Source organism: Protobothrops mucrosquamatus, unplaced genomic scaffold, assembly GCF_001527695.2.
Source record: "Protobothrops mucrosquamatus isolate PMUCROS unplaced genomic scaffold, P.Mucros_1.0 scaffold969, whole genome shotgun sequence".
Taxonomy (NCBI): domain Eukaryota; kingdom Metazoa; phylum Chordata; class Lepidosauria; order Squamata; family Viperidae; genus Protobothrops; species Protobothrops mucrosquamatus.
In genome coordinates, this window is record NW_015387212.1 from 229497 (window position 1) to 373675 (window position 144179).

Here is a 144179-nt window from a genome sequence, read left to right on the forward strand (position 1 = left end):
CAGAGGTGTTCCAGTTCCTCAGCATATTTTACTGCTTTGCGTAGGCGAGATAATAAATGAAAGCGTTTGCGTGGTTCTGTGTTGGCTTCTTGCTTAAGCTGCATTGCATAACTCCAGGCTCTTTCAGCATCCATAAGAATCAGGAGTAAATATCTATGGCATAAGATCAATTAAAAATTATTCAAAGCACTTATAATTTCTCTTGAGAATTTCAACAGAACTAGCAAACAGATGTATTTGTTACTGTACTTCTGCCCCAATCAGGCATCTTGTTTAAAGCCAATCTCAAAATCCCTTTCTAGCAACTGATTGATTATATTTACACCACACCCTCTCTTTAGAATTCCTGGTGAAAGACATTTCCACAGGCCTTCTTTTATCCTTACAATCCTGGAAAGATCAACTTTGCTTTTCCTCATCTATTATCTTGATAGAAGATTTTGACAGTACATTTATATGTACCTCAATAACATTCTAGAAGTACAGTATTTCTGATACTATACCTAGATGACATGCATTTTGGACAACAGCGTAGCACTAATTGCAAAGGCAAAATTTACCAGTCTCAATACTTCATTCTAACACACTAGCACAGCAACTGGAACACTCGTTATATGAAATCAAAACTTCAAAACACACTAAAATGTTTTAAAATACCTGCATCACTTCTAAGATTTGCTTCAGGAACACAAAAATAGTTTTCTTTGTAAAATAACTGTACTTTTCTGTATCTGAAAGTGTTCAAAGACACTGGACTATTTTATCAACATATTTTTAATATCATTTTGGAATCTGATTAATCTCTTTTGTTCAGGATGCTTTCCCCATCTTTTTCTATGAGGACAGAAGATAAAGAGACCTGATTCCCATCTCCAACTCAGAAATAGAAAGCAGAAATAGGTTAGCTTGCTTGACCTCCAAGCATAACACAAAGTCTATGTTCAGAGTTTCTAGGAGAAATAGAGGCTAGGCCTCCTGACTACATCTTTGCATTCCAAATTTATACTGAGAAATTGAGGCTTGCTACAGTTCTACAGTTTCCCCAGGCAACAAAAGCCTATACAAACTAAACAGTTGGATATAAATGCAAAGGAATGGAAGAGATCTTTCTGTTCATGGAATATGAGAGGGAATGGGTATTTGCAAAGGAAATTTGATAAACCAGCATGACCCATTCTGCTGGGTTAAAAAAAGGGTACTAGATACAGCCCTTTATATCTTGCAGTTATGGACCCTTCAAGTACCTGTTGTCAGATAACAGCTCTTCTGTTATTTTTTTCCCCGTGAACTTGTGCCTATTTCCCATCTTGAAGTTAAGAGTTTTTCTGAGCCTCCTTAGTCGACGGGAGCAATAACCTCTTCAAGGAGTGGAGAGAAAATAAATGGTTAATTCTTATTCAGAGTAATACTTGCTTCCAATCCTACCCTCCCATAAGAAATGTCTCAGGGAAAACACTGCTGCAATCTATAAAATATAAGACAATGTAAATAATAACAGAAGACTTAAAGGAAGTTATTCAGAAAAGATATGATCATAGAAGACAGGTACCACAGCAAAATAAGTCAAGTCACGTAACAATTCTTAAAGTAAAATATGCAGACACAGAAAAAACTGACAAATTGGAAATTTCAAAAAATTTTAAGCTAGAATTCTACTCATAAATTGATTGATAGTTGAACAAATGATATCTAAAGAAAACTTATCTTCAAAGTTATATGGACTTATGAAGAAAATTAAGTTTCACCACTGCACATGTGCCAGAGGGTGCAACTTACATGGTTACTGAGGTAGTTTTTCAGGGAAGTGATTTATGAGGTAAAGCCTGAATTACGGAAAAAATTCTCAGCCTACTTGGATACAGTGTTCTAAATTATATACTTTTATCCAATGATTGTGTACCAGAAAATATGTAAAGCATATACATGAGTCATACATACATACAAAATTGGTTGATAGTGAGATGGGTGGCACAAAAATTTAAAAATAAAGTAAACCAAACCAAAACACATGGTCAGAACTTTCCTAAAACCGAGCAACCAAAGCATGTTTAATTTAAAAGTATACCCCATAAGTTATTTATTAAATTCATATGTGCCTGATTCCCAGTGATATTAAAGACCAAACAGTTAGCATTGGTATCTAACTCATTCTACTTCTTTCTTCTCTAAAATCAGCTGCATCATTTGTAACTACTGAAATAAATATTCACTTTTATTAATAAAAACAAAGGCATTTCATGTTCAACTGTTAACTTCCATGATTATTCTTACATACTAACCTGTATCTCTGAAAATCACCATGACGTAGGCCATGTTGCTGCTGTGATTCTTTAACAATCTGAAGAACTAAAAGACTTGTTAAGGAAATTTCCAATAATATATCTTATACAGTTAAATCATATAAAATATACTGTAAATTGTATTATTGTAGTATTTTATGAAGTTCAAACATAACAAGTTAGCAACTGTTTCTGGGCATGATTAAATGGAAAACTGGCTGGATGACAAAAGTTTTCCTGCATTCATATTCTAAGCCTACAAGCTTGTTGCCTGTTTGGCTTTGGAATAAAATGGCTACAATTTTACCAACCCTGAGATATGTTATTTAAAAACTGATGTAATTTTAAAATAATGATTTACTTCTGGATTTGGAAATTAACAGAATTATTGTATGCTGTAATTTGCATATTACTAACTAGATTCAGTGGTAAGCTAATATAAATGCATTTCTAATTTTGACTTCAAAATCACTATCCAAAGATAAGCTATAAATTCTGAGGGAGTCAAAAAAATTTAGAATTACAGATTAACATATATCACTGCTGTATCCACTAATTAAAGATGTACAGTAATTGTCATTAGAATATTCACAACATTTACAAAATTAACATTTCAGGTTCACATTATTTCTGTGTAGCATTTTATTTTACAATTGGACAGCATAATTTAACTGTTATCACCCGCTAAAATGTGAATAAGATTTTGAAACTTTTATCTGTTATGTAAATTTTACATTATCATGAAAGATCTATAAACAAAAAATATGATTGCTTACTCATTAAGTTTCTGACATGCTGCATGCAAAAGACCTGATATTTCACCTCCTCCACAAACATACCTACACAAAGCATAACTTTTCAGTTACGAGTTTTGTTTAAAAATCCAGTTGCTTTGTTTTACAGTCTGCATATCTATTACCTATAATATCCCAAACTTGGCTAAATGAGTTATTCCATGCAATGTTTTGCAAAAAAGAAAAAAAAGAAATGCAGTTTCCCATTATAACTAATCAATTGTAACATATCACAGCTAGGGGAAGTCTCTAGCTTCCAATATGTCTGGACTAATATTTCCTCAATGTTAATTTCAGGGGAGGTCTCCACTTGAAAGTCAGCTAATGCATCGTTCATCACTACCCGAAATTCGGGAAGACAAACCAGTTAGAAATTATAAGCGAAATTCGGAAATTTCTCAACGCAGAAGCCTAAGCCAGGGAAGGGCTCGCCCTTTGGCTTAAGTGACACGTCCCCATTAGCGCTCTCCCCTCCGACGCGCCGGTAGGATACTCTCCAGGCCCAGGCTGTCTCCGAGGCCACCGGACTTGGGCTTTTCATTCTCCTTGTTATCCTCCAGGGCCGCCATGGAAGTAGCGCCGCCGCTACCAGCACTGCCGCTACCACGGCCGCCACCGCTCCCAGCCACCTGCCGCTCAGCCGCCATCTTGCGCCTATTCCACTTGGGACGTGAAGCATCACGGGACAGGAAATAGAAGGTGTTTAAAGCGCCACGCTCACGAGTCGTTCCCCCCCCCACTGAGGCTGACGGGACGGTGGAGGACCCCGCGCATGCGGGTCAGAAAGCGGCTCCTGGAATAGGTGCCGTCATTTGGCTTGCTTCCTGGCCCCCTCCCGGTTTAAGTGCAAGGGAATACAAATTGGAGATTTTAAAGGCAACACATCAAATATGCTTGTGAGGGCGTGCGCAGGCTGGATATGGTCCGGGGTCGCGGAAGGCGGAGATAATAAGGAGTGTCTGTAAAAGTCCGGGCATTGAAAGGAGCGCCTGACTTGGGCTTCTTAACGAGGCAAATGTTTTCATATTAGGATTGGGCCACTTACGGTTTTTCAGGTGTTGAACTACTAGCCATGCAGACCAGGATAAGGCTGATGGAGATGGGAATTGGAGTGGGAATTCAAGAAATCAGCGCTGCAATTTTTTCCATTCATTTTTTCCCCCTATGGAAAACTCTGCTCTTTTAAGTTTTTTTCCTGTTGAACCTTGTATAAAGGCGCACAAGGCTTAGCTTTTTTTGTGGTGGTTAAGCTGAGCAGAATTGCTGTGGAGTCTACAGCCTCGAAATTGAAATAATGCATCATAATATAAAAAGGCAGTTATGCTTGGTCTGAGTTATTCAATAAATCACATCAATTTGATTTAGCTGTAGGTGTTGGCTTCTTCCATTTTTAAAGAAAATTGATGCGATCATTTTATTTTGTGAACAATTTGTGAAATAGTTAAGCCACTGATGCCAAGTAACTGGTGAGGGGCTGGCTGTACAAACTGAAATAATAAATTGATATTAGTGCATTGTGTTCATTTATGCTCTATATTCTTCCCGAAAGAAGGAATTAAATTTTTTACATACTGTATCCTGGTGCTCAGAGTAGCAAAAAGAGGTTCTTACACTGGAAAATTACAGCTGCAAAAGCATCTGAGTAGTTTTATTTATAACAGAACATCTGATCAAATTGCTATATTACAATGCAATAACTTTGTTGTGGTTATTAACCAATTAAAAAGGAAACTAAATTCTGAGACAGCAAATAAAAATTGCATTAAAACTTAATTATACAATTGATTTGATAATGTTTCCTGAAACAACCTAACCCTCTTGTAGTAGATAAACAAGCCCAGCAGACAGTCTTTTTATCAACGGGCAGTCCCAATTACAGTGGCAGTTGGGACTGGAATTTCTGTTGCTAATTGATGCAGTCGTAACTGTATTGCTTAGAGATGTATTGACTGTAGTGCTTAGAGATGTCAATCCCTGCAGTTCTGGTTGCTGTTGTTAACTGAATGCCACATGTGTTAGGTGAGACAACTTCCTGCTAGCTTTCCACAGTCAAAGCCAGTGGGAAAACCAGAAGAAAGTTGCAAGTTCAGGCTGGCAGGCAGGCAGATAAGTGGCTGCTGCTGGATGGGGGGGGGGGGAAGCAAAGGGTGTGAGAGAGGGTCTTCAAGGGTGCATGAGGTGCAGATTGGGGGTGGTGCAAAGGTGTGCATGAGAGATGTGGGTCAGAGAGGGTGTGTGTAAGAGGAATGGGTTGTGGAAAATGCATGAGGGTGTGGGAGATGTGAGGGTCAATGAGGGTGCATGAGTGGCTGGTGCAGAGGGGCTCAGAGCAGCTGGAGGAGGATGCACAGGGATGGGAGACTTCTGACTTGTGACCTTTCCTGCCAGCTTCCCCACTACCTTTCTATGGAAGCCGGCAGAGAATGTTGAAAATGATAATCATACAGATGCAGGACAGTGCAGCTGGTTGTAAGTGCAAACAGGTTGTCGTACCCATGTCACGATCACATGGTCATGGAGGTGGTTGGATGACTGAAACTCCAAGGACTGATCACAGTGCTGTCATAACAGCCCCTGAATTTTCTATTTCTATTCTATTTCTTCTATTTGATCAAAGGTCAAAAGTCGAAGACTATCTGTACCTCCTCATTTGACTTTTCATTCCCAAGGGCATAACTTTGCATTTTCCTTCAGGTCAGGTCAGCATCAACCAATGCTTTCCAACTTAGTTAAAGTGAGCATAGTTACATATTGTAGCATTCTTTGAGTACCTGAAAATATATCACAGAGAAGAAAGTTGACCTGGCAGAGAGGAGTCTATGGAGTAATAAAGTTATGGGAGAACAGATTCCAGTTAAAGATTAAAAAATAATGGGCTCTACTAAATGTATTAGGGAGGAGCATCTAGATCAGCGGTTCTCAACCTATGGGTCGCGACCCCATTTGGGGTCGATCGACCATTTCACGGGGGTCGCCAAGCAAGGCTGTCCGCCATTTTTTTCCCCTTTTCTGGCGGGTGCCTTACCTCCCTTGAGCTGGGCCAGCTGGTGGTCGGCCTGCTCCGTCTCTGCCGCTTGCCAGCTACGCCTCGGCCGGCGCAGGGGGCGGAACCACGCATGCGCGGCGCTCCCGGGCAGGGAAAGTCCTCGACTTACGACCAGTTGGGTAGTCCTCGACTTACGACCGGTTTAGTCCTCGACTTATGACCGGTTGGGGGTCGCGACATTAAAAAGGTTGAGAACCACTGATCTAGATGAAGTTGCAGATTGAATTCCATAGCCTGAAGGAACTCTTTCATTTCTTTGATTTTGTTTGTACAGAATGAAGAGGGAATGGGAAGAAACCTGATTTGTTTAATTAAAATTTAATTGTATTAAATTCTAGTCATCCTACTGCATAATTGTACTTTATCTAAAACATTTTTTTTCAGTTGGGCCTGAATCTCCTTAAATTTAGCTTCAATGAATGATCTCTAATTCTAATATTCTTGAATGTGAAAAACAAATGTTTTTTTCTCCCCTTTGTTCCTAACATGTTTAATATATTTGTATTGAATCTCATATTCTTTGTCTTTGTTCTAAGTTATGTCTTTGTTCTAAGTTAAAAAGCACCCCTTTCCTTTTAAAGCAGCTCTTGTAATTTCCTATAATTTTGGTTGCTCTTTCCTTGCACAAACTCCTTTTTAAGTGCAGTATTTGGAACTATGTACCAGTCTTGGAATTGGGCTACTGGATGTGTACTTGTTTAATCCATTGGAGTTCAACTCTTCTCTCCAAAGAATACTTATTTATTTATTTTTCCAATGCTGATCACAGTGGGAAGGGAAATAGATAGGCTCCAACTAGTTCATTTTCTTCACCCTTCCAGCCATAGATTATATTCCTTCTCTGAGCTTTTTTAATCATTTTGAGCCGATAGGAGGGATATTGTTTTGCCTTGTAAAATACATTCACACATCAGCTTTCAATGGTACTTTCTGCTCTGTTATAACCGCTGCTTTGTGTGATACATTTCCCAGTTGGAGGATGATGATATTTTTCTTTAAAATGAGCTTGGTAGCAAACTTGCATCTCTTCTGCCTGTGGAAGGACATAATAACACGAATAAAGGTTGTTAAAATGCTGTTTCTCGTTTTTTTTTTCCACACTGCCTCTGTGGTTTCTGTGCAATTTCCTCTAATCTGAAAGGATCCATGTGCTATTCAGCACCTTTTGGATTGTGAACTTTTGAATGAGAAAGCCAGTGGAAGCTGATTTACTGCATAGTGGGTAACTTCAAAGCCTCAGTGTTGTGTTGCTAGGATAATGAGAGTAAAGAGATGCTTCTTATCTGATGGCTCCCTTCCTAGTCATGTTTCATGTTTTACAGTGTCTATATTGAAAGGGAGATACAAGTTTTCCTGCTAGGTTCCAGGAGCATCGAATAGAAGTGGAATTGTTATTCAATTTTCTCAACATGTTGCCTTCTAGATGTTTGGATCTATAATTACCATTATCCCTGGCCAACAGAGAGATTCTGAAAACTACTGTGTAAATACACCTGGAGGACATTAGCTTGGGAAAGGCTTCACTAAACTTTTAGTAAAAAGAATGACATAAAGAGAATAAGAGCTAGTAATATACATCTGTGTCACAGCCAAAGCAGAAATCTGAACTAGAACCATTCTCTCTGAGACGTTTACCCAGTCAGTCTATTGCAGAGATCCCCAACCTTTTGGGTACCAGGGACCGGTTCAGTGGAGAGAGGTTTTGCCGTGGAGCGGAGGGGGTGTGGTTTCATGTACTCCTGCATACCATGGGCGGGGCTTTGCTTGTTTGCGCAGCCCGGTTTCTGGCATGCTGCGGCCTGGTGTCAGTCCATGGACCAGGGTTGGGGACCCCTGGTCTATTGTATTTCCTCAAGCTTGGTGATTCAGTAAGCATTTATATTACCTGAGAACTGGGCATTCTTTCTCCTTCCAGGATGGACCCTTCTACTGATCAAGCTGTTTGGTGATCGGGGCACATATAATTATTGGAATCTTTCCTATTGATGTCAGAAATGATGAAAAAAGTCTATCAAAACAATTTTAACTCCAAATTGTTTGATTGATAGAAGTTCTGAACCAGTTCTGGGAGTAAAGTTTCAAGCTAACTTTTAGGTTATCTGAATATCTTTGCATGTCTTTTTGGCCAGAGAGGAGACACAGTCCCTTGTAATATTTCCTCCTGTTGTTATTCCAAAGCAGAATAAGAGGCTGAACAAAGTGCTTGCATTGTAAAAAACAACCAGATGGGCTGCAGCTGCTTGGTCCACCTATTGTCCCATGCTCATGCTCATCTGGGACAGCTGGAACAGTATCAGGGTGGCTGTGTGCTCTAAGGGAAGTTAATTAAGGAAGAAAATGAATTGTTTCCTTCAGGAAGAAGCATGAATTGAGGCACAGGAAGCAAGAGCAGCTCAACTATTTGTCACCATACTGCATTTTTTTGTTGTTTTGTGATCTACAGTTAATCTATTGGTGGCTATGATTTGTGGCAACCAAGTGGCAGCAACTTATACTTATTTATCACAACCCCTCTCTTATCTATCACAACAATACACACATATGTACACATACACCATCTATCTATCTATCATCTATCCATCCATCCATCTATCCATCTATCTATCCATCTATCTATGGATTTTCTTGTAGTTCTAGCTTGAAATGCTGGCGATAAAGAAAAGTACCCATGTAGAGAGAACAGTTCACGAAGCAAGAATGCTGCAACTGTAGCAGTTTCAATTAAAAGGCATTGAAATCCTTTTCCTTATTCATGTGTTGTTGTTCCTTAATATATTTCCAATAGTGGAATGCTGCTTAACTGAAATATTGCCTTATTTGAGGCTGTCTTAATTGCTCCATGGAGCAGCTCTTCTTTGTCATAGGTTGTCTTTGAGACTCTTTCATCATAAGATCTAGGCTTGTTGCACTTTCCGTCCCAAAGGGAACATTATCAGAATCCCCATGGGTAAGGTTTCTTGTGGGAGATCATCCTGCTCCAGAGATACAAGAGGTTCCATCTCTACCATATTCCAGAGGGCCATCAAAACCTGCCTTTTTTTTCAAAGAGGAGATATTCCACATATTATAATGATTGCTGTAGCTATGGTTTGTATGTTTAAAATTATACTTATTTTTATGCATACAAAACAAGTATAATTTTAAAAATGCTATCCACAATTCCACCAATATCCTAATCTGCTTTCTGTATGAACCAGAATCCCCTTGAAGTCAGTTCATACAGTAGATGTATTTAAGCTTCCTAAATAATACACCAAGTTGCTCAGATAGACTTACTCATAAAATAGATTTAAAAAGTGACTTATGTGGAAGAAATGGTCAGAATCTTCCAAAAGAAACATTGAAGTGAAGGGATTTTATTGTGCTTATGATTTTAGTATGTTTAAGTTTGACATTAGCATTTATTTTATATGTAGTAACCATTTTATATCGAGACTTATAGTGTTATCATGTAATCATTGTTTTGTTATTTTGTAATCATTATTTTGTAGTTAATTGCTTGATCAGATGCTTTATATATATATATATTGGAAAAGTAAGGGCTTCATGCTTTAAGTATAGGTGATTGCTTATATGAAAAGAGCACAGTAAGGGGAGGGGGAAAAGGAGTTACGGATGGAGCCTGGGTTGCTGTGTATGAGTCATCGTCTAAGAATTGTTTTTTTGTGCCATCTTATGCCTGGTACCAAGACCTGATCTTTTTGTTCTGGAAAGGTATAAAAGGTGGAAGACATCTTTTCTGCTTGCTTGCCTTCATTCCTCTACCAGCCACAAAGAGGAATCAGGCAGCCCCTCTCTGTTTTGATCAAAATAAAATTGTAATCTTTGTTGAAACCTCGGCTCAGGAGTTTCTTTGGCTCTTTTAAATTCCTGAGTAACGCTGGGGCAATTGTGAGGCTAAGTGGAAAACCTTACAGAAGTCTCTCAAAATTTAAAGTATCCTTAAGTTCCTTTCACAGAGTAACCTAGTAGATTTCTGATATCCCTGATCACAAAACTGCAAGGAGGAAAGTACGTTCTGAACTGGCAAAACTGATACAGATCTATTGCCTTCTAAATCCTGTCCTCATTGCTTCCGCCTCGCTTCCGTGCTCCTGAACTATATTCCAGTCAACTCTTTGCCGTAGTCAACATCCACAATCGACTATGGTTTGCAAATCATACTGGCCAAGTTCACACATTCCTCTAAGCCAAAGCCAAACAAGCCGATTTATGAGTTGTGTGAATCCCTCCCCATTGAGCCTACTCCACTGCCCCTGCCCCTTCCTCAAACTCTGAATTCCAGACCCAGTGTCCTGAGCATATATATCCCTTGCTCCTGGTTGCTGATGTTAGTGCAGGCACATTTTTAGAGATAACATTTGTCAGAATCTGAGGAAAACAGTATGTAAAACATTTACATTGGCCCTATATGGCAACTGTCAGTGAATGTACTATCACATTCCCAGTAGGTGTTTGAAATGTTTTGGATGAGAACTTGCAGCACAAGAGGTTCTTTTTCTGACCTACCAGACTGTGCTGTTCATTCAACTGCATTTTAAGTTCTCAGTGGAAACTTCCTGAAACCTTCCAACTAAAACACTTGGGCAACTACCTACAGTAAATGATCAGAGAGAATATCTCTCTCTCTCTCTCTCTCTCTCTCTCTCTCTCTCTCTCTCTCTCTCTCTCTCTCTCTCTCTCTCTGTGTGTGTGTGTGTGTGTGTGTGTGTGTGTGTGTGAGGAGGGGGCTGTATTTCCATAGACACCATTACTTTTATTTTGGCTGTTTGTCTCCCTGGAAACAAGGGGATGTCTTGAATATATTAGTTGTCCCCATGAATATGATGAAGGAGGATTCAGCACAGGCTGAATATAACAGGCTCGGAGGGGAATATAAAACGGGCAGTGAGCACGACTGGCATGAAGTTTAGTCTCAGCTTGCACACCTACGAGAGTGGCTGCCAGTGAATGGTTTCCTGTGAGAGGCACGGCAGAAAACCAAAAAGCGTTTCAGCACTGCACAAAGTGGAAATCCGCTTTCAAGAAAAAGTACAGCTTTCACAGTATGTGATGGCAGACAGAGGTCTGGCATCAGTGAATGGAAGTTCCTCTGATCTGCAGGATTATAAATGGAAAAGTAGCAGAAAATATCCGCTAAGAAGAAAATTGTTATTTTTTTTTTCCCCCAAGAAGTTTTGACTGAAAGCAATCTGCAGCTGTCAGTGATTTGAGCATTTCTGGCAAATCCAGGGAGCGAAAGCATCTTGACTCCGTTTCTTCCCTACCAGAGGACACTTTGCTTCCAAGATGAACAGAACACTGACCCTGTTAAACTCTTCAGGGGTTAGTGAGAGCAACACTTGGCAGCTGATCTCTGTAATCATTCCCTTGGTATACTCTTTGATTTTCCTAATAGGCACCGTGGGCAACTCTCTAGTCCTTGCAGTGCTGCTGAGGAACGGGCAAGTAACCAATACCACCAACCTCTTCATCCTCAATCTAGGTGTGGCTGACCTCTGCTTCATTGTCTTCTGCGTGCCTTTCCAGGCCACCATCTATAGCCTGGATGATTGGATCTTTGGTCCCTTCATGTGTAAAGCAGTGCATTTCTTCATCTATCTGACCATGTATGCCAGCAGTTTCACTCTCACAACTGTATCCTTAGACAGGTGAGTAAGCTGAAGGGCTGGGGAGAAGGGCTGGATTTTGAAAGTCATGGTGTAGTTTTGGAAACTACTATACGGTTTTAACTTTCAAACAATTATAACTTTCCAGTCTCCCTGAACACCTCCCCCACTTTGTCTCATAACCTGCAGGGAGAACATGCATCTCTTGAAAAACTCAGTTTAAAATACTGTAAGTTTAAATTTAAATGAGTTTAAGTGGACAGCCATACTATATTGCAAGGTTTTGCACTAGACGGCTATTGGAACATCGTAATGTTGTGCCTCTCTTATAGAAAAGCAATATTTTTGTTTGGAAGGGGTTATCTCTAATTTGCAAAATGTCAGGTGCATTGGTAGAGTTATGATATCAACAACACCCAATAGTTTAACTATTACATTTAAATTTATTTTTCTGCATTTATACAGAAATATGATATTCTAACAGTCATTTAGTGTAAAATCTTGCAATATAGTGTGACCATCTATTCTAGGCAGTTTCTTGCTGATGGAGTAGATGAAATAAATTACATACATTAATTCAAAGCATTTACAGAGTACCTTTACCTCTGCCTCTATTGAGTGGGGAAACTGATGAAAAATATAGTGCTCTCTCTCTTATTCATATGTTCAGTTACATCCAACTTTCAGAGACTTTATAAACAATGAAATGTCTAGCATCTGCTAGGCTCCTGTCCCATTTGACTTTATTGGGGTGTAACTTAGATATGTAGGTACAGGTAACCTCCACAGGCAGTTTTTATTCCAGTAAGGGATTTGTTATTCAGAAACTTCATTCTGCTTTCAGATTTTCCTTCCTGCTTTGATGAGGGGGGTTTGATTCTAACATTAAAGAGCGTATTCTTTTTACTCAATGCAACTCTAAATTTTGTGAGGACAAGTCATTGTTTGTCACAAATTATCAGATCTGGATGCAAAGACTTTATTGGTATCTATATTGCTATCTACCATCTAGCAGCTGTCTTGATTTTTTGCAAATGAAATTTGGCAACCTTAATCTGATGAAACCTCAGTGAATCCTAGCTGTCTGGTGATATATATTTATTCTTTTATGTGTAAATTACTCACAGATTGTTAAAAATATTCCCATGAAAATTGAAAAAAGTTCTATAAATTATTTGGGTTAGACATCTTAGACATTTAATATAATAGAATATAAAATTAATAATATGATATAGGATCATAGTGTGCTCTTTTTAAAGAATAACATGCATTCTTTTTATTCTTTTTAAAGAATAACATGCATTCCATATCACTAAACCAGAACACACATTGCTGAACAGAACACAAGTTAGTCTGCAACAGAAGACAAACCATACTTTGCATTATTCTTCAACTGCTTCTGATGCTGCTTATACTTGTGGTTGTTTCCTAATACTTTTATATACTGTTGTGAGTTTTACATTCTCATGTGAATGTAATATCTGTGGATATGCATTATGTCAAGATGATTTCAAGAATGAAGAAAACACGTGCATACAGCCTGTGTTTCAACATAATTGGAAAACTGTTTTTTTTTAAAGAACGGAGAGATATTCAAACAATTATTCCAAATCAAATATCGAATATTTTTAAAACACACATACAGTGTAGAAGTGATTATTCCAACAGCCTTTTACATTTACCAGTTTTCCAGTATGTGGACCAGTACACTAATTCTAACATTTCCAAACATTAGGCAGGGTACACTAATGCTTGCCAAATAAGGAAGGCAAGGAAAAGAAACGTCAAGAAGCTATATATATCTAAGGAAGTTTGAGCGGTTTCTACTCCACATGGAATAGAAAGCATAGTTTTATATATATATAATGGAAGTCACAGCTGATGGCAGCACCTAGCCTATCTTGCTAATCTAAAAAACAAACAGACTAAGTAATGTTGCATATTTTTATTACTTTGAGAGAAGATCACTAAGAAATCCCAGAACTTTAGATAAGATTGGAGAATTGAAAATCCTGGGAGAAGGCAGTGCAAGCTGTTTCTGCAGCTATGTAGGCTTTCTCATTCCTGGCATCCTTCAGTTCTGGTATCCTTCAGATCTTTGGACTTTCTTTTCTAGAACACAATAGTTCTGTACCATGGTACTCGGCCAGTGCTAATAGTACTAGGATATATGAATTTGTGTACAAATACGTTTTGTCGGGTAGCAAGATATTATACACACACATACACACCTAGTCCTTGACTAACAGCAGTTCATTTAGTGACCTTTCCAAGTTACAATGTCACTGAAAATAACTTGTAACTGATATAGCTGTTTTTCACACTTACAACATTGCAGCATCCCCATGGTCACGTGATCAAAATTCAGATGCTTGGCAACTGACTCATATTTATGACAGTTGCAGTGTCTGGGGTCATGCGATCTCCTTTTGCGACCTTCTGACAAGCAAAGCCCATAGGGAAGCCAGATTCAGCCTTCTGTCTCAAGAAAAGTGTCAGGTTGTCGTTAGGAATTTTGTAATACAGAAACTCAAACAAATCTCAGAGTTTCCATTTCAATGTATGTGCTAACATATGGTTATCTAATTTATCCACTTTCTAAGATTCTATAACCTCTTTTCCTAACAATGAACTCAATTAACGAGATTCTGTGACTTTTGGTTTCTTGGTCGTGGGCTGTTGATAGGAGGTTAACATATTATCCATTTTTCTTTTTAATGCCGAGAGCCTTTTCAACCAAAACTCCCTACCAAATACTGTATATTAAAAACTATACTTGAAAATGTCTATATCTACAGTATGTCCATGTTGGGAGGAGAATGTGTAATGCTTTTTAGCTTAATTCTCAATGACTGGACCAAACCTTTGCAAAACATTGCATCACCAAACATTGGCAACTTAGCTAGGCAGAGCTTCCCCTGATCCCAACTTGAAGAAGTGGTTAAAATCCTTTTCACTTTGTGAGATGGTGACTTGTGACTTGTTTTGTATACAGCACAGCAAAATGGAGCACTCCTGAAGTGTCAGTATAAAACCAATAAGGTTTTAGACTAGCATGGTAAAGAACTATACTCCAGAGGCTTCCATACCCTTCCCAGTTGTTGTCTCCTCCTCCTTTCTTTTCGCCCTAATACTCTCTGCCCTTCAATACCTGTGGCTACCATCTCTCCTAACATGAATATCTTTCAGTTCCCAGGAGGAATGCTCTGCAGCCATGGCTCTTTACTCACAGAATACTATTGTACTCATCTAAGTAGTTGCAGGCTACTAACTCTGAATTTTCTTTACCTATTGGCATACCTCAATATTGTAGCTTTTCCTTGCTTTCCTTTTGTCTACCTAGGTATTTGGCTATAAGGTATCCTTTGCATTCGAGAGAACTAAGAACACCTAGGAATGCTGTCACAGCAATTTGCTTCATCTGGGGTCTTTCATTCATCTTCTCTGGACCGTATGTCAGCTACTTCCAGGAGTATCAGATTGCCAACATTACTGTCTGTCATCCCATCTGGGAAATGTCACAGCGCAAGATTATGGATCTCTGCACATTTGTCTTCAGCTATGTCATCCCAGTGTTGATTCTCAGCTTCACCTATTTAAAGACCATCCGCTATCTCTGGACATCTGTGGATCCCATGAAAATCATGTCTGATTCTAAGAAAGGTAAACGCAAAGTCACTCGGATGATCATTATTGTGACTGTTCTCTTCTGCCTTTGTTGGCTGCCCCATCATTTGGTCATCCTTTGTTTTTGGTTTGGCTATTTTCCCCTCAACAATGTTACCTTTGTGCTCAGGGTCCTGTCTCACCTAATCTCATATGCCAATTCCTGTGTCAATCCTATTGTCTATGCCCTGGTATCGAAGCATTTCCGGAAGGGATTCAAGAAGATCTTCAGTTGCCTTCTGCATAAAAGAGTAACCAACAAAGTTCATGTAGCACAGGTGACCCACACAGTTAGTACTTTGGAGGCAGACTTGACAGAGGTAATGGATGTCAATGAGCCTGTACATACAGGAGCTTCTACATGCTGTCACATCCCAATTCAGACATGGAATGAGGCAGAACAGCTGAGTCATCAAGAGAAACCTACCAATTCTTTTATCACTTTCAATATTACTTAAGGTAGTTCTTGCAGTAGTGGCTTCCAATCAAAGTATAATTGCTATAATTGTTTAAATGTAAAGATTATTTTTCAAAACATGGGATTAAAAAACCCTAGAATTGACAGATGGCTCAACCAAGGTTCCATATAGTTATTAGTTATTGTTCCAAAAATAAGTCTGTGCCATAATTAATCTATTGTAAAAAGATCTATAATAACAATGGTCATACCACACTGAGGCCAAGGTGACCACAAGAGTGATGGGTAGGGAGCTACTTGAGTGGAATGCTTTGTACATTTTTGGCAGTGTGTTTAATTTAAGAGATTAGCCAGCAATCAAATATGAAATATGGACTAAGAGAGTGCTACAAGTATACTCTGTATTACTGATAATAGCATTCTATATCTATGAATGAGATTAGATTAAATGGCTCTCAGGTCTTTTTTAATCTTTGATGCTGGGAGTTTCAGACAAGGAAGATAACTATGCCGGAGAATGAAGCTGTTTGTTTGGGTCAGGGACTTTGAAACAGTGGGGTGAGCTACCATGGACACTTGTATTGTTTGTACTCAGGCCTTAAACTCAGGCTCAGAATAAAATATTCTTAGGAACATGCAACACGGACTCACTAAAATTTATGTACACATAAATGAACTGTTAATCATGTTAGATTTCACAAGAACATGTATTATGTATGGTGATATACCTCCCACCCATTGTAAAATAAGAACAACAACAGCCTCTCAGTGTACAGCATGTGCTTTGTTGTTGGTTGAATTGGCTTCCCTGGGGCACTGGATTATTTTCTCCACAGGACCTATTTCTGTTATAATGGCTACAAGAAATCAATTTTGTTCTGATGGCAAGGACTAAATGAAGAACACTGGAGAGAATGTGCTTTTTAAAAATTCTGTCTAAAAAAATGATACTCATTTGTGATACTTATTTCCTGAAATTCAAATATATATGGCATTTGGTTTAACATGTCCTATTTTTATAGTAGAAGTTTGGATAAGAATGGATTCTTCTACAGCATAACATCTGGATGATTTTTTTTTAAATAAAGAGGTCATTACAGATTATCTGGCAAACATTGCAATGTCATTTGCACCAATTCAACACAAGGTAATTTTCAGTATACTTTGGTGTACAGTAAACTGAAATTCAGATATCCTCTTGTCACTTTGGACAATCATAATAAATTGTTCTGGCATTGTGTTGCACTGTAGCAGGTGCTGTTTGTTGAGTTTTTGTCAATTAAACCCAAGTTTGGCATCAAAGTTTCCGTTTTCTTCCTCCATCCCTCTTAGGCCAATGCTGCCATTTGGCAGGCCAGATCATCACCTGGTTTATACCTACCTCCTACCCTCAGATGGAATTGAGTCATCAATTATATTCAGAACTTAGCATATTTCTAATTTGAAAACAGTGTACCTTCACAATTGGCTGGTAATTCTGGGAGTTGTCATCCAACACATTTGAAAGGTAGCAAGTTAGGAAAGGCTCTCTCCTCTCCACTCATGATGAGAAGGATGACAAACAAATTTAATAAATAAAATAAAAATAATGGCTACCACAGACAAAGGGGATGGCCTACAGGCTACAGCTGTGTGGGAAGTTGCAGGGTTAAACCATTGGTTTTCTACCCTTTGCTTTTTAAAATCTATACAAAGATATAATCCACTGGTTGAGGGTGCAATATTATCAATATCTTGTGATATCCAGCCTCACGCTGCTACCAATACTGGGCTGGAAATGCCATTAATATTTTGTCCTGGTTTCCAGAGGCTGGTAGGGTCAGTGTGGGACTGAGTAGGCAAACAAGACAGAGCTGCTGCTGTTTTGTTTGAGGTTCTCTCTTGACCCCAGTGTTGTCACTGGATAGAGAAATACAATTCCTGAGGAAGCAAGTCCATAATTTAGGGGTCCTCTTGGACTCAAGATTATGCTTACAGCCAGGGCAGGTGAAAGTTTTGGCCCAGGGGCCTTTGTTCAGCTTTAACTAGTTTACTAGTTGTGCACTAGCTTATATGCCTTTACCCCTTATATACAGTTTAATTCACTAACTCATGCCTTCATCCTGACCTGGTTAAATTACTGCAACATGTTCAACAACCTGTGGCAGCCTTTGAAAACCATCTGGAAGTCCAAATGGGCCAGAATGCAGCAGCTTGTCTGTTAGTCGGTATACAAGACCAAGAGCATATTACTCCAATGCTACAAACCTGCCTGGCTTCTTCTAGACTTCTAAGAACAATCCAACATTCTGGCTTTACCACCTAGATACATACTCTCTGAGGACCACACTCTCTACCTGAGATTGTCCTGCCCGATGCCTCTGTCCTGCAGAAGCTGCTGGTAATACCTCAGTTTGATGGAAGTGGAGAGGACTGAAGTACAGGGGTGCTGCTATTCAATAGTAGTATTGCTGCTGTGAAAATGTCTCCCATGGAATTGCCCTCCCTTTGATTTCTTTTCAGACTGTCTACTCTAATGATGGCAAACCTTTTGGGCTTGCTATGTCAAGCATACACAAACACACACACACACACACACACACACACACCTAAATGAAACACAAACAGTTCTTTCTCTCCCCCCCCCATCTATTTAGTGGCAGTGCTGAGCCTGGACTGAAGTAGAGGCCCAGGCCTCAACTTCACCCTAGGACAGTGATGGCAAAACTTTTAAAGACCGAGTGCCCAAAAACCGCCCCCGTCCCGCCTGTCCCACCAACTCCGCTCTGCCCCCAGCCTGCTCTGCCCCCGCTCCACCTGCCTCCACAACCCACTGCAGATCGCCCAGGTGGCCCAGCAGCGCCATGGTGGCCATGCCCTCCACCCGCATCCTGCATCATCATCTGTGCACAATGGAGTGCGAGGGCAGAGTCTTGTCTCCGCTGCCCGGCTCCGTGTGCTTGGCTGTGCTGCTCTGCATGGGCCGCATTCAGGGGCGACTCCCCTCTGGGGGGGGGCTGCTGGTGAGGAGGGAGTCATGGGTGGAGGCAGGGCTGGTGCGACAGCACGTGTGCCCACAGAGAGGGCTCCAAGTGCCGCCTCTGGCACGCATGCCATAGGTTCGCCACCACCGCCCTAGGGCCTCCACTACCACTCAAAAAGGGCCACCTCAGGTTCGGAGGCTACACAAGAACACAGCCATTCTCATATGGCCTCCGAAAATTGGATGTGAGGAGGGCACCCTTTTTAGAATTATTGATGTTGGGGGCTAGTGAACACAGGCATGTTACCTGAAACTTCATGGTGTTCACCTTTGAAATGGGTCTCATAGGTTTGCCATCACTGGCCTAGTCTGAAGATGCTAAAAACTGAGCTGTTCTGGGGATCGATTGCTGACTGAAATTATGCCATCTTGCTCAATGTTATCGATACTGCTTTACACCTAGGCCTTTGGAAAGGCAGAGGGAGATCACTCGCTTCATCTTGCTTGCAATCTTTTATTGGTTTCTTATAATTTCTTTGCTTTATTCTGGTGAACCACCCAGAGCCACTGAAAGGTAGACAGCATATAAGTTTAAATTAATTAAAACACAGGAGACTGTGAGTTTTAGTCCCTCCTTAGGCATGAAAGCTAGCTAGGACTAGGTGACTAGCTGGGCCAGTCACTCTCTCTCATCCCAACCCACCTCACAGAGTTGTTGTTGTGGAGAAAATAGGAGAAGGAGTATGTTTGCCACCTTGAATTATTTATAAAAATAATAAAAGTGGGATAAAAAAAATCTAATAAATTAATAGTATGATATTTTTATTATATTGTTGGCTTATTTTCATGCATATGTTCTATATTTTTAATACATGAACATGAATGTTTTCTTTTTTTTAATGTTTTATTGATTTTCTAATTTTACATTTAAGTATTTAAAAAGCAACGAGACTTCCGGTTTGCCGCCGCAGCTACTATGGAAGCTGGAAGGCAAGCTCCGTCTTCCATGTCCAATTTCACACCGCTGGGGGACCCTGGAAAAGGTTGAAAGTTGCCCTGTAGGGGCAACAAGCAAGGAGGGGACCCCCGCTTGATCGCGGGAGGATGATAGCCCTTCCGCTTGATCCGGGGCAGCCCTCCAAACCGGCGGATGAAAGACCGGCCATAGAAATATGGCCCGTCACTAGGCTGCAGGCAGCCGAAGTCAAACTTACCACCAGGCACCTATAAAGCAGCGCAGATGAGACTGGGTGAGTTCTGAACCTCTCTTCAATCCTAACTATTTTTTCCACCTGTATAAGCTGCCCAAAATATTTTTCCCCCTGTAGAGAGAGGGAAGGGAAATTTTATCTAACCCTCTAAAAACAGCGGCGACTGACTATTGAGGGGAGTTTAAAAGAATAACTGAAAGAATAACCTGATTCTAACTGGATTTCTATCTTTCTAAAATTTGAGGACTAAAAGATTTCTTATTCTTATTGAAGATTTGGGTTTTTACTTACAAAAAAGAAGTAAAATTGGAAAAAGGATTATAAAAATTTTGGACTTAAAAAAATCTTAAACAGTATGGGTGACATCTTGTGGCTAAACCTGATATTACAACTTGTTATTCTCTAAAAGAGACTTGGCTTAAAGCCCAGACTATAGATAAGACTTTTGCAACCTTGGCAGATATCAGCTTGAGAAGCCCAGCTGTGTTCTATACTCAGTGACAAAATTATTTTCATTCTCTGATTGTAAAGCTTTTAATTTAACACACCACTAAGAGAACATGGATGAAGCTCAGGAACAGATTCTCTTTATGTTGAAAACAATTTATGAAACTATTCTTACAGCTTCTGATGAAATAAGAAGCTACAGAAAAGAACAAGATGTCAACCTAGATATACGAACCCAAACTTTGATTACAGCTAAAGAATCAACTACACAGAATATAATAGAAGAAGTGGAACAATCAAATACTATGATAGAAGATTCAACTGATCAACAAACACAGTTAATGGAAAACCCAGAAAAGGGACTGACAACACTGAAAATGGAAAAGACTTTCTATATAAACCAGAAGAAACCTGAGGATCAAGAAGAAGAACAGACCAAAGGGAAGATAAACATTTCAGGACAACTATGTCAAGATGGAAAAATAGAGAGACGATTTGTTAGTCCTTCCAAAAAAATGGCGACTGGAAATTATAAATATTAAATGTTAAATTTAAATATTGATGGGAAACTAAAAATTGGGAAAAACTAATTATAAAGACTGAATATTAAAATAACCAGGATATGTATAAGCTAAAAATTATTTATAAATGTAAGAATGTTATTTTTATTTAATTGATATAATAAGAATTGTATTAGTTTAAACATGAGACAGTAAATACTAAGGGAAAAAGAGAGGAAATATTTAATGTGGTAGTTTGCGACTTGTACTAAAGATACTTGTATGTCATTGAATTATCGATGAACATGAATGTTTTCATGGTATGTATCATCCTGACAGATTATAGTAATGTAGACCAGGGCTTTTCAACCTTTTCACCCATTGTGCCACTTTTAGGATATGGCAACATCCGAGTACCACCAGTCGCCTAGCAAGGTGTCAAAAACTTGATGACCAAAAAAAAAAAAAAGGAAAAAAGTGATAAAGTACAGGTAGTCCTCAACTTACAACAGTTTGCTTAGTGACTGTTCGAAGTTACAATGGCACTGAAAAAGTGACCCCCAAGCCACAGCCGAGCAAGACACCTGCCTGCCCACCTGGCGGCGCTCTTCCTCCTGTCCGAGGTTTCCATTGTTGTGAGCATTTCCATTGAGGATTGGCAGTGGGGGTGGGGTGGGGGGTGTTTGGTTTTTATTTCCCCTGTCTGCTGGGTGGTTGCAGCAGGTTTTGGTCACTTCACATGACCCTGGGACACTGTGACCATCATAAATATGAATCAGTTGCCAAGCATCTGAATGTAAATCACAAGACCCTGGAGATGCTGCAACATTCCAGCTGATCGGCGCTTCTTCTGGGCTCAGCAGAAGTGTCAGGATCAGTGCTGCTTTCCAGCTGATTGGTGTTTCTTCAGGGCTCAGCAGAAGCACCAGGATCAGTGCCGAGCTCCAGCTGGAGCCTGGCACTGATCCTGGCGCTTCCACTGAGCCCTGACAGCCCTGCAGCTCCAGCCATCTCTCGCTCAGGCTTGTGCAGTGCTGTCACCGGTTCAGCTCATTCCCCTCCCCCACTACTTTTCTAGGATGTTCGCGTACCACCTGCCAGGTGCCAATGTACCACAGGTGGTACCTGTACCACTGGTTGAAAAGCCCTGATGTAGACAGTCTGTTCAGATGCCAGGCACAAGGGATCAGGACCACATATTAAGATGCAGTTCAAGAAATGTATTGCTGAAGAATCTAGTCAACTAAAGTTCAGTACTATATTGGCGCCTGATAAGGATCAAAGGAATTCAAGAGGGGTTGGACTTGGACTGTTTGGGAACATAACAACACTAAAATTGTTTAACTCCAACCCTGGAGGGCGAGAGCTAAATTCAATATTGAAATTCAAAACCTGTATGTTAAGAAGCTAAGGGGGGGGGCAGTATTAGAAAGTTTTGATTTTAGAAAAGTACTTAAGAAAGTTTAGCATTTTTCTTAAAAAAAAAAAAAAGCAGGGGTGGAAAAAAAGTACTTTTTCCAGTAAGGTCAAAGAATTTGAGAAAGTATACAGTTAATTTTGTTAATAGAAATGGTGATAGTCTACAAAGATTAGTAGGGGCAAATAGAAACATATACTATTTCCACAGCAAGGTAAAGTAGGAATGGTTAAATTAATTATCCCCTTTGAAGAGGAGAATATACTTGCGTGTGCTTTTCATTTGGATACCACTTCTGGATTTTGTGCTTGTGATGAAAAAAAAATGTATTTTTGAATTTGGTTTTGTCAATTAGATAGCTTTGCTATTATAGAAATGGCTAGTTTTATAATAATGTGTAAAAACAAAAAGTTGAGGTTAGAGTGTTTTTACTTTGTACTGTGCTAACAAGAGTCAGAAGTCAACACTTTTTTCCCCTTTTCCCTTGTATCTCACACCTTCTCTTCCCCTTTCCTTTTCCTTTCCTTAATCCCCTATTTTTATTTTTTCTTTGTATTTTATATTTTACGTACTAAATAAAAAAGATATACACCAAAAATAAAGTTGTTTAACTCCACTTCCCACCTCTGCCTGCTCTTCTCCTACATCAGAACACATATTTATTTATTGTATTTGTTACATCTGTACTCCCCTATTTTGTTCAGGAACTCTGCCTTCTTACCCTTTGATCATGTTGGGTTGAGAGAGTGACAGGCCCAAAGTCACCCAATGTGCTTCTGTGGATGACAGTGGAACTAGAACTTGGGTCTCCTCAGTCTTAGACCAAGACCTTCAGCACTATCTTGAGGCACCACATGCCTTAGTAGTGATTTCTTCTGGACTATTTTATGCAGGACTAGTTTTGCAGCTGAGTCCAAGAAGCCTATTTTGGTTGCTTGAAACAATATACTCAAAAGCCCAATAGTTTCAAAATGTACCCCCCTTCCTATGCACACATACTCAACATGAAACAGTGGTGGGATTCAAATATGTGAACAACTGGTTCTCTGTGTGGATGCTACTTCCGGAAGTCCGTTCTGGGTCTGGGCAACAAAAAATTAGCTACCGGTTCTGCCAAACTGGTGCGAACCAGCTGAATCCCACCACTTCATTCTTCTGGAATGATTCATACCTTATTATTGCATAAATAGTTCCATTACAGATCTCCATGTTTATCTGTCTGGTCCAAATGTTCTACAGTAGAAGTCAATATTTAAAAGCTGTTTCAACCTGCTTGACTTATGACCATTCCCTCTGGGTTTTGTAAACTCTCCTGGTTGATGGAATTAGTGCCAAAGGCTCCACAGAATGCAGCGAGGTTCTGGCTTATACTGTAATCAGATCTTCCAGATAAAAGGAGGAGCATACTTCTTCTCTATTATTAAGTAATGTTTGCAAAGAAGGCAAAAACTGAGGAAAAGCCCACCCGATGCCTACAAAAATGGATCTAGTATTATAGATCCAGTAGATCTATATTATAGATCCAGTATTATGTAGCCAGTCTTCTTGAAATATATAAGGTAATACTCTCATGTGTAAATAGAATGGGTAATATGTTGACCTGGTCCAGCCTGCAGTCCTGATAACCAATTAGTCCCAATTTTATCATTGTAATATCTGTCTAGCCATTAGGCTGCTCAGAGCCATTTCAAAAGAAACAATTTTATTTCGAGCATCCTGACATAATATTCAGCTCACTCAAAATAACATTTCCTCTCTTCCTGCTGCTTCATTAAAAAAATGTTTGTTTATGACATATTGCTTAATTTGTTTTTTTCACTCACACCATATTATCTGGGGGTTTTTTTCATAGTCTAAAAGCTATTCTACAGAATGCAAGTATATTATGGCTTAAAAGCAGCTGTTCTTGATAAAAGCAGGAAATGGTAGCCAATATGGAAAAAAGCAAATTATTTTAAAAAGATCCAAGAACTAAAGCATTTTGGTTAGCTTGAAAGGGACAATGCCTACATAAAACCGGAATGAAATAATCCCCTGCATACAATTTATACCTGGAATCTAAAGATCATACATCTTATATTTTGTTCGCATCTTTGGCTACATCTGGGATGAAATAGCAGCAAAGATATGGCAGCTAAAAGGCAAGCAATATCCTGCAAAAAGCCAGGACAATTGTATGGTGTGGAAATATGAAAACATGCAGCAAAGGAATGAGCAAACAGTGGTCTTTCAGCAATTGCTGAAACATTAGACCAGCAATCCTCAACCTCATAGTCAGTGGTGTAAAAGGCTGGGAGTTCTAGTTTAGCTATTTTTGAAGGGACACCAATTTTTCATCTCTAATGTAGAACCTTAAATACAGATGGTATCTGTGAACATTCCAGACCAGCGAGCTGAGTAAGTAGCTTGATAGTGGGCAAATCAGTCAGTACACTGATTGAACAGAAATAAAAGTAGCAGGAATGGAAACATGGGAAACCTAAAACAAAGGCTCATAAGAAACAGCTCAGCTTCTCACATCCTCTGCCATTCACTCTGCACTTTGGGGCATAAATATCATTCAATTTGCATCATTCCATTTTTATAAAAACTGATCCAGAATGGTGACATCCCAAATCCAGGCAGTCTAAAATAAATCTGTGTTGTTTTTTTAAAAAAAAATGCCCTTGACTCAGCCTTCCATTCTTCGGAGGTCGGTAAAATGAGGACCCAGATAGTTGGAGGCAATATGCTGACTCTGTAAACCACTTAGAGAGAGTTATAAAGTACTGTGAAACGATATATAAGTCTAAGTGCTTTTGTTATTGCTATTGCTTTCCAATCAGATTTCTAGTTGAAAGAGCAGTAGCTTCCCTGATGAATGGCTGACCTTGGAAAATAGCAAAGGAAGTTTTATTTGACCATTTGGTTTTTCTGATGGCCTGAGGGGCTTTTGATACCATTAATCAAGGGATCCTTCCATATCATTTTGCTAAAGTCGGATTGCCAGTTTGCTGCTGGTTGTGGTACTTTCTGGGTTTGTTCATTTGATGGTACTGAAGATGGACTATCTCATGGGATTGGGTTGGTGACAGAGGGATAAAACAAAGGCCGCACGTGTGGCTCCAAAGCTTTGGATAGCACTCTTAGTATAATCCCCTATATTGTAAACTACTTAAAGTCACTTGAGTTGGCAGCACACCAATGCTGCTAATGAAGAATGTCATAAGTAAATAATTGGTCAGGCAGAAGTACACCTCCATCTATCACAAACCACATACTCCTGAGGAAGAATGCTTACCTCTGCCTATAGTAAAAAGAGACACCCTCTCACTCTCTCTTCAGTAGAAGGAAAGCTTCTCCTCCTTCTCCTTGTTCAACATCCTATATTTTTATTTCTTTGCACTCTTATTTTTACATAAATAAAAGGCAACAAACAGATTTTTAATATGCTCTTTCCCCCCCCCTTTCTGGAATGAAGTAATTTTATTTATTGCCTGTGAACCTGACCTGTCTCCTGGGGATGGGAGTGGGAGCCTGATTCTCTTAGTGCCATTCCTCACACTACAGGCCTAGAAGCTGTTACTATAGAATACCATTTTTATCACACATTTTTTTCTTTGTACTTGCAAATAAGGGCTTGAATTATAAGTGTTCTATATCTCACACATATTGGGGTTAAAGGAGAGAGTGCCATCTCCCTGGATTGTAAGTGATGGCAGGGGCAACATGTATAAATTCCACAGAAATCAATCACCTCACTCTTTGGGTTCATCCCTAAAGCTAGGGGATTACAAAAAAAAAAGTAAAGGAGCAAAGNCAAAGAGTTGCAAATGTATTTCTGATATTTTTTCTACTTTTCAGGCTATGTACTTCAGTCTGTCAGAAGCTTTTAACCTTGGTGTTCTCCAAATAAATTTTCTCTATTTAGAATGGTTATTTAAGAGTGCTCTGGAATTAAACTTTTGAAATATAGAAGCTTTAGCTTACGAAATTAATGTAAACATCCTACAGCTTATTTTCTATTTTGGATATTATTTTGTCTGGAAGAAGGGTGCAACAATAATATCAACATATTAAAAAGGAAAGCTGAGCATCAACAATCCAAGCATTCCCCTGCCCCAAAAGTGGACAATTGGTTAACACAAAGATGTTTAAAGATTATTCCTTGCCGTAGTACAATTATAGCATTATAGATTTTTATAATATAGCAGAAGGCCATCACCAGTGGAACATAGTAGGTTCCCTAACTATGGATTCCTAGAACTTACATACAGCTATAGAGAAATGCCCCAATGTTTTCCTATAATTTTAGTAGGAATTATAGGCAAGCTTCTGTTTACAATAGGCGGTCTTTAGGTATACTACATTCAATAAGAATGTAAAGATTGTAGCCAGTACCTTGAGTTGGATTTAACTGAAAGTTAGGGAAGGCAATGCAACTTGTTCTCAGTAGCACTCCTTGAAGAGATCAGAGACAAAAGCCTCAGCAGCTTTTCTCCCAAGCCGTTTCATAAGCCTGTCTCAAAAATTTCAGTTCGGATTGCAGCAGGTTGGTAATGAAACCAGGCTGCTAACTCTGGACCATGAACTCCCATAAGAACTGACTGGGTTTTCCTTCTTCATGCCCTTCTCATCCAAACAGGGAGGGCCAGTATGAATAAGTGTCCCAATGCCTACTTTTTCCTTTCAGGAACTGTTCCTTCCTTCCTAGTCCTTCTGCATTTCCTTTGCTTTCCCCAATGTTTGCACACATGGCTGCCCTCATGTTCCCTTCCCACATTCTCTGCTTTGACACTAACACACATCCTTTCTTCTTCCTTCCCCCCCCCCCATTATGTTTCCTTATTTTTGCCAGCTATCAGAGAACACAGCAATCCGGCAGCCCTGAATTTAGTGGCTGCCCAGGCAGTGACCAGCTGCTGTAGGTGAGGGGGCAAGCCATTCACTGCCGCCAATCAGAGCTGGGGCTGCTCCTAGAATGGAACAAAGCATTGGAGACCATCTGCTCTGAAGGGCGTGGGATGACACAGGTCAAAAAGAAAAAACAAAACAGTTGTTTTGAATTGAAACTAGAAAACACAGGTGCAGGATGTATTTGCAATGGACTGGAAAATAATGCCACCCATTTCTGCACTTAGGAAGCATTGGATGGCCCACACTGGTGATGGGCCCAACAGATAGTGCAGATCTTTCTGGATTTCAAGGGGTGGCAGGATTAATTACCAAATAGCCATTGCAAGGTGAGACAGCAAGGGTAAGATGTGTAAATTCCACAGAAATCAGTGTAGGAAGATCTAGACACCCTCTCCCCCCACACTTCTCACTCTTTGGGTTCATCCTTGTAGCTATACTGATTTTTTTTAAGTAAAGTGGCAAAGAGATACAAATGTGTTTCTGATAATTTGGATGGCTCATACTGGTGATGGGCCCAACACACAGTGCAGATTTTTTTTGCCATCTGTCAAGGTGAATGTGGTCTCATCTAGCCTGCTCCCTTCCCCCTGTGAATCAGAGATAGATTGACCCATAAAGCATGGCAGAAAGAAAGAAATTGGGGGCTAGTTGTGACTTCACAGAAAATACATCAATTTAGTATCAATGTCCTGATGGCAAGAAAGCATGCTCAATGGGAACCAAAGCCCAAGTTGTATTAAGTGGGTGCAACACAGAAGCCAAGGCTGTTGATTAAAGTCCTTTAAGGTCTAAATAAAAAGGAATCAGCAGCCAATAGAAAGACTGAGGTAAATTGGTGACAAGTGGGCCCTGTACTGATTCTTAGTATCCAGGGAAACAACTACCTTAAAGAGAGTGCTAGTTTCAGAGCAGCGTCTATAAAGGTATTTTAAAATAGATTTCTCTTTTGCTGTTACCAACTGTTTTCCTGCTGTCTCTTTTTACCATCGTCACTCTTGAATTGCATACAGTCCTCTCTTACTGTTAACATATATTTTTTTAATCTCATTTCTCCCTCACAAATGGCACTTCCCAGTATGCATAGCAAAGGGACATAATCCAAATTTTGGCAACAACTGCCCACCTTTGCATAAAATCTGCATATTTGTATAACAAAACTAGGTTAGAACATCACATATCTTATATACTGAGCACATGTGCAGTTGTCCTAATTTTTCTAACTGAACATAAACCACCGTAACTATGATTCAAGACAAGGCAATAAAACTACATTTCATAAACACATCCTCCTCATCTGCATATATTAGCCACACAGTACATTTATAGATATTTATTATTAAACCATGCAGTCAATTGTTCATGCAAGAAACGTTATTTATCATTTTTTTATAGCTGCTTATCTTAACAGAGGGAACTCTGAGTGGCAACAACAGTGCTGTCAATTAGTGTTGCACAAGAAGATTTCCAATGATATTTGGAAATTGTTGGAACATTTTTCCTCCCTAGGGTATAGATGGAAATGCCACAAGTTATGGCCAAGTTTCTGTGGAATCCATGGCATTGTGTATTCTTGTTATTTTGTTCATAGCACAGTCAGCCAGATGTTCAGACTGGATTTGACATTTTTATCCAGCTATTAAGTCCTTCCCAAAGATCTGGGATAGACAGATGTTGATGTTTTGTGGTGTTACAGATATTGTCACCTGTTGTAAGCTGTTCCGAGTAAAGCTGACTTTTGCAACTGACTGACGGTGAATTTGTCAATGCTGATCATGTTCAAGTGGTGCTCCAGTTGTTTTGGTTATTATTATTATTTAAATTCATTGTAGCCATCCCACTCAACAAGACTCTGGGAGGCTTACAACTTTCAACATACATGACAAAGCATGACAAAGGATAGACCTCTGAAGAGAAACAATCATAGTGATAAAAACATGCCAGGGGCTTCACTAACACACTGAACCCAGACCTGGGAATGGATCCAAGTCTTAAACCTTCTGGAATTCCATAGACTAGGTGCCAGTCATATCTTGGGGTGAAGGAAAGATGCTGTAGTAGCTACAACAGAGGAGCCAAGCTTCCTTGCTTCCACAAGATGATTATATTTAATTGAGAGAATTTTTAGTGCACCTACTCTGCCTGAACATACTGTATGTGTACAAACAATGGAAATGGGTGACCCCATAGATAAGTTGGCCATACACCATGAAGAGTTTTATAGGTGATGACCAGCACCTTGAATTGCAGCCAAAAGCTGATTGGCAATTAATGAAATCCATATAGCAGCAATAATAGAAAATGTAATAGAAAATGAAGCAGCTAAGGTACTCTGGGACTTTAGAATTAAAACAGACAAGTAGCTGCCACATAATACCTCTACCTTAACAATTGTTGATAAGAATGACAAAAATGTCTCAATAGTGGATGTTGCAATACCTGGAGATAGCAGAATAGAAGAGAAAGAATTGGAGAAAATCACAAAATGCAAAGAGCTGCAGATAGAAGTAGAATGTGGCAAAAAAGCAAAGATAATACCAATAGTAATATGCACCTTGGGTGCAATTCCAAAACATCTGGTGCACCACTTGAATACCACCGGCATTGACAAAATCATCATCAGTCAATTGCAAAAGGCAGCTTTAGAAGTCATAGAATAGCTTTCATTCTGCAACAATATTTTTAACACCATCAAACAACTGCCTATCTCAGATTCTTGGGAAGATAAATGGATAAAAATACCAAATCCATTCTGAACATCTGGCTGAATGTCAGACCAACTATAATACGAGAAGAAACTAAATTGTGACAAACACAATGTCAAATCATTTTTAAAAGCAAGAATAATATACTATTAGTTCACTAGTAAAAAAAGAAAACCTAGTGTACTTAGCTAAAGTAATCAAAAGCAAATTTCTTTCATATTAGACATGGCAGAAAGAAGACCAGGGTTGCGTCTGAAAAGCCTGCCATAATACAAAAGCTTTCATTTTTCTAGAAAAAGAAAGAATCTGTCAAATATCAATAGGAGAACATTTTGAAATGGTAGCCGCCACCACCAAAATCACCCTCAATAACACTGAGAGAAGTCTTTCACATTGATTTTGATGGTAAAAGGCTTGAAAAAGAAGATTGCCAAGAATGGTGCAGAGCTGTAACAGCCTTACTATAATTTCACTGCCAACTTTATTTTATTATACCTTTATTCAACTATTTTTTTTGCAGAACTAGCTCCCATCAATCACAGGGAATGAGGGGAACTGTGCTTTTAGCCTGGCAAAAAAGAGTAGAAGTGTAAGGGGGATGAAATGGGGGGGGGGGTAAGCTAGACAATCAGCTTGACACAGTCAAAACAAAGTTGTAACTAAGGGTTTGCATCTAGCTGAACAAGACTCGGGAGTTCAGCTTGGGAACAAATGCTGGAACTCAACTAGCAGTTCCACTAATTGAACTAGTAGAGGGACAAGTCAACTGAGCTCCTCTGGACTCAACTAACTCCTCCTGAGTTCTAGCTTGCCTCCCTTGGGGCAGGCACAATGACCATACATACGTCAAAGTGCCAGCAAAACAGAGATAGAGACCACCAGAAGAGGTCTTCACCAATAAATATTTTTATGGAAATTTACTGTAATCGCCTGGCAGTGTTTAGCAATAAGACAAAGGAAACATGATCTCTTCTATCACATACTGTAGTTGATTTACTACTGTTGACTAGTCTTTCTTATCCCAGTAATGAAAAACAAAGAGACAGCTGTGGCAAAAAGATGGAGTCAGATATCAAGGTTATCATTAATTTTTCATAATGCCAAGCCACATGTCCAAGGTAGCACTCTAGGCTATTTCAAGGAGAATTTCTTTCTGAACTTATACATTTCCCTTTCTCTCTGGTAGAACCTTCAACAGTTCCAGATGTTTCTGACAAGCAAATCAATATAGGCATACGCAGCTCTTAGTAGTAGCCTTCTTTCCTGGCAACTTCCAGAGAATCAGCTTAAGTAAGGATTTTGTGCAGATGATCTTCATATTCCAGTGACCCTGTTCTTATGCAAAATATAATTAGTATTTTTATATATTAGCCAAATCATCCACATTATATCTACTTTCATGGTAGCTATAATTCACTCCTATTGTAGAGACTAGATTCATCATTGAGGTTGTAATTCAAGGCACCCAAGTGACCTGAAGTATTTTCTGATCTTTTTCACAGCAGTCATTAAGCAAATGCAGAAGTCATTAAGTGAACCCTATGGTCATTTGGTGAAGCCATTCGTTTGAATGGCCGATTTTTGCCAGAAAATAGCATGTGACCACAGAACACCACAACTAGTCATAAAACTGACTGCCCAACATGTGACTGGGGGGGGGCACTGACAATTTATGACTGCTGAGGTTACTTTACAGAACATAAAGTCCCCATTTCATGGCCATTGTAGCTTTCGAACAGTTGTAAAATGACTGGTTGTTAAGTGAGAACTACCTGTATTAACTTCTCTTTCTTTTGCCAATAATTCTTCAGTTCATTTTAAAGATCCTGACAAGTTAATCCTGAGGAATCCACATATTCCTACTAATATTAACTGTATACTAATGAAAGAGAAACCAATCTCATTATGGAGAGAGGCAGAAGGTTGGAGTCTTTCAGTCTAATGGCTGATACCCAACAAAAGTCAGAGTAGCAGTTTAGCTCTGCAGTTTTAAGGCCATGGGCAGGTGAAGGTCATTGGTATTCTCTTTGATGAGGAGGTTCGGAGAAAGAAAGCAAAATCCTTTTTTGATCAAAGAAGAATTGTTTGTACTTAGATAGAAGGATTTGGCAAATCCGAGGGCCCTTGGCTTGAAGGGCAATGGCAAGCAAACTATGAGGACAAGTCTACATAATCATCAGGAGTTGCAGTCTATCAGGATAGAAATGAGAACTGAGAAAAAAAATGCATTTTCCTTTCTCCTGCTGGCTTTTGCCTTCCTCTCATTGCAACAAGCAGCTCCTACAAATTCCTTTTTCTGTTAGGAAAGTAGCAGGAGGCTGGAAGGTTTAGGATGCATCTCATTCAAAGCCCTCCCCATCCTGGTCCTTTGCCTGCCCTTCTCACAGTTTTTTTCCATTTTATACGTCTCTATTCCTGTTCTATCTAATATCAGAAAAGAGAACCAAACAGGAGGCTATCTCAAGAGCCACAAGAACGCAAATAAAAGTCACTACGCAATTATTTTAAATAAAATAAAGCAGATAATTGACTGTATTTTTCTATAATAACTATTCTAAAGCTGTATTTTTATATTCAGCTGTCTACATTTCTATAATTCTGAGTTCTACTTTGGCAAACTAGAAGTGTGTGTATGTGTGTGTATTTCCATCTATCTATAGATACAATTCTGGAGATTATACATATACATAAACACACACACACACACACACACACATACACATTCGCACACACAATCATTTTCAGTGCTCCCAGTAGGAATGGATAACCCTTTTACTGTTATTACCTGGTAGACACAGCTCAAAATGAGCCATTATTATGAATACATGAAAAACAATTCTCAAACATTTTGAGAAGCTCTGTTTTCTCTCTCTCTCTCTGGCAATGCTAAATAGCTGTATTTATGCTGAAAACCTCATTTCCTAGAAGTAGGATATTGGAACACTGGAACACTGCTATCATGTCCCCCCTCGTCCTTCTCTTCATTAAACTAAACATACCCAATTCCAGCAACCGTTCCTTATATGTTTTAGCCTCCAGTCCCCTAATCATCTTTGTTGCTCTTCTCTGTACTCTTTCTAGAGTCTCAACATCTTTTTTACATCGTGGTGACCAAAACTGGATGCAGTATTCCAAGTGTGGCCTTACCAAGGCATTGTAAAGTGGTATTAACACTTCACGTGATCTTGACTCCTTACTCTTGAAAGGCCCTCCAAATCTTCAAGATGCTTTTGTCAACAAATGTAGATTTGTTAATCTGATTGTTTCAATAAAAAGCAAATTGTAGATTATCTTTGCTGTCTACTGCAGTGGCATTCATTTGCTAATTACACAGCAAGATTAACCTACACAATAAGAATTCCATTAGGTGGAAATACAGGCATTGAGTTTATGCTTCTGCTTATTGTGGGAGTTGCACAACACTGATGTGCACTGTTGAAAAGATTTATCAAATTATATAGACCTTGTTTCTTAAAAAGCAGAAGGTGCATTTCATTGTGAAACACCCCCTTTTTAAAACCCACATTGGAATTTCCCAATCTGAAATGGCACTTATGTCTTCTTGGCATCCATTAACTATATCCCACCTTAGCTGATGTTGAAAAGTTGAGCAGAGATCAATGTGCCTAATAGTGGAATAGGAGACTATGCTGGGTTGCAAGTTATGGTGAGAATTTAAAAAAAAATATATAGAAGAAGGCAATGGTAAATCATTTCCATATTGTTGACATAAAAATAGCATGGACATCTCCATGAAGTTAGAATTTGTGTTTGGTTTGAAAGAGGCATCATTTTATTGAAGTCAAAAGTAGCCTTTGGTGATGAAGAGGGGAAAATAAGCTCTGTTTTTCTTCAGGTTGTCCATGCAAACAAACCCATATAAATAAGTGCTGGTAGAGGAGAAGTTACTGGTTCTAAGGAACAAAAAGTTTGAAACAAGAGTGAAATATGCCTCAGTGACAAATAGGGGGTAAAGTTAAATGATCAAACTTGAAGGTAAGCATTTTGAAATTTCAATAAATTTATCATGTTTGTCATAATACCAGAATGTGAATATGTTCCTAGATGCTCCTATGCAAAGAGAGAAAGAATGAATAAATTTGGTGAGTTTGAAGATAATTTTCTGAGCAGAACATAGACCTGAGAAAATTAAAGCAGTCTAGAACAAACCAACTCTAAAATACAGTAGTCATTCTTGTAGCCTGTCATTTTGAAATCCAGATTTAGACAGGCTCAGTCTTGTAGGGTAAAACTTATTCCTCTTCCATAATACTTTTTTAAACAAAGTCTATCTGTAATGGCACTTCTGCCTCTATTGTTCACAAATATCCTTCAGTATCTCAAATGTTAAAATATATTTTTTTTGCTTTATTCTGTATTAGGTCCTATTTACTGTAAGTGTTTTTCTTTTTTAATTGTAATCTTAGTTTCTTTTGGTTCCATTTAATGTCCATCCTTCAAAGTCTTCATTTTTTAAAAAAAGAATTGAAAACATTTTCCCATGGGAAGCATTCTTTCAATTAATTTCAAAATCTTATTTCAAATCCTTAGTCCATTTGTAGCTTTCCAAAATCAACATTTTAAATCATGCTTTTGCTGTTTATTCCAAAAAGAACATCTTTAAATAAATATTTAAATCTGTATTTAAAACTTTTTTCACTAAGGACTGAAGGAAACACATCCAGTGCTCTAAAATCTGCCATTACAAAAGTTCTTAACAACTAAAAAGTAATTAAGGAACAATTTCCAAAAGCGATTAAGAAATGGGACTCTTCAAACTTTATGTCCTTATAAGCTACATTGTGGCTGTGAGCTTAGTTGAACTGTCTCGACTTCCAGCTGCTCACCTCACAAGCCAACTGCAAAATCATTATTCCTGCAGTTTACTCATGAGAAACAGATACCCAGAGTACTTGTGGGTGATCTTGCAATCTTTCCTTTTTCTGGAGAGATTTTTAATGACCAGGAGTCACCATCTGGCTATCAATATGACTCTAATGCCATCCCCACTCTTTCAGAGACATCTACTTCACTGTGAATCCTCACTAGAAGTCAAGTTTTGCCCTCTATTGAAAAAGAGCCATCTGTTTCCATATACTACAGCCTGCCTGGATCAGTTGTTTGGATTTTCTCCTGGAACTGTCTTCATGCCCAAGTTGGAAAAAAGATGTTAAAGTCTTGGCTGAGGTAAAACAGTTGGCTTTCAGCCCTAAATGAGATTGTCATCTATTATTTGCAGGCCAACCATATCTAGGCAGAGAAAATGTTGGCATTAAAAAGTTCTAATATTCTGAATCACTAACAGTCATCCAGATTTTTGCAGCCCAGACATGGTTACAGTATATATTTAATTCGTCTTCTGACATCCAATTTTGTTGGTTGTTGATAGCAAGTAAAAAATGTAAAGGCATGAACTGAGCATAATGTCCTTTTGCGGATACAATAAAAAAGGGGGTTTAAAAGAAGAACAAGATGTTATGAATAAATGAATATTTATTCATCTATGAAATATTTAAGATGAGGAACAAACCAAAATCTTTAATATTTTATATATAATAAGTGCATTTCTAATAAGCCTTTCTTTACTGACCTTCTGCCATCAGACAGAACTTGAACCCAAACAACCTCACTCTGTCTAGACCAGAAAACACAACTACCTACTTTAAGACTATTCATTCAAATCCAGGAATGATTAGTGTCTGAACTTAAGATACAGTTAAGTACTGAGAAACTGTAATTTGTGATACTGGAAATACATTAACCAGCATAAGCTCTTTCCATATTTTCATCCTCTAAGGAAAATGAATACGTTTCCCAGAGTTCAGCTGTTTCTTAGGATAAACAGTTTCAGCTAATCTGGGGAGAAATAGGGACAATGGATGCCAAGCCATCACAAAACAACAGCATTGAAATGCAGCTCACCAACCCAGCCATCAATGCTCTCTCCATTGCTTAATATCCAATTACAGGTGGTAGAGAATCAAGCTGCACAGGCTCACTGCCAAATTACTACGCCTTCCCCCTGATGCCTTGGAGTTTAACATGCATGCTTTTCTCTTAAACACAGAGCAAAGCACTGGGATTAAATGAGGATCGCTGGCCCATCTGCTGCTTCCTGCTTTACCTTTCATCCTAAAGTGTAGGAAAATCATTTTTTCACGATGCATTCACAGAAAGGGTCTTTGTCCACTGCTTTCTGCACTGGGACTTTGCTCAGAACTGTCTAGAGCAAGTGTGAAGACCTGGGGGGGGGGGTTTCCCCTAGTTTTAGACATCAGTTTCCATCTGCTGCAGCCAAGAGGGCAAGTGAGTGTGGGAACTTCAATCAATCAATCAATCAATCAATCAATCAATCAATCAATCAATCAATCAATTTTAAAAACCTACAGCCATCAAATTATCTCTCTCTCTGGCAATGTAAAATATTTTTTATATAGTAAAAGGTTTATTTTGGTTATTCATAAGTTTGGTTCCCAGTGATCAAAATGTTCCACTCCAAAATCATGTACGTTTTATGTTCAGTTCTGTATTATCATTTGTTTAGGGTTCTGTATAACAGAATTGCAATCTCAATGTGTTTAAAAAAGGACAAATTGGACAAGTTTTGCCTCCTTTTGCCTAGAGCTCTTGGCTTTATAGTAACTCATTCTAATTTTATGTTTTAGGCTGGACTTAGATTAGAAGACAATATAGTAACGGTCACTCAGTTTTAGGCTTATGATGAATATACTAGTTTATTCTTATACTATGGTCCTGTGTAAGTTTTAAAGCATTTCTCTCAAGAACAACTTTGTCTCCCAATGAGATGGTGGCAGTGTTGTCTAGTAAAAGCAATTTTAAAAGACACTTTTTATAATACAATTTATATTTTAGATCTACATTTTGGGCTGGAGGATTAATAAAATCACACAATCAGGTTTCTACATAAAAGTTGCCAAGATGATATAGATCAGAGTTCCCCAAAGTGAAAATTGAACCCCCCCAAAGATCAATGGGACCTTTCATTATTGTTGCTTGTTGTTATTGTTGTTATTCATTGTACTCCTAGATAAAGTACTGTAGTATTTATTAATTATCTTCATATAATAAATGTCTGAGAGCCGATGAACCATCTGACACTTCCCAAGGTAGTCAGTGAGCTGAAAAGTTTGATGTAGATTGATAATTTCCCATGCATTAAAATGTTATACTTTTACAACTAAGACTGCCGAGCTATTGGAGATATTTTTCAGAAAAAGCCCTTTCTGAATGAGGTGTTAAGTCATCAATATCCTATTTTGAATTGCTATCTTGAGTACTTGCCAGAGTAGAAAACTGGATTAGAAAGGAATGTTAAAGAAATAAGATTAGATAGATGGATGATAGATGAGGGGTGTGTGTGTGTGTGTGTGTGTGTGTGTGTGTGTGTGTGAGAGAGAGAGAGAGAGAGAGAGAGAGAGAGAGAGAGAGAGAGAGAGAGAGAAGCAGACAGATAGACAGTTATACTAGTTCCTTATTCAATATAATATTCATGTAGAATGGGCTCCACAAAAGAAACTTAGAAGTTTGGATATCTTTAAGACTATCCTGGAAAAGGGAACCCTTTAAATTAATAGAGGGTATCTGGCAATCAAAAATCTTTTTCCTCCCATAATTTTTTAAAAGAAGCTGAATTCTCTAAAACTGAGCCAAACTTATTAAAATAGGCCTGCCTATAATAAACAAGGTTAATGCATTGCTCTCTGCTTAACTTCACACTGAGTGCTAATGTTCAGTTCATTCCCATCATACTGCTTCATTTGGGGGCAGGAAATGCCATAGAAAACTCAAAAAAGGAGCAATCTATATATAAATAAAAATGTAAATGTTCGTTTGTTCAAAATCTTAAATCTCCGAAAGTTCTTCACTGATTGCTTTAAAATTTTGACACAATGTTGCATTCGAATACGCGCGTGTTTATATATACCTATATTATATAGATATCACACCTGTGACAGGTAAAACATGCTTTTTTTGAAAAACAGCGCCATCTGTTGGACATAAAAGCAACACACGCTTTTACCAGACTGAGCTACAGCAACGCGTGGCTGGGTACAGCTAGTAAAGTAATAAGTAAAAGGCAGGAGGTAAGACAGTAGATGTCAAAGTGGTGGTAATTATCCCAAGGAGTACCTTGGGCATATCCTAGAGGTAATGGAGCAATTTGTAATTGCTTGTTTGTGAGTCAAGGACCCAGTTTGGATCTGTTGCTACCAAGACATCTGTATAACACAGGAGTCTGATTTTTTATTTTTTGCTTTATTTTTTTTTGTGTGTGTGGTGGTAATAACATTATTCAAAATTGGGCTAAGAATAACTAAGGTAATAGGGGGGGAAAGGAAATTAACACAATGCTAATGATTAATTTTTAAAAACTAGTGACCTTTAATGGATATATGTTGACTGTTTTGAGTCTTATCAAATCCTAACCTTCGTTAAATTTCAAGTCACAAAGACCTATAATTAAATGTATATTCAGGGGAAAAATTATTTCTTCTTGGAAGAAAGAAAGATTCTCAATAATTTGGTTGTTTAGATTAAAAGCCTCCCTTCTCTATGGCAGACACATGATGATAAAATAAGGGAAATTGCATTGCACATGGCTTCTAAGTAAATGTCCATCCCAGGTCATTTCCTGACGAGTGTTTCCAATCAATGCCAAGCCCTCACTGTGGATAACAACATCAGAATGATTTACGGACGGTTCTTCAACAATTGTATTGCCCTTAACATGGCGAGCTGTATCTCCCTATATTTTGCCCCATCAAGGGAGTCCTTTTCTATAAAGTTTAGATCTTGTTTAATCAGAAAATGAGCTATCCAAGGAACTTTCTGCTCTTCCTGCACAGATTGTTCTCTTGTTTGTCCAGCTAATCAATTCTAGCAAAAGTATTTGTAAAAGGACTGAGAAACAGACAGGGGGGAGGGGGGAGTTTCGACAAAAAGAAAATAAGTCTTATAGTTTCTTTATATACCTATATTTGTAGAATGCCCATCCTTGCAATGAAACAATTATTCACTTCATCAATGCATTCTATTTCATATTCCATAAAGAAAGGTTGCTATCAAGCATACAAAGAGGTTGCATTCAGGAAGATCAACATAGTGTTTGGGAACATAAATATAATTGCCAGTCCTGCAAATTGATGAACTCCTGCTTCCACCTTTGATCTTAATTCCATTTGTTCATGATGAGTGCAGAGAACTAAATTAGCTCTAAGTAGTAATGACCGCAGGAGAAATAGAAGTCTCACAGAGAATGGCTATAATTCCAGCACTAATTATGCAGTGAAATATTATTTGGGCTGGGTTTTCAAAGATTGCACCTCTAAATATTAAAGACATTTGCTTTACACCCTTCCCAAGCTGAAATGCAGGCAATTATGAAATTATTTCTAATTTAAATGTCCACATATGACTTTACCATGAAAATTTGCCCAACTAGCAAGTATGCCACCGTATTTCCCAAAATATAATATAGCAACCCAAGTAAACTACTGTAAACGTTTTTCATGTTGTTAATAAAAAAACAGGCCACGAACAGACATATCAATTGATAGTATTATCACGGAGAAAGCCAGAAAGGACTTCTTTGGAGAAGGCAAACTATTTAGATCAGGGGTGTCAAACTGCCAGCCCTCGGGCCGGTTGCATCATACGGAGGCCATGCCCACAATGCAAAAAAAGTCACGATACGTCGCGACATGTCACGTGACATGGCAAGTTTGACACCCGTGATTTAGATGTTTTCCTGCTTGCAAGTGATGATTTCATACAAATACAGGAACTCTGCTTTGTATCTCTCCTAAATAATTAGAAAGGGATCTGATGAAACCTTGAACAGTGAGAAATATAATAGCATCATAGGTTATTTGGAAGCATTCTTTCTTTTAAGTGTCCAGACCTAAATAACAGTAGGCCAGCTTGCAGTGAAATTTGTTCCATTTAGACTGCATAGTATCATTGGCCTCGTACGACAAAGAAAGCAGCAGAATATCCTGCCAATTATTTCCCAGTGACATGAGACACAGTACCACATCTTTGAGTTATATTCAATATCATGAGCGCTACTCACTTATTAGTGCTTCGCTTGTACTAAGCCCTTTGCAGGACACATTCCCTGTACTCGAGTTTGGACATCACGAGTCAAGGCTGAGATGATCTGGACTGTGTGCAAAGCCAATATATGATAGTTTTTAGAATATCAGACCAGAATAGGGAAATATTAAGTTCAGTTCTGCCTTCATCCATATTATTCCTTTGGTGATTTTAGGACCATTAATTTCAGATTATGCAAAATCAAAGGGTTGTTATGAAAATGGGTGGGTGAGAATTATATTTACTGCCTTGAACTTTTTGGAAGTAAACCTGGAGATACAAATATAGCTTAGCACAGTAAATGTAAACATAGTAGTCTTCTGTTTAAAAGAACAATCCTGTGATTAATCAGAATAACAGGTGTCAACAGCTTTCCTAAATGGAAATTATTTTCTTAGAAAGAATTTGCTAGTTCTGGGTCTTCATCCTGTGTTATAATGCTGCTGTTGCTTTTGTTGCTATTATTAATATTTATGAGTGTTAGATTTGTTTGATTTTGAATTACTTTGACTTTTTGAAAAACGGTTACAAATATTGTACATTAAAAAAAAGAAACAAACCGATTAAGTATTTTGATGGTCCAGTTACTTCTCACTAGAATCCTTTTGCTTTGACTAAACAAGTTATTTTAATTAAAGAATTCTTTATATAGCCTATATACAGTATATGAGCAATAACAGAGAATGAAATATAGGACATCATTTAAAAAACAATAACCTGAGGCTTATTTGGTTAGTGTTGCTGAGAATTCAAATCATGAGGGGGGTGTTGCAGTAAACAAACATGGATTCATCCATTGTCTTTTTCATAATAAATAATCAATGTGGCAGCTGTTGGTATAAAAAAACAACCAGGGTATTGGACAGATTTGGAATCCACCCTTGAAAGGGCACTCCTACCAGACTATATAGATAATTTTCTCGATGTCTCTTCATTCAACTGTTAGCTACCCATCTCTCCACACTGAATAGTGGCATCTTTTCCAGGTATGGTTGGTCAGTCAATATTGATTCCAAGTTATCTTTGGTGGCTCCTAGTGTGAAATTCCACATGTACAAAATGCGACAGCTTTTGCTGCCCGTATAACAAGGCAACAAAAAGTTACAAAAATTGAGCATAAAGGCTGTGCAGGGGCCTGAAATTAAGGAGAAACTTCCTAACAGTGAGAACAATTAACCAATGGAACAGCTTGCCTTCAGAAGTTGCGGGTGCTTCACTGGAAGTTTTTAAGAAAAGACTGGACAGCCACCTATCTGAAATGGTATAGAGTCTTCTGCTTGAGCAGGGGGGTTGGACTAGAAGACCTCCAAGGTCCCTTCAAGCTCTATTCTGATTGATTGATAGCCTGTCCAAATGACAGATGGTTGTACTGGGCCCAAGGATGGTCCATGAGAAGTTAATAACTAAAAAACAAATATAAATAACAAATACCTATCTAGAGGGTGGTGTGGGGAAAGTACTTTGCAATGTGAAAATAGATTTTAAAAAATACCTGTGTATTTTTATGTAAAATGGTTCAAATTTGAAATGTTTTCCACATTTACTTAGGAAGTGCCTTTTGCTATGGGTAGAAAGGCTTGAAACAGATTAAGCATTTGATTACATTATATTCTTATGAGATTGTTTATATCTCAAGTTTTATTTTATAGAGAAAGTAGAAGAGAAAATTCTATGGTTGTTTGCTGTGCTTTCCAATGTATTGATACAACATCTATGTTTTATTCATGTTTTCTTTCCTTTTTTTAAAATTTTTTCACAGACGTTTGTAACTAATTATTAGGTGCTTTATTTGACTGCTAAATTATTTTTTGTTATAAGCATTCCTGATGATTTACTGGATACTTTTTAAGTATTTCATTCTTCTTCAGATACTATTTTGTATTACTAATTTAAGATTTAAAACTGGTCATGTAATATGAAATGAAACTTTTTTAGTAGAAAGGCAATTATTAGATTATCACCGCCTTACCAAAAAGAACAGAATAAATTGTAACACTAATCTGTGAATCTCCATATTACTAGTACATTTAGCAATATACTTATTTTCTACCATCAGTAAAAATCAATTTGCAAGATTATCTTAGGCCAATTGCACATACGGGTATAATATGGATATTATAATCATATTATTATGTTTATTATGTATAGCATGCCTTTACATGCTAGGAATGCCATAGAGAAGGATAACCCAAATTTCCTAAAAGATCTGTGAATTCATACTAATTTTACAACATCCATTCCTAACCTGGTGCTTTCAAGGTGTACTGGAATACAATTCTCATAATCCTGAATGAAATCAGTAACATTTTTACATCAAGATCTGGAATTACATTAAAGCCTGTTCTCCTGGCAAAAAGAAATGAAGGGAGCAAGAATCAACATGACCTATCTTTTCCTGTTGCTAGGTAGGCTATATCTTTCCTTATTTTGAGAATATGTTCAGATTAATAGGTGTTGGATTTCTTTTCCATTTATATAGCTTATAGGCATCTGCAAAATTTAAGCTTGGAATGGACAATAAAATGATCTCATTTGGGCCTAGAGAATAGCTATCCTTACATGCAAGCAAAAGGAAATGTGGATGAGATTCTACAGAAACCTCAAAGTTGTGCATACAATTACTTATGGTTTGAAGAACTGGAAAAAGCATTTATTCTTTCTCTTGATGAAAAATTAATGAGGTCAAGGGGGGGAAAAAGAATATCTCTGATGAGAATGAAACCTCTACTACTGGATCCTAAACATAGTTCATTTGATGTCACAGATGATTCTGATAATCAAGGTAGAGAGAAAGAACTCACATGCCTTACCCTCCTTTGTAGCAGTTGACCAGAATGTTTGTTTATTACTGCCTTTTTAATTTTATAATTAACTCAAGGTGGCAGTCATACTTAATTCTCCTCCCTCTTCCCTGTTTTCCCCACAGCAACAATACTGTGTGGTAGGTTGGGCTGAGAGAGAGTGGCCCAAAGTTACCTAGATCAGCAGTCCTCAACCTTTTGGCACCAGGGATCAGTTTCATAGTAGACCATTTTTCCATTGACCGGGGGGGGGGGTGATTTCGGTTTCGCTCACTTGCCCCCGGTTCATCTCCAGCTGTGCGGCCTGATTCCTAAAAGGCCCTGGACTGGGACTGGTCCATAGCCTGGGGATTGAGGACCCCTGATCTAGATGACTGTCATACCTGAGGTAGGAATAGAATTCACAGTATCTTGGTTTCTAGCCTGATGCATTAACCACTAGACCAAACTGACTCTTGAATTTTATTTAGGTACTAAGGTGACCATCATCCTCCACCATACTTGGTTTAGAGATGGGATTTAATGAGAACTAAAGATGAAAGTCTTTCTCAGTTTCAACACAACTGTTGGTGTTGGTTTGAATTGCAGTATACTGTGTGGACCTTTGATCTAAAATGGACACTTTGTGCTTTGCTTCTAGCAGCCTCAATTCAAATAACCTGGCAAGATTCCTCTGCCTCTTTGGAAGAAAAACTATTTAAATCACTATTTGGTACAAATGCTGTATATCAGACCCACAGAAATGGAAATGGCCCCCTTCTAGTGAATATCACAGTGATAATGTCCAATGTGCTAAATATGGTATGTATCATAAAATTTAAATGTTTGTAAATTGTCATTAACTAAGCACTCTGCTCCAAAAGAAATAGGGGCAAGATTACTATGGGTTTTAATTGCTCCTAGTTCTAATGGGGAATTAAAGAGTGTTTTGTCTGCATCTCTCCCTCTCTCTCCCTCCCCCCTCTCTCTGTATATCTGTCTCTGTGTGTGTATGTCTCTGTGTGTCTGTATCTCTCATTCTCTCTCTCTCTGACAGCTAAAGCATTATGAGAGATTAATAGTTCATTGATTTCCTAAATCTCATCCATGTAATACCTTATTGATCTTAGCCCAATTAACTTGGTGATGTCAATATTATAACTTGTAAAGAGCATAAATAAATCATCAATGGAAGGCTTTACTGCCTTCAAGCTGGCTGGTAGGTATTGAGTTTACATTTTGTACCCAGTTCCCTGGAGTTTCTCTGCTCCCTCAGCTGTGAAGTCACAATAAGCCCTTCATCCCACTCTACAAAGAGATAAGTTAATGCCATTTCTCTTCCTGTATTCCTTACATTTTGCAATATTGCTTTCATAGTGAGAGATGACCTGTGAGAATTGGTGGCAAGGAATATGTTTGGAAGAAATATAAATGAACAACTTGAACACATACTGTATATTAGCTACAGAAGTGCAGCTGAGGTTCCCCAAAACCTAATAATGCCAGTAATTTCATTGATTTCAAAGGAAAATGGCTTTTCTTGCTTTGAGCAGGTGCTGAGGGAAGGAAGCAGCTAGATAGGCGATGAACTGGCTCACACACATTGTCAATAAATAAGACCGTCTGCTGGCAGAATAAAAATCGTATCTGAACAACCCAGTACCTTAGACAATTTTTTTTAAAAAAAATAGCTTTTTTTTCCTTTTTGGAACCTTAGTCTTTGAAAATTATTCCATTCCATTCTGTTCCATTCCATTCAATTCCATTTTGCATTTTATTATGGATTTTCCAAAAGAAAATGCAATGTGTTTGTATAAACAAATGGAAGTAAAATGACCATGAATTATTCTTCCAATAGGACATCTTGAAATACACCATCACATCTGTTCTGGTTCTGAATCAGGTAATGCTTATTTTTTTGTAATCAAGGCATCATCATTGTCGTTGTCGTAGTCGTAGTAATAGTAATAGTAGTAATACAAGGAAGGTCTAAAGCAGAGTGTGCAGCATGAAAATCCAAAGTTTGTTTAAAAACCATAAAATGTTGCTGTCAAATTGTTAATTTTAATATGACAGAAAGGGAAAATTACACCATGCATGATAAACTATATTCATGTCAATTTCATTTAGATTACACCCACTCCTCATTTAGCAACTGTTCCATCCTCACAATTAGTTCATTAAGTGAAATGGTCACTAAGTGAACTCATGACTGAGAGGGGAGAGAATCACTGTGAAGATCCCTGGTTGCTGCTGTCTCATTCAGATACAGTTTTCTAGTACAATTATGCCAGTGTTGCTTTCACTACAGCATACATTGTTGTCAAACACACAAAACTGGATCATAAGTGCACACATTGGTTGCAAAATCTATTTTTCATTATTGCTGCATTTGCAAATGGTTGCTAATCTAGATAGTTTCTAAATGAGGAGTGGATGCAAAGTGAAACAGATTTTTGTCCTGCCTCCACCCACTTCTTTATTTTGGAATCAGTCATTTTTTGTGTCCAGTCCTTGGCACAGTGCTCATAAGCCACAGGCAACCATGAACTTGAAAATGTTCTACAAGTGTGCTTTGAACGAAAGATAAGAACATTCTAATCCTACTTCTCTTTTCTTGCATCGTGATAAATGTGCAAATCACTAATTGTGATGGAATGTAAGATATAAAGAAAAGAGTAAATGAAGATGTACAAATCATTTGGGATAAATTTTATAGGTATCTAATAATAAGTACCAAGAGCACATTTTCCTGCAGTGTACAGTTTTAAACCCAAAATTACATCACATTATTCAGAAAAATGCATTGTTTGAAAAGTAACTACATTCTGATTTAGGTAGTCTGGACAGTGTAGCCTGGAAAATGTGAATTAAATGGTTTTTAAAAATTATTTATTTATTTTTGGTGCACTCCATGCATTTTTTTCCAGCATCCATTTCTAGGTGAATTCATTCCTATCTAATTGTCAGATAGTCAACTTTCTTAAAAATCTCATCTTCAAACAGCTTGTGTAGATAACCTTTATTGTCATTTGTTACTGTGGGCACAATGGCACACATTAAAAATGAAATTTAGTTGCTTGCTGTCAAAGTGTACTCATACATAACACACATTTAAACATACTATATACAACATATGTATAGACCTACATCTTTACATATAAGTAACATATACATATTAATCACTGTCCATCTTGAATATATAACAGAAGGAGGAAGCTTTAGAGTTCACAAGGTTAATACTGTATTAACAATTCTGGTGACTTTCCTTCTTCAGAGTATACTGAAAACAAATTGGCTCAATAATAAATTATTTTCCCCTGGGATATTCTGGGAGCTGTATTTTGGGCAGAGAAAATGGGCAAAAAATTCATTACAGAGTTTAGGTCCACAAATCACTAGCCGTGGGAAATGGGAGAAGTAACCATGGCAACTGAGCTTGCCTAAAATTCTTAGGCAATATCTATCATGCATTTAGACTTCTGCTCAACTTTTTCTTCTCTTAACATTAACTTCATCCTAACACCCATGAAAAGATTGTCCATGGCTGTTCATCCATCACCCATTGCTAACTACTAAAATATGAAAAGGGAGCGCCCATTGCCCATGCAAATTAATTCCCATTCGTACCTTCAACCTTAATCCTAATCATGGGCCTAACTTCAACATAATGGCTACAAAGTCATTTTCCTAATGTCTGCAGGGTGGCCAAGCTGGAAAAGGCTTAAATTTTAACATCATCAATGCTGGGAATGGGAAATGTGAGAATGAAGACTAACATTTTATCTTAATGTATCTTTCAGTCATGGTATAATGAAAGGCTGGCTTGGGATGAGCAGGAATTCCCCTTCAGCACCATAACTGTGCCTTGGAATTCAGTCTGGACTCCATCCTATACAGTTCAAGAAGCGTAAGTAGCATTAAAATAACAGTGTCCATAATAAGACACATTGGAATAATATACTGTAGTAGGATGACTTAGACATGAGACACATCTATTTCAACACTCTACCTGTAAAAGAGCCAGTTGATGGTACTGCAGCTAATAGTAAGCATTTGATCACAAGAACCATGTGTCTAAAGTTTTAGTAAAGTTGACCTCATCCAATCCAGTCTCACCTTTATATTTGGATAGGATATTATACATCCTCACTTTCTCTCCTAACTTTTAATGCATATTTACAAGAGTCATTGAGAGACAAAATAAATAAACTAAGTGTAGGGAAGAAAGGACTTTAGAGTGTATTTGCAAAACTAAGAGTAATGAGCACAATCATTTTTATTATACTTTATTAAAACCGAATGTTAGATTTAGTTGGGACTAAATCTAGCTCACATTTGAATCTGCCAGTAGACTCCATTGCATGAAACTCCATATATGGCTCATAAAGGAAAACACAACTATAGTGGCACAAATCTGGCACATGTTTCCTGAAGACTAAAATCAGGAATCTATTCAATATTACCACTCAGCTGTCATTTGCAATAAAGGATGGTGCTTCCTATATAGGTCTCTGTCAGGATTAAAATGTATTAAGAAGATTTTGAACAGCCCTGTGGGATGCCTCTGGATCAGAAAGGCACTCTGTATCAATTCCTACTAACACAGCTTCCCCCTTTTCAAAATAACAGTGGATTATGCAAGATTTAAATAACTTGTAATTCTTTGTAACTATTCTTGGCAGAGAAATACATAACATGCACAGAGCAGGCTATGACCAAATTACCTTAGAGCTTATTCCAGTACCAATATACCCTCCTTTCAGTTACATAGAATCTTCAGATACATTCAGGGGGTATAATTTTCTGGCAAGCAACACAAAGGTAGAAGTAGTCCTCAGATTATGACCAATTGTTCAGAGACGATTCAGTTTTATAACAGTGCTGAACAAGGGGGACTTATGATGGCTTCTCAGAGTTCTGGACATTGTAGTGTCCCTGCAGTCATCTGCTTGAGATTTCTGATGTTTCCTGCCAGGTTCCCACAAGCAATGGGGAAGCTGGTAGGAAGTCATAAGTCATGATCATTTGAGTTCTTTGTTTAATGACTCATGTGATCCTTATTTAATAACCATATCTAAGTGGCACAGTCACACAATGCTGCAATTTATGACCTCTTTGCTTAACAATAGAGTTTCTGGTCCCAACTGCTGTTGTAACCTGAGGACTATCTGTAGATTGCCATTGGTTTATTTCATTATATTTTTTCAACTGTCCAGTTTGGCTTACCCCTAGGATTTCCCAATGATTTCAGTATTAGAATCAGCCAGAACAGGCAAAGTACAAATGATCTTCATTTTATTTATTTATATCCTGTCTTTATTATTTTTATAAATCACTCAAGGCAATGAACACACAAAATAATCCTTCCTTTTCCTATTTTCCCCACAGCAACAATCCTGTGAAGTTGGTTGGGCTAGGAGAGAATATAATAATAATAGTAAAGTTGGAAGGGACCTTGAAGGTCATCTAGTCCAACCCCCTGCTCAGGCAGGAAACCCTATACCATTTCGGACAAATGGCTGTCCAGTCTCTTCTTAAAAACTTCCAGTGTTGGAGCATTCACCGCTTCTGGAGGCAGGTTGTTCCACTGGTTAATTGTTCTCACTGTCAGGAAGTTTCTCNAAACTGGATGCAGTATTCCAAGTGTGGCCTTACCAAGGCATTGTAAAGTGGTATTAACACTTCACGTGATCTTGATTCTATCCCTCTGTTAATGCAGCCTAGCACTGTGTTGGCCTTTTTGGCAGCTGCAGTACACTGCTGGCTCATATTTAGGTGATTGTCCACTAGGACTCCGAGGTCCCTCTCACAGTTACTACTAAGGCAGGATTAGAACTCCTGGTCTCCAGATTTCTAGTCTGGTACCCTAATCACTAGAGCAAACTGGTTTCTATAAGTCACATACTCCCAACCTTTCTGTAATGAACAATGGAAGTTTGAGAATTTTAATGAGAAAATAAGTGCACATTTTCTCATTTGAAAGTGAAAAAAATGTTTCTTAACATTTTAGAGGACCACAAAATTGTGAAAAGCAACATTAGCTTTTGCTGCTGTCATGTTTCTTTAATTAAAGGTTTGATATAACATGGAGAGAGGAATCCCCTAATGTGATACTTCACAGTGATGGGAAAACAGAATTTCAACTTGCTCTTCGCATTGACAGCAACTGCAACTTTGACCTCTTCTATTACCCATTAGATAGCAGCCAGTGCTTTTTGAGCTTTTTCTCACTGAACAGCAAAGGTAGGCAAAAGTCTTCATACATAAATAACATAAGGAAATTGGTTGTCATGCACTGTACAGAATTCCATTCAAACCTCAAGTTGAATGGTCTCTTCTTAAATTAATTTTGGATATATTTAGCAAGGTCCTTTGCAAACTGCATGTTTTATTTCTGCTGGCACTGCACATCGTTGTAATTAAAGCTTTTAGGGATGATGGTTGTTGATTTAGGTGAACGCGATATGGCTGGTTATGAAGGCCCAATGTACCCCTATGGATAACATTGATAGGATTATTCATGATATAACCTGCTTAATATTGCCAATTGCCACTGAGTATAAAAACAGGGGATGATAAACATTCATCAGTCAATTTGCACAGTTTCCACATTAAAGTGTATAAGTTTAATAAGCAATGTTAAAGTAATATTTATTTATGCAAAAATCTGAATATGTAAGCCAGTGAATGAAAACCATCTGACACTTAGCCACACTGTCAACATCATTACATGGAGCTGCTGTACAAAATGTCCAGTTCATATTATCTGTTTATGCACAATCTCCACTGACAGGATATTGAGCACAAGGTTTATACAGGTAGTCCTCGACTTACAACAGTTTGTTTAGCAATTGTTTGAAGTTACAACGGCACTGAAAAAAGTGACTTATGACCGTTTTTCACACTTATGACCATTTCAGCACCCCTAGGATCACGTGATCAAAATTCAGCTGCTTGTCAACCGATTCATATTTATGACGGCTGCAGTGTCCCAGGGTCATGCGATCCCCTTTTGTGACTTTCTGATAAACAAAGTCAATGGGGAAGCCAGATTTGCTTAACAACTGTGCTACTAATTTAACAACTGGAGTGATTCACTTAACAAATGTGGCAAGAAAAGTTGTAAAATGGGCCGAAACGCACTTAACAAATTTCTCACTTAGCAACATAAATTCTGGGCTCAATTGTGGTCGTAAGTTGAGGACTACCTGTATTCAGGCAAGAAAATAGCTAGAAAGAGTTGAATTGTTCCACCTATAATATTTGGAACTTGCTCAGCTCATCTATATATCTGTTCTTAATGAAAGAAAGAAAAAACCAGACAAAAAAAGGCATCAGAGAGAACTTTTAAGGAAGAAGTTGGCACCAGACTTTGGTTGCTAAGCTGTAGTAATTCCAAGTCTAAGTACCTAGTAGTAGTAACTCTTCTCTTCTAAAAGATAACCACTTATTCTAACTTCACTGGGGCCTTTTCTCCTCTATGGCATTTCTTTTCGCAGATGGCTTCTAATATGGTTGACTCATACATTTAGTTTGACTTAGTACAGGGGTCTGCAACCTTGACAACTTTAAGACTTGTGGACTTCAGCTCCCAGAATTCATCAGCCAGCATATGCTGGCTGAGGAATTCTGGGAGCTGAAGTCCACAAGTCTTAAAGTTGTCAAAGTTGCAGACCACTGATTTAGTAGATACTGTATCAGCTTTTTACTTATGATGAATAAGATTGTGATTTCTTCAAATTCTTTTAAATTATTCTTTCAAGTCAGTGAGCTGGAATTCAGCACCTCCATTGTAAATGCAATTCTGAATTTAAAGCGTGAATATCTCATCACAAATGTGAACATTACAAGCCAAAGAAATATGGCACAGCCTTATTTTGTGGTCATGGTAAGAATATCACTTACATTGTAATTTTTTTAAAGTATCTTGGTAGCATCTCAGTTAGGGTCTTTTTTTCTAGCTGATTGGACTGATGATGCATATAGAGGTTCTACCTGCCTTTGAAATGGATAATAACAATGGGAATATTTCTTGGGAGTCTCCCTCCCTCCCAACCTCATAAAAATAGAAACACTATAGTTGGGTGGGTTCATTTCATACAAAACCATAATCCATGATTTACAACCATAGTGGCTGAATCCGCACACTGTGTTTAACCAAAGCAAACAAAGCACATTTAGGCTTAGCACTGTGCTTTATCGATGCCCAACAAATGAACTTTTGGTGTAATTGAATTATTTCTTCCTTTTACCCTGAGTCTGGCTTCTTTTTCAGATAAATCTAAAAAATACAGGAATGCGAGTCTTTCTTTCCTCAGTATTGCCAAGCCTTGCAGTTGAGATAGCGTGTCTCTGTGGCTTCTACATCCGTCTCCAAGACAGATTGTCATACATGATCACTTTGCTTCTGGCATATCTAGTCTTCTATTCTTCTTTCATTGGTTTCCTACCAGAATCATCTTCCTGTAATCCTCTGCTCAGTAAGTTGTAGGAGCAAAAAAGATGTCAAGTAACAAGCCAAAACCATCCACTCAAATATGTCAAATGGAAAGTTTTGTCCACTTTATCTAATTATCTAATTAGATTAAAATAACATCCAGAAAATATAAAGATTCATCTAAAGATAAGATTAATGATAACAGCAACACCTTTTTAGGGAAGGTAATAAAAAGGTGGTTGCTTGGCAGCTTCAGGAGGGCCTGGATGAAATGGATTATCTGGATCCCTTTCAGTCAGGATTCAGGCCCGGTTATGGGATGGAAACGGCATTGCTCGCGCTTGTTGAAGATTTCTGGCGATAGGAGAATGCAAGCAGTGCAATCATCCTTGCTCTCCTTGACCTCTCAGCAGCCTTCGATACTGTTCACCATGATATCCTTTTGGCCCACTGTGGGGTCTGGGGCTGGGCTGCACAGCCTGCACTGTTGCGACTCTTTTATCCAAGGCCGGTCCCAATCGGTGTTAATAGGGAGCAAGAGACCCAGCCCATGACCGTTTTTCTGTGGTGTGCTACAGGGATTGGTACTCTCTCCACTCCTTTTTAACATCTACACGAAGCTGCTGGGTGACATCATCTATCCCCATGGGTTGAGGTATCATCAGTATGCAGATGATATTCAACTTTTATCTCCATCCCCGGTGAGCCAAATGTTGCTGTCGTTTGCCCTCTCACAATGCCTGGAGGCTGTGGGAGCCTGGGTTGGGGATAACAGGCTTCAGTTGAACCCTTGGAAGACTAAATGGCCATGGGTGCATGGAGCGTCAAGATCCAGGATTTTGACATCTTCAGTTCTGGAAGGGATGTCACTACCCCAGACAAATGTGGTGTGCAACTTGGGGGAAACTCCTGCTTTGAAGAGCAGGTGGCAGTCTCAGCTAGAAGAGCTTTTGCACAGCTTTGGGTTGTGTGACACTTATAGCCTTTCCTGTATCAGGAGTTTCAGGAGTGATTCAAGTCCTGGTCATCTCCTGCTCGGACTACTGCAATGTGCTTGCCATGGGGCTGCCCTTGAGAAGCTTCAATTGGTGCAGAATGTGGCAGCCTGGGCAGTCTTTGGGATCCCTAGAATGGCTCATGTTATATCCCTGTTCTGCCAGCTGCACTGGCTGTTGGTTTGCTTCTAGGTGCAAGTCAAGTTATTATTATCTATAAAGCCCTGCATGGCAAGGGTCAAGGTTATTTGAGGAACCATCTCACCCCTATGGGACAGGCCTGCCCCACACACCCCCATGCTGAGGATCCTGTCAGTCAAAGAATTCCAACTGGTGGGGTCCAGGAGAAGAACTTTCTCTGCTGTGGTCCTGGCCCTTTGGAACATCTTGCCCTCTGAAGTGAGATTGTCTCCCACCCTCCTGATCTTCTGCAAGAGCCTGAAGACCTCGCCCTGTCAATTGGATTGGGGCCCCAATGGGGAAGTATCACACTGGAGATGGTTGATCAACTAATACCATTCCCACCTCCTCCCCCTGTACATTCTGCTCCTTTCCTCACCATTCTTTAATTTTACTTATAATTTGTATTTTATTATGATTTTACCGTGATTATACACATTTGTATATAGATATTTATGGTTTTATTTTGATGTTGTAATAAGCTGTCCAGAGTCACCTTGCAGTGAGATGAACGGCAAACAAATTTCATAAATAAATAACTCTTACTGTTCACCACACTTAACTGTAGTATAGATCTCAAGGAACCCTTACCTTAACCCTAACATTCATCCTAATCTGAATTTATATATTGATACTAACCTAACATAAAGCAAAGGCTGAGAGGACCCATCAATAATGCCTTTAACTTCTTCCTTCTTCCAATAACGTCTTAGGTTATTACTACACTGGCCTTCTCATATTACTATTCCTTAGCACAACTGAAACTATCTTGGTGCAGAAGCTGGTCACGGGTAATGCAAATCTTTGTTTGAATTATGGATTTAAAGCAAAAAAGAAGTTTGCTGCATCAAACTTCCAGTTAGAAGAGGCAAAGGATCCTGAGACAAAAGGCAAGTAAATACAATATACAAGGGGGAAAAACTGTAACATTTCATAAATAAGGGGATGAGGAAACTTCAGCATAATGACACAAATCTTGGCTGTAATGAAAACCCGTAGGAGATTAGTCTACCATCAAAAGACTTTTTAAAACCTGAAAGTTACCAAGTTTTTTTAGGCTATTTTAATTATTTAAACTAAGAATCAATTGTTTTAATATTTGGTGCTTTCAAATTAAGCCGTGAAGCTGTAGTTGGAATAATAGGGCACCAATAGAGGTAGATAGTCCATTCCTTTTCCTCAGACTTCGCTATGATGATACAAGGCAGGGTGCATCAGTAAATGTAAAGATAGTGACTATAGCAGCTTGTTCCCAGCCAGAATACTGTATTCCTTAAACTTCAAAATAAGTGGGAGAGTCACCCTAACAAGAAACAGCAAACAAAAGAAATCTCACCAAGTGGATAACTCCTACACCAAGAATTTTACAAAACCCACTATTCTTTTATTTTTGTTCATCGGACCCAAATGTCTTAGCTTTCAGATCTAAATATTAGAAATGACATACAGTGTAATGAAATATATGTAACATGTGTTTTAATCCTGTTCAACAAGTAGCAGTGGTATATTCTCTCATGATAATTCAAAATACTTTGAGTAACTTTTGACTGGATTTCAAATTCTGCTTCTTTGTTTTTGACTTGGCCAACCACAAATTCACCTGGTACCTTTTTCTCTTTTGACCAACAGACTGTGGAACCGATGACGAATCACCACATCTCAAACCTATTTCTAGCACTTTGGACAGCTTTTTCTGCTTCATCATCTTAGGCCTGGTTCTTCTTTTTCATCTCATATTAGCAGGACTCTGGTGTCTATGGAAATGTGCACCCAAGAGGCCTCCTGGAGAAATTTATCTAGATGGAATCAAGTGGGACCATGGAGAATAACATGCCATTTATGCTAAATATCCAGCTGAAATGTTATATATGTATGTGTACCCAGTTTTCTTGTTTTAAATAAAAATAGCTTTTACTTTCCAATAGCTCACATATGGTATACTTTACAAGTTGCTGCTAATTATTTAAACCAATTTAATATTTAGTACGCCAGTAATACTAGTAACATCTCCAAAGCATTTTTGCTGCATCAAATCATTTTCAATCTATTTTTCAAGTTAAAGCTAGATTGCATTGTTCTATTTTGATGTGATGAGGCCATTCTTCTCTACCAGTTTGGAACTGGTATTCTGGTCATGTCTGTTTAAGAGCAAATGTTTCTCATATTTTTATCTCACCAATATGTTAAATAATTTCTCTTTCCCCTGTTCCAAACTATTTGGAGACTAGGAGGTAGCTTTGTATTCACTTCATGGCTATTAATTTTTATAGTGTGTTGATTTGATGTTTAATTGTAGCTTTAACTTGTAAATTTTTAAAGAATTTTCTATAGGAACATAAAGTGTAAATGGTGCACATAAATGCTTCCAGCCATTATATCATTATTTATTTATTTATTTATTTATTTATTTATTTATTTATTTATTTATTTATTTATTTATTTATTTATTTATTTATTTATTATTATTATTATTATTATTATTATTATTATTATTATTATTATTATTATTATTAACTGCTCAGAATCATTGGGAGTTGGGTGGCATATGAATGTATTATTATGGTTTGTTGCATAGTCAACCAGATGTTCAGACTGAATTTGGCATGTTTTTCCATCTATCAAATCCTTCCCTTACATACTTATGAGGAATGCTTCTGTATCTTCTGCTAGTAGATGTATTTAGCATCTTCTAGGTGATATTAGAAGCTATTAAAAATTGTAAAAAAAAAAAAAGAGACTAGGTTGGTATAGGGAATACAATGCTGACTTTAGGAATCAGCCATTCATGTCCTTTTTTTTCCACAGAGAAACCTTTCATGCCAAAGCAAGAAACTTTTTAAAAATTTAATGCAAAACTAGCCCTCCAAAACAGAGGCCATGATCATTTTGCTTAAAGGATCCAAACACTATTTTGTACCCAGAGTAAACTGCTTGGGCAATTTGTATTACCATATTTGAAAATAACGAGCAAACAACACTACAAATCTATTTCAACACTACAAATCTATTTCTGGCTTCTAAATTACAGTTAGATTAAATTCCATGTACCATATTCAGTTTTGTCTTCTTTCCACCTATTTTTTTAAATAAAAGGTCAGTGCCAATATATTAGAAGAAAGGGGAAAAAAGAATACCAGTGGTAACTTTTATTGACTCAGATAATGAATCAATAAAAGGATTATGGGCATACAATTTGATCAGCGTTCACCTGTCCAAAAGGATATTCAAAGCTATGATTCAGGAGTTGGCTGGAATAAATATAGAGCAAAGCATAAAGCTAGAGGTTGTACACAGGCTGAAAGCTAGAACTACTGTATAACAAGTCTCAATTATCTGCAAGGTCTATATAGATGTTAATTTACTGCACTCACTTGTTGACTTTAGCAAAATTGTCTGAGTTGATAAATTGGGTTTGTCATGTCACAGAGGACTGATTGTTTCTATGGAAGTTCTATACAACAGAATTTATTTTTACTTCACCTTTCAGTCATTCTTTGTTGAGTATAGCAAAGATGAGTAGGAAATGTATCAGCTGGCCTACAGTATCACATTTACAAATAGGAATAAAGATAATGAGACAAAAAGAGACAGGATATTCTCATTAAGAAGTAAAGATGAAGTTTTTCCAAAAAACTGAAAATAGGAGAGTTCATCCATGTATCTTACCAAGAAATGTAGATAAGGCAAGTTCGAAAACTCAGCACATATCTATACATACTCATGCATTCCAAATCCATTGGTGGTCTCCATTTCACTCTATGAATTCAAGGACACGTAACCCTAACAGTAAGTGGATTTTCCTGCCAATGGGATTTTCCCATGTATTTCACCAGGAAACGTAGATAAGGAAGGTTTTTAAAAAAGGGTAAAAAGAAATGCACGCTCCTAACTATTGCCATGCACTCCGAATCCATTGGTGATGTCCATTTCGCTCTACAAATTTACGGAAACCTAACCCTAACCCTAAGTGGGTTTTCCCACCAATGGGATTTTCCCATGTATTTCACCTGGAAATGTAGATAAGGCAGGCTAAAAAGAAATGCACCCTGCCAGCTATTGTGATGGGCTCTGAATCTGTTTCATTCTATGAATTTACCGAAACCTAAACTCTAACCCTTAGTGGGTTTTCCCGCCAATGGGATTTTCCCATGTATTTCACCTGGAAATGTAGATAAGGCAGGCTAAAAAAAAATACACGGTCCTAACCATTGTCATGCACTCGGAATCCATTGTTGATGTCCATTTTGCTCTACGAATTTATGGAAACCTAACCCCAACCCATGGGTAGGCAACCCAAAACACTCAAAGAGCCACTTGGACCCATTTCCCACCGAAAACAAAACACTGGGAGTTGCAAAATCCTTTCGATATCTAAAATGAAGATAACACTGCATATATCCTTTATTACCTTTATTTTATATATATATATACGAATTTACGGAAACCTAACCCTAAGTGGGTTTTTCCGCCAAAGGGATTTTCCCATGTATTTCCCCAGGAAATGTAGATAAAGCAGGCTAAAAAGAAATGTACGCTCCTAACCATTGCCATGAGCTCCAAATCCATTAATAATGTCCACTTCGCTCTATGAATTTATGTTAACCTAACCCTAACCCTAAGTGGGTTTTCCCGCCAATGGGATTTTCCCATGTATTTCACTAGGAAATGTAGATAAGGCAGGCTAAAAAGAAATGTACGCTCCTAACCATTGCCATGTGCTCCGAATCCATTGGTGATGTCCATTTTCCTCTACGAATTTATGGTAACCTAACCCTAACCCTAACTAGGTTTTCCCGCCAATGGTATTTTCCCATGTATTTCACCTGGACATATAGATGAGACAGACTAAAAAGAAATTCACACTCCTAACCATTATCATGCACTCCGAATCCATTGGTGATATCCATTTCGCTCTACGAATTTACGGAAACCTACCCCTAAGTGGGTTTTCCCGCCAATGGGATTTTCCCATGTATTTCACCAGGAAACATAGATAAGGCTGACATAAAAGAGCACAGGGCAATGGTTAGGAGAGTGCATTTCTTTTTAGCCTGACTTATCTATATTTCCTGGTGAAATACATGGGTAAATCCTTTGGTGGGAAAACTCACTCAGGGTTAGGGTTACCTCTCAGTGAGTTCATATAGTGAAATGGATACCGCCAACGGATTCAGAGCCCAAGGGAATGGATAGGAGAGTGCATCTCTTTAATGTCAGCCTTATCTATGTTTCCTGGTGAAATAGAAGGGGAAATCCCATTGGTGGGAAAACCCACTTAGGGTTTGGGTAAGGTCTCTGTGAATTCATAGATCTAAATGGACATTACCAATGGATTTGGAGTGCAAGGCAATGCTTAGGAATGTGCCTTTCTTTTTAGCCTGACTTGTCTACGTTTCCTGGTGAAATACATAGAAAAATCGCATTGGTGGGAAAACCCACTAAGGATTAGGGTTAGGTCTCCTTGAAACCATCAATGGATTTGGAGCGCATGGAAAAGGTTAGGAGCGTGCATTTTTTTTAGCGTGCCATATATACGTTTCCTGGTGAAATAAAAGGGAAAATGTCATTGGCGGGAAAACCCACTTAGGGTTTGGGTTAGGTCTCTGTGAATTCATAGAGCTAAATGGACACCACCAATGGATTCGGAGCACACGAGAATGTTTGGGGGGGTGCATGTTTTCTGACCCTGCTTTATCTACCTTTCCTGGTGAAATACATGGAAAAATCCCATTGTTGGGAAAATACACTTAGGGTAGGGATAGGTCTCCTTGAATTCGTAGAGCAAAATAGACACTACCAATGGATTCGGACCACATCAGTATGTTTAGGGGAGTGCACACTTTCGAACCATGCCTTATCTACATTTCCTGGTGAAATACATGGGAAAATCGCATTGACGGGAAAACCCATTTAGGTTTAGGGTTAGGTTTCTGTGAATTCATTGAGTGAAATGGACATCACCAATAGATTCGGAGCGCATGGCAATAGTTAGGAGAGTGCATTTCTTTTATGCCTGCCTTATCTATGTTTCATGGTGAAATACATGGAAAAATCACATTGGCGGGAAAACCCATTTAGGGTTACGGTTACGTCTTCATAAATTTGTAAGGGAAAATGGACACCACCAATGGATTTCGCGTGCATGGCAATGGTTAGGAGTGTGCATTTCTTTTTAGTTGCCTTTGTATGTTGCTTGGTGAAATACATGGGAAAATCCCATTGGCAGGAAAACCCACTTAGGCTTAGGATTATATCCCCTTGAGTTCAGATAGGAAAACTGACCTCACCAATGGATTCGGAGTGCATGGGTATGCTTAAGAACGTGCTGACTTTTTGAGCCTGTCTTAACTACATTTCCTGGTAAAATACATGGGAAAATCCCATTGGGGGAAAAAATCTACTTAGGGTTTAGGGTTATATCCTAATGAATTTGGACAGTAAAATGGACCTCAGCAACGGATTTGGAGCACATGGATATGCTTAGGAGGGCGCTGATATCTAGCCTACCTTATCTGCCTTTCCTGGTAAAAATACATGGGAAAATCCCATTAGGGGACAAATCCACTTGGGGTTAGGGTTATGTCCCATGAATTCGGACAGTAAAATGGACTTCGCCAACGGATTCGGAGCTCGTGGTTATGCTTAGCAGGGTGCTGACTTCTCTAACCTGCGTTATTTGGCATTTCCTGGTAAAACACACGGGAAAATCCGTTTGGGGGCAAATCCACTCATGGTTATGGTTAAATCCGTATGAATTCGGAGAGCAAAATGGATCTCACCAACGGATTCGGAGTGCATGGGTATCCTTAGGAGGTCACTCAGTCTTCGAGCCTGCCTTTTCTGCTTTTCCTGGTAAAATACATAGTAAAATCTCATTGGGGACAAAACTGCATATGGTTAGGGGTACATCTCCATGAATTCAGAGTGTAAAATGTACCTCGTCAACAGATTTGGAGCGCATGGTTATGCTGAGGAAGGTACTGACTTTTCGAGCCTCCCTTAACTGCGTTTCCTGGTAAAATACATTGGAAAAACCACTTGGAGGAAAAACCTTAGGGTTAGGGTTATGTCACCATGAATTCGGAAAGCAAAATGGACCTCACTAATGGACTTGGAGGCATGGATATGCTTAGGAGGGCCCTGACTTTTCGAACATCCCTTATCTACATTTGCTGGTAAAATACATGGGAACATACCATTGGTGGCAAATCCCCTTAGGGTTAGTGTTAGGGTTAGATCTCCATGAATTCAAAGACCAATATGAAGATCGTCAACAGATTTGGAGCGCATGGGTTTGCTTAGGAAGGCACTCACTTTTCGATCGTGCCTTATATATATTTCCTGGTAAATACATGGGAAAATTCCATTGGTGTAAATCCATTTTGGGTTAGGATTAGATCTCCGTGAATTCAGAGACCAAAATGGACATCGTCAATGGATTCAAAGAGCATGGATATGCTTAGGAGGGCACTCACTTTTTGATTCTGCTGAGGAGTGGGGCTGCATTTCCAAGCATCAGAAAATGGGGAAAAAAGAACTGACAGAAAAGAGCTTGAAACAAGAAAGCTATAGAAATAAGAAGAGTGAATTGATAGATTAGGACAATAAATAAAAATAGTTAAAGTAGAGCTGAAACTAGTAAAAATGAAGTAACAATATTAGTGAACCAGAGATAGACCATAAAAACTAGTAGTCATGTGTTAGAACTTAAAATACCAAAGAAATAATTATAAAAAAGAAGTTAGACTAGAAATAAATAGATCTTAGAAGACTGAAACAGCCTATAGAAATGATAGACGGAGGATAATTACATTAAATGTACTGTAAATTAGAAAGTGTTACGCTGTATTTCTTTTGTAGCAAAAGCTTTTTTAGTAAAACCCTTTTCCAACTGGAATTGACATGAGTGAATGCTGCTTTGGATCTGGACCATCCCTGGACCTTAGATGTGAATGGGCTGCTTACTTGTTTCTGAGCCTGCAGCCAATCAGAACTTGTTCTTCCTTGACAACAGATTAGCACAGAAACATTTCAACCAATTAGTCTTCATTCTGGGCCATTAAATGCACGCACCTTCAGTAATATGAAGGTGGTGATGATAATCAACAAAACTCCTTAAGCTGTAATCTATTTGACCCCTTTATCATATCTAGCCACTACAATAGAACAGGTAACACAGACACTCCTGTAGTGACACTTGCTACTATGACAATGGGATTTCTCAAGAAATAAAAGAAAACTTCTTTGACCAAGAACGTTTATGATTTATCAGAATAGTAAGTATCAGATGATGGTGGCACCATGTGCTTGGTGATTGATTTACTTTGATCTGTAAATGATCTCTATCCCTCTTTGGAAATGGCCCTACATATAACTGATATAGCACTTGAATGCGGGGATAAATTTGCAAGAAGTGGAGATAACTGGGAGCAATTCCAGATGGTGTTTTTAAAGCATATTTTGTGAGAAAATTCTGGGTATCTGAAAGAGCCCAATTACAGTTTGGGGAGATTATCATCAAGGAAGACTAATGTCACAAGGTAGGATAAAAATGCTTTGATTGATTTGTACTATTTGAGCCTTCTGTGTCCTGTAGGAAATAAAAGAACGTAACATTCTTTACTCAGGATATAAAATGACTTTACTGTTAAAAATTCCCTTCAATCTGAGTAGTGTTCATTGATGCCATTTGGAGAAATCAATTGACTGGATTGTTCTTCTAAAAGCAGGTTTTCAGAATCCAGCATGATTCTATACATTCCCCATACTTATATGAGTTTGCCACTTGAAGATACATTTCCATTTTCAATTAGAACACTCCACATTATAGCAAATATCTAGGAAATATTTTATCTCTTCAATGAATGCTATTAAATAACCTAACATAATATTTATTTTTGAATCTCTTGAACATCTGGGAATGGAGAACTTTAAAAGGAGTACTATTGATTCTATTATCTCTTATTCCTTGGATCAAGGAGTTTCAATCAAACCAGAAACACATATAGTTTCCCTATAAAGATACTAAACTATATAATAATACAAATTACTATTTAGAGCTGTTGGTTCCAGTTTATGGCATGTTTACAGCAGGCATTATTCAGAGTCTCAGATATTTTTATGAGCACTTAGTGGTCTGAGCAATCATATATCTTGAGTCCAGGCCATATAAAACCTTCACATGAATAAAGAGCAGATCAGAGAAAAGCCAATTGATGATGCTACCTAGTTTGGGTATTGAAACATCTGCAAGAAAACAACCAGGCTCAGAGAGTACCAAGACCCCCTCATAAATTGTTCCACTTTAATGATATATAAGTCACACACTTTCCAGTAATGTGTTAGTTTCTGTCAGGAAATTTTCCAACAAGGCTACAAGAAAGTTTATAAACTTTCAAATCTTGCTTTAAATAAATGTATAGTTAAAATCGTGTATGTAGCTGACCAAACTAAGTTGACTTTCATTTCTTACTCTAGTGATGGGATAGATATTTAAATTTTTACAACTGCCCAATACTCAAAGGATGTACAGGCATTTTGTAACAGATGGAAAGCAGATGGAAAATCCATTTCTCCCTTCTTTTTTTCTTATTTGCCTTCAACAAAATCCATCTTGTTTTTGCATCTTCAGCATGGCAACCAAAATGGATTTCTGCCCTCTCCTTCCTTTCCACGTGTATTCCAAACATCACAAAATGTAAAAAGTTGCTACTAAGTGGTTTCTTGGCTTTTCCTTCTTGAACTTGAACAATTACCATTCATCTGAATCAGAAATGGAGGAAAGCTTTAGAGCCTGTCTCTAGATTAAAAATGAGAGAAATAAAGAAAGACACAAGATACCTGAAGGAATTAGTCTTCCTATAATCTCCAAAGACACATACAAACCACAAATCATGTTCTTAGAGGTTTATACATTTGATAAATATAAGTTTAATCCATGGCTTTCACAATAAAAGAAGACTAGAAAATCACCAATGTGCAAACGAGCAGATCAGGCTGATGTGTCAAAGAGCTTTTCAATCATCTCACCCACTTGCTCAACTCTGTATTTAATGTATTTTTCAGGATTCTTGGTAAAGGGTACGCTACCATACCTGTCAGGCAAAAAGCAAAGATAATATTGTGTAAGCAAGGAAAATATTCTTCAATCTCCAGTTGCCCCTCCCTTCTTCATTAGCCAACAGAACACCACCCATTTTTCCTATCCTGTTCCCTTCCAGAAGAGTCTTCAGCTAGTATGGCCAAAGGCGATTATGGGAACTAAATTCTGAGGGCAGGGGGAAGGCTGATTGAAATTAGTGGCCTTCTTAATTCTTGAGCGTCAGACTTCATGCGCTCAAAACCATCATGCTCAGATATCAGAAGACATCTGGAGAAACAAAGAACATTGTTTACAAAAATGTAAGGGGCACCCCCTAAAGTTACTTCAGTCTGAGTTAAACATGCTCGATAGGTATATAATACTGACTTAGAACAGGTCAAAAACAACCCATAAAGTGGGAGAAGGAGAAGGAATAGCTGGAATCATAAGCAGCAGCACTTCACATGCTGTAAAGTTCAGTCAGTTAATCTATCTAGCCCAGGGGTAGGCAACCTTGGCTCTTTTATGACTCGTGGACTTCAACTCCCAGAATTCCTGAGTCAGCCATGCTGAGGGGAAAGGGAGAGGTTTCCAAGCTCAGCCATGCTGGCTCAGGAATTCTGGGAGTTGAAGTCCACAAGTCATAAAAGAGCCAAGGTTGCCTACCCCTGATCTAGCCAATCCATGAAATGCAAAGCCTATGGGCAATAAAAAAAACACAAGCCCTGTATTTTGTGAGCATTGGGGGCAACATTATAACTTCATATACATAGCATTCTGGTTCTCTGGTCTTCTTAAAGGTAAGGGAACACCAGAAATGGCTTCAGGGATAGGATTAGGAAGCAGCATCCTGCCAAGCCTTGCCCACATGTCAGAACTCTCCCCAAACAGACAAAGAGTCACCTGTTAAGGAAAGTGGCATATGTCTCTTCCACAATGGATTTTTGGGCCTGCCGAATATTGTCCCTCTGTTCTGTGTCAGGAATGGCCCACGCCTTCTGGATTTTACACAGCTCTTCCAGGCCATCATTGAAACCCTTTCCCATAGAAAAGATTGTATTAAGAAGGCACAGTATCTAGAACTGAATAGCAAAGAACAAAGGCACGCGGGTAAAAGGAAAAAAGCTGCAAAATCTTTGCCAGTGTATTACCTTGAAACGCTCCTTGATCACTTGCCTCTCCTTGTCTTTTAGCTGCAAACAATTAAGGAAAAACGAAAGTTAGTGGTGGTGTTCAAATTGCTCCTTGACTTTTTTTGAGAGCACTTACCTCGGTGCTAGGCTCCATACAACCCTGGATTTAGGGATCAGAGTACAATGGTCTTATTATCTACAAGAGTTTTAACCAGCCTTTCAGGCCATTTTGCCCTCACGCACTAATTATGGAACACACAAGAATAATCATGCAAAAAAGAACTCACTAGCAGGTATTTCAGCCTCACTTCTTAACAGGGGCACTGAGACAGAGCGCTTCCAAGTGAAACCTCCGGTGTCCTTTCAGGCAATTATTAAGCACATCTTTATTCTAGCTGATACAGATTTATAACCACAACTGGGAACAGAATTTCCACTGCTAGACAAGGTGGTTGTTAAGCGAGTCAGTCTTATCTCTCTTTTTTTTTTTAAACTAGGGTTGCTAATCAAATCACTGCAGTTGTCAAGCGAATCACGTGGTTGTTAAGTGAGCCCTTGACTTTGCTTGTCAAAAACAGGCTGGGGGAAGGTCACAAATGGTGATCACAGAACCCTGGGAAACTGTTGTAAATACATGCCGGTTGCCAAGCCGGCTTCTGACAAGATTCAATTAACGACACATGATTCACTTAACGACTGCAGTGATTCGCTTAACAAATGTGGCAGAAAGGTCGTAAAGTGGGGCAAAACCCTCTTAAAAACTGACTTGCTTAGCAATGGAAATTCTGAAGTCATGTCCTCCATGTAAAACACTAAAATACACAAAAAGTAAGAGTAGAATAAAATGCTGCCATGGAGGCAGGGGAAGAACGCTAAGCATGATGAGGAATTTTTAAAACTATTCTTAATAGCTGGGCTAAAATATGATTCCCAGCAAAGATGATGTTATCCCTAGCAATAAAAATCCCATTAGCATTGGACTTACATAAACTGTTTTTATTGCAGGGTAGGATGGAAATGGGGAAGGGACTGTTTTTGCCACAACTACCTCCAAAATGGAAACTACTCTCTCTTTTCAGATATGGCACACCAGCAGTGCTTTCCACTCATATTTGAAGAGCAAAAGAAGCACATTTTAAGCAATTAGACACATATATGCAGCACTTTCCAAATGTTCTAATTCATAAAACTTAATTTAAACTATTCTCACCTTGACTCCAGGTTGGAAGACAGGTAGATTTTTATCCGAGATATAATCTGTTACTTTTAACCAGCTGGAATAGATTCACAGAAGATTCAGTTAAAGTAGAGGTGATTCCAAAGGCGTCAAATAAATATGCAAGTGAGAAATAACTTTGTGGTATGTTCCATTATTTGATCAGGAGACTCAAACGATCTAGACCTCCCTCACTCTCAAGGCATCTCCCATGCAGGTAGACAGGGGTGAATAGAACCTTCATCTTAAGATTCAGTAGCTTTGGTTAAGCTGTGGCTGATATGGCAGTGTAGATGAACACAAAGGATAAAAGCTAGCTTTTGCCATTTCAAATCCTTAAAACTAAAATGATTTGGGGTTCAAATTATCCTGTGTACTAATTTGTCGGTATCTCAGAAGTGGATGCAATAAGATAAGACGTGAACTGGTGAAGGTAATCATTCATGAATATGCTTATGTATATCTAGGTAGTCCTCATTGGGTTACCGCAATTGGATCTGGCAACTCAGTCATTAAGGGAAGCGGTTACTAAGTGAAACTAAAACTGACGACCTTACAAAGCTGTCCTTTGTTTTATAAACTTGCAAAGGTCATAAATGTGAGGACAGGTGCTAATTTTAGCACCAATTCTCGCTTTTAGTTATTTTTTTCATCAGTGTTGTAACTGTGAATGATTGCTAAGCAAAAGCAGTCACTATATGATAACTGTTTAGACATTCACTGAGAGAAAATCTACACATCCAAACACATACATGTGCACACGGGAGTCTAACTCATAATATAACAGACTTTGACTCAGCAGACTTGGATAAAATCAGTTGCAACCGGTTTTATTTCAATTTCAAGCAATAAAAATAACAGAGGTCATTATGAATGAAGGCAAATATATGTGTCCCAGGATCATGTTGCATGATCCAATCTGGGTTGGTCACTGGGATCAGAAATTTAGTCTTCCAAGCTTTCAGACTTGTGCTGGAGCCCATCCTCGGGGAACTTCTCTCTCACCAGAATGTGTCACACACATTCTGGTGCGAGAGAAATTCCCCGAGGATGGGCTCCAGTATGAGTCCGAAAGTTTCAAAGACTAAATCTCTGGTCCCGGTGACTGATCCAGGTCGGATCCTGCAACAGAATCCATTATTTGGGAAATCAATGTTTATTGCTTCCTTTTACTATCAGTAAAGTAGATTTTTTTTTAGCTAAAATAGTGTTTTAGGGGAGGCTTGAAAAATCCCATTTGCCACTTAACAGACATTTAGATTAATACAGCTCCCTTTCCTGTTACTACATTAAATAGAAGATTTATACACACTTGTCTAGATACATTTATTAAATTTGTACACTGCCTAACTTCTCGTGACTCTGAGCAGCTCACTAAACACACACACACACACACACACACACACACACAAATACTAAAATCCTATGCCAATAAAAAAGAGAAAAATTGGCAAACAACAAAAAATACACATACAACTCCAAAGCAGCTGCAGTCACCCTAGCCAAAGCCCAGCTGAAGAAACAGGTCTTCAAGGCTCCACATACCATCAGAAGGGTGGGAGCAGGTGGATATTAGGAGGAAACTTACTCCAGATGCTGGTGCTATGGCAAAGAAGGTGTGATTCTGCAGTCCCAATAGATGGCATTATTTAATCAAAGAAACCATAAATGTCCCAATCATACCAGAGAATTAAAGGGGAGACAGATGACCCCTCAAATAGTGAGGTTCTAAGTCATGTAGAGTTTTATGGATAATCACTAGCACCTTGAAGAGCATCTGGAAACAAACTGATAACCAATGCAGCTTGCAGAGTGTCCATCACTGATCATGCTGCTGCATTCTGGACCAGCTGAAGTTTCCAGTCAGTTTTCAAGGGCAGCCCCATATAGAGCATACTGTATTATAGTAGTCAGGTCACGAGGTGATCAGGGCAAAAGTAAGGACCTCCCAATCTAGGAAAGGGCACAATGGTCACATCAGATGAAGCAATCAAAAGGCTTTCCTAAGTTTAAGGTGGAACATCCTCAAATCAAAGTGACTCAAACACCCACAGCCACTCAATCTTGATAGGATTGATTCAGAGATGGTTCCTCCTCATCCAAACCAGTATAGCCTCTAGGCTCTGGGAAAGAATGTTGTCAATCTCACTTTGCCAGCCTGGGATCAAAAGATATCATTGATATCTTCAGCACACTGATAATACCAAACCCCAAACTGTCAGATGAGTCAATGTTTCATATAGATGTTGAATAGGAAGGCGGAGAAAGTAACCTTCTATTCCCTATTAAATAACAAGGATAAGAAGCCAAATGCCATTTATCTTCATATCAGTTTCTGATTTCATCAGCATATTTTATCTTCAAATATTATCTTAGCATCAGTAATGCTAGATTCTCAAAAGGACAGTATGTCCTTCATAATGCAACCTGATGGAACTGAATTTGCTTCCCAATTAGTATTAAAATCCAATGATACCAATCATTTTACTTGTCCTTTTCAAGAAGAACAACTTGTCTTCTCTTGCTCTATCACAATTTGCTAAAATTCTCTTCGTGTGGGCACGAGAGTTTGATTAAAGCAGTCAAGTCTGAACTCCAATGGAAAATGACTAAATAAGTTCTCACCTGCACTGATATGTCAGAATCTGCTGCTCAATGAGTTCTCTATAAGACCTTTCTGCCGTCTTCTGTGTCACAGCTACCAACTGGATTAATTCAGACCTAGGAAAAAGGAAGAGGGCTCAGTGAACAGGAATCGATGAAACAGCAGCATTTTTCTGCCTTTAAAGAAGAATCAGTTTCAAACTGGTAAAGAAAAAAAAAGGTCTTTCTGTAATACTTAAATTGCATCCGTGTTCAACATATTTTAATTGACATTGGAAGCCAGGGAAAAAAATTATGAGGGCAACAAACAACCAAGTCTGCCTCTGGGGAGTGGAGGTGGAATTGGAGGGCATGGGTCACTTGACCATGACATTATGCTGAGTTGCAGAAGTTCTCCAAATTTCTCCAGGTTATTTGAGTTTCAAAAACCTTTATAAAACAAAAGTTGGTTTCATTTCTTTACAGGAATCTACACAAGATTAAAGAGCTCTTTTGGGTCCCTCAACCATGAAGGAGAGACAAAGAATTTCAAATTTTGCTCTAAGCATTACTTTCTGGTCCTCTTTAAAATTGGTGCAAGGTCTGGAAATCTTGGTTGTCATCAGGCTAAAGAGAAAGCAAAAAACATCCAAATAAAAGTGCATTCACCAATGAGGAGGAGATTTTCAGGTCTTCATACTGAAAATCAGTTTCAGGCTAAACAATATAAGTTATTATTCATGTTCATCTTCTGTTTTCAACAGTTGCTTATCATCAATCAGAAACAAACTGATTTGAGTATACTCCAAAAATATTTTCTTCTACTTCTTTCTGTGCATTGAATATCAGATGGGATATAGAAATGATTGGTGCTGAATTGCGAAGAACATTTTGATGTTACTTGCATTTTTTAAGAGTTCTTTGAGTGTTTTTGCCCTTAAGCACTCTAAAACATTTTAAGCAAACAGGGAAACAGTGAAGACAAAACTACAGTTTCTAGGGAGGTAAAAACTATTACTGTAAGCTTGGTTTTTTTAAAAAAACATCCTCTATGCTATGCTCTTAAGAGTCTAGGATTTTATTCCATGTCCCAAGACATATTGGATTCCAAACAAGAGATTATGAGAGAATGAAAGTGGCAGGAAATGCACATAAAAACAATATTTATTTGGTTGTACAACTGGAGAAGCTTCAGTTGATGGGAATTGCAAACTGGGAAGACAGGTCATTTCAGGAAAACCACAGATACCTTCAACTGTACTTGAAGAACATGGAAACTAAAAAGCCAATTCTTTAAGATTATTAGGACTCAGACTTTTTAAAACATTGGATGCTTCAATGACTGGTGCAAAGTCACCCAGCTGTCTTTCGTGGCTGAGACTAGAACTCACTGTCTCCTGTTTTCTAGACCAGCCCCTTCAGCACTGCACCAAATAGGCTCTCATGTATCGGGTTAAAGGACTGTGGTGATCTCACTGATAGATAAGCAGAAGAACTCCTGATGCCTTTTCCATGTTCCTCTGCACTTTCTTTAATTCTATTTAAGCCAGATAGATTTTCCCGTCCAATGCTCAAATGATGGTATGTATCAATTTCTTATGGCACATTATGTATCTGAATAACCTCAACTCCATTTCATTATTCTATGGCCCAGTCAAGTCCAATTATACCAAGAGAAACTACTGCACTAGACAACCCACAAAATCCACAGAGCTGTACAGTAACTTTTACAACGCTTATTTTTCTGAGTTGGAATAATTGTTATGAAAAATGCAAAACTACCAGCAGAAAATTATTCCTTGGATTTGTTGGGAAGTACTCTCCAGAACAAAAAGCCTCTCAGCTGACAAGACGAAAGACCTTTATACACTGAAACTATTCTCTTTTTTCCACTACCGTACACAAGATAATTTTAACAGAAGAGATGAAAGACTTCAAAGCACTGTTTTTGAAAGCACATAAAAACAGCAGCAGCAAAAAAAAAAAAAGAACTCTGCAAAAGAAGGAACAAAAGAAGCTGATGAACACAACAAAGGAGACAAATGGCAGAAAACCCAGTATGTTTATTCTTCCAATATGCACAAGTGATCTTCTTATACTTACTTTTCAAGGGACTTGAGAATGTAATTATAGTTGTTAAGCAGGAAGATGGCACTTAATGCTGGGTCCTCATAAACTTTGGATTTACTGAGAAGGTTTAGTTGTAAGTTGCCCAGAACTTTGCCTTTATAAAAAAAATGCATGAGAGGAAAAAAAAGACTACTTGCAAAGTTTTCAAGTTTAACAGAGATGTTAAGTTTACCGTACTTTCTGACTGTACTCATTTGAAAATGTAATTTTAGTTATTGTTCTTTTGCATAAATCCTTAATGAAGATCTATTTCAAAAACTCCTGAATAGTTTCTCAAGTGTAAAACATCTTTTTCACTAAATGTAGTGAGAAAGTAATTATTTTTATCTATTTCTTGATAAATGAATTAAGCCTTCATGAAGGATTGAATGGCAGATCTTTCAACTATAAAACATAAATTAGTAATACACATCAGTGTCCTCTAGATTATTTGGACTCCAATAACCAGAATTCTCAAGCACATCTGAACAGGCAGATTAGGAAACACTAATACAATACATCTAATGCAGGCTCTGTTATTTATTTATTTCAATATTTAACTGCGGATGAATTCTGGATGATCTTATCTAAATGAGGTTTCAACTGGCATTTCCCTCTTTTTCTAGATAGATAGAGATAACATTATCCCACTTCTCAGTCCCTCTACCAACTAAGATCAGCTGTCAGCACAATCTTATTCTTGTCTTGTCAGAAGTCACTGCACTAAACAAGTCAGGTCGAATGGGCATGGGCCCGAGAGAGGGAAGGTGTTACACACTTGGAAAAATTACTCACAGATATAAGTGCTCAGCAATCGTCTACTGAACTCTGAACTGTAGCTACTTGCTGAAGAACTAGTCTCTGAAAAGAACAAAAATTAAAGTAGTTATTATATGCTATTTAATCATTTAGGTATGGCCGTTTTGTTTCTTCTTTAACTTTCTATTTCTATAAGATCACCCAAAATATTACTTTCTGGATTTATTACCACAAAAAATGCTTTCCCCACCAACTGATAGTTTAATCTCTGAATCTCAAGTTATCGTTTGCCTGCAGTTTTACTCTCTTCATCACTGGCAATCTCGGCTGGAGATAGTGAGAATGGCTGACCTATTATAGCTGAGAACTTAAAAATTGGAGAAAGGGCTCCAATAACCAGAAATGTGATTATTTCGGAAAATTGTAAATAAAGTAATGTAACATTTACAAATACCTCCATCTCTGTGAACTGCATTGAAGACTTCTACTATTATGAAATATTTCACAGCTCTTTTAATAAGTTGATGAACTGTGCAGTTTCACATTGAGTCATCCTCACTCCAAAATTTATTTTGCCACCAGAACCGTTAAAGGTTGAATTAAAATGCATTTTCATTAAAAAAAAAACTAGCAGCCTTTAATCTATTATCACCTGCAGGCAATACGGAATCTTCTAGGAGAGTAGGGGAATATGCAAGGTTTTTGAACAGGACAGGTTATCAATTATAACCGAATAGTAAAATATATGTCATATGCCAATACATGTAACAGAGACATAGCAGCCAATTTCGGTAAACAAAAATAGCAGTGTGTATATTGTCATATGGGTGGGCACAGGAAGAGTAATTAAACCTTTCTTTGTTTATCATTTTCCCAAAGCAAACTTCTCTTACCAAGCTGCCCTCCCATCTCCATCTTATGAGATTTCAGAATCAGAAATGAGAGATGCACCCTTAGCCATATCAGGAACAAAAGCATGTGGATGGTGTTAGTTTGAACAGAAGAACTGTAACCCAGCAACGATTATTCCCTCTTTCTGTTTCTTGTTCAAAAGCAGAGCTTTATCAAAGTTGCTGTTTTTAAAAAAAACACGACGGAAAGAATGGCCCGTGCTATATTTGATGATATAAGTGTATTTGCTCAGAAGAGTGGTTAAATTCTTCAGATGAAGGGCAAATCACCTGGTACCATCAACAAGAGCTTTGTCCTGCTTTACAGATGTTTAATCTTTATGAAAACAGGCAGCGGCATACCAGCTATATGTGCAGGAAAAATAACTAGCCCCAGTGATTTTGACATTTTCAGACAACCAGATGGGCTTTTTTTTCTGAGAGCGGTTTAAAAAAACTAAACAGAAATCTGTAAGTAGGTACAAAGAGAGAAAGAGAGATTGAGACAGTAGTATTAGCTATGCATGCGGATAGTACAAATATTGCTGCTGCTTACCTCTGGGATCTAAAGGTATATTGTATGTGTCCCCAAGAACTATAGAATTTAAGGCAGAATTGAGGTGAAAGGATTGAAAGGGGGAGAAAAGAAAGAAGGAAATAAAGAAAGAAAGGCAAAGTTCAAAAAGACAGGTTAGAAACAACCATACTTTCCAGAACAAAGCAGAAGATACCAACAGATAGTGCTATGGATTTGGCAGAGGGGAGCCCCTTCGTTTTAGAAGATGCAATCTTATCCCCACCTAGTCGGAAGCAAGCCACACTGAATTCAGTGGTGCTCACCCTTTAATAGGTGGGTAAAGGCTGCAGCCTGAACTGCCAGTCTCAGCTTTGACATTCTACCTCAAATAGGCAAAACTGAAGGGCAGAAGCAAAAGAAATTCTTCCCTAGCTCCACTGATATTTTTATTTTTTTATTTTAGTACATTCTGTTCTGTGAATTGGTTTTCCTGGAATCCAAAAAGAGGTTTTGAGGAAGTCTGGGATTGATAAATATCTCATTCACTTTTTATAGTTTTCACATTTCCCCTCATTTCTGCATCATTTTGAAAAAACACAAAACCATGTTGTGTGGGCTGATTTTAGTTTCAATGATAATCAGCAGCCACTCTAAGGGTCAATTAAGAAGTTGGCTCTATAACTGCCTTTATCCATAGCCATTTTAGCAAGTAAAGAAGGCATAAAGGTAGCGACACTGACAGAAATTGATGTTTTAAATATTGTTTGGTAGCTGTTAACATGCAAGATGCAGGTGCACAGTTAAACCTTCTTAGCATGGATCTGACTGGACAAAAATGATGTCCATTTTAAAGACCTCAAGGAAAGTCACAATAAAGGAAACAAAAACATTATGATAATTACGTAAGAAAACACTCCTGAAATCATCATCAATAGCTATGTTACACATCCTGAAAGGTTAATATGAAAGCCAGTGATGTGGTTTTTGCTTTTAATAGAAATAAGGATTTCAAGACTTCCTACTGTCTTCTATCAAATACCCCCTCAGAACCAAATGAATGTTCTGTGCTACTATGGCTGGGTTATGAAATCCAATTAACAACCTTGCCACACATTGAGAATGACCTGGGAAATGTGATTTCACTAAAAGATGCTGGGTTTTGGAGATAAAAGGCCATTTTACATTCATCCTTTTTAGGTTTAAAGGATCCCAAAGCTAGCAACACATTTAGAGGCTGATAAGAAAAGCCAGAGCGCTCTCTAAGTTTATTTATAATTACTTAGACAGTAGCAGTTTTTACTGTACCAGACCAAAACTAGAATTCTGAGTATGCAAGAAGAGAATAAGACACATCCTTGTAAGGAGGTTTGACTTCAAAGCAAGCAAAGGAAACAATTTGATCAGTGCCAGGGACGCATTCGTGAGTCTTGGTATAGGTACCTTGGGATGCCAGCATGGCACCTGCAGTCTCTTGAAAATCCAGCAATTGCTGCAGGAAGAGAATGGCCTGTAAAGAGAAAGGAAAAGAACTTTAGAATGAAATCTCTCATCCATCTAGCCTACGACTCTCTGCTGACTGGGAGCAGCCCATCAGGTTACAGAGAGAACTCTTTTCTAATCTTACCCGAAGATGATAGCAACTGGAGACTTCTGGATGTAAACAGGGCAGACTACCTCTAGCACATCTCCACAAAAACAGTGGGGATGTCACAGAGGCAAAGACTTGACGGTTGAGCAATATGCCCAAGCTAATGGAGCTTCTCTGGACAAGAAGGAGCCATGAGATCCCCCATACGAACTCTGGTGGGGGGGGGAGCTTCTTCTGAAGAAGCCCACGGGATCCAGAGAGACTCTGTGGGCAATTTGTGACTAGAGTGCCAGGAGCTGTGGAAGAAAACACCATGCTCACAGCTTTGCATGAGACCTGTTTAAAAGACACTGGGTATGTCCAATCCACTTTTTAAGCATGTTTATATAGAGCAAATTTAAAGTCATAAGAGACCTTAGAGCGATAGGATAACTAAAGCCACTTGGGTGAGTATAACTTCAATCTGGGAAAGGCTAAAGTAAAAAGAAGGAAGCCAATTGTAAAGATTTAAAAGGAATTAAATGCAAAAAGCTTACCAGAATTTTGGAATGAGAAAAAACACTGCCTCATCTGAATTGTGTTCTTGAATTAAATAAATACATAATATATATCTACCAGTGTCCCTGACTTAAAACCATTTGTTTAGTGACTGACACTGAAAAAAGTGAGTTATGACCATTTTTCACACTTATGACCATTGCAGCATTCCCCATGATCAGGTGCACAAAATTCAGGCACTTGGCAACTCGCATGTATTTATGACAGTTGCACTGTCCTGGGATCACATAATCACCATGTGTAGCCTTCCCAGCTGACTTCCAACCAGCAAAGTCAATGGGAGAAGCCAGATTCACTTAACAACATGACTCATTTAACATCTGCAATGATTCACTTAACGTGGCAAAAAAAAGGTCATTAAATGGGACACAACTCATGTAATTGTCTTGCTTAGCAGCAGAAATTTTGGGCACAATTGTGGTCGTAAGTTGAGGACTGCCTAAAAATATTTACATTTGTTAAGGAAGAAATAAGTAGATTTAAAAAAAATGGAAAGATGAAGAGCATGTGATTACAGAAGTAGGAAGTGCTGAAAGGGACCCACGATTAGTCCTAGAGTTATGACCAGTCATTTAGCAAATGTCCAAAGTTAGGACAGACTTCCACAGAGATATTACAAACCAGTTTCAAAGATCTGATAATTGACCCCTACCCCCCACCCCCCGGATTATGTGATTGCATTTTGGGTACTTGGCTACTCACTTGCATGTACAGCTGTTTGCAGAATCCAACAGTCACATGAATTACAATTTTAATGTTTTTTTGCTGGAAACAGGCATGTACTTCCTGGAAATAAGCCAACTGTAATGTTGGCTTAATAACTGCCGCCAAAAAGGTCCTTAAGTAGGGTAGGGTCATATGGTAATCTGCTTAATGATCACCATCAACCCAAACTCTAGGCTCAATTATGGTTGTGAATCAAGGATTACACAGAAATAGAAACCTCTATTTAATGTTTTACTGCCCTTTTATGGATTACAAATTTGAAATAAAGAATAATGGTTATTACTAAATGGAGTGAAAGGTATAGGATGGAGGAGAGGCATGTTGGACCACTACAGAACAATGTACAGTATTTGTTTACAATAAATATATAAATATATTTAAAGAAAAGTATACTATTTTGTCAACCAACAAGATTATTATAGGTATATAAAATGGAGATATAATGAATTACCACAATGAAAGATAAATACTTTTTCAGAATACTAAACCTTCTCAATTAAATTAATTTTTTTTAAAAAAGAAGAGGAGTCAGAGATGAAATTCAAAACCTTTGTTTATATCACCTGTATGCTCATTGATCTCAATGGATTTTTTTTAATTTACTGGGGTGTTCCTCCATTTTGTTTTTTAAAAGATCAGTTCTAAATCCATTAAGAAAGGATATATGTATTCTGGTAAACCCATGTCAAGAAGCCCTTGGTATCAAAATAATATAAAAATACAAGCCTCTATTAAGTACAATCCTAAATACCATCTAATTCAGAGCTTGACATAAAGCAGATCTCTTTCTATGGAAGGAATCTGAGGCTTAGAATATTATTTACATTTTTGTTCTGTTGCTCAAGCAATAAATCAATTGTCCATGTGAAAGGATAAACCACCTATGTGTGAAATATGCAGCACGTAACTGCCCCTCACTTTCTTTCCAGTAGTGCAAAGCATAAACAAGAGTTCCTGATCAAGAGCACATGTAAATTGATGCTGAGAATCTCCCTCAGACATATTTGTGGGTCTCACCATTTAAAAGGTTTTTTAAAATAAAAATAGTGATAACAATTTTGTTTTGCATGTTTAAAAGGCTGTATTGAGGGAAGACAATTTTGCAAAGTAAATCCTTGTGAGGAAAACTCTGCTCCAGGCATATTATCTTATTAGCATCCCTCCCTGTGCTTATATAGTTATAAGCAAACATCCAAGACCAGCTGCATCCTACATATTTAATGCATTTTGTAGTTTAACTCTCAGCTGAAATGCGTGTACAGCTGCTCAGAGATCATCTACAACTGAGCCTCAATAGGAATTCTCCTTCAATGCTGCTTGATTATCACGTTCCCCACTCTGTCGTCTCTTCTTGAATTGTCAGGACTTTGCTGCTTCCTCTTTTAAAACCACAGAGCTACTCTTTACCAATCTCTTGAGATCCACCTATGCCTTCCTACTTGCCATTCCTGCTGTTTTCCTTAGCAAGCTGAACTTTTCTTTTGCTACTCCAGAGGAGAGGAGATCACAAAGAAACTCAATACTCCTGTCAGAGCCTATGAATTTTTAAATAGACAGACTTCATTTCTGATGAAAGTCTTGGCAATGTTAGCAAAGACTAGCAGAGGAAGAAGAACTGAGGAACAATTCCTGCTTGCATGCAAACCCTAGGAAGATATTGTGCCTAGTTTTTGCCAAATTGGAATCCCAAGGGTGTTATTTTCAAATTGGTGGAACATTCTTGACTAATGTCAGAAATAACCAAAGATAAGCAGGTTAGTGTTTGTGTGCTACGCTAGTACTTTCTAATGCAGAAGACTATGGTGGATGTCATTGTCCTTCCCAATTGGAAGAGAGACCATAAAAAAGCAGAAAAGAACAAAAAAGGCAGAACACCCAGTTTTCAGCTGAATGAGCTGAAGCAAAAGGACTGAGTATGTACTTCACGGAATCCAGGGTTAGAGGGGCTTTTCCAAGATTTAATCTTAGAAGCCAAAATAAAACACTTTTATGATAATTATTTTTTTTCCTCACGTTTGGAATATTTGTGTATTTCATGTTCTGGGCTCAGGAAAAGACTATTATAATAGTATCCCAGTCCCAATTAACTCTTTCTTGTTATTTTACTGCTATGGCAGACAAAAATATTGTCAACAATATTATTGTAATTTTTATGGTCTTAACACAGGGGTCTTCAAACTTGGCCCTTTTATGACTTGTGGACTTCAACTCCCAGAATTCCTCAGCCAGGCATGCTGGCTGAGGAATTTTGGGAGTTGAAGTCCACAAGTCATAAAAGGGCCAAGTTTGAAGATCCCTGTTTTAACACTTAACATAGCCAAGCAAAGTAACAACAAAATGTTTTCAAACACATCTATATCTTTTTCAGAAAAGAAGTAGTCTTCTTTGACAGAATGACTGTGATACTTAAAATAGGAAATGTTAATGTCTGTACCAGCTCAGCTGTCCATTTCCAGCAACCCATTTTGATTCCCAATCATAGCAGGTTAATGCTGCACAGGTAGTCCTTGACTTATGACCACAATTGAACCCAAAATTTATGTTGCTAAGTGAGAAATCTGTTTTGCCCCATTTTACGACTTTTTTTATCACATTTGTTAACTGAATCACTGTAGTTGTTAAATTAGTAACACGGTTGTTAAGCGAATCTGGTTCTCCATTGACTTTGCTTGTCAGAAGATCCCATAACGTGGATCACATGATTCCAGGACACTGCAACCGTCATAAATATGAATCAGTTGTCAAGCACCTGAATATAAATCATGTGACCATGGGGATGCTGCAATAGTGATAAGTGTGAAAAACTTATCAAAAGTCACTTTTTTCAGTGCTGTTGTAACTTCGGTCACTAAACGAACTATACATACATCATGACATCTTACTGAGGAATATATAATCTATCACGGTACACCAGCCTTTCTCAGTCTATATCTTCTAGATGTAGTCCTATCCATCTAGAATAGGGGTCCCCAAGCCCCGGTCCATGGACCAGTACCGGGCCGCGGCATGCCAGCAACCGGTCCACACAAGCAAAGCCTCATCCGCGGGATGTAGGCAGCACACAAAACTACTCTCCGGTCCACGGAAAAACATCTCTCCACGGAACTGGTCCCTGGTACCCAAAAGGTTGGGGACCTCTGATCTAGAAGACAGACTGAGAAAGGCTGGTGTACCCTGATAGATTATATATTTCCCAAAATCCCAATTCAAGGAGGAGATTTTTTAGAAGAAGGAGTATTAGATTGGCTAATATAGGCTTGAGAGTCATGGTTGTGACCTGGAAGGACAATATCCTGTGAAGAAATCCTAAATGTACTTCAGTAGATAGATCTGTGTATGTATTTCTGAATTTGTGTAACCGATGCTACAACTGGACGATACAAATGGTGGAAAGTGTGTAAAAGAAAAGCATTAAAAAATTAATAAAGCTACAGCAGGTCCCTAATGTGTTGCAAGTATTCATATGTTCTAGGTTTGGAGCTTAAACTCACCATCTGTATATATGACCACATGGATTGGAAACAAGGAAAGAAACAAGACTAGGGATAACATGGCTCCCATTTAAGTCACATTTCTTCTTTAGCACACAACATAGGAACCAAAAAGAAGAGAGAACTATGCAAAACTTTTATCCTTGTCCCAGCAAAAATGCCACCAAGTTCTATAAACTACATAAAATGAGAGAAGAAAAATGCCTAAGCAGAATTTGTAGATATGATACTAATTTCAATAGACCAGTGTTTCTCAACCTTGACAATTTTAAGGCATGTGGACTTCAACTCCCAGAATTCCACAGCCAGCAATGCTGGCTGTGGAATTCTGGGAGTTGAAATCCACATGCCTTAAAATTGTCAAGGTTGAGAAACACTGCAATAGACTAATCCCAAGCTCTGACAGGAAAAGTAGTTTAATCTTACAAAATTAAGTTTCTCCCAATACTGCAAAACAAAAGAGAGGGGGTCAGTTACAGGCCTGATGTTACCAAGACATTCGGAATTGTTTTCACATACATTGCTGGTGAGTTCATGAACTGTCCCATCTTTTGGCATATTATATTCCTTATCTGGATTGTTCTGGAAAGAAAAAAAACATTGATGAAATAGTTAAGAATGGTTTAAAATGATTGTCTTTTTTTTACAAAGAGTCACCTGAACCATGAGATGGGTGGCAAATAAATTTTATAAATAAATTTGATCTGATAAATAAATTATATGAATGAATTGAACCACCTCATGCTTTCCATGGCCCTAAAGACCAAGGGCACCACCTACTGGTAACTGAAAAAAAAGATGTTTGGATAGATGCATATTTTAAGCCACTTCCATTAGTATGTTTGATTTACCCATAATTAATGTTCTCTTTTTCAATCAGATGAAATGCGGATATTTTAAAAGGGTGAGAACTTTGTTATATGGTTGGAAATGCCTCTGATTGAGAAGTATTATCCAATACATTTAGTCAGAAATGTGCCTTACATTCAAGAAAACATAGAGACAGATTTTCTTTCTCTTCTCCAGGATAATTTCTGGAGTTTGTGGTTATTACTACAAAATTAACAACTGAAACATTTCCACAAGCTTGTTGGATTGCTTTTGGTGGCAAAGAGATAATTCACCACCAGAGGGATGATAATTACCTTGATATTGTCTGCAAAATGTTCCAGAGCCTTGGCTCCTGTGGTCTCCATTGAGGTTATGAGGCTGGGTAACTTATTCTTAGTGCTGGCTGCAGTACCCTGAAATATGAGTCACAGCACAAAACAATTAAAAAACAGGGATAGCAACTAATAAAAACTGACACTGAAGCAAATCACTCACATTTCTGTTGTGGTATAAAGATCTCATATAAGGTTTACATCAGAGTCAAGAAAGCTTAAAACTTTCTTGATTAAATGCCTTGCTAGGCACAGCATGTGCTCCCTGACAGATTGAATCTTATCTAATATTACTCCCTTTCCTGCCTGAGCTGAGCATGTGCATTAAAGTATTTCTCATTATCATACAAGGCAGCTTAACTTATCACCATTAATTTGAGAAGTTAAGACTCCCCAAAAATGTTCCATGCTTCTAGGGGCAAATCTACTTAAGCAACTAACCTTAATGGCATTGGGCCTGGTTACTTGAGAGACTGCCTGTCTCCCATAACATCTATCAGGCCAATTCAATCCTGCAGAGTTGGCATGATCCAGGTTCCTTCAATTAAGCAAAGTCATTTCTCAGGACTCTGGAAGTGCATCTTCTCTGAGGTAGCACCTGCCCTCTGGAACAAGGTTTCCCTCGAGATCTGGATAGCCTCCACTGTACTGTTGAAGAGCGGTGAAGACCTAGCTCTTTATCTAGACCTCTCACTTCATCTCAGCGAGAGGTCTAGATAATCCAGATAAGGAATTGCTAACTTTTTCCTTCATGTTTTATTGTATTTTCTTTATTACCACCATTGAGGTTCAGGCAGCATACAAGTTTAAATAATAATTACAACAATAACAATGTCTAACCTGAGTCATGTAAGAATTGACATTGCATCTGTGTGAAATGAACCCTATATATGAAAACTCTCTGGAAGTTTCAGATAGTGTAGAATTCAGCTGTATACCTCTGGGCAGAAAGAAACATATCGTGACTATTCCTTATGCTGATTTCCCTGGTCTCGCAATGCAATTTAATATTTGCTATCCTTATGAAAGTCCTTCTTGATCTAGTTCCACTATATAGATAGAAATTATTTTCCTTTTGTTTCTCTTAATGATTTATATGGCCAGGCATTTCACAGCACTGAGTCTGCTGTGTTTGCTTTCAGAGATGCCCTCTTTCCAGTTTCCACTTTTACATTTGGTCAGGCTGAAAGAGATTAGGAATAAGATCAGAGTACGACCACCTTTGCTATGAACCCCTGCTTGGAGACCCTTTTCTTAGTGACAATAAAAAAAATGCAGTTGGTCACGTGGGATCTGTTTTATACTATATGTGGGACCCTCATAAATTTTATTATTACTGACACTGAATGAAAGCTAACGATACTGTATATCTCTTTCCTAAGCCAAGCAAGAGATGTAATGGAGGTCCTGACCTGGTGCTCGAGAAGGCTGTGAGGGACAGGATGAAGCAGAACAGAGTAATTTTATCAAGAGGGAGATACTATTTCTTTAGAAGCTCTCAGTTTCCAGAACTCTGAATGAAATGGTACTACCATCAAGGAGCAGGCCTGCAACTTGGGGTTCCTCCTAGACTCGTGGCTCCTAATGAAACAGGAACAGCAGGTAGAAGTAGTAGTCACCAACCGGTTTTTGCTTAGCTTGACTCCTGCTTTCTGTGAACTGTTTCCTTTGAGCTTTGTACTAGTTCTGCTTACTAGTCCAGAGTGTACATTTATTTATTTGATTTCTATAGCTACCCATCTCAGCATTTGGATTTGGTATCTATTACTCTTTCAGTTGACTTTGGACACGCAGGTTGTCAATCAAACGCCTATAGTTCACAACTGTTTGCAACCATTACCACTCTGCCGTGAAAAACTAGACACTGAATTCTGAGTTTATGTGATCTAGTAGAGTCTACCGTAGTTTCATTACCTGCAAAACCTGATCAAATTCTGGCTTTGTCTGCTTTAAATGCCTTAGGATGGGGAAGATAGTCAGCACAGCTGAGTAATCGTGACGCATAATGGCCTTCCGGGCTGCAGACACAATATTATCTCCCTCAATCATCAAGTTGTCTAAAGACTCCTATAAAAAAGCAAATATTAGTTGAGTTACAAAAGTGAATATAAGATTTTGAAGTATAACCAAAGGAAGGGCATGCTATGTTTTGAAGAGACCTGAATAAGGGAATCAAATGTCTTCTTCTGATGATGCTCTGGGATGATTTCAGTTAGTAGCTGGTACTCGCTCTGGGCCAGTTTTATGAAGGCACTCACACAGTGGATGTACGCATCAATCTCCATGTCCAACATGTCATCTCTCCCTATGGGGGTTATAAAAGAACGTAAGATGCTAGTTTCTTTTAGCTGACATATAAACATATGAATAAATACAGAACAGTTAAATATAGCAGAATATTAAAACTAAAGTCTATCAATTGTTTAAGTGATGCAACTTTGTGCCATTTATCTAATCACAAGATAAACCTGCCAAGTAAATACATCCACCTGATACACATAATAGATATTGGATGTTCTATCTTTTTATCAACAAGATAAAACTTTATCAAAATTATCAGGTATTGTAAAATGGGTAGTATAAAGTACCTTAAGATGTACATATATAGAAGAAAGACCGAATGTGAATTGTTCAACATATCTTTCTCTTGTACATTCTTTAATTACTATAAATACTGATACTTGATATCTTTACAATAGATTTTTGCTAAAGCCTGCAGAGCTCCTATCTTACATATTTCTGACTAGGGATTTGGGAATTAATTTACAACTTAATTAAGAAGAATCAATTACCATTTATTTAATATTTATCATTTGTAAATTCTCTACATATCAGAGCAACGCTAACTTATCAAATTTCTAATTTCTTAAATAAACAATGCAATACTTTCAACAGGCTAGGTTCAGATATCGTCTAAAATAACATACTCCATTCTTAATGAAGTCTTTATTCCAAGAATAAAAGCATACTATAGCTAGAAACAGAATGATTCCTTTAAAAATATTCACACCTCAAGAATCTGGTATGTCTCCAAAGTGCTCCTATGTTCGTTAGTCAAAAGATGTAGTTTCAAAGGAAATAACTAATATGCTTGAAAAAGTTTCTAGAACTTTTTATATTTTATTATTCATAACTAATGAAATTATGGGAATATTTGGAAATATTATTACCCCTAGAATTCATTCATTAAATAAGATATATTATGCCCTAACAGGTCCACCACCTGATTCTTCTGCTTCACTTCTTTATGGCTGATGTTTTCTCATCCAGCATCCAACAGCCAATCCACCCAATCTGCAGAAATTCAATGATGCATCTTTTACCAGTTGTATGACATCAAACTGCTCGGGCAGCATTTGATGAATGTTCCATACTGGCAAAACTATGAGTGTTCTGAAAACCATTTTGTCATATAACTCTTTTCTTCTTTCCAACTGGCTGGTTTTCTTTGCAAAATGAGTTCCCTTTCCTCCCTATCCCCCCTCCTCACTCCGAGAAGTTTTCATACACAATATTTTCCTTCCTTCTATCTCAAATGGCCAGTCCAGAAAAAGCAATGCATTTTTGGAATGAGAATCACATTTCTGCATTATGTTTTGAACTGAAGGGCAACTGATTTTATCTAATATTAAAATTAAGAACGGGGCTTTCATAACTATTGTTCAATATAATGACGCTGCAATGTCTGGATTCTGGGACAGAGATAAGGATAAGATTTCATTTAATGCCAAAATAAGATTTTTTTTAGAATCTTGCTTGAGAATGGTATCTATTGGTCCTGTGAATGCATCACTTACTTTCTGCCAGTCACTAAGATGCATAGCACTGACTATGCAGATATAGATTTACAACATGCTATCTGCTGCACCAAATGATTGAAGTGATATCCTTCATGATGCATAGGGAAAGAACAGACATCCATTTTGCCATTACACATACCCATGTCATAAACAGCATATATTCTATTAAGTGAGGGGAAAATGTAACAAATGCTCCCTATCAAATTAGGGGCTTGGTAAAGATAAAAGAGCTAGCAGAATGAAGGTATTTAATTCCATTTTTATATGTTCCTTCTGACTCTGTGTAAGGAAACAGTCTGCTCAATTTCATATGCCAAGAGAACCTATTCATCTATCCATTACTCAAATATATGGAACACGCCTATGATAAGTGTATAAAAATGCATTCCAGCAGAATGAAGAGGGAAAAAGATTAATTACTAAGATTTGAAAATAGGCAGGGTGAGCAAAGAATCCCGTATAATGATCTGACGCAGCAACTTTAAGCTGGGATGGGGATGAGAACAAGAGTGGCAAAGGAGACAAGTTCCTACAGTCAATGAATCTGCTTCGGTGCCTTCCACTATGGCCCTGTTAAATCTTATTTTGCATCTTACATCAGTAAGTTTCAGCACAGTAATCAACACAGCTCCTCTACATCTTGCAAATTTTAGCCGTTCTAATTCTGGAAAACAACATTTTCTTGGAAGCATTCTAAGAGAATATTGCAAGAAATGCTAAAAAAAGAAAGAAGTCAAATTAGTCAGCCTTAATGTTTTATATGGTACTTACCAGCAACTGACCCGTGCTTGTCAACCAAGGAATCGGAATGATGCTTAACTCGTAAATCATGCTCATGACCTAGTGAGATGTCAGTGGGCATTAACAGAAGGAGCGGTTTATCCAGGACCATCACAGCACCAGTGTTTATCCTTTGAGTTTTATTGGTTCATCAAACATTTAGGAAAAAAAATCCTGATAACACAACCTATGGTGGGACACTACAGCAGTAGTAGTAGCAGTTTCAAGCAGGATAAAGTCATGACGCAATGCAGCCTCGGAACAAAAAAGCAAGTGCAACCACAATTTTCAACAGTTGTTGGCTTTATTTCAACATGGACTCCCTAGGAGGAGGAAGGGCTAGCGCGAAGTTGCACCTCAGTTGAACAATTTTGATCTAATCAAGGTTGAAAGGGCTACTACCTATGTAAATGAAGTATATAAGGACAGAATGTGAAGGAAAAAGTCCCCAAGCTACCATGGAACTTCTGTTAGCCAATCAAAATTGCCTCACAGAATCAGTATCCTTAAATTTAGATGACTCAGCAAGCATTCAAGCTATATAAACAATTACCCACTACTCTTTTATATTCATCCCTTTTGTTCTCCTTGCTTTTCGACTCTTAAGCAAGCTCTGTTATTTCTAATGGGACCAGAAGACATACCATCAGTGGAGGCTAAAGGCTAACAGAAGCCTTGCATAGAGAAATCCAAAACCCAAGTTAGAACCCAAGAGTGAGAAAAAGAGAAAGAAGTGATTACCTTCTATAGGAATGAGGTTAGAGGCCCCCTTTTTCCCATCTAGACACTGCTGAGAATATTGTTTCAGAAGGTTCTGAGCCTTACGGATCGTGCCTGTCACCAGAACCATAAGAAAGGAGAGACAAAGAGACCTTGGAAGTGAATGAGAAACAAAAACACCAAGCAATCCTCCACCAGGACCTGGTCCTCCAAATCAAGTGTCAGAGCACTAGCCAACCGTGAGAATGCTCTACAGTACATATATATATATATATATGTATGTATATGTGCACCAGAACTCTTTTGCTGTGTGCCCTTTTAATATAATTGCTGATTTCCTTTGAGAGATTGTTAAAGAGTTTCTCAATATGAACTAGGTTTGAAATGCTGTTCAAGCCACTGACATCCTCTAGTAATCAGTGTTTCTCAACCTGGACCATTTTAAGGCATGTGGACTTCAACTCCCAGAATTCCACAGCCAGCATTGCTGGCTGTGGAATTCTGGGAGTTGAAGTCCACATGCCTTAAAATGGTCAAGGTTGAGAAACACTGCTCTAGTTCAACTATATACTGTATAGCTTGGGATGGATAAAAGCATGGAACAACCATTCCAGCAGTAATATCTGAATCCTGATTTACCACAGAATAGTTGTGTAACATTTTCATGAAAAAGCTATTAACAATCAGGACATCTAAAATACAGTTGTAAAAATTGTTTTAATCTACTTCATGGATGCGTGTGCTTCCATCAGTCAAATTCAGCTTTTGGAGAGTACCTGGACATGTACATAGGGGTTTGGGTTTTTTTTTTAAAAATCAGGAACACAGAAGTGCTTTGACATTGTCTTCTGCCAGGACATTATTTTCAATTTCTAGTTTACAGCCTTAGGATTCCTGGTAGACGTCCATCCATATATAACCCTGCTTAGCTTTCTTGCTATCAGTGAAAGATAGTTGGATGTCTCCGTATATAGAAACGTCTCAAGGGTTTTAGTAATATACATATAGAAGTGTTACAAATAATAAACAAATAAATTCTGCTGTTTGGATCAAGGCCCTCTTGAAGCAGCATTTGGCCTTGAAAAACATATCTCTATAGTGGATCCTCAGCAGGCTACGGTGGGCAGCAGTGTCAGAGTTCTTCTAACTACAGAAATGAAGCCGGTGGTTACCATGAACTGAGCCTTTCCACTTGCTCTGCTTTCACTGTGGCATGCCTTCTCCTTCTACAAGTTGGTCTCTTTATCTTGGTCAGATGCAGCTCTTTGGGGAAGCTTCTGGAGAAGACTGAGAAGGCAAATTTACCCCAGGGTTAACTTTGGCTTGTTGCTGATTTTGTAGATGCTGGTTGTCAATTATACTGCATGTTTTATTACTTTTTCCATTTATTTTGTGGATATAATTATTTTGATTAACTTATTAATCACTTTGAATCCCAGAAGAAAATAAAGTAGAAGCTTTTTTTTGTCAAAAGCAGGCATCTGGTGGCATCTGGTCCGCTGTATGACTTATCTTAGCTGATTGCTTGAGACCACAAGCATGGAAAAGACTCTTCATTCCAAAGAGATGCTCTGTATGAATGAAGAGGAAGTCAACTAATCGCATTAGGCCTCAAATTAGATACAGCGCATCTACACTGTACACTAGGATTCCCCCTCTCCATTTTAACTACAATTATTATGAGAGAAGAACCTGGTAATGTTTGCAATGTTTACAGATAATTGACAGAGAAACACAGAGGCCAATCACCATATCTAGCTGATGCTGAATCTGTTTAGAAGAAACTACCTAATTTTTTAGGCTTTATATACCGCAAATGGAAAGACTCAGAATATTCTCTTTCTAAGCAGATAGTCATTAACAGAGTTAAGATTTCATAGCATTTTACTAGATTCCTCTGTGAAAGTTGACTTTCAAGGCCACACAAAAAAATAAAAATCCATTCCTTTCTCCCAGAAACAGTTGACCAAAGAAATAATGCTAGTGTTATTCCTGAGCATTCTCACCATGGACAGAGCATGATTCTCACCACGGACAGAGCATGATAAAGAAGAAAGTAAAGAGAAGGCTTGATCTGCACAAAACAGGGCAAGCACCGAGAAAAGCCGACAGTCAACAGAAATCAAGAGTTAATTTAACAGGCCACTTCACATCTCTTTCTAGCAATAAAAACTAAAAAAAGGGACAAGAGGTCAAGCTGGTTTTCTCCCCATCCCAGGACTTTGATCTTCATTTATTCACAAGTACAATTACACCCGAAAATATTTTTAAAATAATAGTATTTTTAAAAAGAGAGCATTAAACGGCCGAAGCAGGATGTTGCAACTTAGAAACACTGAAAAAAGCACAAAAGAGAAAGCATTAGCATGTCACTCTATAAATAAATCTTGTTTTACATGAGAAGTATTAGTAAACATGCAACAAAATAAATAATGGAAGCAGAGCAACAGGCTGGAATACACAAATGCTAGATATTTCTCTGGGCTGTAGTTATTATTTCACAGAAATCTACTATAGGTAAAACCTCCTGAAATTGAACAAACTGGAAAGATTTTTTTTTTTGTAAAAAAAAACTTTTATAAATATTTAAACACATAATGAAAAAAAAATTGCACTTCTGCCAAAACGCAACAAAACAAGACAATCCCAATATCCTGACAGTAGAGAGAGATTACAGTATAGATATGATATAGAATAGGAGTGGCATACGGCATCTCCTCACTGCCACACTACATCTGGCTCAAGTGGCGTATGCTACATAGATACTGAAAATATTTGGTGTCAAAGCAAATAAAAAAACATTGCGACCATACATGGAGTGTATACATGAAATGCAAATCATGAAAAGCAAACATAAGTGTGCTATCTTAATTCAATTCACACATTTCATCTATTTGGAATAATGTACAAAAGGTGAAAGATTTATACGATATAAAGAAAACTCAGAGTATAATATGGAGTCTCAAGAGAATAAAACAAAATAAACAAAAAGGGAGGAGAAAGTATCTCCAACGAAGTTACCAGTATGCCACGAATAGGATGATAGATAACGTCCTTGAAGCCGATTCACAATAGGAAGAAAATTATGTGATATCTATGTTGAACTTGTGCCTCATTAAATGTTATTTTCTGACAAGAATCCTAAAGAATTCTTTTAAAACTATTTTTAACTTAGGATCGCAATTCATAGGTATTATATTTAGACTATTTCAAATAATGCTCCAAACATTGGGCTTTCTTTACGAAGGACTTACAAAGACTGCCCAAGTCAAAAAGATTAAGAGTTGCAATAAATTATGAGATCAGTTATATTAATAAAAGCATGTTTAGTATTCTTCTAGGTGACTGACGGCACATTAAGATGCACCTGTCTTTATTTCCCCCATAACTGGAAAACTTCCTTTTTGGTTGGTAACCTCAATAAAAGTTTAGCTATTATGTATGCAGCAAGCATCAGCATGAGCTAATCGCAATGCAAGACTGCAATGTTAGCCCTCCATGCTCTCCACAGATAAGGACCCTTCATGTCTTAGCATCCTCCTCCAATTTGCATAAGAACAATTAACCATGTTTATCTCCAGACACACTAAGTGCTGCTGGGTATTAATTCTGTGCTACTGAAGAGCAGAGTACTTAGCATCCTAATTACGCCTTGATGGATTCTATTGGAAGTCAAATGCCTTTGTTCTAGATTTATTTCTCTTGATTAGGCACTTTTGAACCAAGCGGGATAGCATGGTGGTTACTAATGAAGGCATCACATTCAAGGTAGAAGCAGTGATCAAGCAGGAGAGGAGGAACAAGCTGTTGCTTCCCATCTTACCCAGCTGTCCTCAGAAAACTACTGCCATGCAAGCATCCTGGAAGCATTCAATGATTTTTGTACAGAAGGTTAGTTAGCATTCACCAGCAGGAAGGTAAAACTGGAACAAGCAGATGACTTGTAGCCAGCCTAGAAAGAAGGACTAAACTGGACTTCTTTGGGGGAAGAAACATCTTTTGAGAATGGATCCACAGAGGTTTCTGTACAGAAATCATTCTGAGGCAGTAACTTTTCTCTGCTTGGGGTGGAGGTGTCAGTTTTAATTCTGACAAGTTAAGAGTGTTTTTTTTAACTAACTGATCTTAAAGTTGCACACAATTATTGAACATAATTTGCAGTTTCTTTACATTAAACACTTCCTTTAAAGGGAGGTTCGCTACATCTTACTTTGCATTTTGATTAAAAGCACGGGGAACCACAATATTAAAATATGCAACAATATCAATATCAAAGGCAAGCTCTCCAAAAATCCAGCTACCTTTCGGTGGGAATATTTCACATACTAGAACCTTATTTTTATGCAGCACAGCTTTGTACGGTGTCAGTTTATCTTTTTCACTTTATGATACACTACTGTTAAAACCATGGAACAGAACTCAGAAGTTTAAAACTGACTGGGAGGATAGGGTTTAACATTTATAGAAAATGGACTAGTTGTTTCCTTGCCTATCATTCAAGATGGGCAAGAGACAAAATAAGAGATGATTGCATTCCAACAAAAGAAACCAATTGCGACAATTTGACAGAGACATTAGAATTTCCCCTCTAGAACTGCCCTTGAGAGGTGAATCGTTTCTGAGAAATAGAAGATTTCTTACCTGCCAAAGAATTATGAAGGCACAATTATCTTCCATTATTTTGTCAAATTGCTTTGTGGGGCTCTTTTAGATACATACAGTTATCCTTTCTGACAGATCAATTCAAAATGCTACCAGACCTAGATTGCCCAGCATATGAGAAGCAATTGTTTCATTATAGGTGTTATGGGCAAGTGGCTTACCATATCTGACCATTTTTTTAAAAAATGTGTGAATTAGTCCTATCTCGTCCATTGAACTGGCCCTCCACTTCATGCATGCAATGTTTTCCTGGCTGGAAATGTCAAAAGCAGAATTCAGTGAATCTATTGTCTTACAAACCAGAGGAATTAGTATGCCCTTTCTGATAGCATTTGTCATTTCAGATGGATGTCACTGGAAAAAAGGAAAAGCCTTTGGCTCAATAAATTTGTCTACAGGTACAGCAGGAAGTGGGGAGCATTTGATAAATTAACAAAGATGCACGTATGTGAAGTTGATTGTTGTAGATGACTTTAGCCCCAATCTTCTTGCCTTGTTTCAGTATTGGCCAACTTTCAGGGGAAAAAAATTAGGAGATGGCTTAGTTTTGAGATATCCAACTGGGGTTTGCCAAGCATTCCCTTTGGTAGCAGAAGTACCATATAATGAATCTGAAATTGCATATATTGCAAAACGCAATAATACATTCTAAGAAGCTGTAGAAAGGGCATACATAATACACACCTGGGATGTGGACTGTCAAAGATGTAAGTAAACATTTTTTAAAACTCCCCAAAATAATGATGTTTTCATGCCTGACAATTTAACTTGCATGTTCTACAACCCCCTACTCATCTATGTCTTCTACAATTCATAGCTTCATTCTGCAGGGTATTCCTCCTGAAACATTATGTTGCAAATTCATTTTATCAAAGATAAGAAAATGTTATTAGGGGGCCTTAATTATTGCCTTCTCTAACACTTATCATTTTTATTTAACTATCAGCTACTCTATAAACTCATTATATGAAGCAATCTGCCCTAGAGTAGCTAATCTTAATAAAAATTAACAATCAGAAAAATAGACTTAAGGAGATTGTGGTTTTTTTTTAAAATGCATAACTAAAAAGAAATTAAAAGTTAACATTTAAAAGTTAAATTTCAGAATCTAATAAAATTAAGGCCTTTGCTCCAATGATTAATTACAGAGAAAAAAAATCTTACAAAGAGAATAGATGCTACTGTATTATGGCTTTAGGTCATCAGAATGACAGGAGAGAGGCCTAATACAGACAGGGCTGAGATAGGAAGATAAAGTAAAAGAGGGCTGGAGAAGATGATGAAATTATTTGGGAGGAAAGGGGAGGATATGGGTTTGTACACATCTGTGGGCATCATGGCAGGAGAAGAATTGAATAGAAGAGTGAAGAAGAGAAGAGCGAGCTTGGCAGAGGGGATTCTAAAAGGAAGAGTGGAATGAGTGAACGAATGAGCAGACTTTGTGTCAAATGAGAATGTGGATTATGAGAAAGAGTAAGCTATTGGTTCCATAGGATACCTGCTTATATCATAGATCAGATTTCATTTCCATCTTGCATTCAGGCTTTGAATCCGAAAAGTAAAATCTCTTTCAAGTCAAGCTTGACTTCTGCTGACCTCATTGGCGTGTTCATGCCATTTTCTTGGCCGCAATACAGAAAAGTGTTGCCATTGATTTCTTTGGAGATGTGGATTTTGGGTTTTGTCTGTCTACTAAAGCCCTGTATGCCCTAGTGGTTGGTAATGCCAATATAAATCAGCTTTTGGACATCAGCCAAGGTCACCTAGATACTTCATTCCAGTTGGACACTTACTACTCAGTTATTTATTTAGCTTCTCTGCTTTGCCTTTCAGTCCTTTGTGATTAACCACATCCATTATGAATCTATGAATACTTAGTCGTGTATAGAAACCATTCTGCAACTTAAGCCTCTGGATAGGGATACCTGGTCTAAGGAAACCTTGACAGGACAGGATACCATGGGAATAGATAAAAGGGTGCTGTTGTGGGATTGGTGTAACGCTTTAGCCTTGAACCAGCACTATTTCAAGGAATGACATTTCTACCTCAGATCGTTTAACTCAGTGTTTCTCAACCTTGACAATTTTAAGGCATGTGGACTTCAACTCCCAGAATTCCACAGCCAGCAATGCTGGCTGTGGAATTCTGGGAGTTGAAGTCCACATGCCTTAAAATTGTCAAGGTTGAGAAACACTGGTTAACTGATTATTTTTTTTTGTAAGATCTCCAGATTTACTTGGAAATTTAAGCAGTCTACCAACCCTTTACAAATATACTACATGGGATCAAATACTAACCCTAAAACAAAGCAATTTTTTCTCCTCAGACTATACTGATTAAAAAGCAAATAAAATGTCCGGGCTTTGATTTTCCAAGACTATTACACAGAAATTATATCTGAAATTTCAGACTAACCTGGCCTTTTTATTGGTTTTTTGGTAGGGGTGTCTTTCCTCTTGTTCTGAACTGCAGGAGAGTATGGGATGCCCGAGGAAGAACTATTCTTACGAAAATGCTCCTTCAGCCCCTTGACAGAGCGGTCCAACTGGCTGGAACGGATCTGGTAGTAAACATTCATGAAGTCTAGAAAAGAAAATAATGCATGTTACAAAGCAGACTTCATTTTTGTAAGTGCTCCAAAGTACTGATAGCACCATAATGTAATAGAAAAATTGTTTTAAATTGGATTATGTTTATTGGAAAAAGAAACCACACTGTCAAACTATTTCATTTAAAAAAATATATATAAATTCAGTATTTTTTGTTTAGGAATGTCTATTTACTAAAATGCATTGCTTTATAAATAAGAAAAAGAAAAGAACAAAGCAAATGGCATTTATACCCCAATATTGACTTGGAGTAAACTATATCCATGAAGCTAGACTAGAAAATATAAAGTTAGCAAAAATCAGTTTGTAAAAGACGCTGTATTTAAAATTAGACCAATAGGTTGAATCTAAGCAATTTTGCTTTTTTTAAATACTGACTTTAGTACAATTACTACTGCCAAAGATTGACTTATGCAAGGATACACAATACGCAGCTCTCCCGATGTTGCTGAACTATAAATCCCAGTAGCCCTAAATAGTACAATAGTATCCTAATGATCTGGGATGTTGGAAGAAGTAATTCAGCCATCCTTCCAGAAGCCAAGCTTTGTGCACTTACATGAGAAATACCAACAAACAATTTTCAAAGCATTAATTTTGCCTTCTCCATACGTAATTCTCTTACGCCTTCTAAATTTCAGTCTCCTACCCTTACTAGAGCTGTGTTCTAATTCTCTGAATGCTCGCTCTACAAAGTTCTCCCTAGAAGCTATGCTGGTGTGAGAAATGGCTCTGTTCCTTAGGGTTCCCTTCTGGACTCCTGCAGGTGGTGGCTTCTCCTCACACAGGCAGTTAAAACCTGTACCGCAAAGAAAATGAAGACAAACCGAGTCACCCAAAACAGGCCTTTCAGAATATTAGAGGGGCTCCTTTCAGCTAGGTTGCAAGGCAGGCAGTCAACAATTAGGAACAAAAGGCATTGGGCTATCTCCGGGAATAATGTAAATTCATTCAGTTGCCGTGACAGGACCACAACAACAATCAGCCAAATTACAAGTTTCATGTTTGAGAACCGAAGATGTGTCAGTTTTGTAGCAGCAGAAATACTGTTTTACTGAAATGGACAGGCTTTTCTGACCCCGTACGGGCCAATAGTCTACTTCATCCAATGCTGTCACAGGATGGTTAAATGGGTGGCTGAGTTAAATTTAGCCAAATCAATCACAGGTTCAAGTATTAGAAGATATGGGAATTGTATACTTAAAACCGTCATTTTTTAAAAAACACATTGCAAAAAATGAAGACTATAAGCCGAGGGATGAGTGTGATGGCAAATTCCCAAATTAAAATTATTACAGGTACTCCTCAATTTCTGACCTGTCATTTAGTTTGAAATTACAACAGACCCTGAAAAAAGGACTTACTACCTAAATTCAGAGTTCCAACAGCCACCTTCCCCCATGTGACTGGATTTTGGGCATTTGACAATTTGTCTACTTTTATAGCCATTTGTGGCATTCTGAGGTCACATAATTGTGATCCGTGACATTTTTGCAGGAAAGCGGCATTCTGGTTTCCAGCAAAAAAAAAAAAAAAAAGCCCATAACGAACAATGGGTTTGCTTAATGACCGTAGTGTTCACTTTATGACTATGAAGTTCACTTTATGATCATCACATTTGCTTAATGGCCATCACAAAAAAAGGTCATAAAATTGTGCAGGGTTTACAATTGTCTTGACTTATAACCAAAATTGTGGGTTCAATTATAGGCCAATCTTTGAAATAATTTTCAATTTTTGAATGATTCTACAATATTTTAAAGAAAATATAAATTATCCCCTTAGCTTTTCTCTCTGCAACCAAAAACAAATCTAGATGGCAACTACTTGGAGTACTGTAATGTCATGGCTCCAACATTTAATTACATTTGCCTACAGTTTTTTCTTTTTCCATTTCAATCCTTGACATCACCACCCCGATATGTGCCAATTAAGCATTTTAGGATATGACATAATTTTTCTAAATAAAAGGATGCAACTCTACGGGTTTTTTTCATAGATGTTAAAACCGAAGATGAGAAACCTGAAATGGGAACAAAGGTTCTACCCACAAGTCTGAAATCAATTGGAATCTTAGTTACAATTTAAATTCAATTAATTTCCTTGGAAAGTAAATCCAATTAACTTAATCTAGATTCAAACTTATGTAATTTATAATGGATATATTAGAGCATCTGCTAATTTATATTGAGTCCAGTCCCATTCGTGGTCAGAGGCACTGTTTAAGGAGTTTCCGGGTCGAAAGAATTAGCCAATGACATCATGGTTGCCTGGAGGACACCCATTTATATTGAGTGAAGTAGCCCTATGTTATCAATGAGAAACAACCTTAAGAAAAGGATTGTTAATATGGAAGTAAACTGGGAAGTTTTACTATTTTTCTTATTCTATAGCTTTTCACACGAATGGGGCTCAAACAGCCCCAATTTGGTCAAATAATTTGGATACTTAACCCCATGCAAACAGTCCCTTAACAAATAACACAGAGTTTTCAAGTAAATGCAGTTCATTTCACACACAAAACACATGAAGATTCACCAGTGAAAAATAATCTTATCCTTTTGTTTTGTGTTTTTCCTGTTATAACCAGAAACATTTAACAGTGTTTCTTCCTGTCCCTCACTTCCCAGCTTCATCCATATTTAAAACAACCTTCCCTAGTTTGGAAGCCCAGATGTGTTGTGGCTGCAACTCCCCAAAAGACCTTGCAGGCTGGGAATTTTGAAAACCACAGTCGCAAAACAGCTGGAGTTTGCATATGCAGAAAACTGGTCTGGAGATCTGAATCCTCTTCCAGTTACTCCTTCCTATTTTCTCCAAGAAATTCCCAACTTCCCAGGCTTCCCCCTCTCCTACTCACTCCAGACTGGACTTGAAGATATCAACTGTTCCTGTGGTTCCTGTTGCTGGACTGCTGAGGACAGAGAAAGGTAAGTGGCTGATGTCAAGAAAGCATGCAAAGCTCATAGATGTGCCCAGAAGAAGCAAATAAATTCCTTCTGCTAGCAAAAATATGTATTACTTCAACTATTATTTTAGGGGGGGGGGAAGAAAACAAAGATTTCTTTGATTTTTATAGGAACTTCTGAACTATACTCATTTCCCCCTGGATTAGCATAGGTGAATGAAAAAAAGGCTGAAGCTGAAATGACCCTATTTTCTCATGTCACATTTTAGATCATCGGCATTTTTATATTAGTTTTAATTTCTGTTCAATAAATAAATAAATGTCTGGAGCATTTTTTAACATCTAAATTAGAATTTAAAGGAAAGTAAAAAGTACATGCAGGGGAATGTTGCACAGTTCTGGCAGTTACTGGAGTTCATGCATTTCCAAGCCATTAAGTAGTCTTTGGTTTTAATCTAATTTGTTTTGTGGATCCAATCACTGCGACTAAGATTTATAATCCAGCACAGGATTACTCAAACATCTTTGGACCAGTAGAGTTTTGACAGTTATAGAAACCCTTTTAAAATGGCTGCTCTGTTGAGCATGGGTAATTAAAATACATCCATTTTCCAGAAGCACAACAAGGAGCATGACTAAACAAATTAATATCTTTACAATGTTTGTGGGGGCTTGGAAATTAACATTGTGCTTGAAGCTGTGCATGCTCATTTCCCATTTGTGCATGCTCATTTCCCATTTGCTATTTTAATTAAAATGATTAAAAATACATGCAAGCAAGACAGGAAATTTGATTGATATTGCCAGGCATTTCTGCACACACAGGTATCATACCAGGGACTAAAAGCTTCAAATTATGTTTGCACTCAGCCCTTGTGTTTACAAAAGAAAATGTAGCCTTAAGAAAGGAAATTTAGAATGGAAAAAAAAGAAAGAGTTAAGTATTTTTTACTTATTTGTTAGATCCTCTTCATTCAATAACTCAAGGCAATAAACACAGTGCTCCCTTTCTCTTTTTTTTTTAATTACCTCAACCAATTTGTAAAATAAATTGGGCTCAGAGAGAGTGACTGACTCAAAATCATTCAATAAGAATAAGCTAAGGTGGTTTCTTCAAACTAGAGTTCCTCTTTCAAAATATATTTTCTTTTGAAAAAATATCTTTAAATTCTGAAACACTTGCTTCGTTCACTACACAATCTGCTTTTTGAAAATCAGATTCTTTTGCAGTTCTTATCTCATTTATCCTAGCAATCTTCCAGATAAGTCACTTATATTTTTACACTGAAAGGAAAAACAGGCTCACAATATATAGCCAGTTCAAACAGTAGACTTTGGTGCCATGCTTAGAACCACAGCATACTATGTAGACAGCCAATTGCTTTCCCTGTCCAGGAAATGTTAAAAGTCAAAGTAGCTTCAGTTCAGGAAAAAAAAAAAAAATCTCATCTGTGAATCTGAACCAGGTTCAATTCAATTTCTAAATTTCAATAAATGTGAGCATTCTGATTGGTGCATCAAAATTAAATACCTACGGATAAAAGCTCCATTTGCTTTGACCAGAATAAGAAAATAGGCTTTGCCAGATGCTAAAAAGTAGCAATAGTCTCCTGACTTCAGCCAGACTTAGATGGAAAAAAAAAATCTTTTTCTCAGAATTCTACTTGAATTTCTACTTAAAATTAGTGAGAAGCTATAGGGTGGCTGAATTCATGAAGCCACTTTTTTTTTTTTAACAAATGGGTATTGTACATATTCAAAGGGCTAGGGCAGAGGTAGGCAACCTTGGCTCTTTTATGACTTGTGGACTTCAACTCCCAGAATTCTGGGAGTTGAAGTCCACGAGTCATAAAAGAGCCAAGGTTGCCTACCCCTGGGCTAGGGGCATAATTCAGAGACATGCTTATGTGCCTTTCAAGCATGTGTAAGAATCATCTGATAAGATCCTTCTGACACATTCTAAACTGTATTAATTATGTAATATTTAAAATGTTAGGAACATTTGGGAATTTATAGACATCAACTCAGAGAGCCACTCGGTGCAGGGGTTACGGCACCAGGCTAGAAACTAGGAGACTGAATTATTCTCTCGCCTTAGGCACAAAAGGCAGCTGGGTGACTTTGGGCCAGTTACTCTCAGTTCACAATGTCAGGCTCGGGTAACAAACACTTTAAACTATTTTAACTACATTACCGGTAATTATTTTAAAGAAATCTCGGCAAAAATTACAGGAGTCTTATGCATACATTGTCCCATATTACGCCATTAGGAACCACTCTAACACTTACTGGGACTTTAATTCAAACTAATTGAACCAAATGAAAACTGACTGCTCCCTTATGGCACTGAGCAGCAAATAGAAACTGACATACTTTGCACATAGGATGTGAGAGGAGAAAAAAATGACTAAGCTTTGCGAAGTTGAACAAAGGGAAGACAACAGGTAAATAGAAAGACAATAGCACAGAAATTACAGAGCTGACCATGGAAGAACTATAAGCTATTATTAGAGTCTAGTTAAGATGGAGAGCATTTATTCATGTAGTCCCCTAGATCTGATATCTAACTAACATCCTTCAATTTTTGACATGAAACTTTTTGGAAAAATGAGGAAATAATACATTCCGTATACTATATATATTCTCTATGCAGAATACATGCCTCATTCTATCAATTTTTCACAGTTAATAATCAAGGCTTTTAATTTGCTTCCTATGACTTAATTTGTTTGTTACCATAGTTTGAAATATATTTTGTGCCATAAGTTTAAACATGCATGAGAACTAAATTATTCAGGAATCTAACAGATGCAGAGGCAAAAAGGCCCTTGTTTTATGTCTCACTGAAGTACTTAGGGCCATTGCTGGCTCAGTGGAAATGTGAATTTCAGTTATTTGTGTAGTACTCTGACAGAAGTTCATAAACAGCCATTTTAAAATAAAGAACAAGATAAAATCACTCAATACAGAAATAGGAGGGCAAAACTTAAGTCCATGATGAAAGCCTTGCAAACTGAAATGGCCCAGCCAGAAGCTTAGAATATTACAGGCAATCCCTGAATCAACTTACCGTGGTTCCTTCCATACTCCACTAGCCAACCAGAAATACGGACAATGTCCTGCAGGACACTCTCAGAAAGATGCTCTAAGGTCACATCATCTTGAGTCTTTAAGTCATCATCCAAAGTGATAAGATCCAGGATAAGGATTGGTGAAACTGGTTTAGAATTTCGGGTCATAAGGCTACGAAATTCAGATTCCAATGATTCCTTCCCCCTCTCAAAAAGCAATTTCTGGATGAAGTAACATGGATAAAAAAAGATTAGAGTTGTATACTATAGCCTGAAGTTGATAAAATAACAGGTTATTTATATGGTTTCCCAAATCACACAAACATGGGCCCAAACCACATAAGCAAGGTGAGGTTATCTCAATTTAAAACAAACAACCCCCCCCAAAAAAAAATTAAGTAAAATTAAACAACAACAGCAACAACTGAGAGACAAGCAGGAGCCCCTGATATACAGTATGGTTCATAAAGTCTGATTGAAAAAGGTCCTCTGTTTCCTCCAGGACCCTTTGGGCTGCACACCAATTCCTAAAAGGGGAAGGTTGGAGAAAGAATGACATTTGTTCGATTCTACTTGATCCAACAATGGTTTGTTGCAGATGGGGCTCACTTTTGTTTCTTTCAAAACTAGTGGAACCACCCCGATTCAAGGTTGCACTCATCATCACAATGGGTCACAGTTAACAGCCCCGAGAACCGTATCCACTTTCTGAGGGATAACTCCTCCCAGATAAAGTAATTAACCAAGACCATAACCCAGTGATATCCATAGGACCTGCACAGCTAGAGTCCAACCCAGAACAAATTAGAGCAATTAACTAGCAAATGGCAAGAATAATTTTCACAATAACCCTGGATACGCTCCCCAATCCCTCTGCTCTGGTTGTAATCCAGAAAGCATGATTTATGCATACAAATATGTACATGTCCACCTTGAAGATGATTGCTCAGGGCTCCTAAACTTCTCTCTCAAGCATCAAATTTCAAAAAGCAGTTTGGGATTAATCAGTAGGTCTTTTAAAAGTAGTTTTTAAAGTAGATACTGCTGTGCTGCTGTTCCAAATAAACAGTACTATGAATACTTGGCATAAACAGCTTTCATAAAGGGAATGGAAACACGGCATGTAGTTCAGCAATAGTTCCTATTTAAAAAAGCTTTTGTGGTTCAATTTTAAAACAGTATCTTAAGGTTTCAATGAAAATGTGGAAGTTGGAAAGGGACCCCTTTTGCAAAGGACACAAACACTGGATTTGCAGTTATCACGGTCATCTGGACCTTGACATTCAGAGACATTGACTCACAAATATTGCCTTTCCATTGAAGAAAACCATAGCAAGAAATAAAAATGTAACTCATCTTTATCCTTCAATAATTTTACTGTGTCTCCACTACAACATAAACCATCAAAGATCAGAAGGTATCAAGGCCAACCACTAGTGATCTGTTTTGAAATGCAAACACTGTAGTTCCTTGCAACCTTTGGAAAACCAGTTTTTCCCTCTTCCCTCACTTCAAATACAAATGAAACTTGTTTTCTAACAAAATCACACCACAGTCATGGATGTTTTCTTTCTCATCCAGCTGCCTGTCAGTTGCAGACCTAATTCCATTTCACTCAATCCAGTTGAGTGAGTGAGTGAGTGAGAAATATATATTATTTGCTTCTTTTTCTATGAAGGAAGGAAAAAGAGGATTCTTAATTCCCAAAGCAGTGGAGGCTCTCTGAGGAAAATTAAATTCAGCAATTGGCCAATGTAAAATTCTCACTGTTCAGTGACTGGCTGTGTTAGGCTAAGCAACGATTGGCTGAAATGACTGGCATGTTCCAGAGTCAGAAGCATGGACACCACCACACCAAACCTGCTTTTATCTGAAGGTAGTGAAGGCTTGTGGGCAAACGTGAGCTGCTTTTAAAATAGACATGGAACTGTCTGCAGTTAAACCAGATGGTGGTATGCCACAGTTCATTTATGTTTATATTCAAACACATTACATACCACTCTATTGAGTTCTGGACTATCAGGATTGTTATCTTGAAAATATTCCACAGCCTTCTGGATTTTAGCCATGCAGCCTAAATATTCTTCCAGTCTTCCTGTAGGACTATAATGGAAAAAAAAAGTAGTTCAAGAAGAAAGATCGTCAGACAACTGATTGCTACAAAACTATATGAAACTCTTTGCCATTTTCCCTTGGAGCTAGAAAATAATTCTGTTTATTCCCCCTCTGAAAAGCCTGCTGTCATTAACCAGGACTGGACCTTTGGTTCACCATTAATTGCTAGTTCAAAAGTTTCAGATGGCAAGTTCCATTTGAAACGCTGATATAGGTAATTGGTAGAGTAGGCATGAGCTTAAATGGACTCCAGAAGATGGGAGAGGACAGGAAGGCCTGGAGGAACGTTGTCCATGGGGTCGCAATGGGTCGGACACGACTTCGCAACTAACAACAACAAATGGGTATAGGAAGAAGAGTGGACATTTTTTGATAGGGAGCATTTTTTTTAAAAATTACTTTGTTCATTTATATACTACATGTACCCAGCTACCTATGGCAGTTTATCTGAGAGTGCGGTATGGGAATATCACAAAATGATTGCCACAATAAGTATGGCCAGACACATAGCTGTCCTGTATTGGAAAGCAAACAGGTAAGAATGCTTATTGCTTACATCCTCAAGATCCCAAAGGTATTTTGTTCTAAGCAAGTACATTCAATACCAAATATAGCAGTTGCTCATAACCTCCTATTGTGATTTTATAAGTACCTATGGAACCTACGTAAAGGCATCCTTGGAGAATAAAAATGATGCTGAGTATCAGCATTTATTTATTCTATTTATTTGGCCTCCCTCTTCACCATGGTGACTCTGGGCAGCTAGCAACAATTAAAAACACAACCAAGCAACAATTTTGCTTCATTGCATGTTATCGTCCATTTTAAAAACTTACTTTTAATATTTAAGGTCAGAAGAAACAGAAGACCAGGCACATAGCAACGGATTCCACATTGCTATCTCTACATTAAAGATGCACAACTTTTTCAGGGGTGAAACCTACAAATTGTTTTTAGTAGCATGTCAGAGTTTTACTCTCCCCAAGAAATTGGTGCAGCCAGAAAAACACTAAATGTCACTTTGTCTCCATTTAATTAAAATATATATGATTATTTTTCATGTACTTGTTTAATTTTCTTCATCTTTTTATACTGAAAATTACAATTTGGAACAACTTTTGAAAGTCTTTATGATCAATACTTAGAGCTTTCAAGGGCCACTGGTAAATCTGGCACTTCAGATTATGCAAATATTCCCTAATCTAAAAATATAAGTATTCACAATTGTATTAATTTTGAATCAAGAAATAGTCTCCTATTTCACTGGTCTCTAAAAGAATTTCTTGATTCCCTTATTAATATATATATTGTCTTCTTTATATAAATAATAAAGGCAGATACAAATAAATAAAATATCTGACAGTAAACAATAAAACAATGAAAAGTATAACAATAAACATTTAATTAGGTTAAAAGGGTAATTTTATGAAATATATTTGCATTTCTCCAAAAAAACATAAAAACATTAAGCCAGCTGCTGAAAGAAATATTCTAAGGCTGTAAGACTTTGCTCCTAACTATGCTCCTAACAAACTTAGTATCATCTTGCACATTCCACTGCAACATTTTCTCACATTCACAAATTCTAAATATGTGGAGTTCAATTTCTAGAATTCTTAAGAACAGATGTGCTGGGTAAAAATCTACACATAGGGGTGCTTGTATATTGGAAAATATTGTTTTGATTCTGCCACTTTTTAAAACACTGAAATTATTCTATTTGGAAGAAAAATGAACATTGAAAGAAGAGCAATATTATATCAACTTACCCTTCCTTTATTATCTTCTCTGTGTCCTTTGCTACATGGTAGTAACTTATAATGTGATCCAAACAAAAGAGAGTCTTCTCCACATTCTCCTGAAGACGCTGAAGATTTTCAGTTTGTTTATGTACAGGGATAATTGAGTTCTCCAGCTTCATCAAACGGCTTTCAAAGGACGAAAGTATTGACACCTAAGCAAAAAAGCTAGAAAAATAAGCTATAGGCAACTGAGACCATTTTCTTCAACCATTTTCATTACTTACTACCTTTTACTTTGCAGTTCTATCAAATATAATTCAAAATGTATAAGGTAGCCATGCTAGAAAATGTTCAACATCCTTTATGAGATCAAATGATCTTGATGGGTCAACTCAACGTTCTGGAATTATTAACAAGGTTCTGAGACTTTCATCAGACAAGATAATATTCACAGCAAAAACAGGGAAAGATCAAAGCCTGCATTACGCTGAAACCATGAAACTCTGTCAAAATGAAATGTGAGAGAAGCTTGCTGGGATGATTTCAGGTTGCACCAAAAAGGCATAAGTTATATAAGCTTACCATATTTCTTGTGAGGTGATCACTTTTTTCTAAACTCTCTCTAATGAAAGACAATGTTTCTTCTTCCTAATGTTACAAAAGGAAAAGAAAACATACAATCAATGAAATAAATAATTTCAGAATATAAAATGAATGTAAGTTCCCAACCATATTTAATACAGAGGGAAAGTAGAAATTCTTACCATTTGGCCACCAATCTGGCTGTTGATTAGCATGATCTTATTTTAAATATCACATCAGAGTTTACTTGTTAAATTATACCCCTGTATATGAATATAATTTTAAAATAATCATTTATAAACCAACAAGTTCCCTTTTTAACTTTGGGAGGAGGGTGCAGGTGAATAGAAGAAGCAAGCACACTCCTCTATTAAAAGAAACTGTTTCTGATACCTGAAGGAAGTTCCCAACATTCCAGAAAAGTTGGCAAGCTTCTTTTTTTGAGAAGTAAAGAGAGGTAGTACAGATTACTGCTTGGAAGGAAAAGTATTCTGTATTTAGAAATTGATACGGAAGAACCCTTTTCTATGCATCTCTCCAACAATTAGACCTCTGTAAACGAGTATACTCTCCAAAGCGGCTCTTCCGCAAATCAGGCAGGTTTGTAATGAAACAGGTTAATCTTCCTAATAACCAAGTCCAAATCATTTTAGAGGTTTAAAAATTAAAACCAACACATGAATTCAACCTGAAAAACACCTGGAAACTAGTTATACCAGTTAACAATCTGGTATTTTAGATCAACTGAAATTATTCTCTTCAAAGATAGCCCTGCCAACAATGCGGTACAGTAGTCTTAATGTGGTGTAGTCACATTGTTTACTGTAGTTCTCATTCTTAATATACTGTATATTTGGCAGTAATATCACCTTCAAAATCACCATCCAAAGATCTAGGGACAGCTTATCAGGAAGTATTGTGCTAACCTGATCTTTCAAGGGGTGTTTTTAGAACAGGCCTGTTATTTAATTTGATTTTAGCACAGAAACTATTTATTTATTATTGTGGTTTTTAGTATCGCCTGTTCACCGCCCTGAGTCCCGTAAGGGAGATAGGGCGGTATATAAATTTAATAAATAAATAAATAAATAAGTAGAATGCAATTACTTCCAAGACGTATTGATTCACAATCCTAAGTCACAGATTCTGTTAACAAACAGTACTTCTATCTTATTCAGATCAAATTTCATTCACTGTCAAACTAGTAAATTCAGATTCAAAAACATCAACTACTTCTTTGATGTTATGTGAAAAAATACAATTGAACTGTATTTCAACTGTACTTTACCCTAAATGACTTCTGCCATGGTCTCATAAAAATATTCCATCACTCAGAGAGCAACAAAGAATTTTGTGGGACAGTCAAGACCAAAGATGCTGTTGTTGTCAAAACATTGTCCCAGAGCAACATTTTCTTACATTGTGTAGCAATATAATGCTGCTAACAGTGTCCCAGTAGTATTGAAATGTCTTGAAAACCCTTCCATCATACTATGACCCTGATTCCTTTAAAATTATGCTCTTTTATTTATTTGTATTCCACCTTTATTATTTTACAAATTCTGCCTCCTATTTTCTCCATAACAATAACCCTGTGAGGTGGGTTGTGCCTCCGGGTTTTTGACTCCTGGTGACTGCCTGAATAAGTACCTGCAGTTTTCTTGACAAGACAAGATTTCAGAAATGGTTTGCCCTTGCCTCCTTCTTGGGGCTGAGAGAGATAGACTGGTCCAAAATCACTCAGCTGGCTTTAATGGCTAAGGCAGGACTTGAACTCAGTTTCCTGTTTTCTAGCCTGGTGCCTTAACCACTGGACCAAACTAGTCCCTCTCCAACTATATTTTACCTGCAGATTGCAAAAACAAAAACCATCCACCTTTAAATTATCCAGTCATAAGAGTCACTTGCCCTATTTCAGTGCACGCTTAAGTTATTCTGCAGGGATGCCTTATCTTTAAATAGAGGCTCACCACTACTTGGAAGCCCAGTTCTTTGTTTAACTCAGGGGTAGGCAACCTTGGCTCTTTTATGACTCGTGGACTTCAACTCCCAGAATTCCTGAGCCAGCACAGCTGGCTCAGGAATTCTGGGAGTTGAAGTCCACGAGTCATAAAAGAGCCAAGGTTGACTACCCCTGGTTTAACTGGTAGAGATAAACAGCATCGTTCTTGAGCCAATGTTTAATTCACCATTAATTGGACCAAGATGTGTTAAGTCAATTTTCGGAGTTTACACAATACACAGACACAAACCAACCCCATAGCCGCCTCCTTCCCCACGTCCCGAGCCAAAAAGTGATCGGCGAGTTGATGGGAACAGGGTCGTGCCAATCCCGCCACGAGAGACAGAGGGTTTCCCAGACCTCCTTCGAAGTGCCTCGGAGGGCCCAGACCGGGGGGGGGGAGAAGGGGGGGAAGGCCAAGCCCGGGGAGGGAAGTGAAGAGGTTGGGTCTGATACCGGGGAAGGTCTCCGAAGAGCCGGGAGAGAAGACGTACCACCCGCCCACCTGCTTGAGCTTCTCTTCTATTTCTCTCCTCCGGGAGGACGCCTCCTCAGTGGGAATCATCCTGAAACCCGACCGAACCCCGGGAAGCTGACAGACAAAGCCGGCACCTCCTCCGCACTCCTGTCAACTCGTCCACGTCCGCCTCATTCTCCGCCCCCTCCGGTATTGAACGGCCGCCATGCTGGGAGTGGCTCTCTTGGAGCGAGCCGAGCATGCGCAATGTAATTGGGCGGAGCTGTGGCGTGCGCATGCCCATGCCGGCGTCCCATCTTAAACGTGGGCCATTTTGGAGAAGCGTCTAAGGCTGTTTTGTTGTAGAACGCCACACGGGTAGTCCAGAAGTGGGCGGGGCTCTCACCGCGTGTCACGCCTAGCTCGGTGCCACTGTACTTAGTTATAGCCTGGGGTTGGTTGAAAACCGTTCTTGATGGGATTTTAATGAGTGTCTATCAACGAACCAATTCTAGCAAACACGTAGGTCAGTGATGGCGAACCTTTTAGAGACCGAGTGCCCAAACTGCAACCCAAAACCCATTTATGCATGGTCGGGTGCCAGGTGGGTGTGGCCCATTGACTGGGTATGGCCAATTTGGGGGGTGTGGCCCATTGGGTGGGCGTGGCTGCGATGGTAACGGCAGACTGGATGGGACTAAAAAGTTCAATCAATCGATTCCAACTTTGCAAGATCTTTTTTTTCCCATGAGAAGTTGAAATTGACTGATTGGACCTTTTTTTTTTTTTTGCACCCGGCGGCAGAGGCCTAAAGCGAAAAGGTTTTATAAAACCCAGCTGAAGGCCTAGGACTGGGTTGAGTGCCACCTCGGGCACCCGTGCCATAGGTTCGCCACCACTGACATAGGTCTATTCAGATGTAAATCCTACTGAATTGAGTGAAAGTCGCTCTCAGATGAATATGTGCTTGCAGTTAGTACAGGTAGTTTGAAAAATGTGACTTAGGACGACTTATCATAGTTACAGCCTTTGCAACATCCCCATGATCATCTGAAAAAAAAAATCAGATGCTTGGTAGCTAGTTCATATTTATGACTTCGTTTTGTCCCAGGGTCACGTGATCCCCTTTTGCGACCTGACAAGCAACCAGGTTACTAACTTATCAACTGCAGTGATTCACTTAACAACTGTGGCAAGAAAAGTTGTAAAATGAGTAAAACTTAACAAATGTCTCACTTAACAACAAGTTTTAGACTCAGTTGTGATAAGTCAAGGACTACCTGTATGCCAATGTTTTATGATAGATTGTTTTAGCTCCTCTGGCAGCTATAAATGATTTATTGAAACAAATGTCCTTACCTCCTCAATATTAGACTACAATAGCTGCTGTTGGAAACAAAATATAAAAGGGGGACTATTTTACTAAATAGTCATTCTTCCCCAGCTTGGTTTCCTTAAGATGAGTTGGATGTAAACTGAAATGCAAAATGTAAATGTAAAAAGCAATATTATGTTTCATGAATCATGCCTAAATGAAAATGTTTTTTCTGATAGGGGCCCAAATAATTAACTTTCAAAAATGAGTCAAAAGTACACATTGCTCTTAACAATACATACAGTGGAAAATGGGAGGGTCAATAAATGACAACAATCTGTCACAAATATATAAGGTGCCATATCTGGATGATTACTTGGTCATGTATTTGTTGTCATTTGCCCTTTCGACAGCTATACAGTTTGCTGGAGCTGTTTTCTTTCCCTGAGATGTTATGACTCCAATTTTGGTTTACCTCTCTTTTGTCATGCCGTACGTATCTAAATAAATGTACTGGGTGTAAAGTGATTTATGTTCAGATAAACTTGCAGAGAAGTAGAACATTTGAATACAACAGACTTCCTTGTTTTGCACTTATATTTTAAACAGAAATTTCTCCTGACTACATGGACTTATTCCCAAATTCTAAAATGTGAAAATGTTTTCTGATCAAATAGAAGCTTAATTAATTAGCTTCCTACAACTTAAGGCAGCAATCCCTAACCTTTGCAGCTTGGCGGCCCGGCTGGGGGGGGGTGGGGAGAGGAGAACCGGGCCCTGTGAGTATCAGGCCAGTGCACATAGCTCAACTCACGTGAGTGTCGGGATGGCATGCATACGCATACACGTGCAGCTCAACTTGTACAACTGTGAGCGCATGCATGTGAGCGCAAACTCACCACTTGTGTGAGTTGTGCTGTACGCACATGCGTGCGCGCTGGCCCGCCGCTGAAGCAGCCTGATTGCGAATAGACTAGGGCCCAGTAGTGGCTGCAGCTCAGAGGTTGGGAACCCCTGTCATAAGGGACAGTATTTTACAGTGCACACATTACAACCAATTGTCTTTATACATGTACTGTAGCATTCCTTGAAAGGAAGAAGTATCACAAAAGAGTATCATACCTTAATGTCTAGGTACAAACTGAATGCTTAAAGGCCATTTAGGTTTGAGACTTACTGTATGCTGATTCATATGAAGCCAACTACAGTATTACTGAAAGGACCTGAATGCTTTAATCCAGGGGTGTCAAACTGCTGACCCGCGGGCCGGATGCGTCATGGTGAAACCACACCCACCCCAATGCCGGCAATGGGGAAAAAATGTGATACGTTGCGACACGTCACGTGGTGCGAGTTTGACACCCTGCGTTTAATCCCTATATGTGGAGATGGGAATATGTCCCTAGACATTGTTTCTCATTTCTGCAGTTCACATCAGTGTATCTTCCTCAGAAGATTCCTATTGAAGTTTTTCTCCTATGGTTGTTTTCTTAAGGTCCGGGTACAAAAAATATGCAAATGCCTACTGAGGAAGGAGAGTTTTAAAGCTATAAAGTAAACATTGAATAAAGCACCATGCAAATTTACTGTTCTTTTCCCAAACAGATGGCATAATTTGGCTGAGTTATTCCTATTTTTAGTGAAGCAGTAAAACTTGGTCTTTTGGTCATAGAAAGGCACATCCCATTTTATCTTAATGATTTTACACAAAATTGATGACAAGAGTTTTTAAAAAGTTTTCTGTAAAATTGTCCACTAGGTGTCCTCATATACCACTTTGAAAAAAAATAAGGGTTGAATGCTTTGTTTCAAGCAATACAGTATTCAGTCTTACATTTAGGACATGTCATTTGTAATTTAATTGGGACATTCCTTTCAGGTAGGGGGCCAGCTATTCTTGATGCAGCTCAGATAAAAGTAAATACTATGTTCTGAGTCCTAATCCACTTAGCAAACAGCAGTGCACACACCACAAAAATGTGTTGGAGAATGGGGAAATGAAATACTTGGAGAAATTCACTGACTCTTTCAGCTAGAGATACTGCAACATAGAAAGATTTTTCAGTTTAGGTCTCTGGAATAAACTGATAATTCTTACCATTTTTACATGAGTTACACTATTTAATAATGGACATAATATAGAACATGATGTAAAAAGGATGTTGAGACTCTAGAAAGAGTACAGAGAAGAGCAACAAAGATGATTAGGGACTGGAGGCTAAAACATATAAGGAATGGTTGCTGGAATTGGGTATGTCTAGTAGTTTAATGGAGAGAAGGACGAGGGGGGACATGATAGCAGTGTTCCAATATCTCAGGGGCTGCCACAAAGAAGAGGGAGTCAAGCTATTCTCTGAAGCACCTGAAGGCAGGACAAGAAGCAATGGATGGAAACTAATCAAGGAGAGAAGCAACCTAGAACTAAGGAGAAATTTCCTGACAGTCAGAACAATTAATCAGTGGAACAACCTGCCTCCAGAAGTTGTGAATGCTCCAACACTGGACGTTTTTAAGAAGAGACTGGACAATCATTTGTCTGAAATGGTTTCCTGCCTGAGCAGGGGTTTGGACTAAATGACCTCCAAGGTCCCTTGCTATTATTATTATTATTATTATTATTATTATTATTATTATTATTATTATTATTATTATTATTACTACTACTACTACTACTACTACTACTACTACTACTACTACTACATGGAGCCTACAGCATCTCCTGAAGATGGGTGCACTTTCTTCCCCTCTGGTCGCTGTGGACCTTCCTCTTGCTTCACCCCACATGCCTCCTCCATGACTGTGACTCAGTCTACTTTTGCACACATGCTTAATGCTCTTTGAAAAGTTGTTAAACATGTTCAGAAACCACCTGACTCTATGTGTCACTTGTCACTCTGGCAACTGGAAAGGTGTCTAAACCCTCCATCCCAGGCACCTGTCCAAGCCTGCCCATTATACGTTAAGGAAAACAATTGATTGTTGTTTTTTCCTGCCAGTAAATGACATTTAGTAGGAGTGAAATCAAAGCCTGGGGAATCCACCAATGCCCCACATTAAAACTACAAGGACAACACTACTAAGGCAGAATGAAGTCCAAAAAGCAGGGCAGGGCAATTTATATGGCTGCCATATTTTTTTCCCTACTCAACCACTGGAGGATACTGAATAGTGAAGAACAGTAGGAAGAAAGAGGGAAATCTGCAAAAGAAAAGAGACTGGCTTTTCTCTCTGTCTCTTTCTCATGAAGTCACAATTCTATATTTTCACACAGTTATACACAGTGTTAATATGTGTCCCTCTTATAGTTATCCTCCAAGAGAGAGTGACAGTTTACCAATGAGACATATTCCCATAAAAGGTTTGTGGCATCAATTTGAACTTTATGGCTTCTACTTCTTCTAATGGCCTCTAAATCCCAGTGGGCTAGTAGATCTGCAGAATGATCCTAGAGTTGATTCTCATATCTCTTTTTCCTTTATAAGCATGACCAATGCCATGCTTATATGATATGCTTCTATTTTATCTTACGTAATTCTTGCAACAAATGCCTATTGTGAAGCTCTCTTATAAGAATGCTTTGCTTAGTCTTATTAACTATATTTTCAGTTTATTATTTCACATCAGAAGAGCATGTATTTCTGAAAATAGTGGGAATTCCTTGTGAATAATACCTTTTCCGAAACTCCAAAATCAAAGAAAATGTTCCATCTTTGTTATATTTTTCTTCTCCATTTTCCTTCTTTCTGTGTATCATGTAATTCTGAATTTATCTGAAAGTATATTTCATTTTCACTGCAATCATACTGTATTCTATTATGACAAAAAAATGTCCAATGCATTCAGAAAGAACAGAGAACTTTTTAAAATAGTACCTGAAATTATTTTGCTAACCTTCGAATAGATTTGGGTTCCTTTTTTGTTAATTTAAGCCCATATGGGAGACATGAATCACCTAAAAAAATCCCTGTGCCAAGCTTCCTTCAGGTACTAACTTATCAATTTATAGAAAAATGTTACTCCATGCCTTTTAGAATCAGTTATCAAGCACCACAAATTTTTAAAAGGCAGCAAGAACAAGTTATTGATTAACTGACAGGCCCTTGTCCTTGCTGAAACAGGATAATACAACATCTTAGTCTTCTCTAATCTGGAGGAGATCCCCAGTACACTATTATACTACAGTCCCATAATTCCCAATCAACAGAGCCATCAGATCTAGAGGAAAGCTGTTGAAATAGCTCCTCTTAGGGCTCTTCCCTGCATCCTGGGAGATGTAATTTCCTTGAGTTTCTAGAGCCTTTCTAGGCAAAATAATAGTAGAGTGGATGGGCTTTATATCACTAACAAGAGCTTGTGTTTATCTGATCAGATAACAATAGCTGTGAAAACTCCCTTTGCCTTGTGGCTCTGATAAATAAAAGCTATTCATTTATTGGGATTATTCATTGCTTTTGTGGTGCTGTATTCCTCACTACGGATTGTTTGCTTGGGCATGTAAATCTGAGGAATGGGTCTGCTGTCTGTTCATCTGGCATTGCCTTTGGAGATTCTCAATTATCTAGGTCAGGGGTAGTCAACCTTGGCTCTTTTATGACTTGTGGACTTTAATTCCCAGAATTCCTGAGCCAGCTTAGCTGGCTCAGGAATTCTGGGAGTTGAAGTCCACAAGTCATAAAAGAGCCAAGGTTGACTACCCCTGATCTAGGTCATGGTTGTCGCATGCTGTTCAAAAGGCAACTGGACTTTCTTGGTTTTTTTCCTTGAAAACATTTCGCTTCACATCCAAGAGGTTTCTTCAGTTCACTTCTTAGATGAGAAGCAAAACATTTTCAAGGGAAAAAACCAAGAAAGTCCAATTGCCTTTTGAACAGCACCTGTGGGACATCTGGCATTGCATTTCTTGCTTTCCTCTGCCTGTTTTTCAAAGCTTTCAGAAGCAGCAACAACTTCCTGGTTACTATCTGACCATAAGCATTTGAGTGTTTGGAAAGGGTGTGAACTGGACTGGAATAGAGTGGAGAAATAAGAGCTGCAGTTATTGCTACCGTTAAAACATTTTCCTGGCTGGCCAAGAGTGGTAAAGAGAAAAAAAGCTTTTTTTTTTCCCCAGAGAAATCTGAGGATGGAGGTGGAGGGAAGAAAAGCTCCTTATAACATTTCCTCCTTCTTGAAGAGATACTCTGCAAGATAAAAGTGAAGAGCCAAATTCTTGTCAGACAGAATCCCAGCAACAAAGTCACAGCTGGAAGGAAGAGAAGGAGGGGTACCGGAGAGCCAAAATTAGTTGTCCCATTGATGGCCTCTTAAAGCCATACCAAGAAGCTGTTAAATTATTAGGGCAGAAGCCCCTCCTGCCCAGTTCTTAATATCACTGGTAAAAATTGAATTAGAATTTTAGTAGGGAGTGTTGGCATCCAGATTTGAAATTTTCCTCCTATTTATCATCTATAACTAGCAATCTGTTATAGAATATTGCAGTTGCTCAGTTCTGAAGAAAATGAATTGGTTGTGATGGAGCATTATCATAATAGTTGGTAGTATATAAAACCTAAAAAATAGTATAAAGTAATACACAACTTGAATCATATCATTATACCAACATGACCTATCCTGCTGGCAATTTTCTCTGTCAGGAAGTAAAAGAAGCCATAATAGGATCAGCTGTTGTTAACTTGGTATTAATAGGAAGTCTTCATCAAGGAAATAGAAATAGCAGGAACATTGAGGGAAAATGATAATGCATGTTGGAATTGTTGATTTTAATTGACTACATGTGAATATAATTGACTGTGTGTCTTGGCCCTTCAGAAAAGCAAATTTTAGTAAACAGTAAAAGTAAGTCACATAGCAAAGAAGCTAATAGGGGAGAAAAGCTTAGAAAAGATGGGAATTCCTTAATTAAGGTAAGAAAAAGTATAGAATTGTAATCTTAGACTAAAGCTCAGAATGAGCTGAGATTAGCAAAGGATGTTAAGTATAAAAAAAGTTGTGTTTGGATAGGTTCAAAATTAAAGGAAATTTAATTGCTGGTAAACTGGCAAAACCTATGTGTATGATCTTTGAGAAATCCTAGAGAACAGGTAATGCACCCGTTACTTGGAGGAGAGAAAGTGTAATTTCTCTTTCAAAGAGGAGAAACCAGGGAATGACAATCAAACTGAAATCAATATCGGAGAAGATTCTAGAACAAATTATAAAATGATTAATAAAACAAGAAAATATTATTTTCAAGATGCTTAAGCTTAGCTGAATATAATTACATCATTCTGAAAACTTTGAGTCATTGTTAAAATTCAAACAATGCATAAATATCAATAGCAGTATAATTTTCAAATTGCTTCAGTTCATTCACCAGTATATTCTCTTGGTTTTTTTTCATAGCTATTTTTGATGCCAGAAAGATAAAGACTCCTCTCATAAAAGCTTTTCCTGGAGTCCCATAATTTACATGCAAAAACTTAATTAATTGATTTGGAAGTTCTTTCATACTTGTTGGCATTTCAGTATGATGCTTCTTATAATAATAAAAACATTTAGTTAAGTTTCCACTTCTTCAGGCTGCAAATTTCTCTGTAAGCTTAAAATTATGGGTTATGATCTACCAATTAGATACAATTTCTACATTTATGAGATTGGTTAGCAATTAATTATAAATCTAGTATGTATTCTCAATAGGTTTTATGAACTGAAGAGTAGTACTGTAAGTATATATTTGCATCTCCCCACTGAAAAGAAATAGTAGTGACATGTAATCTTAAGATAATTCAAAGGTTTTATGACAAAGTTTCTTCTAGATAAAATGGATTTGTCTATGTTTAAAGGAAATCATGTCTTCAAGAAGTAGAATATCTCCTTCCACAGTTTCAAGAAGTGATTGAAACAATCTTACTTGGAAATTTATTTTGTTGTCATTTGGGCCATAAATTGAATCAGTTGTTATTTCCCAAAATCCAATTGGAAAATATAGCATTACAAATCTCCCTCATCACCTTGGATTTCTTTTTCTAGATTCTCTTTAATTTTATTCACATACATAGCTACTTCCTTTTCTTTCCTATTTGTCTGAGGCCATAACTTTTGGCATTACATTTGCCTAAGGCCACAAGATACTAACATTCCAATAGGTCTATATTATTGCTTTTAAAATATGTCACTTGAAGACATATGATGTACTGTGTTCATTCAGCCCATCAATATCAGTTGAGAATGTATTAATTTGGTCCATTATATCAGTTCTCAAATTAATTTAGGCCTCATAGTTGCTTCAAAATGAGATGAGCAGCAGATAAATGTAATAAATAAATCCTCACAGAGAGGAATCAAAGCCTGTTCTTCCCCATTCAGACCCCCAGAATCTTGATGGCAATACTTGATTGTTCAGAGGTAGAGATATATGAGCACCATTTGCATTTTGTAAGCCTCCCAGAGTCCCTAATTGGTGAGTGGAGTAGCATATAAATTAAATAAATAAATAAATATTGATGATACTTAATTCCAGTTGGTGGAATTGCCCAGTAGCTTCACATGGATATTAAATGTGAATAGAGAGAGTGTAGAGCTCTGCGGATCCCCATAAAGTAGAGGTCTATCTTTCTCACTCTACCAACCCTGGTTCAGAGAAAGGAGGGGGAGCCAATGCAACACTTTACCTCCTACTCCTAACCCCTAGTTCAGAAGGTAGCAAGAGCTGCTAAGAATCAAGAAGAGCCAGGATGGAGGCAGCACCCTATTCCAATCCTGCTAGAAATTATCTACACATATGATCAGTGCCGTCACAGTATAATACTTTGTGCCAATCTGAAACTCAACTGAAAAGGTCCAGGTAGTCCTTCCTTCCAGGGCCTTCTGAAATGGCAAACTGACCGTGTTTGAGGATGGATAGCCAGTGTGGTCTAGTGGTTAAGGCATCAGGTTAGAAAGTGGGAGACCATGAGTTCAAGTTCTGCATTAGTCATGAAAGCTGGCTGGGTGACTTTGAGCAGATCATTCTCTCTCAGCCCAACCCACCTCACATGGTGGTGTTTTGGGAAGGATGAGGGGTGTATGTTGGATACTTCATTGTCTTGAGTTATTTGTAAAAATAATAAAGGCAGGCTCTTTCTGCCGCAGTAATTAGGAAAAATGAGTTGTTCATGCTTTCAAAGTAAATAGATTGGATTTTATATAGATCCAGAACATGTTCCCACTGAACCTAGAGAACATGGATTCAGATTAGATTTTTTAGTAAAGTTTGATGGCTTTCCAGCATTCAAAAAAGGGCACAATTATTGCTAACAGTCCAACCTGATGAGTGGCCCTAGTTCTACCAGGAGTAATTTTGTAAAGCACATGGAAGAGAGGGATTATTTTAAATAGTTGGGTTGAAAAGTGTTTTGGTCAGCACAGGTTTTTTTTTATTCCCCACAGTACTGTGACTTCGAGAAATGCTGTTCTCAACTGCTTTTGCTCTATAAGTAAATCAAAAGAACATATAATTATTATTTACAAAAGATGCCCTAGGATCATGGAAACTAAATTGATTTATTCAACTGGCTTGGTTTAACTGTATAGTCTGCTTTATCAAATATGGGTTTTTAAATGTGTTTTTGAAAGTGTTCTTATTCAAAGAAAAAAAACAAATCATTTCAATGCAATTCATCAGTTCTTATGGTGAAGTAGCATCTTGTTACATGGACAGTTTAAAGGAGAATATGAAGAATTTTCTGCACTGCTTCAGGGAACCAAGTAAAGCATATCTGAGGAATATCTCTTAGAAAGTTCTGCTTTTTTTATCTCAGTAGGAAGCTGAAATTGCATACAGCAGGATCAGAAATGTGTGTTAGTGAATATGTGTGGGCATGTGTGTATTCATGCATATATCAGAATACATACATGTTTCAGGACAATGTATGTGTACATCAGTATAAAGACTATGGAACAGTTGGTTGATTTCTCCAGAGTTACTGCATTGTCTAAGAAGAAAACATTCTTGGAAACGTATTGAGCAAAATTAAATATAATAGTTTGTCATTTGTGAAAACTCTATATTCAGATCAAGTATAGTAGAGCAAGCTTCCAAAGTTTACATCTTAGGGCCTTTTCTGGCTGATACAAATTTGCTTTGATCTGATTCTGAGCATAAAAAAAATAATCTCAGTCATTTGATCTTCACAACTAAGTGCTTTCTTTCTGCAAAATGAAATTAGGGCTGCAAGATTTAATCAAGATAATTAGAAGATTCATCAGCTAAAACATATAATTACAGATTAATTTTTTCCCCTAGATAATTAACTTGGGTGGGATCGATGAACACAGAGTGGTACAGATTGCGCAGATTGAGTTCAAACAAGGCTTTCAAATGTGTGCTTTTTCAAATTATTGATGGGATCTGGGATGTGAATGAGCAAGATCCTTTACTCCAGCTTAAAATGCTCACCACAGCCCTCTTGATCTGCTAGTACCCACAGAAGATCATTGGTCTCCCTTATTTCATTGTTAGGGTGCTTCCCTTTTTTGGAATTACTGCTACCATAACCACAGTTTTGTAATTCCACATCAAGTGAAACTGGCCTTACTGGAATCCATCAAGTTCTACAGTAGCTCTAGAAAGCTTTTTTAATATTTAAGCCATGTTTAGATCCAGGAAAGCCTTTTTGATTTGCCTCATAATGATGCAAGCAGTTGGAAAACCTGGCCAAGGATTTTGTTTTTCAAGCAGCCTTCAGAGAGTCCCAAAGAACATAGTATTAATCATAGACCTTCCTTGACAGTGATGCAGCTAAAATGTTTGGCCTGCCTTTTTTTTCTTTGAAAATTGGAGTTTTTAAAAAGCAATTACCTGCATATAGCCTAACAGAGGCTTAAAGCATGACTTTTGCTTCCTAGTTTTCTTAAAACAAAAACCAGTTTCCCAATTTGTCTCTGAATTTCAGCAATATAATCTGGATGAGCTCCTTGGGCTGCAAAAAAAAAAGGAAAAAGGAAAAAAAGAGAAAAAAGCGCTGTGTCCGTAGATTGCCCGCTTCTGCTCCATAGGTTTTGCATCACTTTCCTCATAAAGACTGTATTGGTGAAGGAAGCCAACCATAATGTATCTCTGTACAAAGGGGGCTCACAGGAGTAGGAATGCTGGGGAAAATAGTGTGTGATGAATAAATCATCCTCATACGACCTTCCACTGCATGGGGTTCAGGGAAGTGAAAGAAAGACATGAAGTCATTTCTGTCCTTTGGACTTCAGGTTACCTGATAATGCTTCACAGATTCTTGGCACTTCTACAGTATACAGCCTAGTTGACCTATGTTCCTTTCCTCACCTTTAGGGAGTCAATGATAGAGCACAAAAATCAGCATTCCAGCCAACACTTTACCCCCCTCTCGCCCCCAAATTACCTTGCTGTATGTTGTGGTTAAGGATAGTGGCAAGAGAGACAACAATTTATCATGGCACCTTGACTTCCAAATGAAGGAGGTGAAATTCCCAAGAGCCAGAAATCAGAATTTTCCGCTAGTGAACAGCTACTGATTCCACAGCTCCAGAGGAAAGACTGCAAAAGTATCTTTGCAGGGTTTCTTCTGGAGTAGAAGATGTACTAATTTAACTTTTGAAGCAGATCAGCTTGCAAGGGCTGACAGAAACTCCATAGTTTCATGCAGACATTGAGATGAAATGTCAATTTCAAACTGATGCAACCCTTGCAAATGGAAGCGACTAGGACTGATCTAGAGTAGCAGGAAGTCTCCAAACCCACTAAGGGTGGTGGATTCTGAGATTCTGCAGAATTATCCAGCACTCTTGAACTTTATTTTAATGTTTGATGAACTTTCCTGTATGATGTTCTTGTCCTTTTGTTTATTAAGACTCTTAGTCCCACATCGTATGATACTATTGAAGGAAACATTTTTATCCAAAAGTATCTCAAGAAAAGGAAAGTGTCTTCTGTGTTCCGAAGGATAGATAGATAGATAGATAGATAGATAGATAGATAGATAGATAGATAGATAGATAGATAGATAGATAGATAGATAGATAGATAATCATACATACACACAAACACTTACAATCAGTATAATTTAGGGCCATTTCATACACATGGCTTAAAACAGGAGTTGCAATTGGTGAAATCTCTATGGAGCAGGGTGCTCATTTGCATTATAAATGCAAATGACTGAGAGTCTCCAGGGCAATTTAAACCTCACGTATAAACATGCAGTTTGGGTTAACATAAAATTACAAGATTTTCATTATTTGGTTGAAACCAAGGACACTTTAGTCTGGGAACTCCCTTTGTAATCCCCCCACCCTTCCTATGACGTTATGATGTTTTCACAATGAAACAATGTGTGAGAACAAGCTTCCGAGTGCCAACTGCACCACTTTCCCATCTCCCAACATGTACTCTAATCTTTTTTATCTTACATCGGCCATCACCTTTGAGGGTGATTACACTTTACCCAGAAAATCATAAGTTCAAGGCTTTCAAAACATTGGAAAATTTCAATTCTTCTCTCCAAAGTGGTGTAAAAGAGAGGCAGGGCTCAGAATCCTATCCACATGATGCAGTTTTCTCCCATTGCTGATTTATTTGTTTACTGAATTTGAAACGTTTACACCCTGCCTATCCTCTGTAGAGTTTTAGGTGGCTCACAATATTCACAAAAAACCAGAAATTATTAAAGGACAAATAGGGAAAAATACTCCAGCATTTAAATATTTTTAAAACAACAGTTTGATAAAACCAGCAACAAATTATACTGTAGTAGAAAGTCTCCTAGATTCTTAATTAATTTCTGTAAAGCTGCTTGTAAGGAAATAAGGCAGGTCTCCAATGCAGATAATCAAAATGCTCTTTTAATCATACCATCTAGACCAGGGGTAGGTAACCTTGGCTCTTTTATGACTCGTGGACTTCAACTCCCAGAATTCCTGAGCCAGCATAGCTCAGCTTGGAAACCTCTCCCTTCCCCTCAGCATGGCTGGCTGAGGAATTCTGGGAGTTGAAGTCCACGAGTCATAAAAGAGCCTACCCCTGATCTAGACAGATCTTGAGGGTTGTTGTTAAAGCAATCAAACATATTCTTCAGGTTGCTCTCAAAAGAAAGAGTTTTTATGGACAAAGATAGTTGTTCAGGCATTCTGGTCCTAAAACCCCTCAGGTTTTAAACCTCAATACTGGCACTTTAAGTTTTACCAAAACAAACTTGAAACCAGTGCCGCTGTTTCAATAAGTTTAGTTTATTTAAAGGAATCACATGCTGCTTTGTGCAATTCCTTTTAGCAAGTCAGCTTCAAAGGCAATCTTGAGTAATTCACACTGGGATCATCCAGACATGAAGATAATTGATCACGTGTCATCATGGCAAAAACCTGCATTTTTGAAGACTGGACATAGTTGATGCACCTGTCCTATCTACTATTGATTACCGGAGGTAATCTCTGGGATCAGGTCTAGGTCCAAAAGAACTCTGAAGCTACATATCTATGTTTTCAAAGAGAGTGTTACTATACGCAATACAGAGTGAACTCCAATTCTTGAATGTTGAAGTTTGAATTGCTAGCCCATATTTACTCTGAGGGGTCCTTGGTGCTCTGTGAGCTTGCTTGTTTTCTTGCAGACGTTTCATTACCTAAACTAGGTAACATCATCAGTGCTAGTGCTGATGATGTTACCTAGTTTGGGTAATGAAACATCTGCAAGAAAACAAGCAAGCTCACAGAGCACCAAGGACCCCCTCATTTCAACCCTGAGCTACAAATATTCTTTTTTATTGGCATATCTACTCTATTATGTTAACTAACAACAGTGTCCCTTGAGTCAGAAAAAAATAGAATATTATCTGCATATTTATTTAAAAGAGTGGCATAGCCATCCATCACCATATTGGTGACACCAAATTCCAAAATTCTAGATAGTCTTGTCCAGTGGTTTCCTGTATATATTAAATATCATGGGAAAAATAGAATCTGGTGGAACTCCATAGACCTATAGGTGTGAATTGAGCAGATATTTCCAGAACTATTCTGTGAAGTCAACCTTTCAGGAAGATAGCCATCATCAAACTATATATGCAACTCCTTTCCCTGAATATCTGTCAAGAAAGATACCATGGTCAATTTAACAAGGCCACTAAAAGATCCAGCAGGACAAGTTTTTTTTTTCCTTTGAGAACTAATAGCAAGCTCGCACATGTGTGTGTGCCTTTGAGTTTTTGACTGCTGGTGACTGCCTGAATAAGTTCCTGCAGTTTTCTTGGCAAGATTTCAGAAATAGTTTGTCCTTGCCTCCTTCTTGGGGCTGAGAGAGTGTGACTGGCTCAAGGTTATCCAGCTGGCTACATGCCTAAGGCAGAATTAAATGCTTACCTCGTTTTAACCCACAATAAAATCCTTGTGAAGTCATTTGGGCTGAGAAATTGGTTGGCATATAGCTAGTGAGCTATATGTTCAAGTATGGAATTCATTATTCACTGCCTTATGTGCAGCCATTCTAAATATTAGAAGTTTATATTTCTTAATGGTTTGAGACAGCCTGTTTCAGTTGGTGCCATATAGATATAGGACATGTTGTAATTCTTAAACTTTCATGCTGAGTAGGAATTCAGTTAGTTATTTTCACAATGTATAGGATTTGTTATGTAAAATATTATGTAAAAAATTGTTAGCTAAAAAAACACATTTTATTTCTCCCCAGATGGACTATCTCTGAATATTCAGATTGGGCCAGTCGGCATGGGAGATGGAACATTTCATGTTAAAATGGAACATTTGGAAAATAGACCACTTTATTTTGTACATCTCAAATTCAAAGTCACTAATACTAATGGTTAGCAGAATGAGAAATATAGTAATACTGTTCTGCAGGTCACTATAGTAAGCACTATATTATTTCTAATGCCAGTCTTTTATATCATCTTATAGAAGTATACAGAACACTTAAAATGTTCAGCATATATAGGCCCAGCATAATAGGAAGTCAGTCTGACTAAATGACTAAAGAATAGCAGAAGACCTCTCTAAATCAGAGGTCCCCAACCTTTTGGGCACCAGGGACTGATTACATGGAGAGAGGTTTTTCCACAGACTGGAAGGGGCGTGGTTTGTGTGCTGCCTGCATCCTGCAGATGGGGCTTTGCTTGTTTGTGCGGACCGGTTGCTGGCATGCTGCGGCCCAGTACAGGTCCACGGACCAGGAGTTGGGGACCCCTGCTCTAAACAACAGAGAAAAGTTATGTTGATAATACTTTAAAATAAGTGATGATGTCATTGATAAATTATAATTTACTATTAAGTGTAATTCCTGCATGGGATTTCTGCAGGATTTTCTGTAATAGCTCACACACTCCAGATTTTATATGGTCAGAGGTTTTCGATATTTCTGATGATTGAAGCTGCTGCTAATTGTATTCTTATATAGTGGAGCCAAATGACCTTTGGATATTTATACATTCTTCCTTGTTAATATGTCTCATAGTGAAAGCTGCCACAGTAAAGCGCTACCTCCTGCAAACCAAGCAAATGAGCCATGCAAGACTCCCAGATTCCTTTGGCTAATCCCCCTCTGATCTTCTACTGCACTCTTACCCTTTACTGACTTTGCTCATGAATAGAGGAACTGATACACCTACTCATCCTTACAGTCCCTCGCCAGTCCCTCGTTCTGGAAAATTCAAATAGGATGACAACTTTCTTTAAGACCTCCCTTTTAAACAATCAGTTGAAAAGCAACTTGAAAGTCTCTGGTTTAATCTTGGTTTTGATGCAAACCTTAGAAAGTTGCCCAACAGATGGCTGTCTAATTGGACAGCCTATTAGCTTCTGAGTCAATCTGTCCCATTGTCGAACAGCCTTTATCATTAGATATCTCTCCTAATGGTTTACCAAATCTCTTACCAGATTTTATACTGTTTGGCTCTGGATCTACTTGTGAATGCTGGAATTTTTAAAGGCCAGGGATGGATTAGATTTAACACATCTATTTTAGTCTTTAAAAATTCACAAAAAGGAACATTCCAGCTCACTCCCCTGTCAAGTCTGCAAGCCTCTATGCACTCACCTCAATGAATTTTAAAAAGTACATTTCTGTTTGAAAAGTTGTACAGACCAAGGATGAATAAAATTAAACAACCACGAGGAAAGAGATCAGGAACTAGAAAATTGCCTGTCTTCAGTTAGTACTTGGTAGGAAGACAGAGCAAGTGAACAGATATGATCAACTTATCACACTCTTTTTGGCTAAGTCACAAAGCATTTCATTTCTTTTTAAATAAATTTAGAATTATTTCTAAAGTTATAGCTCTCTATATAGCATATAAATCATTTTGCAGGCCTAGATTCTATTTCTGTTGATTTTCTACCTTAACTTGTTTGAAATTCATGAATGAGTCAAGTTGAAAGCTTCTCTTGGAGGTGATTTCTACAGTCTAGGCGCCTACAGTAGAAGACCACCAACTATGCATGAGATAGTGATGCCAGAACACTGAAAGTGACTCTGAATGAGATTCATGCAGTAGACTCGTTTTATTAGTGTGATTTATGAGACATCCCATCTTTCTTGGGTCTGTAGAAGTTAGTGTTCTGAATACATGTTACGCTATTTTTCTTTAATCAAAGATTCCCAACCTACTTTTCTCTTATTAATAGTGATTTAAGGGGATCAAATGTCACATTCCATAATTAAAACCCTAAAGCTTTAAAAAAAAAAAAAGCTCAGCAAGGGGAAAAAGTCCTAAAAATGTTCATATATCAAAAGGCTGCAAATTGACCACAGGAAATCAGCATAGCCTTATTTTCCCCAAGATTCTTTGCTTCTGCCATCAATTCATCACCATCTCCTCTCTCTCCGTGTCTTCCCCCTAGTACAGTGGTGGCGAACCTATGGCACTGGTGCCAGAGGTGGCACTCGGAGCCCTCTCTGTGGGCACATGTGCCGTTGCCCCAGCCTTGCCTCCCCCCGCGACCCCCTCACCAGCAGCCCCCCTGGAAGAGAGTCGACCCCAAGTGTGGCCCACGTGGAGCAGTGCAGCCAAGGACATGGCAGCCAGGCAGCGTAGACAAGACTCTGCCCTCACGCCCCATCGCGCACAGTTGATGCTGCAGGGCGCAGGGAGAGGGCGTGGCCACCATGGCGCTGCTGGGCTGCCTGGGCGATCTGCGGCGGGCCCTGAAGGCGGTGAGTGGCCCTGCAGCCAGGCGGGGTGGGGGCGGGGCAGGGGGTGGAGCAGGGGCGGGGCCAGTTTTTGGGCACTCGGTCTCTAAAAGGTTCGCCATCACTGCCCTAGTATATGAAACCTGCTTTTGTGCATATGAGATGTGTACAAGTGACTGCGTGTGGCTTGTTATACTTTTAAAATTTATTTTAAATCTTGGAATCAATAGAGATGGAATGGGATGGACATCATTGGCCATAAGTTTGTGTTAAAAATAAAAAGTTAAACAATGATGTAAAAGTAGTAATGTTGGTATTTAATTTAATAATTTGCCTCCTTTTAACATCTTTTTCTACCCCTTTCCACTGTATCCCTCACTCAGGTCAGTCAAAACCTGGTGTGACCCTCAGTGCCAAGCAAGTTGCCCATCAACTTAAACAAAGAACATGGAAGATGAAATTTCATCATAGAGATTATATATATAAAATGCTGGTGTATATAATTGTGCATGAACAGAAAATGTTATTACACCATTTTTACTTCCCTCTTCTCTGTTACCATTTGTCCAAACCAAAAAGATTTAGAATGCTTTTAAATTCTACTGTGTTGTAATAAGTACAACCCAATCCATTGCAAGGTTAAACATCTGAAGTATGTCTATATTAAGAGAGGGGGAGAAGCTGATTTTCAAAGCCAGTGCTTGACAGGGCATTGTAGATTAAATAAATGCAGCACCATGGGCTGCAACAATGTGTAACTGGGGGAGAGCTCAGGCAGTAATCCTTGAACGGAGAATATATGTGTTGTCAACACACATACGTGTGTCTTTTTTCTTCAGTGGAAAAGGTCAGGGGAAAAAATACGCATTGTCCTGGTAAGTGTACAGATACACAGTAAAAAGGTGTTTCAGAAATATTTCTCTTGAGGAGGACAATTAATTACGCAACCCAGTTTTGCACTTTGAGATTTCTTTGCATCCATCCCCAAAGAAAGATCCTGAGAAATGTAACTGGTACATATTTTATGAGGAATGTTATGTCTGTTTGCTACTAACCTAGCTGCAATGTAGTGATGGAGACTGAGATGGAATGTTTGGGATGTCAGCTAATTACTGCACGGGAAGGGGGTGCTCTGAAAATCCTCCTCTACCATTGCCTGAACAGAGTCAATACTCGGCATATATTGGATGAGTAGGAATTTATGCATTAGACATGAAGAGGCACAAAGTTACTCATTCTGTAGCCCATGCCGTGCCTTTGTTGAAGGCGAAGATTTATGCAGCAATCAGGGTAAACTAGAAGATGGAGGTCTTGGTCAAGATCTTTCAGGCAGAATTGCTTTCCCCAGTCTGGTGTTTGCCAATTCATTGCAGGCCTCCATTTCTGGAAATGATAGTGATTACAGTCACAAACACCTGGAAGGTGCCTCTTTATGAAAGCCTGCTCTGGAGTAGAAATGGCAGCTTGTATCCCTCCCCACTGGAAGCTCTTGTTTTCTTTAAACCCAGTGAAACTCCATTTCATTTTTATTCTGATTCGATTGTATGGTGGTATCAATAACGTGCCACTCAGCTGTAGCCATGGAAAATGCTTACAGACCGTAGCCCTGTTCTAAAATCTAGAGATAACTCCAAGGATCTTCTTCAGAGGCCACATCCACATTTGGAGAAACCAGAGGCCTTTGTTTACTCTTTGCCCTTACCAGGATGTGGGCTGAGAGAGAGCTGGATTTGACAGGCTATTTTGCTAGCAAACTTGATGTGAAAAGGACAGGCTGCACCTGTGATTTGAGGTCATTGGTCAACTATTCTCCCAAGCCCCTTCTTCTTTTCATGGGCATGCCTTGGCTTGCCTGCTGTATTGTGCCACCTCTTCGTCTCAGCTGAGAAGCATGTCATCCAGTAACGGCTGGGTGCCATGGTGGTTGTTTATATTTGTTTACCTCCTTGGCCTCCCTTGGGTGCACGGAAGGAAGGAGGCACTGTAATTACAGAGCAAGACTTGAGTAAAGAGCTCCCCGGGGCAGGTTGCTCTGCAGGACACACAGCACAGCTCTACAGTACTGCCAAACAGGCCGGCCAGGGGCTAGGATCTCTCTTAGCTTGACTATTCGTATGCCACTTTGATTTGAGAGTGGATTCATGACATTTCTCTACCATTAGAGAGCCTTTCATTCATTCAGTTCAAAGTATTCATAAATGGACTCAAATGAAGGACTGAAAGGAAGGCATGGGGGAGAAGTTCAAAGGAATGCAACAGGCATCTAGGAAGGAAAAGGGAATCAAGGAAAGGCTAACATTGCTTAGATAAATCCTTGTGGTGGCTTTTCTTGGAACTACAGGAAAAGGAGATGGGCTTCCTGAAGTGGGACTCTTTTCCATGAACATTTTTTTCAGCACAAACATGCATATTGTGAGGCAGCTTTCCACAAAATGATGCTCTCTGAATCTTGACTAACCAATTGGCTAGGTGTCATTGAATTAAGCTTTGACTCCTGGTGACTGCATGCATGGGTAAATACCAACTTGAACTATAATTTGTAATTCTTCCACAGATATTCCTATACTCCCAGACTCGGTCCACCATATCCATTGTCTTCACCTTCTCTAAATATGTTGAGTGACAATATCCATAACTATAGTAGCTGAAAATGATAGGAACTGTAGACCTAGTGTACCAGGTTTAAAAAAAAAAGTTGATATTAGCTCACAGTCCTGTGGTCTTGCAACCCAATAAGCAAGTAGGAACATAAATTTCAAACAAATTTTGACAATTCAGAGCAAATGAGCTCATCTTGAAAGCAATATTGACTGCCCCATAGTGTTGCCACCTTTTCTTCTGTTTCAACCAGCTTTTCCTTTTGTGCCTTGCTCAATAATGGCAGGTTTATCATGCTTATCTCCAGGGCTTTTTTTGTCATAGAACGCCCAAAACGGAGTTCCGGCACCTTTTTCGGATGGAACCTTGTAGGGTAGGCAAGGTGGGTTGTATGACATGTGTGAGTTCCGGCACCTTTTTTTTTTTTTTTTTTACAAAAAAAGCACTGCTTATCTCCAAGCCAAGAAAACACTTTACTTGCTCTGTTGTTTTGACTTATTTTGATGTTTGTCATTCAGGAGCAAGACTGCCAGTTCCTTCCACCCCCTTCCATCTGACAGAAACCTCCCCTCCATGCCTCTCCTGCATTCTAGGGAAGAGGGTTGGATATGTTTTTCAATGAATTGTATTTCTCAAGGAATTACTGCCTACAAAAATTGGCTTTGGGCTGACTGTACAACAGGAGTAGCTGGCTGTGAATTAGGAGTGCTATAATTCAACACATCCAGGAGGCACTACTGTTATCAGTAAGAGAACACTTCATTTTAGCTTTTTCTGGACATTTGTTGAGGAATAATTGTTTTTTTTTTGTCTGATGAATTGTCAGCATTCAAAAAAGATGCAGGATTCTTGCATCATGATGATCACCTAAAATTTGAGCTTGTCCAATTTGGGGAAACAATTGTCGCCTGAAAGGTTTTAAATGACAGCAAACTATTAGTCTAATCAAAATCCAGTTCCTCTTACTCCTATACCTTCTTGCTTGCTTTAAGTCATTCTCCAATCCCACTTCGTACAAATGCAAAGTCAAACAAACCCATGTTCCTTAATAGGTCTCTTATCTGTTTCAGAGTTATACATACCTGTTACATATAATCCTTTTAAGTTTGGGATGTTGTCTTGTGCACAAGGAGTACTGACATTTTTCAAAATCATGGCTCATTCGTGTCTGAACCTTTGCAGTTCATTCTCTGAGTAACCTGCACTGGTACAATTTCAACCACATTAACTTTTTAAATCAAAGGCAGTTTAGGTTCAAATGTACCTCAGCCCAGCAATTTTGGGAACCTTATAAACCTGAGCACAAAAGATGACACTCTCTTCTTCCATTGCTGAGCTGTCATAGAGACTCCTTCTGCAATCATCTAAACATCATTAGTTCTGAGCACAGTCTCTTGATAGGGAATTTCCATCCCAAGGGATTTTGCTGAAGACATACTGTGCCAGTGCCTCTGGGTGTTTGGCTTGCCCTTGCAAATAGCAATTATTTGAGTCTAAGTATTGTCTGCAGTGTGGGGTGCCTGGATTATAACACTGGATCAGCAATACTAACTGTGTTTTGACCTGTAGAGGTTTTGTTTTAAGTGTATACTAGGTTTGCATGACATATTGAACCTAGCCAGTAATTTTTAACTTAACTGAATTATCTAAGCCCAATCAATAAAGTTAAGATTTTTGGCTCACAGTGTTGTGAACAGAAAAAATGGTAATTAAATTATCCATGGCTATTTCATGGCATAAAGAACAACAGAAAAGTTATTTCTTAATATCATTAATATGAAGTTGGCTTATAGAAGAGCTACCAGATCAATGGTGCAAAAATTCCAGATGACCAAACAACCTCTCTTTGTTATCACCTAGTAACCTAGTGAATATGTGAAATGGCTATTCGCCATTTGATTAGGAAAGCAAAACCTGTCTAGTGAATCCTAACATTATTTAGGGTGCAGAATTAAAATTCAATGATACCAACAATGTAGAAAGAAAATTGGATAATGAAACTATTACACTTTGAACATCTTGCTTGATCCTGGATTAGACTCATGGCTCAAGAAACTCACTGTCTTGAGATTTTCTGGCTGAAAAGAACAAATATAACCATTTTCTACATACACACTCACACAGACACAGACTTTAAAAAGTCCATGCTTGTGATGTCTCATTATGCACAATAAGGAAGCAGATGAACATAGAATATTTGAACTTCTGGAACCTTCTTCACATACCAGAAGCTGGAAATTCCTAAACTTTGAAGTCTAGTTTCTTCATTACTATGCGACATGTGTCCACCCCTTCTGCTCCTCTGCACCATTCCTTACTTTTTTCCCACCCTAGCAAGAAATGTAAAAAGGCGCTGGATTTTCAGAATGAGAGGGAAAAAAATGTAAACAGAAGTGGGAGGAGGGAAGGTCTGGAGATCCATCAGCTGTGACTTGCTCAGAAGGCAAGGCTTCAAATCCACAGAAGGAAACAAAGACTACTAGATTAGCATTTCCAAACTGAGCAAAGACTGGCCCCATTGCAGAGCTGTTTATTCTAGGCGTTGATTTTCAATATTTAGAATGATTAGCAAGTGAAAGCAGATTGTTGCCAAGATGGATCGATGCCAGCCTCTATGCTCAGTGAAAAAGAAAAAGAAAAACCTATAAAAGGACAGCAAGAACCAGAGAGAAAAGAAAGGCTTATGTTATATTTTCTCCCAGTCAGTTAAGTGTTTTGAGGTGTTCGTGTTTGCCCAATTGAAAAGAAGATAGATTGTAGGAGAGCTGGGCAGGGGAGAGGAGGAAAAATACCAACCAAAAAAACCAACCAAATCATAAGTGTACTGATCCAAACTCCTATTATGCAAAACCTTTGCTGTTCGATTCCATGCTGTACAGACACTGCTCAGGATTTAAGGGACAAACTTCAGAGACTTCTGTCAATATCTAAATGTAGGAAATGATCTGATCTTCCAAGAAAAGCCATCATTTTGGAGCAAAATTTCATTACTTATTTCTACTACCTGCTCACAGTTATCTCTGGACCATTCACAATATAAAATTGTCTGATGTTAAATTTAACATGGATGGATTCTTGATTTTCATAGCATTTCACAAATACAACAATTTGGACTAGATGACCTACAAGGTCCCTCCAACTCTGTTATTCTAAGTTCTAACTTTATATGCAATGTATTTTTGTAGGTATCTCACATGGCTAAATCTGGGAGTAAATCAAGTAATCCCAGGGCAGTGGTGGGATTCAAATATGTGAACAAACGGTTCTCTGTGTGGATGCCGCTTTCGGAAGTCCATCTGGGCCTGGGCAACAAAAAATTAGCTACCAGTTCTGCTGAACTGGTGCAAGCTGGCTGAATCCCACCACTGTCCCAGGGGATCTGGGGGAGGTAGATGGTGTCATTTTTCATGTATGAGAAAAGCCTGGGGATCCTGGTTCATACTTTTTGTGTGTGCCTTGCCATTGAGATTTATTCAGTAAACCATGGTTGAGAAAGCTGAACATATGAGCCAGTCAAAGAAGGGGTGATCAGAGTTTATCAAATGAAACCTTACAAGCCTTGCAGATCCCCATTTTAAACCCTGATCCAGGAAGAAACGAAAGTGCATTGTCCTCATTATAAAACTGACTTTACCAGCTCAGGTCCTCCATGCATTTTGGGTAATAAAATTCATAGCATGACAAATGATTCTATTACCCTGGCTGGTAGTGCTGAGAATTACAATTTCAGCATATCAGGAGAGATACGAGCAGGAAATAATTTTGTCATTTATTTGGGAGAAATTCCATTTCTCCTCAGCTTAAGCATTGGCCTAATAATAAGATGTTTATACTCCATGCCACAGAAGTCCTTCCAAATAGGCATTTATTAAGAACAGGCCTGGCAATATAACAGTATGTGACAATGACCTTGGGAGACAGAAGAAAGAGTTGCAGACAGTCAAATAAGAGGCAGCTGAGCCTGCAGAAGGAGTGGGGGTGTGGCAAACATCTCAGAAGGGACCCTCCCTAGTTTCTTGGACACTAAAATTGTAGGGGGAGATAAATACTTCTGGACTTGCAAGATTGTTAATATAACCTTATACTAAAGTGGGAGTTGCTATTTCGGGGTGTACTCCTTGCCTGAACTTCCTCATAGAGCTGACAGCCTCCTTCATAGATATCTTGCCATCTTGCACTCGCAACCCTCTCTCCTTCCCCATCGCTTCTTCTCTTTCTTACTGTAGCCTGAAATATCAGTTAAACAGAAACACACGGGCTAACTTGATTGCCAGCATTGGGGTCCCCCCCCCGAATGAGGCCATCTGCAAGAAGCCTATTGTCTAGAAAGACTCTTAACTTTCCTTCTGCGAGATCATATTGCCCTAACCCAAACGGTGGATTTCACTCCTTGTGTGGATTTATGAGAAAAAACCAGCAGCGTGATTGCTATTGAATAATACCGTTGCACAATTCTGTTTGAGCAGCCCCCGCCAATGGTAATAGATTTGCGCGGTTCGCCAAACTCCCTTTTTTAACAATTCCTCCCTTGCTCCCTCCCACAGCTCAGGAGAATAGTGCTGGGCTCTTTGTGAAACTGACTGGCTTAAACAAACAAATAGATTCCACAATGTCTTTCTCGCCCTCCTTTGCACCCCACCCCCCACACTTTTGCTCATGGTTTGGGAGGAGGGAAGCGCGCTATTCTCCCCAGAATGGAGGGAAGCAAAGAAGGCCAAGGGTGGGGAGCTCACAAGTATTGGTGTTTGAAATCATGCTTTACCCAGGCAAGCCTGGACAGGCTCAGTAACCAAGAGGCCATGACCTGCCTTTCTCATTGATTTCTCTCTCTCTCTCTCTCTCTCTCTTTTTTTTTTTCCCCTCCTGAGTACACATCGTGCTTTGTGAGAGGCAGGATAGTCTCCCCAGCTCACATTGGAGGGCAAGGTTTACAACCCAAGGAGAAAGTTTATTGTCTCGCATTCTTTTGCTCAATCCCTTCCTTAGATGTTGGAAAGTCTTAAAAGTTACGATGGAAGAGAAAGAGCTTCCATCTTCTCCCCTTTCCCTGATCATATCTCCTGTTCCCCAACAGATATGCAGTTTGGAGGTTCCTGTTTTATAAATATAGAAAGCGGGAGAGCCAAACCCAACCTTGTGTGCTGGGGGAACACCATTGCGAAGATTGTTTTGCTAGTTTTAATTTGGACAAAAGGGATTCTTCTTTCTTCCAAGCCTCATATGACACTGCTTTTATTCTCTCTCCCTCCCAGGGTTTGGCTGACTCTTTCTGCTGCCTGAACGTCAGAGGATATTTTTCATCAGTTTCCATGTTTCCTGGACACGTAGGAGTTCAAGGGGGTGTGTGGTTTCTGTTTTATGGAAGGAAGAGGAGAAGAAAGTAATGGAGTGGCTGAATAGGAGCCACGTTTTTGAACTATCCCCAAAGAATATTGAATAGCTTATCATTTATTTTTATATAAAGGTAGTAGGAAGAAGGCTGATTTGGGGCACTGTAGTAGTGATGGAGCAGTCTGTGTCTCTTTCTTTCAGTTGGCAGTAGCTCCAGCATCCCCCAGCTATTCCAGGCTTTCCCTCGATCACATGACACTGCCCTTATTTTCCTTCCAAGAATTTAAACATGTTTGTCCTTCTTTTAACAGCAATGATTTTTTTTCTTGCTGAAGCCAACAGGGTCCTTCCATCATAACAATAATATAACAAGCATAAAAAGCTACAGGGTTTCACCACCCAGATTGAAGGAGATAGATCAGGTGATATGGATATGAACAGAAATCTATCTTGGGCATCTGGGAAGATGTGGTCAACCCTAATCCTTTGGACACTGGCTGATTGGATACAGTATATTAGCCATGTCATTCATCAGACAATGACCAATCATTAGCCTGAAAATACTGGCATTCAAACTGTAAAAATGAGAAATTAGCAAGCTGAGAGAACAGCTTTTGGATGGAGATCAAAATCTGGAAAGGAAAAAAAAAACCTTTAAGGAGGCTGTTCTTTTTACCAGTGAAAGCACATTAATTCATTAGCAAGGAAAGGCCTTTATCTCATTTCTGGATTGTTTCTCAAACCAAACCTGCTCCTACTTGCAGCAGTATGAAAAATGTTAGACTACCTGAAACTGCCTCTTGCAGGGCAAACTGCAACTTCTAGGTTGGGGGTGACGGTGGTGGTGGTGGAGAAGGTTGCTTTTGGTTGAGAAACCACCCAAAAGAAAGAATGAAGCATTTGTCCCTGTGTTACCCTTGGTCTGTTCAATCCCCCCCCCCCCATTCTGCTGCATCACTTGATTGTAAGTGCAAGGGGAGAGAAGGAGAAAAATAACGGCCTAGCTAGTTATTCTGTATGATGAAGAGTTTGAACTCCATTCAGTAGGAAATTGATCATACTGGAGCTGTTCTTCAAACCCTCACATGCAGTAGATGTTTGGGAAATAAAGATCCAGGACATGCTGCAAATATTCTGTGGTCAATTATCAGTTTTCCAAAACTGGATGGAGGCATTACAATCTCATACCACCAATCACTGGAACCAATCATTTACTTTTCAGAGATCCACAAGATCTATGAGTAAAACAAGAGAAGAAAATTACAAAGGCCTTTTCTCCAGAAAAGTCTGCCAAATAAAGAAATTTAAGGAGTCCCTTTGCAGTCTAGTGCAGCTATTCTTGAGATATAGGAAAAAGCCATTATTGCATGTAGGCCTTATTGGTTGAGACCGATTCCACCCGTGGACTATAAAGTTTCTGCCAATTAAGACATTATTCTTTGTTCTAGAACAGACATGTCAAAATGTATCGGGAGAGTTTTGCCATTGCTGGCAATGGGGCGGACGCGGCTTCCGCATGACGTGTCCAGCCGGCGGGCCAGCAGTTTAACACCCCTGTTCTAGAAGTTGCACATTTGCACAGTTTCACACATTTGCTCCAACACTGCAGGCATTTAAGAAGAGATTGGACAACCATTTGTCTGAAATGGCACAGGGTTTCCTGCCTGAGTAGGGGGTTGGACTAGAAGACCTCCAAGGTCCCTTCCAACTCTGTTATTCTGTTACTTTAAAAAAAAATGACTGGTGTGCAGTACTGTACTTCAAAAACAGTTTGGAAGAAATATTTTGGAGCATAAGGAAGCATAAACACAACTTCTGTTTGCAGCTTAGTCGTGGCTACTTTAGAGGATTGTGGAGGGAGACCATCACATTGAAGTTCTTTTTTTGGTTTCGAAACTAAAGCATTACTTGTTCTTCCATTCAGCCTGCTATGCAAGTATTAATCATTAATACGCAAATTTGAGACCCCCTAAAGTCAATTCTTACACATCATTATCTTTAAAGTACATTTTCATCTCCAGATCAAGGATTGTCCACAAAAGTTGCATACATGACCTATACCTAGATAACCAGTGGAACAGCTTGCCTTCAGAAATCGGGGCGCTCCATCACTGGAGGTTTTTAAGACGAGACTAGACATTCACTTGTCTGAAATGGTATAGGCTCTCCTGCTTGAGCAGGAGGCTGGACTAGAAGACCTCCAAGATCCCTTCCAGAATCTATTCTATTCTATTCTATTCTATTCTATTCTATTCTATTCTATTCACCTGTGAATATTTACCTGCTACATAACATTTCCACCTTCCTTGTCTATTATTTTATGTACAGCTGATCATAAGAAGGAGATGGACAAGGTCACTTCCACCCATTACATTCTATGGTTCTGTGATAATGCAGAAACAATTGATTTTCTTTTAACTGAGAGATGTTCAAACACCAATTAGGTGAAATTGTTTCCTCAACATTTTGACTCTACTTTTTCTTCAAAAGGAAAAGCAAAGTAACAGTAAGATACCAATAAATACAATAATTTCACAGCCACCCAACAACATGAAAATGATCTAGCAATTAAAATATAATGCTTGGTAATAATTTATCCCTTAAATATTGATTTAATTAGTAAAAATAAAAGTACATAAATATGAAATCAATAAATGCAATGTAGAAATGATTTAAAAAACACAATAATACAGTGATCTACAACAATGTTCTTCAAGAAGGTGATGAATGGCATTCTTACTATTTAAGAAAAGGTTTCATAGTGCTGTATTTTACCAGCCTGAAAATATGTGAGATAGCTAATTAATGCATTGTAATATACGATATTTGGAATGTTATTCATTGTATTTTGGTGTGGTGCTCGTACACATATGTGTGTGCATGTGCCTTTGCACCCCTTTGAGCTGATTTGGAATCATCTATTTATGTGTGAGTATACAGCTACCCATAGTCATATAGGTACAAACACAGAACATAACAACCAACTGGCCAGCTGAAGAAAGAACATTAGGCTCCCAGAATTCTATGGGCATCTAGAGAAGAGGAAGTTGTGCTATTTTGACATTGCTAAGTGCATCACCAACCATTTCTAGTAGGTTTACATATTGAATTTATGGAACTATCTAAATTGCTACAGTATTGAGAGCAAGGGATATGCAGATATCCAGATAATGCACAATTGCTCTCTTCAGCTTCAGCCAAAAGAACACAAAATAAATGCATGTTTGTTTTTTTAAAAAAAAAGCAATAAATCTTGAGTGTTCAGAAAAAGTGGTAGTCTTTTATATTTTTTTGGTTAAAATTCCATCTTTCCCAGACCCAAGTGTTTCCCAAGTTTTCCTAAATCTCTAGAGGTCATGAACTTACATTAACTGGCAGCGGCCTTCCAGAGTTTCAGAGAATTAACTTTCTGCCTAGAAAATGCATAATATATGCTGAGAATGGAGAGCCTAAGTCCTTTTTTGTGCCAGACTTGAGACCCTTCCCTTCAAATAAAGAAGTGTTGAACAGCACATCTTACAATGCAGATAAACTATGTTGTTCCTTTTGTTTTATATTAAGAGTTTTCAGTCAAAAGACATATATTTCTAATATCAACACAGTTTTCGGAAAACTGAGTCACTGGGTTTGTTTGCTTGTTTTGCAATTTGTTTTCTTTTTATTTAAATTCCAAGCACCAAATGGCATATTTGATATGCATGTGGTTAAAGCATTGACGTATGTGGAACAGGATGATTAATTGATTGATTGTGTACCATCAAGACATTTTTAATTGCTGGGGGCCATTTTTCTCCACGAAAATCTATCCCTAAGATGGATATTCAATTCTTCCAATGCTGCACTTGCACTGGATGAAATTAAACTGTAAAAGTATTTCCTTATTTTAATCCCCAATACAAGGGAACACAATGTGTTGAAAATTGGTGGCTTTGCTTTTATGTTTTATCCAAGTATTCTAAGGATGCACTGGGAGCACAGAATGGGGCCTGGGGAAGCATATGCAGTTCTCATATGCTCCATGTCCTCTGGGGCAGGCTCTGTCTTAGAAGATGTTTCCTGGCTTAGGCCAAGACAAAAGGAAGATCGAAAAGAATTATGGCATATGAATGTCACCCATTTTGACCTGCCTTATTATGGGAATGGAGCACCATCTCCCCATGTGTCCTTTACACTGGCTATTTTGTCCTTTACACTGGCTATTTTCACCCGGTACCTTTGTAACCTGAACTGCGCTCTCTCTCTCTCTCTCTCTCTCTCTCTCTCTCTCTCTCTCTCTCTCTCTCTCTCTCTCTCATCTAATGTCTTCAGGTATCATTAGCAGGCCATCCTCACTAACCTTTCATGTCCTATTCCCCCCTCCCAAGTTCCCAGAACCAATTGCTTCTGATCATAATTAACCTCGGGTGGTTTTGTTTATTAGCATCTTTTGTGTAATCTTGCTCTAGTGCTTCATTCATTCATACGGGTACCCAGTTTGTTGTCCTTTTACACCCAGCTCTGTATATTGCAGAAGAAGCAGGTGTTTTCCTCTGCAGAGAAAAATGGACTGGATGTTACTGATACGTTTTTGGAAAAACTAACCTTTTTTCATCCAGTCCTGCTTCTGTCCAGTTCTTCTTTTTAGAAAATGTGGGAAGAAGCTGCAGAGATCTTTTGTTCCAGTTATGCCAAATGCTGTGAGCTGAAATCTCCCTAGCTTTATTTAATTACAGTAACAGAAGGATTTCCAGCATGATTTCTGTGGAATAATTGCTGGATAATTGACATGGTTGTAATCAGGAAGGAGAAGCACTGAGGAGGGAAAAGGAAACAAGCAAGCAAATGTAGGTATCTATACTTAAAGCTAACTCCAGTGGATATCACTGAGAAAGAAGATCTGGGAGCAAGATCCTTGCATAGGGGAGCCTCTTCTGCCTCTCTTGTGGCTTGGTTGAATGACAGTGCAAAGGTGAGACTTGAGAGCAAACAACCCCCAATGGAGGTGGCCTCATTCCAGCAGATGGAGTAGAGCAGTGATGGCGAACCTTTTAGAGACTGAGTGCCCAAACTGCAACCCAAAACCCACTTATGCATCGTTGAGTGCCGGGTGGGTGTGGCCCATTCTGTGGGTGTGGCCTATTGGGTGGGTGTGGCTGCAGTGGTAACGGCAGACTGGGTGGGACTAAAACGTTCAATCAATCAATTCCAACTTTGCAAGATCTTTTTTTTCCCTGTGAGAAGTTGAAATTGACTGATTGAACCTTTTTTTTTTTTTTTTGCACACGGCGGCGGAGGCCTAAAGCGAAAAAGTTTTATAAAACCCAGCTGAAGGCCTAGGACTGGGGCGACGGCACGCGTACCCACAGAGAGGGCTCTGAGTGCCACCTCTGGCACCCATGCCATAGGTTCGCCACCACTGGAGTAGAGTGTTCATATTCCTCAAGATGCAAGCATATTTGAGTGTTGTGGCTGCTTTTTAAATTGACAACCCACCCACTTACCCACAGCTGGCAAGCCATTTTCACAGGACACTTTGACTCTGGTTCCTTTCCTTTGTACCATTTTGCCACTTGATGTTTCTCTGAGCCCAGTTTCTTATTTCCTTGTCCCAAAGGCAAAGGATGCTGAGATGCTTTATTTTGCTCAGAGGCAGATGGTGAGCAAATATCTGACAATACACAGAAAGTACAGAGAGTTAAACTACAAATGACAGGCCAAGAGAATGATTTGAATAAGGATGCTTTACTGGATATGCAAAAGAAACTGGCTAAAGTTTTAAAAACTAAAAGGGAAATATAAATGATATTTGTAGAAAATGACCTGGGGAAAAAAATCCCATTGAATTTAAAAAAGAGGCTTCTTAAAGCCTTGAAGAAATCTATGTGAGTGGATAAAGATGAATTGAAAAAAATCAAATCATATGATAATACTTAAAGATTAAATTAAAGATTAAGACTGTTAAAAGTAAAAGGGAGGTATATAAAGTTGGTTTAATTGATCAGAGTTAAATAAGTTTTTGCAAAGTTTTGGCAACTGTTTATGAACTTTTTGCTGACACTAGTTGTTGAACAGTTGATATTTGATGAATTTGGGATGGGATAAGATGAGGGATGGGATATGTGATTGAAGAGATCCCTATTTGTAACCACACGGGGTGAAGAGTCACTAAGTTTGTTTATGTTTGTTCTGATGAAGGTTGAAAGCCACTTCTTTATATATTTGTTTTCTTTTTATTATTTTCTTCTCTTTTTATTCTTTGTTTTTCTTTTTCTCTGCACTTTTTATTATTTTCTATTATCTTTCTCTAAGTTTAGTTTGTTTTTGTTTTTACTTTTGTAATAAAGATTCTTAATAAAATTATATGTAAAATACAAAAAGAAAATTAAGTAAGAGAGATAAGAAATAAGGGGGTGGAAGACATAAGAGATTTTTCAGTCTACTTGGAAAACCTTAAACTTATCAGACATGCAAAAAAAGCTGAAGTTTTGTTTTTAAAATATATGGTAAAATATATAAATATAAATTTTCTAAGGATATGCTTATATTACTAAACATGTGTCCTAGATATATTTCATGAGTTTTAGTTTTGCGCTACTTATAAAGCTTTTATTAATCTTCTGCTCCATGTTGTGGTTCTATATATCTCACAAAGGGGTTCACAGTACTTTAATGTATGCAATTGAACTGATCTTAGACAAATATTAGTGCATATTGCTTTGCTAGTTACGTCCTACAAAGGAAGCAAACAGCTCAACGCATACCTTTGGAAGGATAGTAAGAACTATTCCAATCAAAAGGCATTGGACGTATGTATAGAGGATGGTGTATCCTTGCTGTAGAATAGACTTGTTAAATAGATGAGCTAGTAGGGATATGAAGTAAAGGTTGGTTCAAATCCATTCCTTGTTGACACATCATAAGCCATATTCTGAAAATCGTTCAACTGCTATAGTTACCAGGGAGGGTTTTGATTGGCATATGAAAATCAGAGCATATCACTCTATTCTTATTCTAAATGTATTGGCTCAATCCAAAGCTTTGCTCAAGATGCTAGTTATGACCTTTAAAGAATTAAATGGCTTGGAACCGCTTGCTTCCATATGAATTTGACTGGCTTGTAGAAAAATCTGTAAAGCTTTTGTATGAAGTGAGTTTCCTGCTCCTTCTTAAGCCAATGAAAAGCTTAACCTTTTTAATGACTCCATACATCCTGAAGTTGTTTAATCCAATTTTTCACATGTGATAAATGCCTTATTTGCAGTGATTTTTACCAATTTTAATTTTTTTAAATTTTCTCTCTTGTCATGCTTCTACACTGAGATTTTTAATGTGCATTGTTGTATTTTTCAATTGTGATTTTAAAACAATATTGTAATTTGAAATCTGGTTCTCTCTTCCTCAGCCTCTTTAAATACACTCACATTAGGGAAGGATGATTTAGTGCCCTGATGATGAACCTATCATGTGTATCAAAGGTGACATGCCATGACGTTTTTGGGTGACATGTCAGTGTTCATCAATACCCACCAACAACTATTCTTGAAAGCATGCCTTGTTCTCATGTGATTTTTGAAGGCTGTAGAGGTAATTAGAGAAAGGGGTGTACTCTTGACTGGTCTCTGGAGCCTCTGAAACTCACACAAGGACAAGGCATGCTGCGGTGTGGTTTTTGGAAGCTGCAGAGGCTGTAGAAGAGTATTCTCCAAAAGCCAATTCAAGAATGAAGGCCTTGTGCGCCCCAGAGCAGCCTCGTGTAATCCACAGGGTTCTGTCTACAGAAAGAAAGTATTGCCTGAAGGTAAGCGGCATGGCAGATTCTGGGTAGTGCTGAGTCACAGGGGCAATTGCCTTGGGGAATGGCACAAGGTGGCCTTTTTGAGTAATAACAATTGTGCTTGGGCTGAGGCCTCTACTCTACATCAGGCCCAACCTCAGCACAACTGTCAAGAGCAGCTATTCAGGGTGACCTAGATAGGGGAGAGGTAGATAATTGTTTCTCTTTTATTTATTTATTTCTTTGTTTGTGTGTGTATGTGTGTGTGTGTGTGTGTGTGTGTGAGAGAGAGAGAGAGAGAGAGACAGACAGACAGACAGACAGACAGACAGACATGCCAGCAGAGTCAAGTTTGGCATTTTCTGAATTTTTGACATGCTGAGACCATCCTCAAATCCAAAAATCCCTGGGCTGATTGTAATGTATATTGCAAAAAAAAAAATGCAGTTTGTACATATTTATTTGATTATTAGTGACTGAATAGCGGAAGTGAATAAGCTTGGGATAAAGCTCCGTGCAATTCCCAATCACCTGTTTTTCCATCACTCCAATCCCTCCGAAAGCTATTTCAAAGTGACTCCCTGTCACTTACACTTTTGCCAACCTTGAAATGATGAAAAGATTATAACTCGGTTGGTACTAAACCCCCTTTTCCTCCATTTGATCAATGGGATCTTATCATCAGTGCCCCCATCCGTGAGCTATAATCAGCTGTGGTATAACAAATATCTCCTTCATTCCACACAAAACAACTGAGCGTCCCCTATTCAGTATCCCTTTTCGTACAGGAGGCATTTGTCTTTATCTAATCATTTCCTAAAAACTTTTGAGAGGTTGCTATGAAGAGAAGCTATCTGAGGTAAGATTGATTGATACGTAAACCACAGCACTGAAGGGCTGTGAAAGCTTCCCAAATGCCTTATGCCCATTTCTCTTTCATTTAAAAGCAGCTATGAATTGTGAAGGTGAAATGATAGCATCTCATCAGTTTTGCAACTTGGCACATTTTCCAGTAGCTGCAACTACAATTGCATATTGATATAGCCGCTGGATTGAGTGAAGGGGAAGATAAGCTCTAACAATGAAAGCAGGAAGAGACAAACTATAGGACAAGATGCTGAACCACTACCAGAGGGAAATCAAGCAATGGTTAATTTAAGCCCAAGAGATAGGAAGCACATTGAAGTGAAAATCCTCACCAATGACAAAATGGAACGCCTTCAAGATCTGCAGAGGTGCAATGAGAGAGGGAACCAACTTGGATGTAATTTCCACAGAAGAAGATTTAGGAATGACTGCTCACCCAAACCACTGATATGAGATTAGAAAGCGCCAGAGTTGACCTTGAAGTGGTGCAAAACCAAGAAGACACTCCCTTGGTACTTTTCTGGGTGCATTGTAGGGAAATGAGGTCCGCTGTAGCATATTTCATGTCATTTTAATTATTTGCAAGAGTGGGAGAGAGAGAAAATAAATTTGAGCACCACAGAGAAGACTGGAGGTCACAGCAGTGCATAGAATCACAAGTAAGTTGTACTGGTGATAGTAGTGGCTTTTGGAAGTAGTTAGTAGTAGTGGTCCCCAGGAATACAGAACAATCTCTTGATAGATCAGATTGCTTTGGCTATATATCATGAGCTGAGTAGCCTCAGTGGGCTATTTCAACTTTACTGACTCAATGAAGAATCTTGCAACTGCTCCAGAACTAAGAACAACTTTAAGTTGCAGCCTGAAACAAATTTCAAGAACAAACAAGTATATCCGATTCTATATAGAGTGGACACCATTGCTTCAGATATACTTCAGCTAATGAGATTGCTTCTGTGTAATGATGCATAATTACTGTATGTGGCCTAGTCAGTGGTGGGATTCAAATATGTGAACAACCGGTTCTCTGTGTGGATGCCACTTCCGGAAGTCCATTCTGGGCCTGGGCAACAAAAAATTAGCTACCGGTTGTGCCGAACCGGTGCGAACCAACTGAATCCCACCACTAGGCCTAGTATAATCTGATGGCTTCTATGTTACTAATGGAAATGCTGTATTTTGCTGTGCATATTTGCTTTTGACTATCCTTGTTGAGCACTGATAACAACAAATGACTTTTAATATATTACTGAGCAGGAAACAAAGTGTACCAATGTTTTTTTTATTTTTTTTTAATAGCAAACAGCTTTCCATAGTTAAATTGCACACGTATTGTTGCCATTTTTCAACCATGAGTAGGAACAAACCCCAATCCAAGCCATTAAAATGGAACAGAAAGGAAATAATTATGTTAAGAAAAAGCAAAACCAACCAACGCTCCCCCTTCCCCATGTCTGGTTTGATATCCAGTAATGGTAAGATTTAATTGCCAGTAAGTTTCCAAGTTCTTGAAAGATGTGCAGTGCACTTTTCCAGATTTGATAGTTCAACCCACTCCTGGAGCAATTTCGCAAGTGAACGATGACTGAAGAAATAACTACAAAGTGGGACAGATTTGAAACCAGACTCATGTTCTGTCAGCGCTATAGTAAATTTATGAACCCAAAGCCTAAAACGAAAGCATGCTACTCATTGCAGTGTGAAATCCTGGATGCAATACAATGTGTAACCTGCTATAGAAAACAGTATGTTTACAGCATAAAAGCCCCCCTGCGTAGAAATTATTCATTTTCACTCTTCGGTATCTTGTTAGAATTCTCATGGAACTGTAGTTCTGTCAGGTGCAGAGATGTAATTGACAGATTCACTGCCATTCACAGAGTTATAACTTTTAGAGTTCCTTGGTTGGGAATTAAAGAGGCTGAATCATTACAGAGGCTTTACATTTGTACTATAGCCATTCAGAGAGAGCTCTCGACTTGTTCCAATAGCAAACTGGCTTTGCTCCATAGTACTTCATTCAATCTTGACAGCAGCCGGTGGTCCAAAATGCTGACATTATGTTTATTATTACTATTACTTTCCAAAAAGAAGAATGGAAGCAGAGTTTTCAGCAACAGTCAGTCCAGAAACACAGACCAATTTCACTGGCATCTGCTTTTGCTGAAAAGAGCTGAAACAAATTCAGGATTCTAAATTTACAAAATAAACACTAGTTCGATTACCTAATTAGAACATTTAAATTAGAATATACAACCGTCACAGGCTTCTAAATTAGGTTGGAGTCATTGTATATAACCTACAGAAATCAATAGCAAAGCTCCAATTAATTTGAATATAAAGACAGCAAATGTACATAAAGTTGCAGCTTTAAACATCCTGCTAAACTACATTGCTATGCAATTATTGGTAAGGGAAAGGTAAGCTATTATTCAGATGCATTAAATTATTTGCTTTATGTGGTCATGTGTGGGCCTGCATTTTGAAGTGCCATATCCTATGGTAAAAAGCAGTGGACTGGACTAAGCCAGATCCAATGTGTATTAACCGACCTCAGTAGAAAAGTTAGTTAAACCAACAGGATTTTAAAAGACTAAAATCTGTATAGATCACAATTATTACTGAACCAATTTCAAATCTGAATTCATGGAATTACAATATTCCTAATTTTAAATGTGACATACTATTCCTCAATTGTTTCAAAACTGATGCTGTTCAGATGGTCCATTTTGCACGTAAATTCCATTTTCACATTAGTTTTAAATTCTGTTATTCCATCACTTACTAAAAATAGAGGTTTTCCAGCAGTTATTCCATTTTTTAATTTAAAAAAAAATCATGTACATGTATCTTCTGATATGGTTAAGACTGCTCATATTGTTTACAACAGCAAAGCTTCTTTCTCACTCACATATTCCCCCTTCCCTAAATTTTTTTAAAATTCCAATATTTTAATTCCCAGTAAGTTGACTAAATTTTGATTAAGGATGGGGGTTAGAATCTGAAAATAATAGCTTGAATTCCAGATCAGTTCCCTCCCTGCTCCAATAAGGGGGATACCTCTGATGCTAAAATATCCTCCAATTTTTCCACAACAAATAAAATTGTGGGCTGAATCTTATTCAATGCCAGGAAGCATAATTGTTTTTACCAACACTATTATTATCAGCGATCCCACATCTGTTATGAAATAATAGGAATGTACTTCATTCTACAGTGACTATACTTTTTCAGTTTCTTAGACCTGTGGAAGCAATATATTTTAGAATTGGCACAGCCAGTTTCTTAAAATTGCCATAATCCTTAATGACCAAATGATCTTGAAAAGTCAGCTACTGGAAGCTGCAAAGAATAAATGTAATGCTGAATAGGGCGAAGGGAAATAGTACTATAATTTTATTTTTTTTGCACTACCGATTCCATATACAAACCAGGGAAAGTTTATTTCAGGGAATATTTCCAAGCCTTTTCCATATGCCTCAAAGTTGTTCCAGAAGAATCATGAGCATGTACTTTATTTCCTTTAAACGGAGACCTAATTTGGTCTTGCCCAGAAGCGCAGGCCACAAAAACCTGCAGACTCTTGGAGGCTACATCAAATAATCTCTGAGGATGGATGCAGTCTAGAAGTTACCAGTTGGTCATCCATTTTCTTCTAGACTGCTCAGTACACATTGAGGAAAATACTGCATTTTCTCCAAATACAATCTATTGACTTTCTTGTTGCATGATCAGAAACCTCAGGAGAAATTGTGTAAAACAAACTAGAATCACATGCACATTTATTGTGTATGCCTCACTCACACTTACTCTCCAGCTGACTTGGAAAGGCCTTGAAATCTCTAGAGAGAGAGAGAGACATTGAGAGTGGGATCACTGTGAAAATAACTGTTGTAGTGCTGAAGGTATTACAAAATAATAATACATTTTCCTGTGCAGATTAAATGTGAGTTGTGGCACAACACAAAGCTCTAAATGTAGATTCTCTGTTTCTGCAGAAGATAATACGTGTATCCATGATGTGGGCAATTTCTAAAATTAAGAGCATGCAAAATATTCAAATCTAGCTCTTTCATTCACATAATCTAACGGGCTCGTGTTCTTGTTTTCTCTGTACAGATTTGGTCAGAAGAGTGTTTTTATCACACATAAATCATTGTATTTGCTATAATGTAGCACCATAACCTTTGCCCTGAGGATGTGACACTTTCTACACCAGAGGTTTGTTAGGACAGACTAAATGTATGAAAATATAAATATTTCAAAATGCATTTTGTAGCACTTAGGCTAACAGCTTTAAAGAAATGTAAGCAAGAAAAAAATGGTGCAGAATTTTTCAGTGCTGTAAATTCTATTTGGACACTGAGCCTTAACCTGAATGGACCCATTGAACAGCTCCTTTAAAAAATTAACATCTATGAAATACCATTGTGGTGTCTCTAATAAGGCTATTACTTTTCAAGACATATTTTCCAAAACTACCCTAAATATCTCATTTTACTTTATTTGAATACATTCAAAGGCTATTATGACAGCTGATTTTAGGCGCAAAGTGCCTAGTTGGATGACAAGAAAGTTCAGTTCTAGATCAAAAGCAAAAGTAACTTCATCAGAGTGAAGTTTTAAGTTGTTCTTTCTTTTGTATTTTCTGCTATACATATAGTGGTCTATAATGTTCCGCTTTAGTCTAGAAACCCAAAAGAACATGACAATTATGAGTTGTTTTGGTTTGCTTAATCAGTTCTACATTGCCACTGGTTGGTGAGTCACATAAGACAAGGCATAACGTAAGGCAGAGAAATGTTTTAGCAATTCTGAGGGTGGACCAAAAGACAAGAAAATAGAGCCCTACATAATCAGTCAATTGAGCTGACGATTGAGCTGTTGAAGCATGCCACAAATCCTTTCATAAGCTTCTACTTATAAAAGGGTATAATGTTTTTAAAATAAACGTTAACATCCGAGGGTTTACCTACTTTGACTTTTATGTCTAGGTATTACAGCGTACAGAGTCAGTCAAGAAGTATTTTAGATACAAAAATAAGTAAAAAGGAACATCTAGAATAAATCAAGTCCTGTGTATAGATTTTTTTAAAAAAATCTAGTGGCAGATGTTCCCACTTACGTATTATATTTCTTTCTGAATAACAAGCATTTGATACACTTCAATCTGAATTTCCATTATTACAAATACTCCTCCCTCCCTCCCCAACCCAATACTCTACTGATTGTGCCTTCTGTAGCTAAAAATATAACTTCCATTACAGGTCTATAGATAGATAATAGCTTCTGTTTTAAAAGCTTGAAACAATTTGACTTACTGATTTATTTTAGAGCATATAAGTTTTAAAATCTAAATTGACCTAGTGTGGTAGACAGGTGATTGCAACTCCTTGAACAGAGATGGAAATTGTACTTTCCTGTTAGATTGTCCCATGTTTTAACTAGAAATCTTCCCTGGGAAAACCACT

The 144179-nt window shown here is 38.2% G+C and overlaps 5 protein-coding genes across 9 annotated transcripts in view; 2 read left to right on the forward strand and 3 right to left on the reverse strand.

Annotated features, from left to right (window-relative positions):
* SRP68 (signal recognition particle 68) overlaps positions 1 to 3737 on the reverse strand; it is a 17517-nt gene extending 13780 nt beyond the window's left edge. Inside the window, exons 1-4 of the mRNA XM_015819702.2 lie at positions 3567 to 3737; positions 2280 to 2346; positions 1245 to 1358; positions 1 to 153 (exon numbers count right to left, since the gene is read on the reverse strand). The exon at positions 1 to 153 is cut by the window's left edge and continues 43 nt beyond it. Of these exons, the coding sequence (XP_015675188.1) occupies positions 1 to 153; positions 1245 to 1358; positions 2280 to 2346; positions 3567 to 3720 (488 nt within the window). The 5' untranslated portion in view covers positions 3721 to 3737. The remainder of the gene's footprint in view (positions 154 to 1244; positions 1359 to 2279; positions 2347 to 3566) is intronic.
* A 7332-nt stretch (positions 3738 to 11069) lies between these two features.
* On the forward strand, positions 11070 to 15852 carry GALR2 (galanin receptor 2). The gene is made up of 3 exons (XM_015819715.2): positions 11070 to 11164; positions 11390 to 11770; positions 15072 to 15852. Exons 1-3 carry the CDS (start codon positions 11070 to 11072, stop codon positions 15850 to 15852), a joined length of 1257 nt encoding a protein of 418 aa, XP_015675201.2.
* Positions 15853 to 42778: 26926 nt separating this feature from the next.
* ZACN (zinc activated ion channel) lies at positions 42779 to 54287 on the forward strand. The gene is made up of 9 exons (XM_015819716.1): positions 42779 to 42845; positions 43505 to 43665; positions 44702 to 44746; positions 46647 to 46753; positions 48920 to 49089; positions 50610 to 50734; positions 51648 to 51867; positions 53172 to 53348; positions 54088 to 54287. The coding sequence occupies exons 1-9, from the start codon at positions 42779 to 42781 to the stop codon at positions 54285 to 54287; spliced, it is 1272 nt and encodes a 423-aa protein (XP_015675202.1).
* Positions 54288 to 62299: 8012 nt separating this feature from the next.
* Positions 62300 to 104939, reverse strand: EXOC7 (exocyst complex component 7). Of its 5 annotated transcripts, none has more exons than XM_015819707.2 (20): positions 104770 to 104939; positions 102263 to 102328; positions 101708 to 101892; positions 99821 to 99926; positions 97823 to 98045; positions 91651 to 91818; positions 84594 to 84686; positions 83844 to 83912; positions 81432 to 81577; positions 81187 to 81339; positions 79255 to 79353; positions 78629 to 78691; positions 73187 to 73253; positions 70376 to 70441; positions 69575 to 69695; positions 67514 to 67609; positions 64883 to 64946; positions 63691 to 63732; positions 63443 to 63576; positions 62300 to 62552 (listed from the first exon to the last, which is right to left on the reverse strand). In XM_015819707.2, the coding sequence occupies exons 1-20, from the start codon at positions 104827 to 104829 to the stop codon at positions 62450 to 62452; spliced, it is 2124 nt and encodes a 707-aa protein (XP_015675193.1). In that variant the 5' UTR covers positions 104830 to 104939; the 3' UTR covers positions 62300 to 62449. The 5 variants fall into 5 exon arrangements, with proteins under 5 accessions (XP_015675193.1, XP_015675189.1, XP_015675192.1 ...); XM_015819703.1 differs by lacking the exon at positions 84594 to 84686 and adding an exon at positions 71786 to 71824 and having other exon boundaries at positions 104770 to 104938; XM_015819706.1 differs by lacking the exon at positions 84594 to 84686 and adding an exon at positions 71786 to 71824 and having other exon boundaries at positions 104759 to 104774.
* A 35035-nt stretch (positions 104940 to 139974) lies between these two features.
* Positions 139975 to 144179, reverse strand: part of FOXJ1 (forkhead box J1) — a gene marked incomplete at its 5' end in the record, with an annotated part of 5474 nt that continues 1269 nt past the window's right edge. The window contains one exon of the mRNA XM_015819709.1: positions 139975 to 144179. This exon is cut by the window's right edge and continues 1269 nt beyond it.

Bases quoted from the DNA above. Each gene is read 5' to 3' on its own strand.
- GALR2 (XM_015819715.2), top strand. From the start codon at position 11,070: ATGGTTTCCTGTGAGAGGCACGGCAGAAAACCAAAAAGCGTTTCAGCA. The intron at 11,165-11,389 runs GTATGTGATGGC...CTTCCCTACCAG, and splicing joins GAAAAAGTACAGCTTTCACA to AGGACACTTTGCTTCCAAGA. The intron at 11,771-15,071 runs GTGAGTAAGCTG...TTGTCTACCTAG, and splicing joins ACAACTGTATCCTTAGACAG to GTATTTGGCTATAAGGTATC.
- ZACN (XM_015819716.1), top strand. From the start codon at position 42,779: ATGAAACCTCTACTACTGGATCCTAAACATAGTTCATTTGATGTCACA. The intron at 42,846-43,504 runs GTAGAGAGAAAG...CTTTGCTTCTAG, and splicing joins AGATGATTCTGATAATCAAG to CAGCCTCAATTCAAATAACC. The intron at 49,090-50,609 runs GTAGGCAAAAGT...TATTCTTTCAAG, and splicing joins TTTCTCACTGAACAGCAAAG to TCAGTGAGCTGGAATTCAGC.
- EXOC7 (XM_015819707.2), bottom strand. From the start codon at position 104,829: ATGATTCCCACTGAGGAGGCGTCCTCCCGGAGGAGAGAAATAGAAGAG. The intron at 101,893-102,262 runs GTAAGCTTATAT...TTTTTTGCTTAG, and splicing joins ATCACCTCACAAGAAATATG to GTGTCAATACTTTCGTCCTT. The intron at 69,696-70,375 runs GTGAGTAATTTT...TTTTTTATAAAG, and splicing joins ATTGCTGAGCACTTATATCT to GCAAAGTTCTGGGCAACTTA.